Source organism: Pan paniscus, chromosome 9 (genome assembly GCF_029289425.2).
Source record: "Pan paniscus chromosome 9, NHGRI_mPanPan1-v2.0_pri, whole genome shotgun sequence".
Classification (NCBI taxonomy): domain Eukaryota; kingdom Metazoa; phylum Chordata; class Mammalia; order Primates; family Hominidae; genus Pan; species Pan paniscus.
Genome location: NC_073258.2, coordinates 108,334,329 through 108,478,507, shown reverse-complemented (window position 1 = coordinate 108,478,507; position 144,179 = coordinate 108,334,329). Strand labels below are relative to the sequence as shown.

Sequence of the window (144,179 nt, the reverse complement as noted above, 5' to 3'; positions counted from 1 at the left end):
TACTACAGAGGCTCATGAATCCTTATTCATATGAAGTACAACTTAAAGGACTGAAAACATAATATTTACTACTATTTTTCAAATATTTATACAGCATTTAATATAATGTGAATTCATTTAAAACTATGAAACCATTTTGTCAGCATGCATGTTGTCAATAAATTTTTTTTACAAGATTGGGAATTATTTATGTAGTGAAATAAACACTTGATCTGAAATCTGTATTTCAAATGACCATAAATATTACTTTCATCTATAAATGGTAAGATTCCGTTCTGGGTTGATCATTTAACTAGTTGTGTGGCTCATTTATCTTTCCTCATTTGAAAAGTAGAGATAATAATACAAACTATTCTTACGGGAATTTTATGAGTCTCAAGTGCTTTGAAGATGCCACATATTTTGAAAATATTAGATGTCACTGTGATGACAGCTATTTTCATGATCATTTGTATAATGATATGAAGCATAATAAGAGAGTTGAAAAAAATAATCCCAACCTCAGGTTCAGAGAATCAAGTTCGAGTTTTCTTATTTTTAAGTTCATATAAAATTATATTTTGCTATTTCCTGCAATAATAATTTATTTAAGAATAAAAGTAAAATTACTGGGTCAGCATGACTGAATGAGAATATGCAGAAATCTCCACCTTCTGTCCTACCTATATAGAAATGAGAGATAAAATATTAAACAATATATACAATCAAACTAAAAAATAATTGCAAAAAGCCCCCCATAGACACATTTAGAGAGAGAAACTACAGAGATAGCAGGACCTGAAGATACACAGTTCTTGGGAAGCTAGGATTGGAGGCAGAACAAACGTCAGCGCCTTTATGAAATCAAGAATTAAACGTGCTCCAGACTTGATGAGAATGGAAATCAGGTTTTTCAATCTGGAGACAAAGAGCTATTTTCTTTGCTTTCAAATATCAACCATGTCCTGTGTTTAAAAGGCAACTGAGGCTGGTCATGGCGGTTCATGCCTGTAATCCCAGCACTTTGGGAAGCTGAGGCAGGTGGATCACCTGAGGTCGGGAGTTTGAGACCAGCCTGACCAACATGGAGAAACCCCATCTCTACTAAAACTAGAAAATTAGCCAGGCACGGTGTCGCATGCCTGTAATCTCAGCTACTTGGGAGGCTGAGGCAGGGGAATCACTTGAATCTGGGAGGTAGAGGTTGCAGTGAGCCGAGATCACACCATTGCACTCCAGCCTGGGCAACAAGAATGAAACTCCATCTCAAAAAAAAAAAAAAAAAAAAAAAAAAAAAAGGCAACTGAAATAAATCTGAAATAAATTCACCTATCATCGGAAACCTATTACTTTTTTTTTTTCTTTTTTTCGAGATGGAGTCTCACTCTGTTGCCTAGGCTGGAAGGCAGTGATACTATCTCGGCTCACTGCAACCTCCACCTCCCGGGTTCAAGCGATTATCCTGCCTCAACCTCCCAAGTAGCTGAGATTACAGGTGCCTGCCACCATGCCTGGCTTTTTTTTTTTTTTTTTTTTTTTTTAGAAGAAACGTTGGCTGGGCTGGTCTTGAACTCCAGACCTCAAGTGATCTACCCACCTTGGCCTCCCAAAGTGCTGGGATTACAGGCGTGAACCACCATGCCCGGCCAACCTATTACTTGTAATTGCAAAAACCAATTACTTTTAATTGCAAAAACTGCAATTACTTTTGCACCGACCTAATACTTCTGTTCAAGCCTGGTAGCTGAAACAGACATTTCTGCACGAGACTGGAATTTGAGTTTGTATAATATACATGGTTGTAACTGGGCTGCCTGAATAGGTGGGAATCCAAAGGCAAGATTAGTGTATGACTTGGTTTGAGGCCAGATAACTGGTGAGGCAAAATATAGGAGAAACCGTTTACTGAGGATGAACTCAAACCAAAAGAATACAAGGAAGCTCAGTGTCATGAAAAATAGTCAATAGAACCTATAAATAAGAAAATTCACAGCCAAGGAAAGAGGGCTAACAGAATAATCTGAAAGGGGCGTGAAGTTTAAAACTGTCAACCTCCCCAAAAATAAAAAAAAAGGAGGACATGAAGTTTAAAATTGTCAACCCCTCTGCAAAAAAAGCCCCTCCAAAGCAAAGTTATTATCCATAAAACAAGACTAAGTATTTATGAAAGCAGAAGAGGAAGATATGAAAAGAAACTATTGGAAATCTTGAAAATAAAATATAGTTACAAAATTTAAAAATATAATGGGTGGGCTAAATAGTAATTTTAAAAGAGTCAAAGAGAAAACGAATTAGAAGATAGAACAGAAGAAATTTCTCGGGATGTAGAGATAAATAAAGATGTGGAAAATGAAAGAGAATTTGGGAAATATGGACGAGAGATAGAATGAGATACAAAGCCATACAAATAAGTTAAAGTCTTAGAAGTCACTAGCGAGAAAGGACAGATCATCTGCAACAATACATCAATCAGATCAACAGTAGACTTCTCTGCCACACAAATGGAAGCCAGAGAACAATGGAGTCATTGCTTCAAAGTAGCGAGGGGAAATAAGTGTGAATGAAATTTAATAGTCAGAAAAAATATCAGTGAAGAGAGAAGTCTGAAGAAAGCACATATTCAAGTATATGAGGACTAAAAAGGCTTACTACAGACTTTTAATGAAAGAATTATTAAAAGATGAACTTTGGCAAGAACAAAAGTGAACTCAGTAGAAGTAGAATACGAGAATCCTGGGTGTAACAATACTTTCAGAAAATATCTCAATAAATAAGTGTTGATTAAATAATGACAATCTTTCAAAAAACATAGAATACATAGCTTCTATATAGACTCAAAGGAGGGGAAAAAATGGAAAGACAAATCAAACAAACAACAATAACAACAAAACCAACTTTATGAGACCAGACAGCAAAGAAAAGGAAGAACAATCTGGCAAATAGAAAATGCAAAATAAGATGTTAGAAATGTTTCAGAACAATCCAATAAATACTAATAGGTTGAACATACTCATTTGAATATAAACACTAAGATTGAATCTTAAAAATTTACATATGTGTAACTTACAGAGATACTTATGAAAGTAAACTATATAGAAATGTCAAAAATAAAGAGATTTAAAAATTATCGGGTGAACATCAATCAAAAGACAGCTAGTACAACATTATTTTAAAAAGATAATATAGAATACAATGAAAAATATTGAATAACAAGAAAAAATATTCTTAAATCAGAAAAAAGCTCATCAGAAATGTGGAAATATAATAAGAAAGGCTCAAAAATATAAATTAAAATATTCCAAATTACAAGGAAAACATATAAATCCAGTTACTTTGGTAGAGTTTAATACATCTTGCACAGAAATAGCTCAATCAAGCAGATAAAAATTAGTAAAGGTATTGGAGATTTGAGAAATACGAATAGCAAGTTTGCTGTAATGGATATGCACTAAATCTTAGTTTTGATAATCAGAGAATACACATTCTTTTCAAGTACAGAGAAGATTTACATGAATTTATTCCATATTATACCCCAAATACAGTTTCATAAAACTATAAGAATTCATACCATTAGAACACATTCTTGGCAAATGAGTAAATAAAATTAGACCTAAATAATAAAAAAGAACCAAAATATTTATATATTTGAAATAAAACCAAAACAGGCCAAAAATACTCCCTTGTAAATAATTTGTGATTACAAAGGAAGTCCAAATGAAAAAGATATAACATTTAAAGGTGACATACCAAGAGTGCTCATACTGAAACATACTGACAGCAGCTAACTTAGAATGTAGGAAATTTATAACCTCAAGCGCATATACTTGGAAAAGAAAGAGAAAAAGAAAGAAAAAACTCTAGACATTTAAATAAAGAAGCTAGAAACAGGACAAAGAATAAACCCAAAGAAAATAGAAGGAAGTAAACGATAAATGTAAAAAGAGAAATTAATTAAATAGAAAACAAATTAATAAACAGCAAGACTTGGCCGGGTGCAGTGGCTCACGCTTGTAATCCCAGCACTTTGGGAGACCGAGTCTGGTGGGTCACCTGAGGTCAGGAGTTCGAGACCAGCCTGGCCAACATGGTGAAACCTTGTCTCCACTAAAAATACAAAAAATTAGCCGGGCGTTGGGGCAGGTGCCTGTAATCCCAGCTACTTGGGAGGCTGAGGCAGGAGAATCCCTTGAACCCGGGAGATGGAGGTTGCAGTGAGCTGAGATCATGCCACTGCGCTCCAGCCTGGGCAACAGTGCGAGACTCTGTCTCAAAAAACAAACAATAAATAAAATAAAATAAATAAAAATAAAAATAAAAATAAAAATAAACAGGAAGACTCATTTAAGGAAACAAAAAAGAAAGGAAAACGAAATAATATTAGGAACAAAAAGACTTACAAACAATGACACTCCAGTAGCAACAACCACCCCTAGTATCCAGATGGTACTCTCCAAATACCATTTCTCAATGAAAGGAATCAGGGGTCCTTTGCAAAATGGATGATTTCTGGAAGGAGTCATTTCAAAAGGAGGACATAAAAACCATCTTTAAGGTGCCACTGGCCTAAGATGGAACAAATTTGAACAGCAGAAAGAATTGATCAGTGGTTATTGATTGAAACATCAGTAATAAAAATCCTCTAGTTCATAAAGGTATTAAGAAATCCTCATTGGTAACCACTGGAAGTTAATAGGACATCAACTCAATATGAAAATTGATATGCAAAGGGGAAGAATAAAGCATTTATCCTGCCTTCCTATATGAACTATATTTTTGGGATAATCAAATAGATTTGATGAAGGGAAGTGCTGTAGGGAAGAATTTCTGTGAATATATGTAGATATATTACATCTGTAGATAGAATTAATGTCACCTGTTTGCAATTCCCGCTAAATAATAGGTCAAGGCAACAATTATTAAAGGCTTCTAAAACTATCAGAACTTGCTGATCAGTCTTAGCAACACTATAACTTGGAAAACCAGACATTACCTGCCTCACAATCCTCTGTAATAAGAAGTATGCAGCACCAACTATGAAGTATTCTTGCTAAAAAAAAAAAAAAAAAATTGAACCGGAATCTAATCACCAGTTTAGATGAACTTAGGTCTAACGAGCATTTCGTGGAAACTACAGAAGATAGAGGAGCAAGTTAAATAACATCACAGGGAAGCAGTGCCTCCAATTCAGAATGTGGACATCATACAGGATAGAGGCATATTTATCTGACGAAGAAATATCATAAAAAAGAGAGGAAACTGTTAGAAAATAAAGACTTATTAACCAAATATACCACATGGACTTTGGATCCTAATTTGGACAACTGTAAAAAGACATTTTTGAGACAATCAGGGAAATTTTAATATAGATTGGCTACTAAATAGAATTCAGGAATTATTGTTAATTTTGTTAGATATGATAATGGTATCGTGGTTCTGTTAAAAAAAGTTATCAGTTAAAGATGCATATGAAATGATCATTATTTCTGGGATTTCCACAGAAATACTCCAGAAGAAATAATGACAGAAAGAAAGAAAGGAAGATAAAAAGAAAGAGAAAGAAAAAGAAAAGAAAAGTGAGGGGAATAAGAATAAGTGTAAAAATATAGGCAAAATTTTATTAATTGTTGAAACTTAGGGTTCATTATATTATTTATTCTACTTGTGTGTGTTGAAAAGTTTTATTATAAAAAGTTTTAAAATGAGGGAGCATAAAATAGGTAAGAGAAAAATTGAAAGTCTAGAAGAATACAATGAAAAGTGATATTAATAAAATTACAAAAAAATTAAATGGAAATTTTTCTAATAATATAATAAATTGCCGGAATTGACTCAAGAATAAATAGAAAACCTAATAAACAGAACCTATAACCATAAAAAAATCATGAAATTTGTTGTCAAAAATCTCCTCTGACACTCCAAAAAGGTCACCAGGCTCATAGTTTAATGGGCTACTTGTAGCAAACCTTCAAAAGAAAAAGTATAGATAATACAGTTAATCCTTGAAGAACATGAGTTTGAACTCATGTTCACTTGTATGTGAATTTTCTCCCACCTCTGCCACTCCTGAGACAGCAAGACCAGGCTCTCTTCATCCTCCTCCTTCTCAGCCTACTCAATGTGAAGATGAAAAGGAGGAAGACCTTTATGATGACCCACTTCTACTTAATGAATAGTAAATATATTTTCTCTTTCTTATGATTTTTAAATACACTTTCTTTTTCCTAGCTTACTTTATTATAAGAATACAGTATGTAATACATAAAACATACAAAATATGTGTTAATTTGTTTATACAACAGACTGTTTATGTTGTGGGTAAGGCTTCTGATAGTACGGGTAAAGTGTGGGTATGGTAGTTATGGGTAAGGTATAGGTATGGCAGTTATGGGTAAGGCTGTTAGTACTTAAGTTCTGGGGAACTCAGAAGTTATAGGTAATTTTTCAACTGTGCAGGTGCTTGGTGCTCCTCACCCCCTTATTGTTCAAGGGTCAACTGTACCTATTTTACACACACTGTTTCAGAGAAAAAAGAAAGAGGGAAACCTACTTATCAAATTAAAGTAATCTGGATGCTAGATCTAAAAGAATCAATCATAGGAACTTGGATTATGCCCCAAACTCATATCAGCTGTTTTATCTGGGAAGGTGAGAAGGAAGATAGACATGGGAAGGGTGGTTCAATGAGATCTCAGCTTGATTTATAATATTTTAATGCTTTTATTTAAAAAGACATGAAGCAATATGACAAAGACATTAAGAACTGTTAATTTCATGTGATAGAAACACTTGTTATTTTTTACTTTAGTAAATTTTTACATTTTTTCAAAAAAAATCTACAGCAAATCACAGTTTGCTGTTCAACTTCAACAGAAGACAAAACCATCTCTTTAAAGCATATTATTAATATGTGCCAACCTAATGAACACCTGTCAGACTTGCTCAGTGGTAGGAAGCCTAGCATGTACTATTTTTAGATCAAGAAATTCTGAGTAGTTCAAGTTACTACAGCTCTTGTAAACATCTCCATCTTTTCTGAGCATAAACTGATGAAAGATTAGAGCATTTTATTTTGAAAACATTTATTTGCTGTAACTCTTCAGAGTTGAACAGTTATTAATGAACCACTTTATGTTTATGCATATATTTATTTAACACTTTTATGGAGTGCCTACTACATATTGTACACTACATAGCTAGCACTAAGTCTACAGAGGTGAGTGATACAATCCCTATTCATAGGAGAGGAGATGAATAAGAAAGTCATTGCTAACTATATGGTGAAATCAGTAGTGTTTAGGGCTAGGTAGATCTCAGAGGTTCATCCATCCTAGCTTAGAGGATCAGGGGATGTGGCCCTTGAATTAAGTACTATTGTTAATCATCAAATAAGGGTAGGAGCCATTGAGGGAAGAAAGAAAGATGCTCTAATTAAGAGGAAAGCATATACAAACAAGGAGACTCTGGAGTGTCTCAAGTCCAAGATTTGTCAGTGCATGTCTCACGTGCAAACGGAGCAGGTGTGATGGAAGTTGATTTGCTCTGGGAATTTAGGCACCTCCTGAGAGAGAATTCATACTAAGAGAAGAAGGGTGATGCCTATTACTTCTATGTATTCCCTGGCTGAACTTCTGCATGAACTCATGTCTGTGCAGACACTGGAGTGAGAGCAAGATAGTATTCCTTTAGTACTTGTGATGGTGAATTTAATGCGTCAACTTGACTGGGCCAAGAGGTGCCCAGATTAAACATCATTTATGGGTATGCCTGTGAGGGTGTTTCTGGAAGAGATTAGCATTTAGTCAGGGACTAAGAAGACTGCTCTCACCAGTGTGGGTGGGCAGCATCCAATTCATTGAGGACCCAAATAGAACAAAAAGGCAGAGGAAGAGTAAATTCTCTCTTTTCTTGGTCTGGAACCCCCATCTTCTCCTGCCCTTGGACATTGGTGCTCCTGGTTCTTGGGCCTTTGAACTCTGGGACTTACACCCTTGGTTCTCCTGGTTCTCAGACCTTCAGACTCAGACTGAATTATACCACTGGCTTTTCTGGTTCTCCAGCTTGCAGATGACATACTGTGGGTCTTAGGCTCCATAATCATGTGAGCCAATTCCCATAATAAATATCCTCTTAGATGTCTGAATATATCCTACTGGTTCTCTCTCTGGAGAACCCTGACTAATACAGTATTCCTCAACAGGTTGTAACACAGAGAAAGAGACACACTTCTCCACACCTACCCCAATTTTGCTCCAGAAGTAAGTGTACTTTCGTACCTCCAGTGGTTAAAAGCTTTGGGATCAGCATAGATGGCTGCAGAGAAAGGGCTCCTTCCTTGTAGTAGTGGACAATGCCCAAGGCAAGCAGTGGTGGTGCTTGGCAGATGTGATTGTCCATAGAGAAAGTGGCAGGGATGAATGTCTGGTGTATGTGTTTGTTCTCAGCCGGTGTGGTAGGACTAAAGGGTTGACTGTAAATGCCTGATGAATGCTGTCAACATCTAATTAAAAAAGGAATAGAATAGGAGGAAGGGAAGAAAGTGTTTGCTGATTGGATTTTTCTTTTCTTTTCTTTTTCTTTTTTTTTTGGAGATGGAGTTTCACTCTTTTTGCCCAGGCTGGAGTGCAATGGCATGATCTCAGCTCACTGCAACCTTTGCCTCCCAGGTTCAAGTGATTCTCCTGCCTCAGCCTGCCAAGTAGCTGGGATTACAGGTGTCCACCACAACGCCCAGCTAATTTCTTGTATTTTTAGTAGGGACAAGGTTTCACCATGTTGGCCAGGCTGGTCTCGAGCTACTGACGTCAGATGATCCACCTGCCTTGGCCTCCCAAAGTGCTGGGATTACAGGCATGAGCCACCGTGCCCAGCCCTTGACTTTTTTTTTTTTTTTTTTTTTTTTTAAGAGACAGGGTTTTGCTATGTTGCTCAGGCTGGCCTTGAACTCCTGGGCTCAAGAGACCCTCCTGCCTCAGCCTTCGGAATAGCTGAGATTACAGGCACACACCATCGCATCTGACTTGACTGGACTTTTGTTGTACAAGAGGTATACCCCCGTGATGACACAGATATAGTGGTGGCCTGAGGGATGTGTATATTTGGTTTTCTGTTCTACACTGCCAAATGGGGTAAGAACCAGTGAAATGCAAGCTACATACAGTAGCCCTGAACCACTTCTCCAAGATAAACTGCCCAAATTCGGAGAACACTAGCCCCTGGCAACTCCACAGTCTCTCTCACTGTAAAAGTGTAAAAGGTTAGGTTACTCCCCAGCCTGTCGAACATGTGCCTGATTGCCTTCTGAGATAGCACATCCCTAATCCAAAAGAAAACGTAGCCTGGAGCTTGCATCCAGCTAATCTTCTTCCACATTGCTCCAAACAGGGAGTTCAGTTTTCTCATTACTCACACAGAGAGCAGAGATAGATTTTCATGATTCTTCAGGACTCTGTTCTCTCTGCTTTAATAGCCAAAAGCTAAAGCCAAATGAACTTCTTCACAGAGAACAACAAGCAATTTTATCTAATCCTTATTATTCTTGCTGTAACTGCAATTGTGTTATTCTGACTGACAGATTCCCAGAAGAGATTCAGTGAAAATACCCTTGATCAGATTCACAAAGGAACAGCATATTTCAAGTGGGCGTGTCTGGCTAGAATCTCCCCGGACAGTTCAGTAACAGCACATCAACAGACTGCTGAATTCTTATTTCCCCATCCAAAAAATAACAAAGCCGATCTGAAATCTGGAAGTGTTCTGAGGGCAGATGGTATTAGCCCAGTAGTAAACATATTTTTGGCTGCTTCTTTTCTTTTTTCCCCCTGGTAACTATGTTTAATGTGCTGAGAGAAAGCCATTTGTTTACAGAATCTTATTATAGAGCAGAAATATACTTGTTCCAGAGAGGAGGAGTTTAATTGGTTCCAAGTCAAATGATGCTAACAGGTGTCACCTCACCAATCCAGGACTTAAGATGGGTTATTATAAATAGGAGTAACACATATTTTTTTTGGCTCTTTTTCCCACCTGTTATGCAAGACTGCATACCACTATAATGTTCCTCCTGATTATTTCCAGCAACTTCGGGGGTGGCTCACGTGTGCTCATGAACAAGTACTGTCAGCTATCACATACGGTCTGTCATTTTCTTTCTCTTGAGCTCTGGCACTTCTCTGCTGCTGTCTGCTGCTGAGGCCTGCAGAGATTAATATAAACGGCAGGTAAGTAATTATTGGACAGTCTTGCTGCTTCTGCCAGGCTCCGTGACACTTCTATTGAAGGACATTACACCACTGGTTCCATGGATATGCTGAGGTCTGCGACATGACACTTGCAGGGAGAATCTCTCTCTCCCTTTCAGTGCTACATGCTGTTGAGGTTAATTGTTAAAGAGTAAAGAGTTATGGAGTTTTTGCCCATAGCCCTCTCCCCTACCAGGCCAGGCTCTAGGGAAGTAGAATGGGCAGAATGTGAGTGTGAAAGCTATGAGAATGCGCCTCTCAGAACTGACTGCACCATAATGGGGGTGGGACCAGCTGCTGTGCTCTGAAATCACAGTCACGTTTACACGGAGGCCGGCTTCCCACAGGCTGCTCCCAGTAGATGACTGAGCATGAGAGGAACACTAGGGCTGACTTATCCCTGGGAGACACAGGGCACCTGTAACAGGAGATTTTGACTTGAGGTTTCCTGATGGCCCTGTCAGACTTTCCCTAGCATTGCAGTCTAAGATGCTGCCATCCAGTCTTCTTGTCCCCTGGCCCTCTCTCCTCTTGGGGTCAGACCTGGATTGCTATTTGATGACTAGCTCAGTTTCCCCACTTCCTTCTATTTTCTCTCAGAGTCATTCCCCCTAATATGCTTTTCTTTTGCACACTTAGTGTCATCTTGGCATCTGCTTCTCATGGGACTGAACTAACACAGGGAATGTGTGTTCCCTGCTATGGAAGCATTGTCTGTTCTCCCTGTTGCTGACCCTTGTGTATCTTTTTTTTTTTTTTGAGATGGAGTCTTGCTCTGTTGCCCAGGCTGGAGTGCAGTGGCGCCACCTTGGCTCACTGCAACCTCTGCCTCCTGGGTTCAAGCGATTGTCCTGCCTCAGCCTCTCAAGTAGCTGGGACCACAGGTATGCACCACCACACCCGGCTGATTTTTTTTTTTTTTTGTATTTTTAGTAGAGATGGGGTTTCACCATATTGACCAGGCTGGTCTTGAACTGCTGACCTTAGATGATCTGCCTGCCTTGGCCTCCCAAAGTGCCAGGATTACAGGTGTGAGCCACCACACCTGGCCCCATGTGTATCTTCTTGATTCACTTCCCTTCAGAGGAGTTTCTCCTGGGAGGCTTTGAGGTCCATGTATGAGTAGCTTTGATGTTGACCTTGACTTCCCCACTGACTTTTACCATGCTCAGACACACCTGGACGTCAGCAGGGATGTGAAGTGATGGAGGCTCAACCTCCATCACTCAAAATGCATCATTCAAAATGCATCAGTGCTATGCATTTTGGAGCATCTACTCTGCTTCTTCACTGGTTCAGGGCACAGTTAGAGAAACAAAAGAAATACAAGCAATTGTGACTTTGAAGTTTAAATTCAGTTAGTGAGACAAAAATCACAGTTGTTACAAGTGGGTAATGACAGAGGTAATAATCATTTATATTTTCAACAAGGATTTATTGTTCACCTTCCAGGATTCAATGTATAACCAAAAGCTAAATTTTATGGCATTCTGTTTTAGGTGCCGTAGAGTATTGCAGAGGTCTCCGAATGGGGGAAAAGTAGTCTCCTGATGGGGAAAAACAAAGTAGACTTTTACTTTCTCTTGCTTTGTGCCTCATATTTTATTTATTTATTTATCTATTTATTTTTTAGATGGAGTCTTGCTCTATCCCCCCGGCTGGAGTGCAGTGGTACAGTCTTGGTTCACTGCAACCTCCGCCTCCCGGGTTCAAGCAATTCTCGTGCCTCAGCCTCCTGAGTAGCTGTGATCACAGGCACCTGCCGCTATGCCCAGCTAATTTTTGTATTTTAAGTAGAGATGGGGTTTCACCATGTTGGCCAGATTGTTCTCAAACTCTTGATCTCAAGTGATCCACCCGCCTCAGCCTCCCAAAGTGCTGGGATTACCGGTGTGAGCCACTGCACCTGGCCTCATATTTTAAAATGTTTATTAGTGTGCTGTAAAATATGCACAATAAATTAGTATAGTAGCACCTGCATATAATCTATTAAAAATACATACATTTTCTGTCAGTGATCATGGTAAAATTTTTTATCAATAAAGTGCACAGTCAAAAGGAGGTGGAGGCTCCTGGGCTAGAGGATGCTTTCATAGTTGTCCTGAATGCACTATCGTGTAGTGGTTAGAGCTCAGGGCTGGGTCCAAAAGCTTTAAATCTCAGTTCTGTCACTTAGGCACTCTTCGACTTATCAAGGCACAGCCTCTCTGGGTCCGAGTTTTCTCCTCCATGGGATAGGAATGTTGTACCCACCTCACAGGATTGTTGAAGGAATTAAATAAGGTGATTCATGTTTAGTAAGTGCTACTTGACATTGTTGTGGTTATTATTATTATTTTAGCCCTAAGTAGCTTTTTTTCTCTTTTTGAGGCTCAACTCAAGTCTTCTAGCTGATCATTTATGAGTCTGCTTCATCTTCAGTACCACTCTCTATGCTTTGCAGAAGTTGCTCTGCTCTCTTTTCATCTCACCCAGGTACTCCTATCATCTTTCCTGACGTCATTCTGATGCCACCTCTCTCACACTGTCTTGTATTCTAATTTTTTTTGTCCCTTTCTTTTTATTTTATTTTTTTGAGATGGAGTGTTGCTCTGTCACCCAGGCTGGAGTTCAGTGGTGCAATCTCAGCTCACTGAAACCTCTGCCTCCCAGGTTCAAGCAATTCTCCCGCCTCAGCCTCCCCAGTAGCTGGGACTACCGGCACATGCCACCACACCCGGCTAATTTTTGTTTTAGTAAAGATGGGGTTTCATCATGTTGGGCAGGCTGGTCTTGAACTCCTGACCTTAAGTGTTCCACCCGCCTTGGCCTCTCAAAGTGCTGGGATTACAGGCGTGAGACACTGCGGCCAGCTGCCCCTTTTTAAAAAAAAAATTCAAATTTTATTGTAAATTGACAATTGGTGGTTGTAGATATTTATAGGGTACCAAATGTGGAATAATTAAATCAAGCTAATTGACATATCCATTACATCAAATACTTATCATTTTTCATGGTGAGAACAATTGAATTTACTGTTAGCGATTTTGAAATGTACAATACACCGTTATTAACTATATTCACCATCCTGTGGAATAGGCCTAAAATATATTTGTTCTTCCTGAGACCTTGTATCCTTTGACCATCATCTCCCCATTCATCCCATTCCCCAGCCTCTGTAACCACCATTCTACTCTGCTTCTATGAGTTTGATTGTTTCAGATTCCGCATATAAGTAAGAACATGCAGTATTTGTCGTGTCTGGCTTATTTCCCTTAGCATCATGTTCTCCAATATTTTCCTTCTTTTTTAAGGCTGAATAGTATTCCGTTGTGTATATAGATGACATTTTCTTTATCCATTCATCTGTTGATGGACTGCGAATAGTGTCTACTTTTCTTAATCTTCTTCTTTTGGGGGGCAGTAGCCCTACTCTGTGTCATTATTATTTCCTGTGTGACTAGAACAATGCTGTGTATTTAGTAGTGTCCACTTGATACCAGTTGAACAATTGCAGAAGTAATGGCAAAGGTGATGACTTGGCCTTCTGATGTACATCCCCTCGGCTCTGTAGTGGCAGTACCTGGGCAGCATCTGAGAGACACACAGGTGGCAGGAGAGAGACAGAGTCAAGGAGGCCAAGCTTGCTTCAACTCCATGCCCTCCATTCACTGCCTGGGCTCAAGTCAGTCCTTATATTAGTGCATGTTTCACAGGATTTTTACACGAAGTGACACTCAGCCCATTCTCCTTTGGTCATAAATGAAAAGAGAAGCTTTGTACTTGTCCAAGAGAAAGGAGTTCCTCCTTGTCATTTATTTATTTACTTTTAATGATTAGGATTGAAAAAAACCTCAAACAACTAGCATGGTTTAACTTATGACCAGGCAGGCTCTGTGCTTGGCTTTACACACATCGGTGTAGTATCAAATCTTAGTGATGGGAAGGAACAAGTTGATTTTACGTACATTATCAATTGGATCTTGATCACAGATCTTTGAGGGTTATTAGTATTCCCGTATTCCCATATTATAGATGGGGACACTGAGGCCCAGAAAGGATAGATGATCATTTTTTTAATGTTACTCAGTAAGTAGAAAATTTAGAATACGAACACAGGCTTTTGTCACTTCAAGGTCCATTTGCTTTCCACTTTCCCGCAGATGGCTTGGGTTAAAGTGTTTGAATTAGCAGTATTGTGTCGACCTGCCAGTGGCCACTTAAGTTTCTTCATGACTTTTACATGGGCTTTCCCCGTGGCCAGAAGGGCAGGGCTTATTTGATGACTGTGGCAATAGTGACGTGGAGAAAACTTCAAGAAGTAGGGTTTTCATTTCTCTCTGGGCATGCGCTCACTCATGTGTTTGGGAAAGTGAGGGAGAATAGCAGAAAGCTGTTGCTCTCTTTCTCCCCAGCTCCATGACCAGCTGGATGTGAAGATGGCAAAGTGAGAAGGCCACTGAGACGATCATGCTCGATACTGCGATGTGCTGAGAGCTTATCGCCTTCATCAAGGCCTTGGTGACTTCTCCCATCATGTTGCAGACTTGCAGAATTCTAGGACTGACATAGGTCTTCACTTTTCAGTTCTCAGGGTAAAAAGGCGGGTGGACGAGGGGAGTACGTGAAATGAGCTAGTTTAGCAACTGATCAGGCACAAGAGCTCAGCACTGATTCTCAAAGGATGTCATTTTTACACCTGAGAATGTATATGGTGATGGTGGTGGGGAGATACCAATTAGAGATTCAGTGCCAGTGTCAATGTGAATGTTGTTTTCTTAACATTTTTGGCCGTTGGCTAAGTTCTAGATTAGTAGGCAGAGAAATAATTTCAAAGTTTATTTAGAATGTCGTCCTGCCAATGGGCAGAGAAGTACCTTGAAAGAAAGTTGATATGAAATGAATGCTGCTAAGTCATGGCAATTGCTCTCAGGAAGGAAAGTATTAGCAGAGTTAAGTAACGTTAATTGCAAGAGATGAATTTGCTTTGGTACTAAGGTCTGAAATGTTGGAATTCTCAACTTCTTAAATGAGAAACAATAATGTTGATTTTGTAAAATAATGTTGAGTTTATTTTTATTTTATTTTGGCTCCTTGCAGGAAACAAGTTTTTTTTTTTTTTTAGCAAACCTGCAGATCCTGAGGGTTAAACCCTCCTTATGCCTTTGAGTAGTTGTCAGGTGATTTGGAGCGGCTTGCGTGTGTTTCTGGAGAGGGTAAAGCTAAACTAGTGACAACTACATTCCAAGTGTAATCCCAATCTCTTGACATTACAGAAGAAACCACTAATTTTCAGAAGCGTCTGAAGTCTGGGAATTTGTCAATGCACTGGGCACAGTAGTCCTTGGTGCAGCTTAGACATGTTAAATGAGGCAAACCGGACTAACCCATCAATTCGGTCAAATAAGAAGTAGAATTTTTCTTCTAAGTTACTTTGAAATTGACCAATTCAACAAAATGACAGCATTGGAGAGCTCTTTTGGTGATATGTTAACATTTCCCTATTGTATTTAACATTTTAAATATTGTAGAGCTAATTCATAATCTGAGATGTACAAAATAAATGCTTATCCCATAAACCTAATATCAACACATGATATACTACAAATAATTTGATTCCAAATGAATTAAGAAAAAAGGTTTTCAAGTTTCAGATTCTTTTACGAAAAATATCCTGGGAATTTGAGATTGTGCCTATGCAGCCTCAAACAGATGAATAAAAAGTAATGTAGGCCGGGCACCCGGTGGCTCACACCTATAATCCTAGCACTTTGGGAGGCTGAGGCGGTTGGATCACCTGAGGTCAGAAGTTCAAGGCCAGCCTGGCCAACATGGTGAAGCCCCATCTCTACTAAAAATACAAAAATTAGCCAGGCATAGTGGTGCATGCCTGTAATCCCAGCTACCCAGGAGGCTGAGGCAGGAGAACAGCTCGAACCCGGGAGGCGGAGGTTGCAGTGAGCTGAGATCGCGCCACTGCACTCCAGCCTGGGTGACAAGAGCAAAACTCCATCTCAAAAGAAAAAAAAAGTAAAGTAAAGTTTTGTTTTTTTCCCCTTTGGGTGGTGAGATTAAAAGTAATTTAAAAATTTTAAATACTTTAATGTATTTTCACATGTCCTACAATAAATATATAACTTTTTAATTTGACAAAAAATAATTTTGAGTGGTTACAAAAAGGGACAGGTGTGGCTTGGTAACTAGGGAAACATTCCCAGCCTGGGAAACAATCTGGTGAGAGCTTGGAGGCAGAAGACAGAACTCTGATTACATTCAAGGAGTTTGCCAGATGGCAACAGATAACTGCCAATGTTCGGTTGCACTATAATTATTATACACTCTCTGTCACTTCAGCAAGCGCTCTTTTCACAAGACAAGTGGCGACAGAATGTTGTATTAAGATTACCCGTTGCTAAGCTTATGTTAAAATGAGGAAATGAAATGGAAAGTCTTGTTTTGGTAATGTCTCTGGGGTATGAGGAATGGAGGGAAAGGTTTGACTATGAGCATAACTGCATAGAGAATTTTGTTTGTTTATGCCTTTTGGGAATGCATTATTTTAATTGACCCTAATTGGGAATTCAGAGGGGGAGATTTCCTCTATTATCTATAAAGAAAGGATCTGCTGAGCAAACACAATTGCTAGGGTCATGTTTAAAGTACTTAATTGATCTGCTTTCAAGTCTAATTTAACACTTCAGGGGCTCCAAACATGTGATACGTTGGTTACAAACTCATCTTAGTCTAATTTTAGTTAGTGTTCATATTAGAAAGTTATATAATACTTTTCTTTCTTTCAGATATATTCCATAGTTCACATTTTTCACTAATTTTACCCAGTTCTCCTTCCACCCCCAATCTATCCAAATAACTGAGTTGAGCTGTGTGAGTTTACTGCTGTATTAATTTATTGACAGAGATATACAAACCATGACTTCCTCGGCTGTTTCAGATGAAACTGTAGATCCACGTGTAAACTTGCAATGCACAGCTTAGCTGGAAAGTTACGTGGAGCAGGTGACGGAGGGGATAGCTTTCACTGCTTGGACTAAAGTCAGTTTTGAAAGAGCTAAAGATGCCTATTGAATTCTGGAGTGTGTGTGTGTGTGTGTGTATGGGTGTGCATATGTGTGGGTGTAAGGCAGCAAACTCTTCACATTTCAAATAACTAAAGATATGGGTGGTAAAATGAAGTCACATTTTTACACCTCACAGGCTGACTAGGGAGAGCAGTCAAATGCAGCATCGATTGGTTAAAATTAGTCTATCATTCTTGGTTTATGATGTTTTAAAGACATGTTAAAGTTATTCATGAAGATGTAAAAGACACATTTAAAACCCACATCAATTGCACTAAAAGTCAATGGAAACAGAAGGTTTTTAAATCCTGATGGTGGCAAATTGGCAGCCAAAGGAACAAAGTCTTAGTCAACATATTTCCATGTCCCCCTGAACACAAATAGCCTCGAACCTTCGGAGGGTGTTCCTTTGAGATGTTTCATCAGTGACATCACAGTGATTGCCAGCTTCCACGGACTACTTTAGGTGCTGCCCAGAGTCCAGGAGTCCAGACAGCCTGGGAGGGGAGAAGGAGTTGGAGCTCAAGTTGGAGACAGCGAGGAGAAACCTGCCATAGCCAGGGTGTGTCTTTGATCCTCTTCAGGTAACTGCAGGATTTTTATGCTTAGCATACGGTGTGTGTGTGTGTACAAGCTGCAAATGAGAAAGGCAGAGGAATGTTTGCATTTCTTAATGAAATAGGCAATGCCCCTTGGATACAGCATGCCTTAAGATATAAAGTGAGTACTATTGCTTTCTGTTTTCCTTTTTTTTCTCCTAAGGGTATGCATTTTCTCCCTTCCTAGTAAAAAAAAAATTTTTTTTCTTTCTTGTATTATGGAAGATGGTCTTTTTTTTTTTATCTTCTCTAAGTCTCCATTCAAAGAAAGCCAATGTCAAACTTCCTGCACAATTTATTCAGAGCTTTTTGGGTTTTAGTTCATCCATTTGCAATCACTGGATCATATGGCATGACCTTGACTTCAGGGAATGTTTAAAATGAAACCCAAAGTGTCTTTATGGGTTAACAGCAGAAAAATGGAACTTGGCTGATCTGAATTTCTGCCTAACTGGTTCATTCTTCCTAAAGTGTATAAATGTGTGTGAAAGGAATGTTCACACCACACCTTACAGTTAGCATATGTGTTGATTGAATTGAATTCACTAGAAATTCTCACCTTAACTCTTTATGTTTTATTCATCTAAAATCACATAAAACAACAAATATTCAAGGTCACCATTAAAGTGCAAGAAGTAGTAAGAGGTAAATCCCAAGAAAGAAAGAAGTGTGATGGGTAGCCTGCTAATTCAGAGATGACTGAAAAAAAAAAAGTTAAGAGTGCATAAACATACACAGTTTAAACAATAACTGAAAGGCAACACTTCTATAATTATCATCCAGGTCAAGAAACAGATCATTGCCAGCACCCAGAAGCCCGTTCTTGATCAACCCCCATTCTGCCCCAAGATGTTGGGATCCTCTTGTCCCTGTTATTCTTTATAGTTTGACCATCTATGTCTGCATTCCTAAACAATATGATTAACCTCCCTATTTTTGACATCATATAAATGGAGTCATATTCTCTGTTTCTTTTGTAAATTCTTCTTTCACCCAACAATTATATTTGTGAGATCTACCCATTTTCTGTGTAGCTATAGTTCATATATTTTCTTTGCTTTATGAAATTCAAATGTATAACTATACCACAATTTGTCATCCATTCTGCTGTTGATAAACATTTGAGTTGTTTCCAGTTTGGAGTTATTGTGATAATATTGCTGTGAACTCTTTATTTATGTAACCTGGCACGCACGTCCTTGACTGTCTTAAGGTAGAAGTGAAATGCCAGATATTAGAGAATGAACATTTTCAACATTAATTCTAAGAAAGCTAATTTGTTTTCCAAAGTGGTTGAAAATTTATGCTAACTTTGTTTAGCCAGGCCAGTTAATTGCAGTGACAATTCACTTGTGTCATAACTCCTAGGAATTCTAGTAACTAGTTCCAGTCTGCTAATTCTAGCTTTGCCTCTAACTTGTTATCTGTCATTACACAAACATCTTAATCTCCTCTCTCTAAAAGTCAGTTTCTCAGCTGCAATCTTGAGAAAGATAAAAACTGCAGTAACACTTGCCTGAGTTGTTGCGAGGGTAACACAAACAGAGCTGTGGAACAGCTTTCAATAGTATTTTTCTCATTTTCTGAGTATATCCTGTTGGATCACTATCCATGATTCCTGTGACTTAACAGCTTAATTTAATAGGCAGATTTGGTGGGACCGTTGTTTTGCTCTCCTTGAATTGTTTTGATCATTATAAGCCAGGCTTCATATTTTCTGCTTATCTCTGCATTTCTTGAGAACTTACCCAAATAGACGGACATTTGGACTATGGTTTTATTTCATTGATAAGTTTATAAGAAAGAGTCTGTCTTCGTTTCTCATTCCTTTGCCTCCAGGCACCTTGGCAAGACTCATTACTCATTCTCATAAATCCTTTTTCCTTGATCCATTCATTTTATTCTGTTTACTTTCTCCTCCATGCAAATCTTTGTAAAGATTTTCTATTTTTTCCCCTTTTTATTTTCTTGGAGAGACAGGGTCTTGCTGTGTTATCCAGGCTGGTCTTGAACTCCTAGGCTCAAGTGATCCTCCCACTCCAGCCTCCCAAACGGCTGGGATTAGAGGCATGAGCCACCACGCCCAGCCATTTGTAATGGTTTTCATTGGCAATTTACTATTTCCTTCATGCTGAGGTCTAAAAGATGGATAATAATTAAAAGGGAGATGAAACATAAATCTGCCATCATTTGGCTATATATCTACTGGTTGGCACCATCTAATTTGAACTTGTATTTTTTTTTTGAGACAGGGTCTCATTATGTTGCCTAAGCTGGTCTTAAACTCCTAGGCTCAAGGGATCCTCCCACCTCAGCTTCCCAAGTAGCTAGGACTACAGGTACCGACTGCCATGCCTAGCTGAACCTGTATGTTATGCCAATTACACAATATGAAAAATGATTATTCGGGTGGCATTTATGCAATTAACAATTTGGTCCATTGATAATATAATCAATACAGTAATTACAATTAATAATTCAGTCATGCTAGATAGTTTAAAAATGCCACTCAGACCAAAAGCTTGCTAACAACCCTTTCAGCCTCTTGAACTCTCACCTTTAGCAAACACACAAAATACCCTTTCTCCCTAAACTTTCACTCTACAGTAGACTTTGGTCCTAAATGTCTAAAACATAGATATCGAATTATCTAAAATATATAAATCTTTAATTTCATTTAGGCTGCATAAATAATGTGCAATTTACACCATCTCACTGAAGACAATAGTTTGATGACTTCATTGCACATGTTCTCAAAGTATGATTTCCTGCATGGACAATCTGTACATACTATGAAGATACCATCCCTGCTCTTTGAAATGTTTACAATCTAGGCACATCCTGGACCTGACTAAAAATAGCTGGCACAAGCCCTTGTTGAAACCGAAGTACCCATGAAGTTAACACTTGCTCTTTGGGCTGAATGCCTGTTATGCGAGGGGCTTTTGGTTGATCCCAGTAGGCTATGTGCCCAATGCAGGACTTGTCAGAGGCCATGCAGCTGTTGAAAGTACTTTCTGCTTTCCGTAGAGTTAGATGAAGACCTACAGCAGCCTGAGGCCTGAAAGATTGTGGCATCCCACTTATCTATGTAATTCAAAGCAAGAACAATACTAAACCATAAAATTTTTCTGTTTTGGTCCCCCTGCTTATTGATACTCTTAAGAAAAGTATACACATGCATACGCACACACGCAAACACACAAAGTTGGAGAAAGAAAAATGTAATATTTCACATTTTATGAAAAGCACCAATACAATCATCACAGGAAAAAAGTCAGGACAAAAATGGTGGTCTTTATGACATCAGGCAGAGAAATCAGGCTCTCTCTCTGTAATCATTAGGGCTCTTCAGAGAAACATAACTAATAGAATGTGTTGTGTTGAGGGGATTGGTGTCTGTTTTTAAGGAATTGGCTTGTGCAATTGCAGAGACTGGCAAGTCCAAAATCTGCAGGGTGGGCTGGTAGGCTGGAGACTTAGGGAAGTCTCCAGTCCAAAGACTGTCAGGAGGCTACATGTCCCAGATCAAGGTGTTGGCACAGCTGGTTTCTTCTGAGTCTTTTCTTTGGCTTGTAAATGCCCATCTTCTCCTTGTGTTTTCACATGGTCTTCCCCTCTGCATGTGTCTGTGTCCTAATCTCTTCTGATAAAGACACTAGTCATATTGGATTAGGGCCCACCTTAATTACCTCATTTTAACTTATTTACCTCTTAAAAGACTCTATCTCCAAACACAGTCACATTCTGAGATACTGTGGGCTAGGGCTTTGACATGTAGATTTTTGGGGGACACAATTTAGCCCATCACACTCTCCTTTTCCACAACACTTCTGTTTTCTTTGAGGAAAGAATGAGCATTGTTATACAGGAATGCCCATTAATCTCCTTGTGTTTTCTTTGTTATGTTTTATCAGGAGGTGAGGACAAGCCAGAGGTCCTTGGTGTGCCCTCAGAAATCTGCCTGCAGTTCTCACCAAGCCGCTGTGAAAATGGGGATAAACACCCGGGAGCTGTTTCTCAACTTCACTATTGTCTTGATTACGGTTATTCTTATGTGGCTCCTTGTGAGGTCCTATCAGTACTGAGAGGCCATGCCATGGTCCTGGGATTGACTGAGATGCTCCGGAGCTGCCTGCTCTATGCCCTGAGACCCCACTGCTGTCACTGTCACAGGATGCCATTCTCCACCCGAGGGCATCTGTGACCTGCACTCACAATATCTGCTATGCTGTAGTGCTAGGATTGATTATGTGTTCTCTAAAGATGCTGCTCCCAAGGGCTGCCAAGTGTTTGCCAGGGAACGTTAGATTTATTCCCCAACTCTTAACTGAAAATGTGTTAGACAAGCCACAAAGTTAAAATTAAACTGGATTCATGATGATGTAGGATTGTTACAAGCCCTTGATCTGTCTCACCACACATCCCTTCAACCCACACGGTCTGCAACCAAACTCTAATTCAACCTGCCAGAAGGAATGTTAGAGGAAGTCTTTGTCAGCCCTTATAGCTATCATGTGAATAAAGTTAAGTCAACTTCAAAAACAACTTCTAGAACTTATTTTAGCTTCCATGTGTGATAGAGCATTTGACCCTTGGCTGGGATTGGAGTGACAAGTGCTACCGTATTTCTAGCATTTGAGGTAAGCCAAGATGCTCCAACTGCTGAAGATTTGAAACCAAGTCAACACACTGTGTCATATTTCAAGTAATTCCATTGGTTCAGCGCTCCTCAAACTTTTCCCCTAAACTAGTCTGAAGGGCAGAGGGAGAATAAATCCATTCCACTACGGGGTCTGAAGCACAGGCTGAATTGCTGGTTAAAAGTGCAACATTTCTTTGAAGTCTTGTGTTTTATCTTTAGAATCCACAAGAAATGTATTTTCTATCTTATAATATCTTCATGTTTGTTTTCATATAAACATTTAAAATTATTTACACTAAGTAACACAAGAACATGAGTCATGTCCCTAAGAGTAGCATAGTCTATTTTGATTATTGTTATTACACAAATGGAGCTAGTCTTTAATCAACTACAGTTCTAAAAGGAGGAAAATAGAAAATGCAAACTTATATTTTTATAAAAGACATATAAAATAGATGTTTCTTAAACATGTTGCCTGAACACCCCATGTTAGACAGAACAAATTTGCTATTTGTGCTGAGGTAACCACGGAGAAAGGGAATGTTGTTAAACCTCATCTTACATAGCCGCCTTCATGAAGGCATTTCTTGCCAAGAATTTGACCTGTCATTGAGGCATTGCCTACATCACATTATAGTTCTTAACCTTGGCTACATTCAAAGAAAGTCAATTATCCCAGGGGTGATTTTTCAAAATACTGAGGCTGGGTCCTTCTCAGACCAATTAAATAAAAATCCCAGGGGATAGAGCCCAAGTATCTATCTTTTAAAAATATCTTCTAGATGATTACATTGTGTAGCCAGAATTGAGAATCACCCTTGCTTCTCAAAATTTGATGTGATTGTGAATTACTGGGAAGTCTCATTTAAACGCAGATTCCAATTCCATTCTGATTCTGATTCAGTCTGGGGTGGGGCCTGAGAGCCTACATTTTGGACAAGCTCCTAAGTGATGCCAGTGCTGCCCTTCCAGACTGCTACCCTTGGATTAACATATTAGAATCACTTGGGGGGACCTTTAGCAAAACCACGCAAGCTTGAGCCCCATTCCTAGCCATTTCTAATTTATTCGGCCTTGGGTGAACCTGAATGTTATTCTTTTTTTGGAAGAAGTCCAGGTGACACTAATGTGCAGCCAGGATTAAGAATCCTCAAATAGCTAAAGAAAAAATGTTATATTTTGAGAGGTTCCTCTCCAAATTGGGAAATAGCAGCATATAGTCCTCAATGCGTTGTCCCTAACTTCAGTTAGACTACACATATGGATGTGCAACTGCTAATGATTTAGTAGGCAGCATATGTACTCACAGACTTGTGGCTCTAGGGCCCTTAGTAGATGGTTAGCAGTCTTTCCCCTATTTGCAGAAAACCTACTGTTTGTGTATGTGTTTGAGAAAGTGTGTGTGTGTGTGTGTGTGTGTGTGTGTGTGTGTGTGTTGGGGAGAGCCACAACATTCCCTTCAGATGTTGGACCATCTGGCCTTTCACAGAAATCTGAGTGATGGTGCCAACACTGACAACAGGTACCATTTATTGAGTCTACCGTATATGAAGCCCTGTTCTGGGCACTTTCCATAACTCATGCCATTTAGCAGATTTGGGAACTGAGGATCAGAGACTTCACTAAACAGATGTAAGTGGGGAAGCCACAATGAGAAAAGGATCATCTTAACCTCTATGGGGAACTGAGTACAAATCATGCCTTGTTATAGATCTCCAAACCATTGGATTATGCTTTAGGTTTTACCCTCACATTCTTTAGTATTCTAAAATACCAGCCTGTTTCGATCAAGGTAACAATTGCAGTCCTCTATGTCATTTCTTTTTGCCTGTTAATCCTCACTCCTTTCTTTCTCTAACTTCCTGTGACTGAATCTACTGAGAGGGCCCATTTTTAGACCACATTGTGAGCAATCTTTGCAGGTATAGGATATCCATTAACAACTTTAGTGGTGGGGCTAGGAATTATGTAATGTCTTTCACATTCAGGAGTCCTAGTCATTATGGCTAAATCCCAGTCTGACTCATAAGTCTCCTTTATGTACGAACTTCCCTATGACCTCAAGTACCCTGATTCATCACAGAACTCTGCGTCCCTCAATGTTGGCTCCATCCACTGAAATGCTGCCTGATTATCCCAAACAAGATGCTAGTTCTCTAGAACCAGAGCACTGAATCCTAGTTATTAACTGAAGTTCCAGCTCATAGGCTTGATCCTACTCTGGCTTTTTTCTCTTGCGTTCATTCATTCATTCATTCATTCAACAAGTACTTATTATGAAACTAAGTGCTGGGCATTTACTAGACACTGGAGATAAAATGGCGAGAAAGCCAAGCCCCATTCTCATGGAGCATACCATTTAGTGCGGTAGACAGATATGTTAAATGGGTAGTTATAATGGTGTGAAAAGTTCTTTGACAAGATAAGGATAAGGTGCTGTTGAAGGAGATTCCAGGCAGAAGGAATAGCAGGAATGAAAAACCAAAAGCTAGAGAGGATGGCGAATTTAGGTGTAGTTGAAGCACACAGTATCTCTCCAGCCACTGGCAGTAGTCATGCCACATAAGAGCAGATCTCACAATTCTGTCACGTTGCTCTGACTTCCAAGTTGAATCACTTCTGAGATTCTTGCTGGCATGCCTTATGCACTGAGGGGGCCCTTTGCCACCAACAATTGTTTGAGTCATGTCTGTTCTTACATATAACTTAGACACTGGCCTAGGGCCGTCCTATCACTTGTGTCCACAGCAGCCAGACTGGCTCTTCCCATTTACCATCTCACCCCATTGAGCAGTTCTCTGTTGGGTGATGTTCTCCTCTTCTTGCCATAAGTCCTGGGATTCCAAGATTCCAGCATGTATTGGCATTGAGCTGCCCACTTTACCATACCAACCAACCAACCATCTGATTTTTTTTAAAAAGACATCTTTCAGTGCTAACTTAGACTTTCCTTCCAGTCTTCTCTAAACTCACTACTAAGGTGTACATCCTTTGGAACTTCTTGTTTTTATCTAACTATTCTCTTACACTGAAATACACATACTTTTTATTCATTTCTGGCAGTCTCAACACCATATCTGGTCCCCAACTCCTCTTCCTGGGGCTGCCATATAGCTGGCTCCATAAGGCATAAGAAATTATCCAGATAATTCATGTCCCAAGCCGTGGCTCTAAGAAAAGAGACTCAAGATACGCCAACCTGATCAGCATCCATAATCACATTTCCATCTTTGCTTCATGGACCCACATGGGGTGTGCGAAAATGGTCACAAAATGGTAGTGCTTCCATTGTTCTCTAATTTAATTTAGGGCATCTCAAGGGGACAGCCCTTTCTTTACTTTTACTATTCCTTTATCATTTTGCTGTCCCTTTTGTTTCACTGGAACACAGTCTTTCTACCATTCTTGCCTGCCCCACAGGCATTTTGGTGCATAATCAATGCCATTTCTAGATGGCATCCCTGGACCTTTCCTTAGCAGGCTGGGTATGTCTGTTACCACCTTGAAATCTCATTACCCAGAATCCTGTCATGAATGCCTAGAGTACCCCCAGAAAGTAGTTAGTGACAAATTAAACTGGTTCTGTTCCCTTTTCCTCTGAATATGTTATCTATCATTCTTTCAGTAGATCTATTTTATCATTTCCTGTTTTCAGAATGTTTTTTAAAACTTTGGCACAGAAGACCCTTCTTAGCGGATCCAGGTCTACCTGTAGCCTCTCCTCTGTTTACCTGTCCCCCACGCCCTACCTCCACTCTCATTTCCAACCATTTCCTACTATTTGTTGTTTTCAATCATGCTATGCTGTCTTCTACTGTGGGGTCCTTGCATAGCTATTCTCTTTGCCATTAAGTGTTATTACCCCAAAAGTTATCCCCAGATAATTTCCTTCTCTGGGCCTCATGCCTAAACTCTCATAGCATTTATCACATTGTATTGGTTTGTTTGTCTCTCCCATGTGCAATTCTTGTATATGGGGACTGTCTTCAATGTTTAATTTTAGTTTCTAGCTGGTCCGTCATAATCACTAGATAAGTATCTGTTGAACATGTCAGTGACTATTTGGCTAGATGTAAAAACTTTTGGAATAGACATGTACCTATTTCTATGACTAGGTTCATGATCTGTGTTCACCACAGTATAATAAAAAGGAGGCATAAAAAGTTCCAGTTCTGAAAGTTCTATTAGGTTAATGAGAGAACCAAACTTCTTTTTAAACTTTAGGCAGTTGAAACAGTTGTTCCAAAGGCAGTTTGCTTCTTTATGAAAAATTCATGATGCTTGCTTCTTTTGATCTGTCTCTATCGCCACCCTGAACAAGTTGACAATGTTTATGAATTACTCATCAAAGCCCAATGTGTTGAGCATGTTTATGAGTTCATCTACAAACAGGGTGAAACCAGAGAAATTTCCACTTTTCAAACTGTAGAAAGTTAAGGTCAAACTTCATGTACACACACCATATTTAAACAAACTTTACTGCATGCCTCCTATATGTGAGGCACTTTTATGTGTTCTATTTTACTCAATTCCCTTTTATATTGTGAAGTATTTATCTTCATTTGTACCTTAAAAGTGAGAAGCCTGAGGCTCAGAAAGGACAAGTGGCCAAGCTTAAAACACAAAGCTGAGAGGCAAACCCAGTTCTCTCCAATTCTGAGAGCTGGCTCTTCCCAGTCACCACGGTTGCCCTTCTGGGCTCTTCCCAGTCACCACGGTTGCCCTTCTGGGCTCTTCCCAGTCACCACGGTTGCCCTTCTGCATCACTCTAGGGCACAAGCACCTTTCCTTATTCTGGGCTGAAAGAGCCAAAAGATGTGTATGTCAGAAGCCTCCAGGTAAATGCCTCAATCACTGCGGCTCAATCATACATGGTTTGCAACTTACACAATTCTGTGTTTCCCAGGACTTTGAAACAAGCCCTGAAATCACCTCGTCTTTGTCAGTCAACTGAGCAGTAGATAATAGGAGAGGAGAGTATTGATGGTTGATTAGCTGTTTTCAGTGTGTCAGTTTTATACGTGGGGATTAAGTGGAAATGACAGCTCCATCTACAGCATTAGCTGGTTACACACACTTGCAGGAATTTGTCACATGGTAATTTTCATCTCCCACCCATTAGATCATTTTAAAATAAAGCACTGGAAAAAAGCATGGTCTTTGGATTCACAGGCTATATTTTGCTTACTAATACGTGATCCCAGATAAGTTACTGAACTTTTGTGAACCTCAATTTCCCTAGCTATAAAAGTAGAAGATAACAGTAAGTATGAACAACTATTATGTATCAATTAAAAAAATAGAGAATAATACCTTTTTTGCAGGATCACTGTGTTAAGTTAGGTGATATTTTCAAAGTGCTTAGCACAATGCCTGGCATTAGCAAATGCTCAATAAATGGTAGTTAATCTTGTTATAACATAAGCAAAGTACAATATTTGATACATAGCCTCACTTTTAAAAAGAAGTGTTAGATTTTAGTACTTTTTTTTTGTTTGTTTTTTGTTTTGAGACAGAGTCTCACTCTGTCACCCAGGCTAGAGTGCAGTGGCACGATCTCAGCTCACTGCAATTTCTGCCTCCTGTGTTAAAGCGATTCTCCTGCTTCAGCCTCCCGAGTAGCTGGGATTACAGGCAAGCACTGTGACGCTGGCTAATTTTTGTATTTTTAGTAGAGACGGGGTTTCACCATGTTGGCCAGGCTGGTCTAGAACTCCTGACCTCAAGTGATCCTCCTGCTTTGGCCTCCCAAAGTGCTGGGGTTACAGGCGTGAGCCACCGTGCCCAGCCAAAGATTTTAGTACACTTTTAAAGAAAGCATCAAGGATTGGTGGTGGGGTGGTGGTTGCTGCTGCTGCTATTTCAACACTATTTCTTCTAAGAGGGTAATAAAACACTTTGAGAAAGTTGTGGCTTCTTTTTTTCTTTCTTTAGCAGGGGAAAGGGATAGGGATACTGAATTGTAGAATCCCTTTGCTCATGAAGAATACAATGTATTTCTCAAAATGCAAGAACTACTTGAATTACAATACTCAAAATACTTTTTCAATTGCAGATTCCTGCACCAACTCCAGAACTACTGACAGGGAACTTCTGAGAGTGGGATCTGGCTTGCTATGTTTTCAGCCAGCTCCCCAGATGATTGTTATAGTCACTAAAGTTTGAGAATCCCAGATCTACAACATCCTCCCGCACCAGCACCCAAGATTTGCATTTCTGCTCTTTTTTTTTTTTTTCTTTCAGACAGGAGTCTTACTTTGTTCCCCAGGCTGGAGTGCAGTGGTGAGATCACGGCCCATTGCTGCCTTCACCTCCTGGGCCCAGGCGATCTTCCCACCTCAGCCTCCCCAGTAGCTGGGACCACAAACATGCACCACCACACCTGGCTAATTTTTGTATTTTTTTTTTTGTAGGAATGGAGTCTCCCTATGTTTTCCAGGCTGGTCTCAAATTCCTGGGCCCAAGTGATTCTCCCGCTTCAGCCTCCCAAAGTGCTGGGATCATAGGAGCAAGCCATAGCTCCCGGCCCTGCATTTCTACTGTTTTCAAGAACTTGGGCTCTGGTTGGACTGAGAAGTTCACACAATTCCACTTTTCCGGAGAGGTTGCAAAATTCTTACCCCCATCCCTTTGAACTGCAAATGTACATTCTTTATCTTCTCATCTCTCCAGGAAAATTTTCCTTGCACCCTTTACCCCCATTCCTAGTCTGTTCCCACACTGGGTCTTTAATCTCTCCCAAACAAGTTTGCCCTGTTGTACTTGGAGATTCAAACCCTGTCTACGATGCCACTTAATAAAAGTTATTTTTTAAACCTGAAGTTATATAGTGTATTAACTTGTATGCAAGAGTTCTATTTTGACATATTTTCAATGAAGATGTTGGAACTGTCATTCTAATTTTAATGGCTTTACAGATATTAAACATCAATAGGTGTTTCCAAATTATGTCTCCTTTTGGCTTTCACTTTTCCGGGCAGTCAGATTACACCCAAGGATTAAAAATCAGCATAAAACAGTCTTTACTTTAGACCTCAGACTTAAAAAATTCCGAATCTTGTGACTTTCTCTCTGGGAAAGTAAGTAAAAAATGAGTTTTCTCAACAGCAGCAATTCCAGCCAGGGTCTGCATGATAAGATATCTGTCTCGGGGCAGTGTTCACAGGTTCCAGCCAATACTGCCTGATCCAGATCCAACTGTGAGCTGTCTCTCTTCCAACAACATACTCATTTTATATTCCTCTGACACTGCTTCAAAAAGGACATGGAGAAAGAAGTCTATTTTCAACACATGCTGTGTCTACAATGATGACATGCATGGTGATACCCACCACCCACATCACAAACACCCTGCCAAGTCCTAAGCTAATTCGACTTCACAATGGCAAGCTTTTCAGATGCCCAGAGGTTTTATGGTGATTATTTGACGATTCAACACGAAAGCAGCTCCTGTTGTTTGCCACATCCACACTGAGCTTTCCATTCATTCAGAATGACAAGGCATTCATAGCGTCTTGCAATCAATTTTGAGATGTCTCTGTGAGTGAAAGAGCTCCACTGGCAACATTGCAAGGCCCTTTTTGTAAGTCACCATTTCCATCCCCACCCCATCCCGTCAGAATGACTGGGGTCACATTCATATTGCAGACCAGCAGAATCAGTGGGAAGCTGAACTTGGAAGAGATTGGATTTGATCTCATGCATCATACTATCTTGATTTTGGAAATGAGAGACAGTCACATGCAATTTGAGAGACTGCCAACCTGAGACACATTTTGAATTATACCATATGTCACTGACTTTAAGGATGGTTTTAGACCAGTTCATTTTGAATGACACTCGCGGTGGCTCACGCCTGTAATCCCAGTACTTTGGGAGGCCGAGGCTGGCAGATCACGAGGTTAGGAGATTGAGACCATCCTGGCTAACACGGTGAAACCCCGTCTCTACTAAAAATACAAAAAATTAGCCGGGCGTGGTGGCGGGCGCCTGTAGTCCCAGCTACTCGGGAGTCTGAGGCAGGAGAATGGCGTGAACCCGGGAGGCGGAGCTTGCAGTGAGCCGAGATCGCGTCACTGCACTCCAGCCTGGGCAACAGAGCGAGACTCTGTCTCAAAAGAAAAAAAAAAAAAAAATCACAGACCAGGAATGGGGGCTCACGTCTGTAATCCTAGCACTTTGGAAGGTCCAGCTGGGAGGATTGCTTGAGTTCAGGAGTTCAAGACCAGCCTGGGCAACATAGTGTGACCTCATCTCTATTTTTTTTAATTAAAAAAATTTTTAAAAAAGAAAGGGCACATCTCAGACATGTAATACGACTGATGATTAGTCTCTGAGCCATACAGCATCCTGCTCCTGAGAAAGATGTATGTAGTGAAATAAATGTATTTCCCTTGAAGACCTCTGTATGTGGTTTCATCTTGTCTTTTTCATCTTTTCCTGATTTTCAGTGTCATAGATATGTTTATTCTGATGCCACAATGGTTGATGTGAACTTTCAGCTGAGCCTGTATTTAATCTGCAATTAATTCTCTGAAATAAAAGGACATCCTTTTTATCTGCAGTGAAAAGGTAAAGCAAGCCCAATTCTTCAGACCTAGCTGTACAAACCACATGGACACTTATCTGTAGAGATAAGAATGAAGGTAAATCTCTGCTGGTAGAAAATGATGTATTATTACCTGACAGCAGGACATATATTTAGATAAGCATCATTTTTGATTTGCACTTCAAAGCTGGCAAGTGTTCTTTTGAATATTATTTATGATGATTTGAAAAAGACATACCAGAAGAGTTTTTTGTTGTTGTTGTTGTTGTTAATCTGGGTGCCAATCAAAAAAGAACTCAACCAGCCGGGTGCGGTGGCTCACGTGTGTAATCCCAGCACTTTGGGAGGCCGAGGTGGGTGGATCACAAGGTCAGATCGAGACCATCCTGTCCAACATAGTGAAACCCCATCTTTACTGAAATACAAAAAATTAGCTGGGCATGGTGGTGCGCAGCTGTAGTCCCAGGTACTCGGGAGGCTGAAGCTGGGGAATTGCTTGAACCCGCGGGAGGCGGAGGTTGCAGTGAGCTGAGATTGCGCCACTGCACGCCAGCTTGGCGACAGAGCGAGACTCTGTCTCAAACAAAACAAAAACAAAAAACAAAACAAAACAAAACAAAAACTCAGCCTTGAAATATGAGTTGTTCTAAGTTACAATACTATTTAATTGTAAATTATTATAACCCTTCATTATAGTGTCTTATATTTTCTGGGAAGAGACAAACTTATTCAAATTTTGTTTGGCTGGAGTTTCCTTGAAGCTATCAGGGCTCTTTGGCTAAGTGATATTAGATTCTAGCCATGTTTATGAAATCATTCTTTCATCATCAACACCGACCTCTTTCATTAATAAAAACTTCTTGGTCATATTTCATAACTTTTTTTTTTTTAAGAGACAGGGTTTTGCTGTGTTGGCTAGGCTGGATTCAAACTCCTGGGCTTGAGCTGTTCTCCTGCCTCAGCCTCCTGAGTAGCTGGGACTATAGTTACACACCACCACACCTAACTACTTCATAACTTTTAGTTTTTGGGGTTTTTTTTTTTGAGACAGGGTCACTTTGTCACCCAGGCTGGAGTGCAGTGGCATGATCATGGCTCACTGCAACCTTAAACTCCTGGGCTCAAGCGATCCTTCCACCTCAGCCTCCAGAGTAGCTGGGACGACAGGCGTGTGCCACCAGACTCAGCTAATTTTTGTAATTTTTGTAGAGATGGGGTTTCCCCATGTTTCCCAGGCTGATCTTAAATTCCTGAGCTCAAGTGATCTGCCCTCCTCGGCATTCCAAAGTGCTGGGATTACAGGCATGAGCCACTGTGCCCAGCCTAATCTTACTGTTCTATGACTATAAAATACTTGAGGTCAAGATCTCTGTAGCCATATTTGTGTTATTGAGGTTGATGAAGAAATCGAGGGGAAAAGAAGAGAAAGAGTGAGGTCTATCACTGCCTCTTTTAATGTGGTAGAACTTTTTGACTTATGGAAAGCGTGGAGCCTTTTTAAATGAATGCTTCACACTGGACATCACCCAGTGGTACTTAAACTAGACTACATGATGTAGGCACAAGTTTCAATAGAGAGTAGGAGAGATACCTCCACAATATGTGGGCTTAATTTCAAGCACAGGGAGTAATTGTCTCCTACCAGACCTCCAATAAGGTTTCCAGACTGTTCCAGCTAGAGGAGATTTCAAAGATACTAGGTTCAACAGTGAGATTTTATAGAGGTGGGGGACAGGCTTAGAGAAGTTACACAACTACCCATGTTTTGTTCGTGGCAATGCTGGGGTGACAAGCCAGATCCCCTGATGTTTAGACCAGTGTTTTTCCAAGTGGCAACTCTATTAAATTGGATTTCTTTATGGAATCTGTCTGCACAGCTCTCGGGTGGGGGAAAAAAAAGCAAAATATGGTTCCTTTTGTCTGTGGCCCAAAGAGTGTATCCCATTCCACACGTATATAATTGGAAGTGTTTAATTGTGTGGCTACCCATGACCAGGTTTCTCTTTTATAGGCTGGAAAATGTACTGACACTTGTCCTGGCTGGATATCCAGGTATTTTTTACTAAAGATTCAGCTTCTAGTAGTGCAGTTACTTGAAAAAGGGTGGGCTCAGGGGTGCTGGAATCAGAAGCCTTCTGAATCTCTCAGAATCTTTCTAATGTCTGTTTAGTGATAGACACTTTAGCCATCATTAAGGCTGGAAGTGGAAAGGAAATATCAGTAAGGGTTGAAATTTTAGCTGTGGAGAGGAATAAGTGCTTCTATGACCTCTAAGTTTCCCTACAATGTAATATCATTGGATGGTTTCCTTAAGAACTTTATTTACAACTCTCAGATGCTAAAACCAGCTGCTTACAGATATCTTTCCTATCTTTCCCTACTCTCAAGGAACATGATCTAAACATGAGTCATCACAGGCCCCAAGATCTTGGCTAGAAAATCTTCCTAGTGACACAGTATCCTATTCCCTGAGAGTTGCCAAAGGAATTCTTTCCATAGCTTCTTCCTCAGAACAGAGCCAATAGGGCATAGTGGAAAAGGATGGACTTTGGCAACAATTAATTAATCCTGAGCAAGCCACTTATTAGTGTTTGACCTAAGACAAGTAAATTAAACTCCATGAGCCACACTTTTCTCATCTAAATATAGAAATAATGCTACCTATCTCAGAAAGTAATGGAAGAAGTAGAAATGGTGAATATAAAAATACACACAAAGTACAAAACATAGTAGAATCTAGGTAAATGATAACATTTAAACATAATTTTTAGGTTACATTGGGCTAACACTATACCCCAACGTCTGTATAAGATAAGCTTTTGAGAGTTTATTGCCCCCACCAAGTCCTACACACTGACCAGTGCATGTGTGTGTATTGGGAGTAGGGGGTTGGATGAGAGAAGACAAAACAAGACAATGATTCTCATCTTTTAACTAAAATTTTAGTATTCTTTTTCATCTTTCTTTTTCTCATTCATTGCTTTCTCATTTCCTTTTAAAAAATACTTTTAAAACAAAAAATATATATCAATACCTCTTGTTTAAAAATGTGAACAGAAGCATCTTTGTCATTCCTTTTTTTCTGACTGGGAAGAGTCGAAATAGCTGATGCTACAGAGATGAAATGCTAGCAAGTAAACAAGGCTGGCTCTTCCTGTTAGAAGTCAAAATTGTCTTAAGTACTCTTGCATATTAACTTTTACAAATGAAGTTTAGAATCAGTTTTTCAAATTTTGTAAAAAGCCCTTTGGGATTTTGATTTGAATTACATTGAATTTTAAGTTAGTTTCAAGAGAATTATCACCATTAAAAGATCAAATATTTCCAGTAATGAATGTGAAGTATTTTCCTAAATTTTCTAGTCTATTTAAAAAAAAAGTGCTTCAGCAAAATGTTTAGTTTTATTTAAAAGGTCTTTGATATTTCTTATTAAATTTATTCCTATAGATTTTATAGCTTTTTGCTATTATAAATGAAATGTTTTTCTATTAATTGAAAATAATTAAAATATTTTGAAATAACTTAAAAACTAACATTGCTATTAATTTAATAACAATAATATGTTTATAATAATATATTTATTTTATGTCTAGCCACATTTCTAAACTTTTTGTCAGTTCCAGTAGTTTGGCAGTTGTTGCTTTGGAATTTTCAGATGGACAATCACATGTTAGGCAAATACAGTTTCCCCACTAGGTATGATATTTGACATAAGTTTCTGGTGGCTAGTTTTTATCTGGTAAAGAAAGTTTTCCTTCTATTCTGAATTTGTTAATTTAAAAAATTTGGATTTTTTTTTCTTTATCAAACACTTTTCTAGCATCTATTGAGATCCTCATAAAGTTTTATTCTCATTTGACCTGGTAATTAATTAAACTATGGATATTCCTGGGGTATATCCTACTTGATCACAACATATTCTTTCATTATAGTATCAGAGTCAGCTTACTATCTTATTTAGAATGTTTGCATCTGTATTCATAAGTGGAATTGTTTTTTAATTTTCTATTTTTGTGCTGTCCTTGTTCAGTCTAGATTTGGTAATAGGATCATGCATCATGCTGGTCTTATGAATTGGATTGGGTAGATTTCAATTTTTCCTTATAGTTTGTAATATTTATGTAACGTTATGTCATATTTTATGTAATATTGGAATTATCTTTTCTTGAAGATTTGGTAGAACTCATTGGTAAAATTGTCTTGGTGGACTACAGTGATTAGGGATAGATCTTAGATAATTATATGGTTGATAAATTATTTAGATTTTCTACTCATGAATCAATTTGAATAATTTATATTTTCTCTTAAAGTCTTTCATTTCTTCTAGGATTTTAAATATATAGAAAGTGGATAACCCAACCCAACCTTTATTCTGAAAACAGCAAAAAAAAAAAAAAAAGCTGGACAAAATTTTTTTAAAAATCTGCTTGAAGGCCTCAGGAGCTAAGAAGGGAGTAAATAATTACAGAGATAGAAGCACGGAGGAAAAGGAAACACACGAAGTCAACTCAGCATTTGGGACTCTTTTTTCCCCATTAGTCTCTAGATTCTGAAGAAGTGACTGAGAGGGTGAACAGTGGTTTAGATCACCGTTAGGAACTAAGGGAATAAATATTTGAATTCAGAGTCCCCTAAGAAGGGAAATCATGGCAAGCTCCATAGCTTTTGGGACCCTCAAAAGTGTACCCTAAGAAAAAGGGTAAGCCAGAAGTAAACCAACCTTCATTCAATCTTTTACTTATGTTGACAATCTCTCTTTAGACCATTTATATTTAATGTAACTATTAATATGGTTATATTTAGTATTATCATTTTATTATTTTTTTTCTGTTGTTCCTTCTGGGTATTTTTTTTTTCTGTTTCCACTCTCTTGTGTATTCCCTATAAATTTGTCTATTTTTTGGGCTATATATTTTTAAATAATTGCTCTGGGAATTGCAATATGCACTTTTAACAATCTACTTAGAGTTAATATTTTATCACTTTGAGTGAAATGTAAAGTTACATTAAAGTTGTCATATGTTTGTAACTATATAAACTGAACCCCCCCAGAAAACGTAATGCTATAATTTTACTTTCAATAGTCAGACATGTTTTAAGGAACTTAAGAGAAAAATAGTCTATTTATTCAGATATTTACCATTTCTATTGCTTTTTCTTCATTCCAATTATTCCTCTGGTATCTTTTCTCTTCCACCTGAAGAACTTCCTTTATCTTCCCTTTTAGAGTAGGTCTGCTGCCAATAAATTCCCTTAGTTTTCCTTCATCTCAAAACGTCTTTATCTGACCTCATCCTTGAAGAATATTTTCACTAAATATAGAATTGTGGTTGGCCATTATTCTCTCTCAGCACTTTAAAAATGTTCCACCGTCTTCTGACCATCATGGTTTATTTTTATATTTATTTATTTATTTATTTATTTATTTATTTATTTATTTATTTTGAGACAGAGTCTCGCCATCACCCAGGCTGGAGTGCAGTGGCTCGATCTCGGCTCACTGCAGCCTCTGTCTCCTGGGTTCAAGCAATTCTCCTGCCTCAGCCTCCTGAGTAGCTGGGACTACAGGCGCATGCCACCACATCTGGCTAATTTTTGTATTTTTGTAGAGACAGGGTTTTACCATGTTGGCCAGGATGGTCTTGATCTCCTGACCTCGTGATCCGCCTGCCTCGGCCTCCCAAAGTGCTGGGATTACAGGCATGAGCCACCGCGCCCTGCCATCATGGTTTCTTAAAAGAGATCTACAAGCATTCAATTTGTCATGCCGTATATGTGGTGTTTTATTTGTCTCTAGCTGCTTGCAAGCTTTTTCTTTTATTTTTGGGTTTCAGCAGTTTTAAGTCATGATGTGTCTGACTGTGGTTTTCTTTCTTCCTCACCACCCCTGCCCCCCACCCATCTGGCTGTGGTTTTCTTTGAGTTACTCTGTTTGAGGTCCACTGAGCTTTTAAATCTGCAAATCCATGTCCTTCAACAAATTTGGGATATTTTTGGCCATTATTTTTTCAAATTTTTTTCTGCATTAATTTATTTCTCCTCTTCTTCCTGGACCTTAGTGATATGGACTATTAGACCTTTGATGTTGTCCTGCAGTTTCCCAAGACTCAGTTCAGTTTTTAAAAAATGGTTTTTGTCTTCGTTTTTCAGATTTAATGATTTCTACTGATCTGTCTTTAAGTTCCCCCACTCTTTTCTCTGCCATCTCCTTTCTGCTATTGAGCCCTTTAGTGAATATTTTCATTTTATGTTTCAGTTCTAAATTTTACATTTGGTTCTTTTTTACAGCCTCTATTTCTTTGCTGAGAACTCCTTTCTTTATTCATTTCAAGCATATTGCTTTTACTTCATGGAGCATAATTAGAATGGATGCTTTAAAGTTTTTGTCTGATAATTTTAACTTCTGGTCATCTCTGAGCTAACTGTTGATTCTCTTTTCTATTGAGAATTGTTAAGAATGTCCTTATTCTTTATATGTCAAGGAATTTTGAATGGTTTCCTAGACATTTTGAATATTATGTTATGAGACTCTGGGTTCTGTTAAGATCCTCTGGATAATTTGATCTTTAGTTTTAGCAGGTAACCAGTCTTCATAGTTTAAGATTACAAATCCCAATCTACCTTCTCTGTTCTATGGTTCCAAAGTCAGTTTAGTTTTGAAAACCTTTGCAGTGCTATTTTGGTTCACTTTATTTATGTCCCACCCAAAGGCTAGTTTGGCACATGGGCAGTGGTCTACACTATGGTTTGGTTCTCAAAACCTTTGCGGTGCTGCTTCATATCAATTCCACCTACAATTAGCTCAGAAGTGACTTCACACAAAGAGTTAAGGAATCCATTTCCCCAGCTCTCTCTTCTCCATGACTTCCCCAAAACTTTCTAGTTCTCAAGGGCTTCTTTTCATGGTCTTCCGGCTAAAAAGCTGGGGTTTCAGCCTCTCCATGTTGTTGTGTACTTCTCACAATGGGGTCTGCCTCAGGAGCAGAATGCAGAGAGAAAAAAGAAAGAAAACAATTAATAGAGATTCCCCCAACATTCTCCAGATCACAGGGACATCTTTTTCCAGTTCCTCTGGTAATAAAAAAGGATTTTCTCTGAGTTTGAGGTGCTTGCAAGCCCACCACTGCTGCTGCTGTTGCAAAAGTGCAGCTTCATGACTTGCCACAGGGCAGGGCTAGGAGATTACTAAAAGAAAGAAAATGAGGATTCCCTTCACATTCACAATCCTACAGGGCCCCCACACTTTGTCCACTGACTAGATAAAGAGGATTTGTCTTAGTCCTTTTCTGCTTGCCTTTGCTGTGTAGTTCCAGGATTTGGGCTGCCATAGAGTGTAAGTTAGGATATATGGGTGGGAAAAAAACAAAAACAAAAGAAACAAGAAACTCACTGTTGTAATGGCTGTCCTATGAGTTTTGAGAAAGATATAGAGTGGAACAATTTTACTCATTTTAACTAACATCAGAAGTCTCTGACATCCAGCCATGAATCATCTAAATCCCTGAGTCGATAATGGTGATACAAGATTGCTAGTGCCACAGCAGCCTGCCAAAGCAAACGAAAACTCCCTCAGGAGAAAGATAGCATAATCCTAGGCATCAACTTATCTTTACTATTTTTCATAGACAATGTCTGGTACTCAATAAAAAAGAACCAGGCATAGTGCCAGTGTCTATGGAGCGCTGTAATTTAAGTTATTCAGAGCAACTTTCTTTGAACATGTTTTCTTTAAAGTAAAGATAGAAACCTCTTTACAGAAAGGAAAAGTCATCATCCCACTTACATATCCCTTCTCACCACAGTGCACAACAGTGTCTGCTAATATATAAATTAGATGTGTTCTTTTCAGGCAAATATATTATTTTAAGTAATTTGTCACAAGATGAATTGCAATTTTTAAAATCTCTCCTGTTTAAATATTTTCTTTATAGTAACATGATTAAGTCATCATGGCATATGATCTGGCGTTTACTTTGTGAGTTGAGATATATTCGGACGTCGTCAGCTAGAATCTCAAGTGATGGATATGTCCCCCGTATGTAGTTACTTCTTCTCTCTCTTCTCAAAAGGATTCCAAACGTGGCAGGGAACAGAGTCAGATGATCTATTTTTTCATCTATTCCACCATCTCTTTATTTTATTATTACTTTATTTCTTCTGAAGGGTTTATTTGTGACCTAAACAAGAAACAGAATCTAAGCCAAAACATTTTGTTCCTTCAAATAACAAATAACATGCCTGTAATCGCAGTACTTTTGGAGGCCAAGGTGGGAGAATCACTTGAGGCCAGGAGTTTGAAGCCAGCCTGTCACACAGGCTGGAGTGCAGTGGTGCGATCTTGGCTCACTGCAACCTCCGCCTCCCCAGTTCAAGCGATTCTCCTGCTTCAGCCTCTTGAGCAGCTGAGACTACAGGTGAGTGCCACCATGTGCGGCTAATTTTTGTATTTTTTTTTTAGTAGAGACGGGGTTTCACTATATTGGCCAGGCTGGTCTCGAACTCCTGACCTCGCGATCCACCCACCTCGGCCTCCCAAATTGCTGGCATTACAGGTGTAAGCCACCGCGCCTGGCCTCTAAAAATTTTTTTTAAAAATTAACTGGGTGTGTGGTGGCATGCACCTGTAGTATCAGCAACTCAAAAATCTGAGGCAAGAGGATCACCTGAGCCCAGCAGTTCAAAGCTACAGTGAATTATGATTGGGTCACTGCACTCCAGCCTGGGCGACAGCAAGACCCTGAAAAAAGAAAAGAAAAGAAAAAAAGAAAAGAAAGAAAACAAAGACAAGAAAAACCCCATAAATAACATAGGTGGTTTCAGCGATAAAATAAACTGACCCCAGGTGTAGAACTGGGGCAAGGTGTAGTACCCCTCAAGTTGAGAAACCTTTGCCCGGAATGAGCCTTTCTGGAAACTTTCCCGTGGGCTTCCTTAAAAGTTTCACTTTATACCCAACATATACACAGCAGAGGGCGCCCCAGTATAATCCAAGAGTCCCAGGGCCACTGAGCAGCTCTGCGATTATTGGGCCTTTGCTCAATTCTTACACTTCTGGTGATGTTTGCTCAACAAACATCTAATGAGTGTTTATTATGTGCCAGGCACATATTCTCTTTAGGCACTTCAGACACAAAGTTGAATTTGGCTCAGTTCCTGTTCTCAAGAAGCTTATATGCAGTCAGGCAGGGGAGATGAACGTGTGTGTTAACTAAAAATATCAACAGCTAACATTTATTTTCCACTTACTATGTTTCCGGCACCATGCTAAAGGCTGTGCCTCTATAATCTCATCTACTCTCCATAAGAGCTTTCCAAGTTAGTTATTATTATTATGGCTGGCATCACGCTGTGAGAAGTGCTATAATCGAGGAATGAAAGTGTGTGCGAAGGAATAAGACTTCTATCTACAGGAGTTGGAGAAAGCAAGAAGTGGCATTGACTATTTACTCATTTACCTTTTCCTCAACTGTGAGCTGGTTGAGTGCACAGGCTGTTTTGCTCAGTTGTGAGACCTCAGTGCCTTGTCTCAATACATATCTGATGAATGAATGAATGAATGAATGATGTTTCAGCTAGATATTGAATGACAAGTAGATTTTCACAAGATAGGAAAGAGAAAAGGGCCTCCTAGGCAGAGGATGCAGCATAATAAAGTCATTGAGACATTACTGTGAGATACTCAGGGAATACCAAGTAATTTGGGGTAAGAATCAGAGTACAAAGTGGGAAGTGGGAGGAGAAGCTGGAAGGTCGGTTGTTGTCTTATTTAGCTACTGCTGTGTGACAAGTCACCCTAAGTCAAGTGGAGTAAACAATAAGTATGTATTATTGTTTATACAAGCCCTCTGGGGGTTTCTGCCAGACTTGGCTGATTTCATCTGGGCTTGAAATCAGCCCAGATGATTTCAAGAGACCTGGAGGATAGGCTGGGGGCTGGCTTGCCTAGGATGGCCTCACCCACACATGTGGTGATTGGCTGGATGTTGGCTGAGACATGAGTCTCTGATCATTTAGTAGACTAGCGTGGGCTTGCTCACGTGGCAGTGGCAGGGTTCCACAAACGTGAGTGGACGTGGACAAGGCCTTTTTAGACCCAGGTTTGGAATTGGTACTCTGTCATTTCTACCACATTCTATTGACCAAAGAAAGTCACAAGAACAGCCTAAATTCAAAGATTGGGGAAATAGACTCCACCCCTTAATGGGAAGAGCTACAAAGTAAAATTACAAAGGGTGGGGATACAGGGAAGGGTCATGAACTAGAGACATGTTTGCACTCCAGCTATTTCCGTTGAGACTAGATAACAAAGAGTTTTCACCATCTGAATGCCAAGTATGGACTTTATTTTGCAAGAATGGGAAGCTCTCAAAGGCATGACAGAAGTTTAGGTCTTAGAAATATATCTGTGATAGTGTGACATGATACAAAGTTTGAAGGGAGGAGAGATTAAGAGCAAAGTAACGTTGAGGAAGTGAATTCAGCAGTACCAGGTGATGTGGGTTTGAACAAAATCTATGATGTTAGTTTAGTCTATCTAGTCTTCCAAGTTAAATCAAGACCACCTCCTCTATTCTCTGTCCCCACCAATTCATTCTGCATAGAGCTTTAAAAATGTGAGTTTAAATATGTGGGTAAGAAATCAGTCTAGATGACCTCTAAATTTCTTCTGTATGTTAAGTTTCCATCATTCTAAGAAGAGCCTTGTCTATGGTTGTTTCAAATGCCTTAAGGATAAAATACCGTCTAAAGGAGATTTTTTTCTTACATAAAATTTGTGGGGAATCAAGGAGGGTTTTACAGCAAAAGAAAAATGTGATCAGAGCTGCCTATGGGAAGCTAAATTCCACAAATAAGAGTAGAACAGATTAATGGGGGAAAGTTGTAGTGGGAGAACTATTTGGAGTCCATAGACATAGTTCATATACAAATTTATAAGGACGCGGATGAGCCAGCGAGTGGGCAGTTGGGAGTGGGCTGTGGACCCAGGCGGTGGGAGAGGAGGAATGGATCTGCAGGGGGGTTCTATTAAGATTAGAGAGAGGTTGGGCATGGTGGCTCACGCCTGTAATCCCAGCACTTTGGAAGGCTGAGGTGGTTGGATCACCTGAGGTCAGGGGTTCGAGACCAGCCTGGCCAACATGGTGAAACCCTGTCTCTACTAAAAATACAAAAATTAGCTGGACATGGTGGCAGGCATCTGTAATCCTAGCTACTCGGGTGGCTGAGGCAGAAGAGTCTCTTGAACCCAGGGGACGGAGGTTGCAGTGAGCGGAGATCATGCCACTGTACTCCAGCCTGGGTGACAGAGTTGAAACTCTGTCTCTCTGTTTGTTGTTTGTTTAGAAGCATTTTGATGACTAAATAAACATACATTTATTTTTATTTGAGGACTAAATAAACATGCTTTTCTCACATGAATTATAGTGTATTTTTTTCCATATTATTACCTATTATTTATTACTGTCTCTTCTTGGCTATGTGAACCCAGGCAACATCTGTGCCTCAATTTCCTCATCATAAAAAAGGGATAATGGGGTCGGGCACAGTGGCTCACATTTGTAATCCCAGCACTTTGGGAGACCAGGGCGGGAGGATCACTTGAGCTCAGGAATTCGAGACCAGCCTGGGCAACGTGCAGAAACCCTGTCTCTACTAAAAATACAAAAAAATTATCTGGGTGTGCTGGTGCGGGCCTGTAGTCTCAGTTACCAAGGATGCTGAAGAGGGAGAATCACCTGAGCCTGGAACATGGAGGCTGCAGTGAGCCAAGATCGCGCCATTACACTCCAGCCTGTGGGAGAGCGAGACCCTGTCTCAAAGGAGGTGGGGCAGGATAATGGTAGTATTTTTCTCACAGCACTGTTTTGAGGGTTGAGTTAATACATTTAAAGTGCCTTGAATACTGTACGTTGTAGTGTAAGCACGCAATACATTTAGCTTTGAACATTATCATTTTTTATTATTAATATTATAAAAAACATTATTTACCACTATGCTATTGTTTTTACTTTTTTTTTGAAACGGAGTTTCACTCGTTGCCTAGGCTGGAGTGCAGTGGTGCGATTTCGGCTCACTGCAACCTCCGCCTCCCGGGTTCCAATGATTCTTCTGCCTCAGCCTCCTGAATAGCTGGAATTACAGGCTTGCGCCACCACGCCCAGCTAATTTTTTGTATTTTTAGTAGAGATGGGGTTTCACCATGTTGGCCAGGCTGGTCTTGAACTTCTGACCTCAAGTGATCCACCAGCCTCGGCCTCCCAAAGTGCTGGGATTACAGGTGTGAGCCACTGTGCCCGGCACGAGCATCTCTTTATATAAAATCTTTTTTCCTCTATCTCAGATTACATCCCAGGGACTGAATCCCACAAGGTGAATTACATGGTTAAAAATCACACTCTTTTGGGCTCCATGGCCTTGTGATTTGACTTTTAAGTCTCTGCATTACTCTGTGTGGTTGGAATCAGGGAGATTCAGGCCTAGCTCCAGGCAAAGCAGAGGTGAAGGTGAATGTTACCTAGGTTCCTCCATCCTCCCCTTTCTATGCTGTTTTCATACCTTCCTCTTCATTCATTCCTCAATTATTCCACAGAGAACTTGCTGTGTAGCAGGTGCTGTGCTGCGCAGTGCTTGAGCAAAGAAAGCCCAGTCCCTGACTTGAAGGAGCTTCAAGTCCAGAGGGATGATTACAATTTGGCAATGCTGTTTTGGTGGGAGAGGACTTGAGCTGAGCTGAGGGAGCAGCAGAGAGCTCCCCCAACTAAAATTCTAAAACTTAGGGGTTCAAGTCTTTCTGGGGGAGATAAAACTTGAGATGAGTCAGGCAGTAGAAGATAGCAAGATACCGACATGAATTTGACTCTGCCATTGTTATTTAGTAAATATGGGGCCTAAGGCAGGTTTTAAACTTCTCTGGGCCTCAGTTTCCTTATACATAAAATGGGGATGAAATTGTTGTGAAAAACAGAGAGAGTTGTTTGTAAAGTTCTTCGTATGCAATAGCTAATAATGATGCAGCACTTTCCAGGTGCCAAGTATTATACTCATTCAATATATTATTGAATTTTGCAGGCAGTTACTCTCAGGCGATATAACTCATTGAGTCCTCATAACAACCCTACGATGTGGATGCTTCTATTATCCTCATTTTATAAATGAAGAAACTGAAGCCAAATGTATTGTGTTAGTCTGTTCTCACACTGCTATAAAGAGCTACCTGAGACTGGGTAATTTATAAAGAGAAGAGGTTTAATCTACTCACGGGCTGTACAGGAGGCATGGCTGGGGAAGCTTCAGAGAACTTACAATCATGGCAAAGGGCAAAGGGGAAGCAAACACCTTCTTCACATGGCAGAGCAGGAGGAGAGAGCGAAGGCAGAAGTGCTACACGCTTTTAAAGAACCAGATCTCGTGAGAACTCACTCACCATCACAAGAACAGCAAGGGGGAAATTCACTCCTATGATCCAACCACCTCCCACCAGGCCCCTCCTTCAACAATGATCATAATTCAACAAGAGATTTGGGTGGGGACACAGAACCAAAACAACTAACTTGTTACATCGATCATAAGTGGATAAACTGGGACTTTAACCCGTGCTTTTAACTGCTACACTATAGAATCGCCATAAAACGTCCCCCCAAATTGTGATTTATTTTTTTTAAGAGTATATTTTTAATTTTTATTTTTGTTAAAAATTTCAACTTTTAGATACAGGAGGTACATGTGCAGATTTGTTACATGGGAATATCGCATGATGCTAGGGGCTGAAGTATGGATCCCGTCACCCTAGTAGTGAGCATAGTACCCAATAGGTAGTTTTTAAAACCTGCTCCCTTCCCTTTACCTGCTAGTACTCCACAGTGTCTATTGTCCCCATATTTATATCCATGTGTGCTGCTCCCACTTATAAGTGAGAATATGTGGTATTTGGTTTTCTGTTCCTGCATTAGTTTGCTTAGGATTATGGCTTTCAGCTCCCTCCATGTTGCTGCAAAGGACACAATTTCATTCATTTTTTTTTTTTTTTTGAGATGGAGTCTCGCTCTGTCACCCAGGCTGGAGTGCAGTGGCGCGATCTTGGCTCACTGAAAACTCCGCCTCCCGGGTTCAAGCAATTCTCCTGCCTCAGCCTCCTGAGTAGCTGGCATTACAGGCACTTGCCACCACAGCCAGCTAATTTTTGTATTTTTAGTAGAGATGGGGTTTCACCATGTTGGCCAGGCTGGTCTTGAACTCCTGACCTCGTGATCCATCTGCCTTGGCCTCGCAAAGTACTGGGATTACAGGCATGAGCCACCGTGCCCAGCCTTATTCTTTTTTATGGCTATGTGTATTCTGTGGTGTATGTGTACCACATCTCTCTATCCAGTCGCCCATTGATGAGCACCTGAGTTGATCCCATGTCTTTGCCATTGTGAATCATTATTAAAAGAGGAAGAGCACACAATGCAGAGGAATCGGCATGTTAAGGTCTGGGACATAAGAGACAGTATAACACTGTGACTTAGGCACATGACTGGTTCTGGTGAAATATCATTGAATCAGGCAGGATTTTTAACTACTAGCAATAGAAATGAATTCAAAATAGCGTAAGCTAAAGGGAATTTGTTGGTAACATCCAGGGGCCCACACAATAGACATGAGCCTGAAGGACCAGGCTTCAGAAACATGTAGAATCCATGTAAATCTCAACAGGCATTGTGGGGAAAAAATCATCTGGTGAGCAACACCTAGAAAGAATGACATCCAATCCTAGCCCCAGTTGGCTCACATTCCAAGTCCTGATAGGAAATGTCCTACTGGCCAACCTTAGTATTGTGTGCTAAGACCAGAGGAAGGAGGATCCTAACTCTTCATCTTCTAGTGTGAGAAATGTTTTTCAAGAATTATCCTCTCTCCGTGACTACATAGAGGAGGATAATTATTCCCCTGCCAGCAAATTGAGATGCTAATAGAATGGGGATGGATGTTGAAAGCTCTGTAACGACCTAGACCACTGTATGTATTGAGAGTAATGACAGTTAATGTTGAAGTACCATTCCCTAAGCCATCAAACAGGTATTTATTTGAACTCTGAGACTTTGTGTTCCAAGGAGAGAGACAGAGATGTTTGATCATTTTTCACACTGTCAAAAAAAAAAGCAGACATAGGCCTCATTACTCTTGGGAGATTTGAAAGGTTTCTGGAAAAAGATAATAGCTGAAAGATTATTCTTTTTCATCATACATTCAAAGTCTAATGTGGATAGCTCCCTCATCCTTGGCTTTGAAATGACAGTTTACCAGCTTTTTCTCTCTTCTCACAGCTCCTTGATGAAGAGCTGATTCTTGCACCAAAATTAAGGTAGATGACATATCCCCCAAATTACATTTTCTGTTTTATGGCTGACTTCTTCTTTCATACAGAGAGTTGGAGAATTTCAGAAGTGGAGAAACATTAGAGATTACCTAATGTCTTCATTTTCTCGATGAGGAAACTAAGATCCAAAGACATTCTGTGGCCAGCCCAAAGTCAAGCAGAAATGAAACTCATATCTGATCTCAACTCTGTTTTTTCCATCCTAGCACATAGCCAATGAAATAATTTTTTCTCAGATTTTTTTTAAGAGTTTACAACACAATTCAGATACTTCAGAAAACTGAACTTCCAAATTTCTAGGGAATATATTCTCCTCATTCCATAGGAAAATGTGAGTCAGTTTCTCTCTGAAGGAGAGAAAAACTGAAGGTTTTCCTGTACCCCAGTGCTGTTCCCCTTCTCCAGTTTCTGTGGCACTCGGCCCCTGTATCTTGCCAGTGTGCATTCGACCATAGCACAAGGATTGTTATACTCTGCTCATTTCATGAATATTGTCTGGTGTCCTTGGCTCCTTTATCTTTGCCTAGATACACTGTACCACCTAACAGTATTTCAATCAATGTATGAATGACAACTTGTAGGTTGATTAGTTTGTCAATCGTCTTTGTTTTGCAGCTTACTTCTGCTTTCAGCACTTCTTGATCCTGCTCTCCATGGCCGCGGGCTTCCTGCCTGTCCACTCTAGCAACCTGCTTAGGCTACAGCCATGTGTCATTCCCATTCCGGCTATCTTCCCAACCATCAGAGTTAGCTCATTATTAGTCTCTTAGGCTTAGTTGCTTTGTTAACTTTGATGATCATATTATTAGGTATACATGGAGAGTGTCTGTTTCAGATACTTATTGCTGCATTATCAATCACCACAAAACGTAGTGACTTAAAACCACAGGCTTTTATTGTTTCTCATGAGTCTACAGCTGATTGGCCCTTCTGATCTGGGTTGAGCATGGCTAATCTTGGCTGGGCTTGCTCATGCAACTGTAGTTAGCTGGCAGATCAGCTGGAGACTTGTTGGTCTAGGATAACTTTGCCAAAGACAGCTTGACTTGCCTCCACGTGGTCTTTGGTTCTCCAGCAAGCTAGCCCAAGCTTGTTCCCATGGTGGTGAACATGCTCAAATAGAGGAACAGGAAACTCAAAGGTTCTTTTTCTTTTTTTTTTCTTTTTTTTTTTTTTTTTAAGACGGAATCTCACTCTGTCACCCAGGCTGGAGTGCAGTGGTGCAATCTCGACTCACTGCAACCTCCGCCTCCCAGGTTCAAGTGATTCTCCTGCCTCAGCCTCCTGAGTATCTGGGACTACTGGCACATGCCACCACGCCCAACTAATTTTTGTATTTTTAGTAGAGACAGGGTTTCACCATATTGGGTGGGATGGTCTCAATCTCTTGACCTTGTGATCTGCTTGCCTTGGCCTCCCAAAGCAAAAGGTTCTTTTTCTAGCCTCTGCCTGAGTCAAGTTTGATACTGTCTATTGGTGAAAAGCAAGGTACAAGTCCACAGTCAGTGGAGAGAGTGGAGAAATCAGATTCAGGGAGGTGTGAACCTTGAGGCTTCTAGTGCAATCAATCTAGCACAACATCCATATTAAAACAATTTAAAAACTATCCAAGGCCGGGCACAATGGCTCATACCTGTAATCCCAGCACTTTGCGAGGCCAAGGCGAGTGGATCACCTGAGGTCAAGAGTTCGAGAGCAGCCTGACCAACATGGTGAAACCCTGTCTCTACTAAAAACAAAAATTAGCCGGGCATGGTGGCAGGTGCCTATAGTTCCAGCTACTCAGGAGGCCAAGACAGGAGAATTGCTTGAACCCTGGAGGCAGAGGTTGCAGTGAGCCGGTATCGTGCCACTGCACTCCAGCCTGGGTGACGGATTGAGACTCTGCCTCAAAAAACAAACAAACAAAAAAACCAACTATCCAAGCTGGTTGGTTGTCATATATATGCATATACATAAGAATGCATTTGTAGATAAATAGATGATAGATAGATAAAGAATGTCTATGTGTGTGCAATTTTAATCCAAAATAAAAATAATAACCAATGGAGTAGTAATCAATGGAGTAGACATTAGTTGTTTTTGGTCGCCCTTCTCCAGTGTCCATTTGTCCCACTTCTTCCAAAAGTACCTGATTTATTTAGAGGTGAATGACTCCTCCTCTTCTCTTCATGTCTGTAGTTTTGGTGGAGTGGCACATGACTACATTTAGTCAAAGCACCTAGCAACTGTCATTGTTCAAGGGATGAGTGCATGTCTCAGGTTAGGCTACTAAGAGACTCAATTCCAGGTCTTTATTTAAAATAGGCTGCCCTACCAAACTTCTTGCCAGGACCTGAACCTAAAAGTAAATAACATGGGAGCAGCTTCAGTCGTTTTGCCACTGTGGAGCCAAGAGATGGAGACAAACTCAATTTTGGTGACATTTTTTGAGCTGCTAGATTCATCTATGTCTGAAGCCAGATGCATGATTCATTTATTGATATTTATTGATGGTAATCAGTAAATCTTTTTATTTTATTTAAATGTTAAAAGATTAGTACATATAAAGTACTTAGATCCATTTCTAGCAATAATAAGCACTCAATATGTGCTATTACTTGTTTATAGCAATTTGAGTTGGGTTTTCTGTTATTTGCAATCAAAGGAAGTCTAACTTAGGCAACCAATGAGAGAACAAGATATTAAAAAGAGTCCATTTATAATAGTAACGGGGAAATTACAAACCCGCCCCCCCAACCAAATCCATAGGCATTAACCTAGCAAGAAATGAGACCTATATGAAGAAAGTGACAAAGCTTTATTGAGAGACCAGAAGAAGAGCTGAATATTTGAAAAGAAACAAGAACCTAGATGGGAAGATTCCATATTTTAAATGGATCAAATATGCATAAGAAAATCTACAAATTTGTCTACTGATTGGTTCCTTTTTCTCCATGTCCCACACCCTGATACACCTACCCCAACTCTTTCAAATGCACACTCTTCTTTCTCCTGTAATTGTGTACTCCTGATTTAACCTTCCCAGTATTCTCCGAATCTGTTTCTTCATCTATATACTCACCTCTACAATTCCAGTTTGGGCCCCTATAATGTGTCACCTGGACTGCACTACCAATTTCCCAACAATCTTGCTGTTTCTTTTTCTTTTTGATGCTTTAAATTCAGCCTCAAGTTCCAGCTTTTTTTTTTTTTTTTTTGAGACAGAGTCTTGCTCTGTTGCTCAGGTTGGAGTGTGGTGATACAATCAGTAGCTCACTGTAGCTTCAAACTCCTGGGCTCAAGCAATCCTTATGCCTCAGCCTCCCTAGTAGCTAGGTCTACAGGTGTGTACCACCATGCCTGGCTGATTTTTTTTTTTTTTTTTTTTTTGTAGAGACAGGGTCTTGCTTTGTTGCCGAGGCTGGCCTTGAACTCCTGAACTCAAGGGATCCTCCTGTCTTGGCCTCCCAAAGTGTTCAGATTACAGGCATAAGCCACCATGCCTAGCCAAGTTCCAGCTCTTTAACTAAGCCATCATCCAAGATCTAGTTGCCATGATATATGATAATGATTTGCGATCCTAATGTCTGAAAATGGAGTCACTCACGTCAAGTGACATTGAGCCCATGGTGAAGTTGTTTACATCTCAAAGTGATAAACATATGTGTAATGGACTGAGGTAGTAAGACAATACCTGCTGTGGCCTAGAACCACTGAGACATGAAACGAACCAATAAAAAGTAAATTCAGAAAGGTGGCTGAGATACTGAGAATGGACACACCTCTGGAGGACCATAAATGCAGCAAGAACCTGACCTTGGACAGGACACCTTTTGACCCTCTGACCACCTTTTGAGGCCTCCTCCCAACTTGGTGTTTGCCCCCTCCCCATCCACTCCCAAGGCTCTGCCTAAGAGAAGCAGTGACTTCATTGCTGATTGAAGTCAAGGACTTTGGACCTACTTAGCCATGTGTTGGTTTCCCAACCCATCGCTGTGGTTTGTTACCTCCAGTTACTGCTTCTATGGATGTTATACAGGATATTATTGCTTCATTAATCGTATGTGACTCTCTTGTAACAAACTGCGAATTTGAGCACATTTAATTGGTTGAGTCATTGTGAAAGTCAGAGTTAGCACACCTATACTGCACAAACCTAAGTAACACAACACCATTTTTATCCCATGCTCCCTGCTCTCTGACAACACTGAATTGCTTGTAATGTTCTGTGCTCTTTCTCACCTTAGTGCCTTTATTCATGTTGACCCCATGCGTGGCTTCTCCCATAATACCTAGGACTTGGTACCAACCATTGCCCTCAGCTCACTCCAGCATAATTAACTGTTTATTTGTCTGTCTCCCAACTCTTGGACCTGCAGGCGAGGAGTAGGTCTTATTTATTTTGTATCCAGGTACCTAGCAGAATGCCTGGCATGTAATAGGCCCTTGAGGAAGATTTGCCAAAGCCTGGAAAAGAGAATGCAGGGTTCCCTGACCCTCTGATTGTGCCAGAACAGGAAAAATGAACATTTCTTTGAGGGATATTCCTCCCATGTAACAGGACCATAAGCAAGTCAGCCCCAGGGTGCGTGAAGCTGATGAGCGGGAGAAAATAAAGACACAATATTCAGGGTTGAGCAGTGAGATGGAAAATGAATACGGTCACTTGTGCTAAAACTATCATTCCTTGCAGCAGCGATAATAGCAAGACATAAATATTCATGATGTCATTATTTAGAGAGTTATGAAGTGTCGGCAGAGGATGTACTGTCTGGAATTTTTGCTTCAGTGCCTAAATTTATTACTGGTAAAATTAAGCAAAACAAAACAAAACAAAACATAAATAAAACGCAGTGGTCTCTGACAGCCAGCGAGACGATGACCAACTCTCAAGGTCATGGCTAAGCAAAAGGAGGGCCCTGGTCAGCGCCAGCCCAGGGGGCTCCTCTCTGACAAGGCTTTTGTCTGGAATATTGCTAGGGTTGGCTATCATTGCTAATGGCAACCTGGCCTGAATACTTAAGAGGGTCTCCTCTTCCTTACCAAATGCATAAATTCACTCTCCTGAGGCTGTTCTTTCTTTCTCATAAGGTTATTTGTGTTATTTAAATAAAAACATTTATTATTTTCTCCAGATTACAGATAGCATATATACTCATGAAAGAAAATGTGCTTAACAGAAATAGTATGTATAAAATAAAAATAACTTCTAATCCTACCACCCAAAGATAACCATTTTGGTATATTTTCTTTCAGTTCCATTTCTAACATAATTTAAGTGCTGAACTGGTGGGATATAGCATATGTTGTGTAATAAAGAACTGAGCTGAGCCAGAAAAGCTGGGTTTGCAGCACGTCTGTGCTAGTTTCTTAAAGCTGGGAAGCTGTAAGCATGGTACTCAGTTTTCTTATTTGTAAAGTATGGATAAAGACAATATACCACAGAATTAGTTTGAGAGTTAAAAGAGAAAATGGGCCGGGCTCAGTGGCTCACACCTATAATCCCTTTGGGAGGCCAAGGCGGGTGGATCACCTGAGGTCAGGAGTTCGAGACCAGCCTGGCCAACACAGTGAAACCCCGTCTCTACTAAAAATTCAAAAATCAGCCGGATGTGGTGGCACATGCCTATAATCCCAGCTACTCAGGAGACTGAGGCAGGAGAATGGCCTGAACCCGGGAGGTGGAGGTTGCAGTGACCGAGATCACACCACTGCACTCCAGCCTGGGCAACAGAGTGAGACTCTGTCTCAAAAAAAAAAAAAAGAGAAAATGAATTTGTCCTAATATAATAGGACCATAAGCAAGTCTGCCCCACGGTGTGTGAAGCTGATGAGTGAGAGAAAACAAAGCCAGAATACACTTGACTCAATGAATAGCATGCACTAGGTGGTCAGTCATTGGTAGCTATCGCTATTATTATTATTATTATTATTTTTGAGACAGAGTCTCGCTCTGTCGCCCAGGCTGGAGTGCAGTGGTGGGATCTCGGCTCACTGCAAGCTCCGCCTCCCGGGTTCACGCCATTCTCCTGCCTCAGCCTCCCGAGTAGCTGGGACTACAGGCGCCCGTCACTAGACCTGGCTAATTTTTTGTATTTTTTTAGCAGAGACGGGGTTTCACCATGTTAGCCAGGATGGTCTCAATCTCCTGACCTTGTGATCCGCCCACCTCGGCTTCCCAAAGTGCTGGGATTACAGACGTGAGCCACCGTGCCCAGCCACTATTATTATTATTAATAACTTAAGTCACCTAGTCTCAGAAATCATCCTATCCTCCTCCCTACACCTCACCCCTACATCTAGCCAGTTACCAAATCCTGCTGATTTTACTTATTTTGTGCTACGCAAATATCTCTGAGGGAATGGGATACTCAAATATATCCCCTCAGTCTCTGCTTTCGTTCAGGTCCTCGGAATTTCTTCCCTGGGCAACCACAGTTCTATTTGTTTCTTTTTCTGCTGCCTTCCAACCATTCTTCAAGAGGCAGGCAGACAGAATTTCTTAGATGCAAATGTGACCACATCAAGCCTCTGCGATAGTCACAGGGCTGCCTCATATACGTGTGTATATATATGCATATTTGCGTGAATATATATGTGTGTGCGTGCGTGTGTGTGTATGCATGTGTGTGTGTTTGGGAATTCTGAAGCTGAAGGAAGGAGTTTTGTGCTTTGGCCCCAGGAGAGGGATGGAGCGTGTGGAATTGTGTCTAAAATCCCATCTGGGCTTGGGTTCCCCCTAATGGAGGAGTTTGTGCGAGCCTGAAGACACTGTTTTTTAGGTATTTTTGGTGAGGCTATTGCTGCAGGGACCTAGGGACCAGGGGGACTCTGAATGATTTGTCGTAACATCTGCATGACCCACAGCTGCAGTGTCAGCTGCTGCAGCAGCAAAGAAGCCAGGAGGGTTGAGCTGCAGAAGGCAGCAACCTGCTCAGGGCTCTGGCATAGCACCAAAGCCAAGGCCAACACACTCTCTCTCAATCGTTTGTGGAAGAGCACATCTGGATGTGTGGGTATTCCTAAATCCTCCTCCAGGAAAGATTTCGAAGAAAGGATCTGTGTTCCTGAATACAAGCAGACCTGTTATACCACACCCTTCATGACCTGGCTTCTGCCTTTGTCTCTGGCTCCTGCCTCATTTCTCGTTAGGTACCAACAACATCCGTGCTCCAGCCATTCTGTGCTAACATTGTTCTCTGGATGTGTCATGTATATGTCCATGTGTTTGCACCTGGTCTGTTAGTTAACATTAGGTCAGGCTGTAAATAACAGAGATTTAAATAAAAGCTAGCAGCTTAAACAAGATGGCTTATTTCACTTTCACATTCAAGTCTAGAGGAGGACAGACCAAAGCTGGTAGATCTGCTGAGGTTCTCAGGGATCTAGGCTATGTCCAACTCACCACTCTGACATCCCTAGGATGTGGCTCTTGTATTTATGGTCCAAGAAGGCAAATGTCACGTCCAGTTTATAGCAGCAAGAAGAACCTAGAAACAAAGGAGCAGAGAGTAAGTTCCACATATCTTAAAAAAAAAAATTTTTTTTTTGAGACAGGGTCTCACTCTGTTGCCCAGGCTGGAGTGCAGTGGCATGATCTTGGCTCACTGAAGACCTCCACTTCCTGGCTCAAGTGATCCTTTGGCAGCCTCCCGAGTAGCTGGGACCACAGGTGCGTAACACCATGCCCAGCTAATTTTTGTATTTTTTTTTCTTTTGTAGAAATGGGGTTTCGCCATGTTGCCCAGGCTGGTCTCGAACTCTTGAGCTCAAAGCGATCCATCTCCCTTGGCATCCCAAAGTGCTAGGATTACAGGCATGAGCCACCGTGCCTGGCCTCAGTTCCACAAATCTTTAATGGAATAATCTTAGAAGCTTCCAACAATGCTCCCACCTACATGCTATTAATCAGAATTAGTCAAATACCTAGCTGGAAGTAAAGTCAGGAAATGTAAGTCTTTGTTCTGGGGAACGATGTGCTCCAGTTTAAAATTGAGATTTTCTGTTACTATGAGAGGAAGTTCCATCAGATATTGGAGAACAACTGGCAGCCCCTGCTTACCTGGAGATTCCTACTCTTCTTTAAAGACTTGGGTTAAGCAACTGTCTTCCTCGGGAGATCTTTAACCCTTACCCTCAGCCAAGATTGGTGCTCTCAGAGCTCTCTGAGATCAATCATAACCCTTGTTCCATCATGATGTATTTGCTTAGATATTTACTCACTTCCAAGACTGATAACAATTTAAGGGCAGCTATAGTGTGCCTGGCACACTGTCTGCCTCATAGCAGATTAATAAATAATTTTCTGAATGAACTGTTATTATCCAGACAAGAAACTGAAGAGCAGAGAGATTCAATGATTTTTTAAAATACCTACGCACCCACAGAAATACATCCAAGTGATTTTTGACAAAGGTGTAAAAACAATTCAACAGAGGAAGGATAGCCTTTCCAACAAATGTTGCAGGAGCAATTAAATATCTATAGGCTAAAAAAATGAACCTCAATCTAAACCTTCTACTTTATATACAGTTAACTCAAGATGGATCAGAGACTTAAATGTAAAATATGAAACTCAAAAACCTTTAGGAAAAAAATCATAGAAAATCTACAGGGCCTAGGACTGAGCAATGAGTTCTTGGACTTGACACCAAAAGTGTCACGATCCACAAGAGGAAAATTGATAAATTGGGCCTCATCAAAATTAAAATCTTTGTTTTGTGAAAGACTCTATTAAGGGGATAAAAAGACAAACTAAAGACTGGTAAAAAATATTTGCAAGCCACATACCTGACAAAAGACTAGTATCCCATACGTATAAAGAACTCTTAAAACTAAACAAATGATTCAACCAGAATATGGGCAAAAGATATGAACAGACATTTCGCTGCAGAGGTTATAAAATAGCAAAAAAAAAAAAAAAAAAAACATGAGAAGATGTACAACATTTTAGTTATTAGGGAAATACCAAATGTAAACCACAGTGAGATATCACCATATACCTATGTGAAAGGAAAATATCTTGGGGCCCCCAAATCACTAAGCTAAAGGGAAAATTCAAGCTGGCAACTGCTTAGGGTAAACCTGCTAAACAAACTGTGGTATGCTCACTCCATGGAATACTACTCAGCAATAAAAAGGAGTGAATTATTGATGCACACAAAAACTTGGATGGATCTCAAGAGAATTATGCTGAGTGAAAAAGCCAATCCAAAAAAAGGTTATCAACTGTATGATTCTATTTATAACATTCTTGAAATGATCAAATGATAGAGATGAAGAACAGATTAGTGGTTGCCAGGGCTTATGGGGGGTTGAGGGAGGGAGGTGGCATATTTATGGTGATGGAACTGTTCCAGATATTGATTGTGGTGATGATTTCATGAATCTACCAACACGATAAAGTTGCATGGAAACACACACAGGTAAAACTGATGAAATCTGAGTAAGTGGGTAAATTGTATCAATGGCAATTTCCTGGCTATAATTTTGTATCACAGTTATGCAAGTTGTTACCGCTGGGGGAAACTGAGTGAAGGGTAGATGGAATCTCTTCATATTATTTCTTACAACCTCATGTTGTAAAGAAATACAATGATGTTGAGAAGTTTAATAAAAGATGCTTTTGAAAGCTGGAAAAAAGTTCTCCAAATAAATGTACTTAAAAGTTATTAATTATAAAAACAAGTAAACCCATAGCTAGTTAATGGTATTTTAGATAGATCCTGTTTAGGTGATCCATGTGTCCTTATGTGAAATAGCAATAATTTTTAATAAGAGAACTTCTCAGATTTGTATAGCATGTTCATCCATGTTAATTCATTTCTTTTTTTTTTTTTTTTTTTTTGAGACGTAGTCTCGCTCTGTCGCCAGGCTGGAGTGCAGTGGCGCAATCTCAGCTTACTGCAACCTCCGCCTCCCGGGTTTAAGTGATTCTCCTGCCCCAGCCTCCTTAGCAGCTGGGACTAAAGGCGCCTGCCACCACGCCCAGCTAATTTTTGTATTTTTGGTAGAGACTGGGTTTCACCACGTTGGCCAGGATGGTCTCGATCTCTTGACCTCGTGATCTGCCCGCCTCAGCCTCCCAAGGTGCTGGGATTACAGGCATGAGCCGCCGCACCTGGCCTTCATTTCTTATTTAAATAGGGTCAGGAATATAAGTCAGGAATATAAGTTTAAGCAAGGAAAAGACCTGAAGCCAGGAAATTAGCTATGTGGCTTATGGTAAGAATGCACATAACCCCCAAACCTACATTTTCATAGAAACATGTTAATAACTTTCTTGTAATTGGCTAGTATTTTTAATTAATTTAAATTCCTCATCTTTATTCTAGATTATTCAAAAAGATTCAGATGGGTGAGATTCTTTGGTTTATTTAAGAATGGATTCTACCTTGCTCTGCAAACGTTTTGGTATTCTCTTAAAATAGGGTTAGAAGAGTTGGGCAGCAGAATTGTACTATTTTGATTGTATTGGTGTCTTCAAGCCCCTGGGTTCATTCTAGGAAACACAAAGCTCAGACTTCAAATAACTTCTAGAAAGAGTTGGTGCTGTGGACTCAGTTGTGCCCACACCGCCTCCCCCGGACCGTTTTATATGTTGAAGCTCTAACCTTCCATGTGACTGTATTTGGAGATGGGCATTTGAGGTAATTAAGGTTAAATGAGATCATAAGGGTAGAGCTCTAATCTAATAAAACTGGTGGCCTTATAAGAAGAGTCAAAGAGGCCAGGTGTGGTAGCTCATGCCTATAATCCCAACACTTTGGGAGGCTAAGGCGAGGGGATCGCTTGAGACAAGGAGTTCAAGACTGGCCTGGGCAACATAGTGAGACCTTACCTGTAAAAAAGAAAAGAAAAAAGAAAGTTAGCGAGGTGTGGTGGTGGATGCCTGTGGTCCCAGCTGCTCAGGAGGCTGAGGTAGGAAGATTGCTTGAACCCAGGAATTCGAGGCTGCAGTGAGCCCTGATGGCATGACTATACTCCAGCCTGGGTGACAAAGTGAGACCTTGTCTCAAAAAACAAAAACAAAAAGAGAAGTGAAAGATTCTCAGCCAGGTACGGTGGCTCATGCCTGTAATCCCAGCACTTTGGGAGGCCGAGGCAGGTGGATCACCTGACGTCAGGAGTTTGAGACCAGACTGACCAACATGATGAAACCCCACCTCTACTAAAAATACAAAATTAGCCAGCGTGGTGGTGCATACCTGTAATCCCAGCTACTCAGGAGGCTGAGGCAGGAGAATCGCTTGAACCCGGGAGGCGGAGTTTGCAGTGAGCCGAGATTACACCATTGTACCCTAGCCTGGCAACAAGAACAAAACTCTGTCTTAAAAAAAGATTCTCTCTCACCCTTTCTCTTTGCACATGCACAGGGGAAAGGCCATGGGGCACACAGTGAGAAGGGGGCCATCTGCAGGCCAGGAAGAAGGCCCTCACCAGAACCCGACCATGCTGGCACACTGACCTGGGACTTGCGGCCTCCAGAACTGTGAGACTGTTTAAGCCACTGAGTCTATGGAATTCTGTTACGGCAGTCAGAACGGACAAATACCATCACCAAGCTGCAACCAGGTGGTTCTGGTTAGTGAGGGAACAACGAACAAGCTAACAAGTGAAGACTCTACTCATTTGTTTTCTCCAGCATCTAGGAGATTGGCCATCCTGACAGACACTTTGAAAGAAGGACCCTCTGAGAAAGGTCATCCATGGGAGTCTACATGGGGGCAGGACCAGTTTTGGCTACTGTAGGAAGCGTCCCATGCATCATGGGGTGTGGGTAGGCCACCCTCTGAGGCCCATGTCCAGGATGAGGCCCTCCTCTTCTCCATGCCAGCTCCTGTTTGCACCTCTGGGCGATGACAACAGAACACGAAGTCCTTTGTTAGAGGTGGGAGCAGGGTCAAGTTATAGTGACTGCGTAAATTGAGGGAAAACAAAGGGAATGTTTGATTGATTTCTAAACCATCAACAACTGAGACTAAATCTTGTCAGGTTTCAGTGAAGAACCAGATCAATAATCCCTAGAGAAGTGCTTCTCAGCTGAATGTGCACACATATCACCTGGGGGAGTGTTAAAATGAAGATTATCATTCAGTAGGTCTGGGGAGGGGGCTGAGATGATTCATTTCTAACAGTGCCCATTGTGGTGGTCCAAAGACTGGGCTTTGAGAAGCCAGGCACTAGATTTAGACTGTGAGGTCCCTGAGACCAAGGGCACACTTTCTTGTCTCCCATTTGGTCCCCAGACTTGGCCCGATGGCTGGGACTAAAATAAGTTTTCAATAAATATTTGCTGAATTGAATTAGTGGGGAACACTGGCTCCAAGGACAAATTTTGTAGCTGAATTCTTTGTTAGAGGAAGCTCATAGCCAAAAACCAGAGGGATGAAAATTGAACCATGATTAAACCTGTGTTTAACTAGTTTAACTTTGGAGTTTCCCAAACACTTATAGCTAATAATTATTAGCTTATTTGAATTTTACTCTTACAGTAATCCTCTGAAGAGGAGCTGTCATTATTATTTTTATGTTACAGATGGTAAAAGCAAAGTCAGAAGGATGAAATCGTTGACCTAAAGAAGGTAGCAGCATGTGCACTGGAACACGGGTCTTTGGATTGCAAGTTTTTCCTGCTGTGCTCTGCAAAAAGAGTAAAAACATCACGCAAAGTGGATGATATAACCCTTAGTACCATATAGCTTGAGGCTGTTGATGTCCCTATTCCTCTATAATTGCTATACACTTGGTACAGAGAGCTAATATGTCAAAAATGTAAGTATATGGGCGTAATATGAGGAGATTTCTCAAAAAAAAAATTAATGAGCTCTCTCTGGGCTGGCTCTGTTTTGACAAACCAGCTGCAACTGAAAGCTCCTCTCTCTTCCAGCAAAGAGGTTGCATCCCAGCTTAGCTTCTCTTAAAACCAGAGATTTCCTCCCCCAGGGCAACATCCCACAGACCTTAGGGCCTCCAGGTGCAGGGAGCTGGTGCTCCCACTCAGCTCCCAAACCGCTGGCAGCCAAGCCAGACTGCCTGGCTGCAATGTGGTCTGATCAGATCTTCACCCCTTGGCCAAGGTTGCTTTCAGGCTTTCCCTAAAAGAAAGAACAACAGGGGGCAGGACTCTCTCCAGCTGAACTCAGACCTACACCACCAGGCCCTGGTGTGCCTTGTGAGCATGGGAAGTACTTGAACCTTCTTCTGTTGCTGACCCTTGCTTTAGAAATTTTCCTAGTAAAGCTGATTCCAAAACTTATGCCTTGTGATGCTGTGGAAATCCTCCGAGCCTTTGTAGGGTAGGTGCAATCAATCACAAAGGGACCATTTAACTTGAATGACAGAGGGGGTTTACCTGTGGTTTTTCAAGATTAATCTCAGCTTTCTCTTCTCTTTGCCACTCTTTTCTAGTGGCCATAAACTCTTTTTTTTTTTTTTTTTGAGACGGAGTTTTGCTCTTGTTGCCTAGGCTGGAGTACAGAGGCACAATCTCAGCTCACTGCAACATCTGCCTCCTGGTTTCAAGCGATTCTCCTGCCTCAGCCTCCCGAGTAGCTGGTACTACAGGTGCCCGCCACCATGCCTGGCTAATTTTTGTATTTTTAGTAGAGACGGGTTTTTACCATGTTGGCAAGGATGGTCTCGAACTCCTGACCTCATGATCCATCCGCCTCGGCCTCCCAAAGTATTGGGATTACAGGCATGAGTCACCATGCCCGGCCCATAAACTCTTCTTCTATGGTCTTTCCCAAAGCATCGTACAGTGCTATGATGTAAAAAAAAAAAAAAAGTAGTCAAGAGTTTGATCTTTGTAACCGTGTCCTGACCCTGTCCTAACGATCTCTGTGGGGTTTCCATGAAGCATCCCAGTGATGTTAGCGGACAACATAATTCCTGTTAGTGTCTATGAGTGGCAGCATTCTGAAGGCTATGTCAGGTCAATGAGACACAAGAACCTCGGCTGCGAAAGGAATGTTTTATTTATGAAGCACGCACATGCCCAAAGCCCTGCGTGTTTCTCCTTCCACAGAGATAAATGCTGTGTAGCTTCCAGCCTGAGCTTGCCATTGCACAAGTCCTGCAAACCCACCTTGCTGAGGTTTCCCCTGCAAGGGAGCAGGAAGGAGGTTTGCAGCCTTCCTCTCCTGGGAGAGACAGGGATCAGGAGAAAGAGCTTACGGTCCTAGAATTGTTCTTTGAGTATCAAGGGGAAAAAAATCTGACCAAAACTGTGGGCGGTCCTAAGGCACAGTATGGCAGCATTTGAATTCACCCTACAGACATCTGAGAGAGAAGTATTTATGAACACTTCTGTTATCACTTGGGGGTGGAGTGTGTGTGCGCATTTGTGTGTGTTTATAATTCACCAGTCCCCTGGGATAGTAGAGGATTCCAGTTAGGTAGACAGCAGCATAATGATTGAATGTCTGGGGTTAAGGCCTTGGGTTCAAGTCTAGCTATGCCATTTATTAGGCTGGTGCAAAAGCAGCTGCAGTTTTTGCCATTACTTTCAATGGCGAAACCGCAATTACCTGTGCACCAACCTAATACTTCTCTCTCTTGAGACCTTTGGCAATGTATTAAATTATCTAAGCCTGTTTGTCTAGAAAAACAAGTGTGCAGGCAAACAAAAACCCATCTGATCCTGTGTGTTGTTAAGGAAATGAAATAATGCAAGGTAAGGACTAGCACCGTCCTGGCACATGGCATAAAAACCTGCTAAATGTGAGCTCTTGAAATGGAATTTGTACCAGAATCTCTTTCATCTTCTAGGACTTGATGTTATACTTGGTTCTGCTTTTCTGTCATTTTTTCTCTAGATTAGAGCAGCTACCATTGTTGAGCTCCCTGAAGAGTTAGAGGCATTGCTTTAATAGAGTCTGTGTCAGAAGGCTCAGTGGCTATGGGTCTAGCTGACATTTTCCTTTTTCTCTGCCCCCTTCCTCTTCTCTCCATCATCTGCCATCTCCTATCCTCATATTCCACCAACTCTGGTCCCCTCCTCACTCCCCTTCAATTTGGATCTGGCACCATATGTTTACGGATCAAGATAATTTGTTGCCATGGAGTTTGATTGCCAGGTTTTATTTCCCCATTGCCAACTTAGGCCCCATCTGTGCAGCTGAATTTCTCAGCTCAAACCAAGCCCATGCTTGTGATGGGTCTCTAAGATTTTGGGTAGTATCCTGGATATCAAAATGTCTATATCTCTATGATGTACTTCTCTTGCCAGAGGCTTGAAAGTAAAGAAATTGGGCTATATTTGCCTAATTAAGTTGTGGGTGGACAATCCTTATGTCTGTCTCTTGGTCTCTCTTGGCCACCTAACATCTCAGTTTTCTTAAACTGTCCCAGTTTACTCTGTTGTTCTAAAGAAACCATTAACAACATCCCCTTTCTCTCTCAACAGTGTTCTGTTTTGGAAGATATATTGTAAGGTCACCCTGTCTTTTGGGATTGGCATATATTTAAGCCTCTTTTCAAATATGGAAAAGATGGTGGGTTACCAGGCAAAACTTTTTCAGCACAGTACAATAACAAGAACCGTGAGAAGGAAGGTCAGAGTCAAGTTTCAGAAACAGTGCTTCAAAAGGTTTTCTTTCTGTAGTGCAAACAGGAATGTGTTTTTATCATAGCAAGTAGTGCTTTGGAAGACTTGGAAGAGGCTTGCCGCACAATTGACATTTTATGTGGTCAACCCTTATTCAATGGAAAAGTATAAGCTAAAAATATTCAAGGGAAACACACACACACACACACACACACACACACACACACACACACACTCCACATGTTGTTGATGCTTTTGAAACCTCTCCTCTTCTTTTTCTCACCTCACTTTGTGTGACTGGGTGGAATGCATCTTCCACAAAGTGGTGTGAATGAGAAATCTAATAATACTCAGAGCTCAAAGGAGCTGTCACAGCTTGTTCATCCTAAGATTGTGCAGCCATGTTCAAATACAATAGAAAGAAAGCATCCTAGGAGCTGAGAGGGGAAACTCTTAGCTTTGTTGGCGTCAACTATCTCTATCTGAACAGAAGAGACGCAAGCTGGTGTAAGTGCCACATGCTGTCAAGCCGTGACAGTGACACGGGACCACAATGGATAAAAAGAGACAATGAGCACATGTGGCTGGCAAAGGCTGGACTGCATGTGGAATAATGCCTTCATCTACAGCAGCTGCAGCTACGGTGGAAATTCAGGGCTCCTCAGGCAGGCCTGAGGAACTAGGTTGACAAGTTCTCCCTTACTTGAGAGAGGAATATACATTCTTGTCATTACTCATGGTATCCACCATGTGCTAATCAACTCTTTCCCTTCCGCATTCTAAGAAGGGACACAGGACCATAAGAAAGGCAATGCAAAATGCTGCCACCTGGTACATGGCTGAAAGGGAAAGGATAATACAAACCCAGAAGGGAGAGAAAGGCCAAGAAAACAATGGGTAGTTAATGTTTCTGCTTTATCTAGCAACAGCCAAGCCAGGTTTCCTAGGAAGTTGTGAACCTGCTGACTCTGAATGATGGTGTGATTTATAGTCAGCTCCAGGTTGTCTGTCTTTGACATTCCATTCACTCACATATTTGCATATTCAGAAGCTGTACGAGCACAAAAATATTAATATGAAATCCAATATACATTACAGTAGAATGACATGTAATTTATTCATATAACTGACAATTAGGCAGTACTCAAAATTCATTTAAATAAGCAAGTGGTTACACAAACATCTAATAATACTAAAATTGATAGTCAGAAGGTATAAAATACCATGGGTATGAAATGCCATGGTAAATACTATTCAACAGACTACAATCATAATTCCAAACTAAATTACGGTTTTTAAAATGATTTTTAGCAGTTCTGGAACAATTTGACTTTTCTCTTTCTAAGCAACTTACTTCTTCCACTGATACAAGACAAGGTCGTTATTTTCAAGAAATATCGCAGAGTGACTTAGCTTAGGTTGCTCTCTTGAAACACATTTTCTTGCAAATTGTTTTTTAATATTGCCCCTTGACATAGAAACAAACTAGTCAGCACTTAGTTCCCCAAGCAAATATGCTTGGATCAGAACAGTGCCAGGGTGTAACCCAGTTCCGCAAGAGGCAGGCAGTGAAAAACCTTTTGCAGCTTTTGAAATATGCTTATTTCTTTTCTGAGGCTTCAAGCATCATACACTTAGGCATCCAAGCCAATGAAGTTATGGGAATAAAATAGTTTGTTATACAGATGACTATGACACAATTGCAACTGGGGTGAGGGGAAGTTACAATATAATTCTGCAGTACTTCAAACAAAAACAGCTCCTACCTAAAGTTACTTCTTGTAAGCCTCATGAAGCATAGCTATGTTTGCAGGAACAGTTTGGCTTATCATGTGTCTGTCTGTACTATTTTATTTATTTATTTATTTATTTATTTATTTATTTATTTATTTTTGAGATGGAGTCTTGCTCTGTCGCCAGGCTGGAGTGCAGTGGTATGATCTCGGCTCACTGTAACCTCCACCTCCCGGGTTCAAGCGATTCTCCTGCCTCAGCCTCCCGAGTAGCTGGGATTACAGGCACCCACCACCACGCCCAGCTAATTTTTGTTATTTTTAGTAGAGACGGGGTTTCACCATGTTGGCCAGGATGGTCTCGATCTCTTGACCTCGTGATCCGCCCGCCTCAGCTCCCCAAAGTGCTGGGATTACAGGTGTGAGCCACTGCGCCCGGCCCTGTTTTGTATTATTTTAAAGTCTTATACTTTATCAGAATGAGGTCCAAGCATGAACCTGGCTTGAAAAGCTAGCAGCAGTAGTCATGAAACATTTCAATAAATTAAAAGGCTTTCACAGAATGAGATTCAGCTAAACCTCTTACATACAAAATACAGCTAGAGAAATACAATTCTTTAATGCTGAATTATGAGGGAGAGGAAAAAAAGTCTAAAAAAATAGAAAACTCTCTCCATACCTGGATATCAAGGCAAGATGTAACACTGCATAATGCCACAATATGAGCAGTCACTGGATGACAGATACTCCAGAAACAGTGGTCTCTGGGGATCTCGGAATTATGACCAAGAGATGAAAACACTGTACCAAAAGGCATGCATACAATCACTGTGTGCATTCAATGCGTGAGCTGCGACCTAAGCAGAGATCTAACAAGACAATGAGGCAGTGTTCCAGGGTATCCATTAAAACCAGCGTGGGCAACTACATGTTGATTAAACCTTCCGAGGCAGCAAAATGTGGGCACAAAGCCATGTCTGGGTTCTGCAGCTGTTTGATGATCCTCTTGCGGAATTTCTCCCTCACACGATTAAATTCCATTATGTCCATGGGGTCCTCTTCGATCCAAAACTTATGAAATTCATGCATCAAATAGCCTGTTGGAGACAATACAATGATAAGAATGCAGGAGAAAAAAAATCCTTAATCACATTCAAAATCATTCTGAATGCTGAGGAAGATGCTGAACCAAGCCACAGCAACCGTGGAGCTCAAAGAAGACGTCAAAATCTAGAAAATACCACTGTTTAAGATTATTCTTTAAAATCAGTGCAGTTGAAGCCTACCAATCTGCAAGCTTTTTGCAATTGGCCCTGGAATCATTCTCACTCTTCCCAAGCAGGAAGACAAATCAGTTCTGCCATCTCTTGAGTATGAATCGCATCGGGAACATTTTCTGAAAGGCTGACAGTGACTACTTCATCCTTCTCCTCCTAATTAAATTAATGTAACGGTCCAACTTTTCAAAATCACCCCACTCGGACTTTATTCTCTTGATATTTGATATAACTAAAGTTTTAAATTACCCCGACAAATCAAACAAATGCATTCTGACACTCTATTATGAGACAATAAAAATTGTAAATCAACCCTGAACAACACAGACTGGTCGTTAAACCACATGAAATTGTTAATAAGACTTCCTTGCTCTGAAGCAATAATTTCATATTCAAATCCTTTGGTGTCTCAAAAATGCTATCCACGAGTGATCTGGATTGAAACAATTTGGGGAATAAATGTTAAGTATTTGATATAAGAACCTATTCATTGTGCTTTGTTCCCCATTATGCCCCCTCCCACTACCACATTTGTTTAATTATTTTTATCTACCACATTTAGTATTGAAATATGCATAGTGTTTTTTTTTTTCAATACTAGATACTTGTAGGTAGTAAACTACTACAAGCTCAGGTGTCTCTATGTGTTAGAAAGAAAAGTACTTAAGGAAGTAATCCTAGTTTTAAAAAAAGAAAAACAGCCAGGCATGGTGGCACATGCCTGTAGTCCCAGTTGTTTGGGAGGCTGAGGTGGATCACCTGAGCTCAGGAGGTCGAGGCTGCAGTGAGCTGTGATTGCGCCACTGCACTCCAGCCTCGGTGACAGAGTGATACCTGTCTCAAAAGGAGAAAAAGAAGACAAAAGAAAAACAAAGATTATGCAAAATTTTCTTTGTCTTAACGTTAGAAGGAGGTAGAAAATAGAAGACAGGATTGTGGAGCCAGAAACCTGGTTTGAATCCTTGCTTTTCCACCTGCATGCGTAAATGAAAATGGGGAAGTGGAGGATGAGAAGAGAATTTGGAATAAACACACTTAATTCTAATAGTACAAAAAAATCAATACTTTTTGTTTTTCTGGTAACTAGCTATGTATGGAAAAATGCTCAACATAATTTCATGCATTTTTAAAAATCTTTACTCATATTTTATTTTAATACAAAATTAGGAGTGACCTTCACTGCCCCCAACACACATGGCCAGCTGCTGGTCCACTTCCACAGACCCTTCCCTCTGGTTACTTGTCTCATTACGTTGTTAAGCATGCTTATATTTGTTTAAGTATGTGGTCTCTCTGTAAATATAGGAGAAGGAGGGTTGGGTTGACTCTTTCATTTCTTTTTTTTTTTTTAAGTTTATTAATTTTTTAGAGGAAAGATCTTGCAATGTTGCTCAGGCTGTCCTTGAACTCCTGGCCTCATGTGATCCTGCTGCCTCAGCCACCCAAATAGCTGGGACTACAGGCACATGCCACTGTGCCTGGCTTATGCCATTTCTTTTAGGACTAGCCTGCCTTTGGGCCCTTCACACACTAGAATTGACTGTTTTTAACATTTCTGATGAGGGTACACACCAACCATCACCCTACTGGCCTTGAGGTTACACAAGCCAGGGCCCCACTATCACTGTCATGGGAACCTGAACACATCAGAAAAGGCCCAAATCGGAAGTATCAGTCACCCCAGAAGCCATCTCCTCTGTCTCTCTTCATCTGATGCTTGGATTCCCGGAGGCAGCATTTAGGCTTGAACTTCTCTGGTGACAACACTGACTGTTTGTTCCTTGGATGAAGAACCTGATTCTTAAAAGCTTGTTTCTTGCCAGGCACTGTGGCTCACACCTGTAATCTCAACACTTTAGAAAGCCAAGGCAGGAGGATCACTTGAGGCCAGGGGTTTGAGGCCAGGCTGGGCAACACAGGAAGACCCCGTTTCTACAAAAAAAAATTTTTTTTTGAGACAGGGTCTCGCTCTGTTGTCCAGGCTGCAGCACAGTGGCGAATCTCAGCTCACTGCAGCCTCCACCTCCCAGGTTCAAGCAATTCTCCCAGGTTCAAGCAATTCGAGCGTGTGCCACCATGCCTGGCTCATTTTTGTATTTTTGGTAGAGATGGGGTTTCACCATGTTGGCCAAGTTGGTCTTGAACTCCTAACCCCAAGTGATCCACCTGCCTCGGCCACCCAAAGTGCTGGGATTACAGGTGTGAGCCACCACGCCTGGCTTACAAAAATTTTTTTTTTTTTTGAGACAGAGTTTCGCTCTTGTTGCCCAGGCTGGAGTGCAATGGCACGATCTTGGCTCACCACAACCTCTGCCTCCCGGGTTCAAGCGATTCTCCTGCCTCAGCCTCCTGAGTAGCTGGGATTACAGGCATGCGCCACCACGCCTGGTTGATTTTGTATTTTTAGTAGAGACAGGGTTTCTCCATGTTGGTCAGGCTGGTCTCGAACTCCCAACCTCAAGTGATCCGCCCGCCTCGGCCTCCCAAAATGCTGGGATTACAGGCGTGAGCCACCGTGCCTGGCCACAAAAAACTTTTTAGAATAAGCTAGCTATGGTGGCTTGCACCTGTAGTCCCAGCTACTTGGGAGGCTGAGGCAGGAGGATCACTTGAGCCCAGGAGTTTGAGGCTGCAGTGAGCTAGGATGGTGCCACCGCACTCCAGCCTGAGCAAGAGAGAGACTCTGTCTCTAAAAAACAAACAAACAAATAAAGGTTCTTCCTCATTCTGGGCCTAAATCTGTTGCCCTGTATTTCACAGAACAACTTCAATCCTTCCCCAACTCAAGTGTTTGAAGTGTGCTTTATGCCCCGAGCTTTTCTCTTTCACTGCTTCTCCTCATCATTTCTCATATGCCATGATTTGGAGCCTGTTTGTCATTTGGTTGTCATACTAGCTATGTATGGAAAAATGTGCACATCAACAGAAACTTGTTTCCTCTGATCTCAGTATCTTATTCAGCCAACCAAAAGAATTCAATCACCTGTCCATTTCAGTGACTGGGCAGACTTCTAAAATATTCCAAGAATGATCTGGGGTACTTGTTAAAAATGCAGATCCTCCCAGATTTAACCAGACTTGCAATTCAATAAGATGAAACTTGTGTCACTAAAGTTGAGAACTTTGGTCAAGAAGATTCTCTTTTTAAAAAGAAAGTTTCCTTGGCTTCCTTCTAAATATAATTTTTATGGTTCTAAAATAAATCTATGATAATTTATAAATCCTTCTTTCCTTACTATATAAAATACATACATAAATTTTCCTGACTGGTCTCTGAGCTCAAATAAACACAGCTATTTTGTACATAGAGTCAGGTTTCCAATACTATGAATTAAAATAATCGATAATGTATCTCATTAGTATTTCATGAGTGACAGCATCTTTTCTTCTGTTGACAATGATAAACAGGCAATATGAAAAATCATCTTTTAATGAAGAATTCATTTTTCTGCAATATACAAAAATGTTCACCTTTCTACAATGTGCAGGAATATTGGCAACTCACTCTAAAGGTGATGTAGTGTGGCACAGTTACAGAAGAATGTGGATTCATTTGGTTTCCCCATTTTCCTACCTTACACACAATTATAGAAAAACATCTTGAAAGGTTTAAAGGGCTTGGGTAAGGGTAGAGGAGGGGCTGGCTCATAATCTGACACCATGCTCAGGATTCTTCCTCCGAAGATTGAAGACTGATTCCCTGGGACTCTCTTTCTCTATCCCATCAGGAAAATAATTAAAGACTGTGTAACATGATCTTAATCAAAATGCAGAAATGGTGGTCTGGCTTCCAAGGTGCATATTATAATCATAAAACTCCACTCACTTATATAAATTACAGTGTTCAAAAATTCATTTGGTCTGATCTGTCAGTTAACTCATCTGCCGATGAACAAATATGAAACAGACACAGTACTAGGTATTGCAGATGAAGAAAAAGGCAGACTTCCTGTGCTCCCTAATGCTGGGTCTATTGGAGAGAGGCAAACAGGAGTATAATTGCAGCTGATGATTTGTTCGCTATGGAAGCTAACAAAGTGGCATGGAAAGGAGAGGGAGAAAACAGAGGCCAGGCTATTTTCCACCATCTCATTGCATTCTTATAACAGCTTTGTGGAGTAGGTAACACAGATATTACATCTCCATCTTTCAGATGCAGATATTGGGCTTAGATGAGTTCCTTGAATGGTCTACAATAACAGGTACAGCTGGAAGCTGGAAACGAGGGCCTGAAACCAGCTGACTTTTCACCACGGCAATAGGCTGCCTTTTCCAGTACATTCTGTTCCTCTGGTTCTTATTCCTACGGAATAGTTCCTTCTTTTGGAGGTCAAAGAAAAAAATAGTTTGCTTTTCCCCTTCTGGCCTTTGTACTTTCCCTTCTGCTCATTACACCTAACCTCACTCCATTTCAGTGGGGCTGTGTGTTCAGTGGAGCTTTAGACTGAATGCAATTTTTGTAACATAGTACCTTGGCAGCTCAGTGTTCACCAAATGTACTGTAACGTCAGAAGGATGGAGCTATTATATTCTTCTATTCTTCTACCTAGATGGAATACTTGTTTTGAATACTAATTTGGCTCTCTGACTCCAGCCTGCAGCATATTTGTTGCTGCTTGAATGTCTTGGTTTTGCTTCACTGCATTCGGTTAGTAGAGAGCAGAGACATATGCAAGGACACAGGTAATTGCAAGAATATTACAGAGGAGACATGCAGAACTGATCATGTCTGATTGAGGAACAATGAATCTAGGGCACAGTTTGTTTCCCTTAGAGAGGCCTGAGCCCCTCTGCCTACATACACCACAATCCATAGGGGGATTGCTGCTGCTTCCAAAACCTGATGAGGGCCTTCGGAAATATGTAATCCTATTGCATACTTGCTCATCTGGGCTAGGATTCTCTTGGAAGCGTATCAATCCAGGCCAAGACTAATACTTTTTTTCTTTTGTAGAGATGGGGTTTCACCATGTTACCCAGGTTGGTCTCAAACTTCTGGGCTCAAGTAATGGTCCTGCCTCAGCCTCCCAAAGTGCTGGGATTACAGGTGTGAGCCACCGTGCCTGGCCTAAGGATAAAATTTCCCACAGAAACTAGACTCTCCTTTCTCCTGTAAAAAACATCAGCCAGTATTTTAGCCAGCCAGCCATCCATCCATCCATCCATCCGTCCATCCATCCATCCATCCACCCACCCACCCAACCCCCGTCTAGTTACTGAGCACCTTTACCCTGTACCAGGCTTTGTGTTGAGGATACAGCAGTGAAACCTGCCCTTAAATGCCAATTCTTTACGATTCTAACTTTGACTCTTTCCTGGGAGTGCTCCCCCACTGTGTGGCTCTGATATTCTCCCAGGTGCTGATGAACCACAAATCTGTAGATTGACCCTTTCTAATCCTTCAGCACTCCAGAGCCCTACATTATGAGAATGCCCACTCTGCAGCTCCATATGGATTTCCCAAGAACAGCTCACCCTCAGTATGCCTAAAACTAAACTCACTCTACCTTCCCTCAAAACTACTTCCCTGATTTCCCTAATGAGCATGGTAAATACAGAACAGGGCAAGTATAAGGGGCCAGGGAAACACGGCAAGAGGCATTCTTTATCTGGATGTTGATGCTGTTTGACGTGGCTTGCAGAGCTCTTCAGGACTGCCCTCCAACCTGCTCTTAGGCTTCCAGTGCCATCTCTAGTCACCACCCGGCAAACCCTATGCTCTATTTCTTAAATCCACATACTCTTTTGCTTTATGGCCTTCACCGGACCACTCAGCCACCATTGCCTTATTTCCTGCCACTCATCCTTTTGGTCTCTTCAAAAGTGGCATTTGCTTTGGAGAAACTTCCCTGACTTCCAGGCTGAATGAGCTAAGGCAGCCACAGACTTTTTCAATATTTATTTATTTATGAGATGCAGTCTCACTCTGTCGCCCAGGCTGGAGTGCAGTGGCACAATCTCAGCTCACTACAACCTCCACCTCCTGGTTTCAAGAGATTCTCGTGCCTCAGCCTCCCGAGTAGCTGGGCTTACAGGCGTGAGCCATCACACCTGGCTAATTTTTGTATTTTTCATAAAGACAGGGTTTCACCCTTTTGTTCAGGCTGGTCTTGAACTCCTGACCTCAAGTGATCTGCCCTTCTTGGCCTCCCAAAGTGCTGGGATTACAGGTGTGAGCCACTGTGCCGGCAACTTTTCCAGTTTTTAGAAGCAGTACCTTTACTTCCTCAATTACTAAATTTTCCCACTACATTTTATTTTTTTAAAGACTTTTTTGTTTCCCTTAAGATAATGCTGGACCCACTACATTTTAAGTATTTGTTTAAATGCCTGTCTTCCTCAGCATAGAACCTAATCTATAGTAAAATCTCAATCATATTTGTTGGAGATGCTCAGAATTTTTATAGGAGTGAATATAATCATCCAATTATCAAAGCAGGAGCTGTGATAATGTATGTAAGGGACTTACATTTTCCATTAACAAGTTGTAAAGTATATGTGTTTATAATTTACTTTTCATTTTTATCTAAGTTATACATGCACATTGTTCAGAATCAAATAGTTTAATAAGTCTTGTTACAAAAACGAAAAACCAAAAAAAACCCCCAAAACAAAAAAAAGCAGTCTCCTGCCCTAATTTCTGCTTTCCTAAAGCAACATTTCAATTCTTTTAGCTGATTATTTTGGTTATTGATCTTCATAGCTCTAATCAACATGCTTTCCATTACTTGATTAAAAATTTTTTTTCTTTATAGGAGATAAAGATTTAGCTCCCACTCACTCACCCCAGCCACATAGTCACTTATTTTCTCATCCTTTTCTTTACTTTGTATTAATAACTGCCTTCTTTTGTTTATTTGCCTGGCTTCCCTCTTAATTTAAGCCTAAACTATCTTCTGTATATGCCAATGTCTTCTCAATGTGTTCAAACATGGTAATATTCTGTCAATTTCATGTTCTTCAAAGAGTCTCTCCCACGGCCTTCTGACCTTCTAGAATCTAAATTTATTATTTGCAGCCAATTGCACAGATATTTTGGGCTTTCCCTTCACTGTTCTCCTGGGATAGATTTCCTGTTTTCTAGACCCCATTTATTCCTTTAGGATTACTCTCTTATTTTGTGGAAATAAGCTTCCTGATAAAGGTACAGAGAAGTAAAATGTTTACGACCTTGCATTAAGAAACTGTCTTTATTCTATTCCCATACTTGATTGGTAAGGTAGTAAGTTATACTGGGTGTAAAATTCTAAACTGGTAATCATATTCTCTTAGTTTTAAAAGATATTCTCTTAACTTTGATTGACTGATTGATTGAGATGGGGTCTTGCTCTGTCACCCAGGCTGGAGTGCAGTGGCACAATCATAGCTCATAGCAGCCTTGGCCTCCTTGGGCTCAAGCGATCTTCTCACCTCAGCCTCTTGAGTGGCTGGGACTACAGCTGGCTAATGTTTTATTTTTTGAAGAGTCAGGGTCTCGCTATGTTGCCTGGGCTGGTCTCAAACTCCTGGGCTCAAGTAATCTTCCCGCCTCAGCCTCCCAAACTGCTGGGATTACAGGTGTGATGTGCAGTGCCCAGTCTCTCTTAACTTTTGAAGCCAATATTCTATTTTTTAGAATACAATGTTGCTGTTGAGAAGTCCAATGTCATCTTGATTCCCAATTCATTGTGACAGCTTTGGAAGTTTTCGGGGTCATCTCTTTCCAGTATCATTAAATTTCACAATGATTAGAACCTTGGTGTGGGTATACATTAATCTATTATGTAGGTGCTTATTACTTTGGGTATGAAAACTCATACTTCAGTTCTGAAAATTTTTCTTAATTTATTTCTTTGATTCCCCTTCCTTAGTTTTCACCACTATTTTTCTGGCACTTCTTTTATTCAAATATAAGACTTCACAGAGTGATCCGTTAATTTGACAACCTTTTTTATTTTCTATTTTTCATCTATGCCTTTTTGTTCTACTTTCTAGGAGAGTTTCAACTTAATCTTCTAATCCTTCTTGGAGATTTCATTTCTGCTAAAACATAGATCTGAGAATTAACTCAGGCTATCTTCGGAACCTGCACTCTTAAGTGCTATGCCATGAGGATCAGAGGGAGAGAAACACTCATGATGTCTTTGAGTCAGACCAGAAGGGGATACACTGAAGATTATGCAAGAGCAGGAAAGAGAAGAATTTACCATGCCTGAAAATATAAGTGTAGATTTTTGAATGAGAAAACAAAAAAATCAGAACCAAAAGAGGAAGTTCAAAGGCTCCAAAGCAGCCAAATCACAAAGATCTCTCAGCTTTGATCCTTGTCTGGAGTGTTCTACAGAAATCTCTGTCTCTTTCTCTCTCTCTCTATATATATATTATATATATATAAATATATAATATATATTTTTATATATAATATATATTATATTTTTATATATAATATATATTTTTATATATAATATACAATATATATTATATATTTTTAAATATATATTATATTATAATATACATATATAATATATATAATATAATATATATAATATATATTATAATATATATAAATATATATTATAATATATATAATATATATTATATTATATATTATATATATAATATACATATATATAATTTTTTTTGAGATGGAGTCTCACTCTGTTGTCCAGGCTGGAGTGCAGTGGCATGATCTCGGCTCACTGCAACCTCCATCTCCTGGGTTCAAGTAATTATCCTGCCTCAGCCTCCCAAGTAGCTGGGATTACAGGTGCGCATCACCATGCCTGGCTAATTTTTGTATTTTTAGTACAGATGGGGTTTCACCATGCTGGCCAAGCTGGTCTTGAACTCCTGAGCTCAGGCAATCCACTCGCCTTGGCCTCCCAAAGTGCTGGGATTACAGGGGTGAGCCACCGTGCCCAGCGTAGAAACCTATATTGATAATTATACAACAGGATACTTACAGAATGTTTGCTGAAAGTGAGACAATGTTGGAGCTTCTGGGGCGATATTGTAGAAATGGGTTTTTAGAGCTCCGCTGACCAGTAGATTATATGCCAGGTCAGTTATATTGATGCCCACAATTGCAAATGAGTACCTATAAAGTATAAACCACAAAACCAACTGTGTGTCACATAGAAGAAATAAGCATTTCCCATTAGCATGCTAAAAGACACTCCTACCAGTGCCACGACAGTGTACAAATGCCATGGTAATGTCAGGAAGTCACTTTATGGTCTAAAAGAGGAAGAACCCTCAGTTCTGGGAATTGCCCACCCCTTTCTTAGAAAACTCATGAATATTCTACCCCTTGTTCAGCAAATAATCAAGAAATAACCATAAAAATAGCCAACCAGCAGCCCTTGGGGCTGCTCTACCCACGGAGTAGCCATTCTTTTGTTTTATTCTTTTGCTTTCTTAGTAAACGTGCTTTCACTTTACAAAAAAAAAAAAAAAAAAGGCATTTCAATAATAGGTAATCTGATATTTAACTTACTATTAAATTATCAGAGTGGCAGGTCACCCTTCCGTCCCCACCCTATCAAAACCTTGACTTTTGTAATTTAGCAGAAAATTTCAGTAATGTGTATCATGAGAATTGGTAGTTCATATACTTTGATCTTTCTATTTCCAAATATATGACAGAAAAAAATCTGAAGTGGACAAAGCTTTATAGATATAATTCATTATAGCATTTTTAATAATGGCAATGACATGGAAACTATTCAAATATCCTAAAGAAGACAGACAGCAAAATAAATTATGGTAATCTCATATAATATACTACACCTGATTAAAACTATCTTCTTAAAGACGATTTCAGCAGGATATAAAACATTATGGATAGAGCAAGCCATTTTATTATATACACAGAGATGTGCAAGGAAAAAAACTAAAATAAGATGCCACAAAATATTAACATGAGCATGCTAGAGTAATAAGATTGGGTGATTTTTTGTTTACTTTTCTATAATAAATTGTAATTACTTTTATGATGAGAAAAATGTAAATAAGGATCTTAACACAGTGTATATTTTCTAGTTCCTTATTTACATGTTTACCAAAAATTAACGGAACCTGAGTTCTTAAATCCTCTCTGCTAATATAAATCCAGCACAGAAAAAAATTCTCTATTCAGAAATATTTTTGGACAATATGGGGCATTATAAAAAAACTAAAATAAATTTTTATCAAATAGCCCAATATTTGGTAAAATCCTTAAAAGAAAACTACCAAACACAATTCTTTTTTTTTTTTTTTTTTTTTGAGACGGAGTCTCGCTCTGTCGCCCAGGCTGGAGTGCGGTGGCGCCATCTCCGCTCACTGCAAGCTCCGCCTTCCAGGTTCACACCATTCTCCTGCCTCAGCCTCCCGAGTAGCTGGGACTACAGGTGCCCGCCAACACGCCCGGCTAATTTTTTGTATTTTTAGTAGAGACGGGGTTTCACCATGTTAGCCAGGATGGTCTCGATCTCCTGACCTCATGATCCGCCCGCCTCGGCCTCCCAAAGTGCTGGGATTACAGGCGTGAGCCACCGCGCCCGGCCCCAAACACAATTCTAAGTGATTTCTGAAAATCATTTCCTTATAATTACAACTTTCTACCTTGTCAGTTGTTCATAGGCAAAGTAATATCATATAACCATACAGATAAATCCACAAACATATAAAAGGGTACTTTAAACATTTTAACCAGATTGTATATTTCTATTAGGACAAGTAGAGTTTCACCCTTGTCTTTAATGATACTCTAGTTCTAGTTCTGGTTCTGTTTCAGATGGACCATCTTTCCATGTGAGATCCCATACTCACCCAATTGCCTTATCCATCCTTTTCTTCTCCCATTCTGCTTTGCTGAATTTGCTGAATGGATGAATGAATAAGTAAGTAAGTCAGATTTAACCTCTAATTGGTACTTGTTCTCTTTTAATGCTTATGTTAAAACTGTTAACTATATGCAGAGATGTCTGTAGCTCAATTATCCAACAAATGTTAAGCCACAGTACAATTTATATGGAGGTCAGAAATGGAATTATTTAAGGCCATGCTATTTACCTCCTATCCACTTTAGTATAGCCATGGGAGACAGCCCTAAAGGCCAAACATTAAGCTATTCTTTTGCACTATCATTAATGATCAAACCCCTCCTTCCTGAAACATTTAGTGAGGTAACTAGATGTCGCCTCACTCTCTCCTGATTCCCTACTGCATTTTGTTTGGTTTTACCTAGTGGTGTTTATCCTATTCACCATACTATAATAATATAATAAATAATATTATTATATTATTTGTGATGCCTGGTACATTGTAGATGCCAAATAAATGTTCATCGATAAGTAAATGATTGAGTTAGTAAAAGAAAGAAAAGAAGAAAGGAAGGAGGGAGGGAAGTAAGGAAGGTAAGGAAAGGAGGAGAGGGAGGAGAGGCGGGGAGGGGGGGAAGCAAGGAAGGAAGAAAAAAAGGAAGCTAGGGAGGAAGAGAGGAAGGGAGGGAGGGAGGGAGCATTTACAGGTTTTAAAAACTCTGTCCCAATAAGTGCTATGGTATTTCTTCGGGCTAAGCTAAGTCAGTAAGCCACAGCAGCTCCATTTTCATCTTTGTTTTGTAATTTCAGCTTCTGAATAAGACTGTTTGAAAAAAGATTTCTATCATAGAAGCATTCTGAAAATGCTTTCTCTCTCTCTCTCTCTCTCTTTCTTGGCCTCGCTCTGTCATCCAGGCTGGAGTGTGGTGGTGCAATCTCAGCTCACTGTGCCCTACATTCTATTACTCTGTGTGCATCTGCCCCACTCCCATTCCCCGCCATACAGCCAATAGAAGGAGGCAGGACTCATGTTCCATTCTTCCCTGTGACTGATGTAACCTTTATTCAGTATTTTACACTAAGGTCATATGGCCTTTTCTTATACTTCCAATGCAGATAGAGATGTAATTTAACAAATAAGGAGGCACCGTTCATTTATAAAGCTTTGCTGAAGAGAAAATGGGCACTTATAAATTCTTATATATAAAATTTGTATAAATTGTATAAACTGTAGTTTGCATTTGAACTCAATACAATGTAAAAACTAGTTATTATGAATATTTAATTTCTCTCTATCTAACTAGAAGAAAGGAGAGTTCTCCAGAACACACAGCAAAGATTTTATTACAAGACATGCATATAATACACACAACACACAACCACAAAAACATTACATAGAATTGATATTTAACAATGTGTACTTTCTATTCTATAAATGGCTATAATTCAAAATAACTGTTTTTAATTCATATCAAAATGTGCCACCTATTTTTAAAGTGTAACTTCTGGCTAACAAACCAAACAGCTGAAGAGGAATCAGGAGATCAGGAGATTTTTTTACCTTAAAGATTCATATCCAAACTAAAATAAGGTATGTGTGCAATTTAAGAAATTTTATATATAAGAATTTATAAGCACCTATTTTCTCTTCAGCATAGCTTTATAAATACACAGTGTCTCCATATTTATTAAATAATTTCTCTATCTGCATTGGAAATATAAGAAAAGGCCAAATGATCTCTACTTATTTGGTACTTATAGGATATCCTGGCCCAAACAGATGGCATTCCCCTTGTCGGGAGAAAACAAACACACACACAAACTAATAGTCAAAATTTTCTTCTTTAACTTGAATCCACTTTTATCCCTCAAGTTACTTTAATACTCAACCAATGGATGTTTACAAGAGCAGTAATGTGTCATGCTTGCTGAAGGATAGACAGGAAAGAGCTTTCCTTAGTACACACTGACTTTTCTCTCTTGAACACCTGAAATATTCAGGGCTTGACAGAACCTACGTTGATATCATAATCAATCCATATATACTTTTATCAGACTTCAGTGAAGGACAGTAGCATTTTGAAACATTCTGTTCTGTATCCAATGACATTTACCATCAGTTTGAAGTAATTAATACATGAACTTTATTGATTCAATTTTATTGTAGTTTGAGGGATAAAGCGTGGTAATTTTATATACATGACTACACATATATGCATGCACACACAAATGCTAGTCTCTTTTTTAAGTAAGAGTAGTCACCCCAAACCTCAAATACTTTCTCTTGGATGGCTGACACAGGAGATACAACTATAAAGCTTTTCTTTAAGAATGACTCATAGACAAAGTCAGTCCCCCTCCAATGGTTAATCAGAAATATTGCGAGCTTATTGTCACTTTCCAAGGACTGCGGGGGACTCGTGTCTTCTGACTGATGTTCCTCCAGGATATGCCACCTGAGAGCATGGACTGACTCCCCAGCCAATTTTAACTAGAGGGAGTTTAGAGTCTCTACATTACAGAAATATGCAATTCAGAAGATGTAGTTAAAAAATTAATATCGCTTGATTTTAACCATATAACAAGAAAGAGCTAAATGACTGTAGTGTTTTTCTTAAAGGAATGAATTTTTAATCATATAAAATATTACAAATGTAAATTTGGGAAGTGTAATATGACTTAATGAATCTTAGCCAAATGAAGCTAGAATGAGTAAAATAGTAAGGTGGAGGGGGGAAAAAAGCCCAACTCAACCTATCCCTGAATCTTGAGATGGTTTTGATAAAATTTTGGATTTACTTAGCAAACATGAATACTAACAACTAACCTACCATCATGCGAGGAGAAAAAAAGTAATATAAAACTATGATTGCAAAATAATGGAACTCCTTTTAAGAAGAGTGACTAACACACACACACAAAACTATCATTTATAACAATCAAATTAGATATATTAATAGAAGAGCAAGTTGTTCTGTGCAACAGAATTCCCAAATAAAATGCCCCTCTCTGGGGTAAATGGAGTCAGAACAGGTGTGGTGAGGTGTTCAGCCTTTAGGTGAGTGTTCAAAATGTTTCTCCAACCAGGTTCCGTCATGGCTATAGAAAGACTGTTTGACATTTTCCAAGTGGTCAATCTCATCTGGTTTTCAGTTTGTTAAAACATAGCCCAGCTATAATTAACTATATTAGATTAAAGGTTTGAAAATGTTGGCTTTTTGAAACAAATAAATTCAGAGTTCCTTAAAAAAATTCTTACCCATACTTATTCTAAGACAAAATAAAAGCAATAAAACACAAAAACAAAGAAAAAATACCTTATTTCTTCTTTAGTGATATCCCTTCATGTAATCAAAGAAAAAAATTAGAAAAGTAAATGAAAATGCAAACAATTTAGAATCCAGAATTTTACAAGAAAGAAAGAAAAAAAAAGCCTTAGTAATTCCAGATGTTCTCACTTGGTCCCTGACTTCTTAACTTCCATTCTTCCTTCTGTTCCCCCATCATCTTTCTTGTCTCTGGACTCTTTCCCCCAGACCCTGCCCTTCTTCCATGCCCACCTCCTCAGTCTTCCTGGACACTAGTGACTCTATCAGTCCCTTTAAATACATATCTCACCTGAACGGTGCCACTTTACATCCTAAATCTTGGAATGAGTACCTGAAGTTTTAACCCTCCAATTCAGCATTTATTACAAGGGCTTGTTTGAAAAAGCTTTGAGCCTCACTCTCCTGAGAATCTCATCAACAGATACATGCAGGAGATGAAGTTCATTTGATCTAACCCATAAAACCTAATTCATCTTTTACTTTCAACAATTACCTGCATTTCGGATGAAGAGAGTCAGACAGGACCTGCTGAGCTGCTGTGGCATCCCTTTCCGCGAAATACCTGCAGCGGGAGGGAAAGAAAACCGTAACTCTATACTTGCTTACTCGCTGAATATATTCATTTTAATCCAATTCGAGGTCATTTTGAATTCAGAGATGTATACTGGCATAAGGTTATCATTTGTTTCAGCTCCTCCAGGGAACAAACAGCTTTTCACAACAGAATTTTCCAAATGTAATGACATGGTAGGGTAGCTGTGAAACCCACATAGATTTAGGAATGTATCCAGTAGATTTTGAAAATTTAATTAAGAGCTTTGCCATTACCCAGAGAACCAAGGATTTTATTATGAAGAGGGGTTATAGAAGAGGAGGTCGAATAGTTCGGTGTTTGGAGGCCTTCAGAAGGCAGAAGCCTCGGTGAGGGACATGATGAAAGAAAGAAAAGACTGGAGGAGATGAGACAGGATATGTTTCAAATATTCATTGGGAATTTGAATTCTGGATGAATGGAAAATATCTTACTGAGCATAGATATGTTAAAAACAATAACATTTTATTCTAAGGGGAAAAAGTAGTTAAGTTTCCTAATAAACACAAAAAGTTGCACACCCTCAAACATGATTCATTAAAAAGTACTTCATAGAGACAATGATAAAACAATAGCATATATTATTTAATGTGATGTGTGTATATTTCACGCATCAATCCAAAGGGTAAAAGAAGTTCTTGAATTTCCTCTCAGGAAATTTCAAACCCAAGTCAGCAATTGCAATGCACATATTCACAGTTGTTAATGAGACTGAGTTTCTTTTCATACTTTTGTCAGTTATCTGCGTTTCCTCTTTTATGTCTCGTCTGTTGATATTTTTTAGCTCAGTGCGTCTAAAAATGTCCTCAGATAAAAAAGACAAATAACCTTATAGAGAATAATATACTGAACATAGATCCTTTATCACTTATGTGTCAGTCTTATCTCATTTTACTTTCTTTATGGGGCTTATCTTACTGAAGTTTTCAATTTTAATGTGTGAAATTTATTGATTCTTCTTTTCCAGTTGATGCTGTTTTTGCTCGTGTCTTTAAGCGATCTCTCCTTACTCAGATATCTTGATTTTCTTCTAAACGTAGGAAAGACTTGTTTTGGACTTTCAACTTGTGAACTGAGGTGAGGTAGTGATTTAATTTATTTTTCTCAATGGAAGGCCAATTGTCCCAGTTATTTGAAAGCTCAGACTTTATCCACTTATCTGTGACATTGTCTTTCTCATTAATATTTACTTTCCATTCATTAATATTACATTAAAACGTTTCATAAAAGAATGGGTGATTATTAAACTTCTTAAATTTAAAATAAAGGGAAAGACCTAGGGGAAAAATGGGATGCCACCAAAATGACTGAGTAAGGCTTAATTAACTTCTTTTAAAAATAATATCACTGCCCTAATAGGGTAGTGTCAAAGGACACAAGAACCAACTTGAAAGGACCCTTTGACTCAAAAAATAATGACTACACATGACTGAATTAAAGCATGAAAAAAATAACAAGTACAATTAGCTGAGTTACAATAAACATATAAAAACACAGGAGTTAACAAATGGTGTTTTAAAAATAGAGCAAAAAAAAAAAAAAAAAAAAAAATTGATCACTAACAAGGGATCCAGGCTACTAACTCCTGACTCTGAGAATTGGCAAGCAAATACAAAAATTGAATATCTGTCCTGCCTATATTTCAGAGAAACCAAATAACTGTACTCTACAAGGAAACAAAGTCTTTAGAAATTCCAGCCAACAATTATAGGAAAAATAACAGAAATAGAAAAGCACTCTTTATACAATTAATTAATTGGTTCAGTAAAGATCATAGAAGGAAGAAAGGCTGATGGTGGACTTTACACTGGAGGCATCAGGCTGGGATCCCTCTGATTCGTTGCAGCACAGGGCTGAGAGTGGAGGGACACTGAAGGCCTCCCGCTGTGATGTCAACCTGAATCTCTTCAGGCCTCTCTGCATACCTCCAATTTTCAGGAAATACAGGGGACGGATACAAGTGCAAACAGACAAATCCAGACCATGGGACATATTACAGGACAACTGTTCTGAAATCTTGAAGGTAATGACATGGAGGAGGGGGCAAAAGGAAGGGACAGAGCAAGAGACACTGATCTAATTTAAGAAGACCAAAGGGCATAGTAACTAAGTGCAATGTGTAGATCTTACATGGAAGTGCACTAGGACAAACCAGCCGCAAAAAGTATTTTAGAGAGAACTGGGAAATTTGAATATGGACTGGATAAAGATGACACCAAGGAATCATTGTTAATTGTGTTTGCTGTGATAATGGCATTGTGGTGAATGTGAAGTAATATTTATATTTTTTTAGAACTACATATTAAAATATGAAGGGTGAAATGATGGTGTAGAATTTTTCATTAACACTCTTCTGCCAAAAAAATAATGTTGTGAATATTTCAAAACCTCAACAATTACTGAATCTGGATGATCAATACAAGGGTGTTCTTTACAATCTTCTCTGTTTTTACATATGTGTGAAAATTTTCAATAATAAAACAATTTTTTAAATATATTTGAGATTTGCTTTAAAAATCCCTGAAGTTTGCTGAAATACAAGGAAGGTAGCAGACACTTTTAACATTTTATGAACCTGACCTCTCAGGGGACTTGAATGTTTTCTTTGAGTCTTATGGGAAGTACCTTTTGAAGCTAATTACTCAACTTTTGCCATTTCAGTATGAGGAGACCAAAACATCACTCGAACACTCAGCTGTCCTTCATTTTACTTACTGCAAATTGTACAGTCCCAGAAGTCCCATTCCTCGAAAGTCTGTTTTAGGATCATCACCTTGGAAACCAATTTCACACCACTGCTTAGAAATCCGAGATTCCAGTGGAGTATTGGGCTTCAAGAATTTCCATAACTGTAGGAAAAAAAAAAGGATTACTCTGTTGATACACCCTTTCCTATTGGTTCAGATTTTGTAAACTACATTATTAGGAGGAGCTTTGCAAAGCTGAATGTATGCATATACATTACAATTAAAGATGTGATCATCTATGACAATGAAAGAGAAAAAAAAAAAGATGTGATCATCTTTCAATTATTTATGACAGCATTTCTCAAAGTATGAACTGAAGCCTCCCAGGAGGTTCCCAGGACCTTTCCAGAAGGTCTGAGAGATAAAAACAAAACCAAAAAACAACCATTTTATAATAAAAGAAGAGGTTATTTGCCTTTTCGCTCTCATTGTCTCATGAGTACACAGCTGAATTTTCCAAAGGATGCATAATGTGTTGTGATATCTTTGCTCTGAAGGCAATGGATTGAGTACTTATATATTTTAATGTTTAAAGTCTATTTTAATTTTGAATAGGAAATTAGTAGGTAGGTAGATAGATAGATAGATAGATAGATAGATAGATAGATAGATAGATAGATAGATAGATTAGATAGATAATCTCCCACAAAAAAGCTCTTTGGTATGCTCAAAAATATTTAAGAGTATAAAGAAAAGAGAGAAGAGGAAAAATTTCAAGACCACCTATTATTCAGATTCTGGGAAAATGCTTTAATGTTATATCAAAACTTTTAGCAGCATTATTAACCAAAAAAAAAAAAAAAAAAAAGTGAACTGACATGAGTTTCTTTTTGCTTTTTTTTGGAGACGGACTCTTACTCTGTTGCCCAGGCTGGAGTGCTGTGGCCTGATTTCGGCTCACTGCAACCTCCACCTCCTGGGTTCAAGTGATTCTCCTGCCTCCGTCTCTGGAGTAGCTGGGATTACAGGCATGCACCACCACACCTGGCTGATTTTTGTATTTTTAGTAGAGGCGGGGTTTTACCACATCGGCCAGGCTTGTCTCAAACTCCTGACCTCCAGTGATCTGCCTGCCTCGGCCTCCCAAAGTGCTGGGATTACAGGTGTGAGCCACCATGCCCGGCCAAGTTTCATTTTTTAGGTCTCACCTATAACAGGAGTGAGAGTAAACATTATCATGTAGCTGGAGGAAGGAATATCAGTAATGTTCATGAATAAACCTCAAAATGTATTATTATCTTTAAGAGTTACCAAAAGTAATGTCAATTAAAATCAATTTTATTAATACATTACTGCACAATTGTAAATTTTAAGCATTATACTCTTTACTGCTTAATAAGCTGGTTCTATTTTTTAAAGTTTTCTGTAGAAAGATTCAGCACATATCATTACTTGAGAGAGACGCTGAGACCCATCATTGTATAAATATGTAATGCTCAGACTCTTAGTTTTTTCTAATAGAGATGGGCATGTAAACAAGTTTACTATTTAGACTTATATCTTCATTACCGACAGGGTATAAACACAAATGTAAAATTTCCTTACTACTATTTCAGAAATAATTCAATTTCTAAATTGCTTATTCTACATTACAAAGCTTAAATGAAACAGTAATACACAAAATACCTTGCTAAATCAAATTGTCACATACCTGACACAGTGTAAAACATAATATTCAATGACAGAAAATACTAATAAAAGCTGTTATTCATTTTACTAATGTTATTTTATACATTAAGCTAATACTACTTACTATTCACATTATACAATATTTTATGTTAGTGCCACAACAGGTAAATTTGATTTGTCTAAAGGGCGAGAGAAAAAGGGTAAAAAGATAGGAGGTAGATCTCTCATGCTTGAAAGCAAAATATCAAGCATGAATATACAAAATCTCTTTTTAAAGAATTCATATAAGAATGTGCCAGTGCCCTGCATTCATCAAAACACAAACTGGCCGGGCGCGGTGGCTCATGCCTGTAATCCCAGCACTTTGGGAAGCCAGGAAAGGTGGGTAACTTCAGGTCAGGAGTTCGAGACCAGCCTGGCCAAGATAGTGAAACCCCATCCCTACTAAACATACAAAAAATTAGCCGAGCGTGGTGGCCCGCGCCTATAATCCCAGCTACTTGGGAGGCTGAGGCAGGAGAATTGCTTGAACCCAGGAGGCGGAGCTTGCAGTGAGTCGAGATAGCACTACTGCACTCCTGCCTGGGCACAAGAGCAAAACTCCGTCTAAAAAAAACAAAAAACAAAAACCAGAAACTGAGAACATCAGAAAAGACTAAATGAGACCAGGTGATCGTCATTGGGGAAAAGTTTATTTTAAAAAATCCTTTAGAGGGCCGGGCACGGTGGCTCACGCCTGTGATCCTAGCACTTTGGGAGGTAGAGGCGGGTGGATCACGAGGTCAGGAGATCGAGACCATCCTGGTTAACGCGGTGAAACTCCGTCTCTACAAATAATACAAAAAAAAAAAAAAAAAAATTAGCCAGGCATGGTGGCGGGCGCCTGTAGTCCCAGCTATTCGGGAGGCTGAAGCAGGAGAATGGCTTGAACCCAGAGGCGGAGCTTGCAGTGAGCCGAGATCGCGCCACTGCACTCCAGCCCGGGCGACAGAGTGAGAGTCTAGCAAAAACAAAAACAAAAACAAAAAAAAACCCCTTTAGGAGCTGATTTGGTGACTGACACAATGAAGGGAAAAAAGGGAAAAAAAATGTAAAGTTCGTCACATTCATTTGAATAATGTGAAGTCATCTCAGGGCCCTGCACAACTAAAAAATATATTGTTTTGGCTGGGTGCGGTGGCTCACGCCTGTAATCCCAGCACTTTGGGAGGCCAGGCGGGCGGATCACGAGGTCAGGAGATCGAGACCATCCTGGCTAACACGGTGAAACCCCGTCTCTACTAAAAATACAAAAAATTAGCCGGGCGTGGTGGCAGGCGCCTGTAGTCCCAGCTACTCGGGAGGCTGAGGCAGGAGAATGGCGTGAACCCGGGAGGCGGAGCCTCCAGTGAGCCGAGATCGTGCCACTGCAGTCCAGCCTGGGCTACAGAGCGAGACTCTGTCTCAAAAAAAAAGAAAAAAAAGTATATATATATATATCTTGTTTCATCGAGTGAGTGCAGCAAGATGGCAAAAGCAGGCGCTTCATTTCCGTAGGTGGGTGACAAACCTTACTCATTGGGTGAATGCTTATAGCGTGGGATGCTTATTAAACGCTTAGTAAAACATTTGAATAATAAAATGTTTTTTTTTTTTCTTTGGAGACAGGGTCTCACTCTGCCGCCCAGGCTGGAGTGTAGTGGCATGATCTCAGCTCACTGCAACCTCTGCTTCCTGGGTACAAGGGATTCTTGTGCCTCAGCCTCCCAAGTAGCTGGGACTACAGGTGTGCACCACCATGCCCAGCTCATTTTCGTATTTTTTATTTTATTTTTTAGTAGAGACAGGGTTTCGCCATGTTGGCCAGGCTGGTGTCAAACTCCTGACCTCAAGTGATCCACCTGCCTCGGCCTCCCAAAGTTCTAGGATTACAGATATGACCCACCGTGCCTGGCCTGAATAATAAAATGCTTTAAAAAGAAATTTCATTTTAATAATTTTATGGATCATGAAAGGCTAGACAAATGGCTAAAAAGTGTTCTTAATTAAGTTGTTAATCTTCAGATGATGGCACTGTGGTGATGGCAGAGGGCATGGCAATGCTGAGGTGGACCAGGCTGGGCACCTGGCCTGACGATTCTTTTGATGAAATGGACAGTACGCTAGCTGTTCAGCAGTATACGCAACAGAACATAAGAGTCAAGATTGCTCCAATACTGACAAAAATCTTGAGCCACCTGAAGGCCAAGATGCAGGTATATGGAAGTATGAACATTTAAGGCAATTCTGCCTTGAGCTAAATGGACTTGCTGTCAAACTTCAGACTGAATGCCATCCAGATACTTGTACTCAAATGACAGCAACTGAACAATGGATTTTTCTTTGTGCGGCTCATAAAACTCCAAGAGTGTTCTACTACAGACTATACTAGACACAGACTTGATGGTGCTGTGTCTTCTGAAAAGCAGTAACTATTTCCCCAGCAGGGTTAGTATAAAGGAATCATCTATAGCAAAACTTGGACCAGCATACTTTAAGATTTCCAGAATATTTTCACATGCTTTTTTTTTTTTTTTCCTAGATGGAGTCTCATTCTGTCACCCAGGCTGGAGTGCACTGGTGTGATCTCAGCTCACTGCAACTTCTGCTTCCCGGGTTAAAGCGATTCTCCTTCCTTAGCCTCCTGAGTAGCTGGGATTACAGGTGCCAGCCACAATGCCCAGCTAATTTTTGTGTTTTTAGTAGAGATGAGGTTTCACCATGTTGGTCAGGATGGGGTTTCACCATGTTGGCCAGGCTGGTCTCGAACTCCTGACCTCAAGTGATCTGCTGGTCTTGGCCTCCCAAATTGCTGGGATTACAGGCATGAACCACTGTGCCTGGCCACATGCTTCTTTTTATTACTCCAGATATTGGATGAATATGAAAACGAAACATTTTTGTGTCATTTTGTATCACTAAGTTTGTGATAAAAGAAAATTTGATGTCCAAGGATAACCTGATTGTACCAACTTTAGAAGAGGAAGTTCAGAATTCAGTTTCTGGAGAAAGTAGCATGAAGGGGAATCACAAAGAAAAATATACCGATCACATGATTAACATTAATTATGTGTGGTATGTATCATTTTAGACCCATCAATCATGTATCCGTATTCTAGCTTCTTCGTTTAGTATAGTTGTCTGCTGTGTTTGCCTTTTATAATGGGAAAAATTTTTAAAGTTATTCATAAGCTGTATATTCACCAGTGTGGCACTCATTATTTTTAAATAAGATTAGTATTGCCGGGCGCGGTGGCTCACACCTGTAATCCCAGCACTTTGGGAGGCTGAGGTGGATCACGAGGTCGGGAGTTGAAGACCAGCCTGGCCAAGATGATGAAACCCCGTCTGTACTAAAAATACAAAAAAAATTAGCTGGGTGTGGTGGCGGGTGCCTGTAATCCCAGCTACTCGGGAGGCTGAGGCAGAGAATTGATTGAACCTGGGAGGTGGAGGTTGCAGTGAGCCGAGATCGTGCCACTGCACTCCAGCCTGGGCGACAGAGTGAGACTCCATCTCAAAAATAAATAAATAAATAAATAAGATTAGTATTATCTGTTTATAATGTCTGTTAATAAAAGAACTTAGAGTTTGGTAAAATTGCTGCTAACCAAATATTGGATTACAATCCTCATCAGACAAACCCATCTATTAAAAAATGAGTGAGGGGCCACGTGCGGTGGCTCAGGCCTGTAATCCCAGCACTTTGGAAGGCCAAGGCAGGTGGATCATGAGGTCAGGAGTTCAAGATCAGCCTGGCTAAAATGGTGAAACCCTGTCTCTACTCAAAATGCAAAAATTAGCTGGGCGTGGTGGCAGGTGCCTGTAATCCCAGCTACTTGGGAGGCTGAGGCAGAGAATTGCTTGAACCCGGGAGGCAGAGGTTGCAGTGAGCTGAGATGGCACCACTGCACTCCAGCCTGGGTGACAGAGTGAGACTCCGTCTAAAAAAAAAAAAAAAAAAAAGAGTAAGCTCATACAATCCATTTACTAAAAAGGTAGTAATATTTTCCTTTGATTTTACCTCTGAGTTTAGATATTGTAAATTCTGTAGTACATAGTTCCATCTTACCTGAAATATTTTTATCTCATTTTGGGAAATGAGTTTTTAATATGCATATAGGATTATGTATAATCTAAATATAAGTGCAAATGAAGCATTAGTAATACTTAAATAATCTTACTATGCTACATAAAGTATATTCTAGGCTAGCATACTTGGACAGGATTTACCTTCCTGCACCAGTGGACTGTTACATATAAGAGGATGATGATAAGGCATGTAAATGATGTTCCCACTGGAAGCCTGCCCTGTCTGCCTTTTCTCATTTCCCTTAACTCTCTTCTCCAACTAGTTTAGCTGAAAAGCTTTCACCAGACTGTGATTTCATGGTGGCTTATGCCTGTTTATATTTGTATCAATTGCTTACAGATTATACCTCATATTAGCAATTACATTACACTATAGGAAAAATGTATTGGCATAGGTTCTGGCATATCTTGGTTTTACTAAATTGTGGTAACTACTTAGAAAACAAATTATTAAACTAGTTTGATTCTTCCTGTTAGAGAGAGATATATATATATACTTATTTTTTTTCTTTTTTGAGACAGAGTCTTTCTCTGTCACCCAGGTAGGAGTGCGGTGGCATGATCTCGGTTCACTGCAACTTCTGCCTCCCAGGCTCAAGCGATTCTAGTGCCTCAGCCTCCTGAGTAGCTGGGACTACAGGTGTGCGCCACCACGCCTGGCTAATTTTCGTATTTTTAGTAGAGACGGTGTTTCACCGTGTTGGCCAGGCTGGTCTCGAATGCCTGGCCTCAGGTGATCCACATTCCTCGGCTTCCCAAAGTGCCTGTTAGAAATATTAACCTTTTCATCTAACCATCTAGGCAGCATTAAATAGGACTGAAGAAATATTGTAGTATTTATGTTATATCCCCTCTCCACAAAGTTTATGTTTGAATTATATGCACACATGAGATTAATTGCTATAATTCACAGGTTTTAAGGGTGTTGATGAATGGTCATACATTTGCTGGACTTTGTTATAATTCAGTGTCCTAATAATGATTCAAATGCAGATTGAATAATTTTATAATCTATTGAATGCTGTTTTTGATAAAGCACAGAAGGTTTTATTGCTAAACTGATTTTAATGGGGCGCTCAGGGTCAAAAAATTGTACATGTTGTGACCAAAGTATTTAAATCCTTCTTTTGAACAGATTTAACATGAGGAACTTCTTTTTCATTAAAAAGGTTATTTTGAAATTAAGGCAAAAATGTATTCATCTTAATTTTTTTTTCAGACTTAGGGAATAATTTATACTGTATTATGAGACAAGAATGTACAGCAAAAATGTGGGACTCGTAGTATACCGAGGGTATGTATAAATAGTTTATGCCTTTCCAAGCCTGCCAGTCATTTTGGCTTTGAACAGTGCCCAGCAGCCACAGTCATTATTGTACCCCTTAAGAATTCTTATGTCCACAGTGAAACGAATGTTGACTTCGAAATTATGCATTTATATTAATGGTATTGTAAACCAATGGGAATAGTAATTTTTAAAACAAACTTGCTAAATATTGAAAGGCTAAACCAGTAGGTTAATAACTATATGTAGCAAATAAAATTGTCAAACTTATTTTGGAAGATGAAAGCCCATTATGCTAAAATACTTATATGTAGTACAATTATCTGTATATTTCCTATTTAAAAAAAACCTTGAGCCAGGCGCTGTGGCTCATGCCTGTAATCCCAGCTACTCAGGAGGCTGAGGCTGGAGAATTGCTTGAACCTGGGAGGTGGAGGTTGTGTTGAGCCAAGATTGCACCACTGCACTCCAGCCTGCGTGACAGAGTGAGACCCTGTCTCAAAATAAATATGCATAAAATAAAATAACCTTGAGCTATTTTGATTCTCTTCCAAGAGGTAAGCTCTTCCCTGAAAAAATAAGAGTAGGGAATGGGGTGCTCCTGAAGGATGAGGTCATGCACTAGGAAGCCAACTTCAGATCTGAGAAACGGTGGTGGGCTTATGGTGGGGACTCTAAGGAATCCACTCATCTAAGACTGTGCTACTGGGAGTAGTTATTACAAAGCCACCTGCGAAGTGGAGGAGACCAGGGGCTAGGAAAAGTGATTAGCAGAAGACAAGAAACAGATGTGGAGACTGCACTCTGAGTCAGACTGTTATCCATCACAGCCTGCTCTCTCTGCTGAACTCTCTTCACTGTGAACTGAAGCTTTACACAAGTTTATTTGAACACTTCTGCCTGGTCTCGAACCCTCTGCAGGACAGAAAGGGAAGGCGATTCATCTGCCCTTGAGCCAGAGCATTCAAGGAGAAGCAGCTTCTCACCAAGGTCACCATGGGATTGTCTCTTTCCATCAGGAAAGGGTCTTTATTCTGGACTTTGTTTTTCATTAAGTGCATGAATCCACCTAGAATTTTGTCTTCATTATTAATTTGGTTGGAACACTTTTAATAGAAATGTCTATATAAGTGATTCATATGGACAGTGATATTATTCAATTTCATCCCAGGCTATGTTCAAATGATCACAAAATCTAGATTTTTAAAATACTTTAGAACTCTAGTAACACTGATAATGCTCTCCTATGCTTAAAAAGACAAGCACTTAAACATGTGGCGATACTATATATGACCTGTGCTTAGAAACTAGGGGTCAGCAAACACGCTTTTACATTTAACTTAATTTAATTATTATTATTATTATTATTTTTTAGAAAGGTCACACTCTATTGCCCAGGCTAAGTACAGTGGTACAACCATAGCTCACTGTAGCCTTGACTTCCTGGGCACAAGTGATCCTCCTGCCTCAGCCTCCCAAGTAACTGGTACTACAGGTGCACATCACCATGCCCAGCTATTTATTAAAAAATTTTTTGTGGAGATGGGGTCTTGCTATGTTGCTCAGGCTGGTCTTGAACTCCTGGGCTCAAGTGATCCTCCTGCCTCAGCTTCCCAGAGTGCTGGGATTACAGGTGTGAGCCACTGTGCCTGGGCACAAACTTTGTAAAAACCAGTTGACAAATATTTTAGGCTTTATGAGCTGTATGGTCTCTCTTCTAAGTACTTAACTTTGCCTTTAAACTAGGATAGCAGCCATAGCAGCCGTAAACGCCATACATAAATGCATGTGGCTGTACTGCAAATATTACTTGTAAAATGGGTGGTATGCCAAATTTGGTTTGCAGGCCTTGGTTTGCTGACTTTTGCTCTAAACAGTTCTGTGAAGTAGGTAACAAGGGTATTATTACCCATTTTAAAGATGAAGAAGCTTAAGCTCAGGCAGTGAAACACAAACCATGGGTCAGCCCTGGAAAGACAAATGCGAACAAGATGTGGTTTGTTTCTCAAGACCTAGTGCAGTGTGGTAGCTCAGAGCCCTTAGCTACCACCCTATGTGAGCTCACATAGCCACTTCACTGCTCAGCTTCAGTCTCCTCATCTGAAAAATGAAGACAACAGCAGTGTATCACCACAAGGCTACTGTGATAATGAAATGAAATAATGCCAGAAAACACTGACTGTAACAATTGGCACATACTAAACACTCCATTAATGTTTTATTATTTCTGATTTTATCATCGTACTTGAAACTTGAACAAACTGAAGAAGAGAACAAAGATTCCCACTCCTAAGTTTGCTTGGGGAGCTAGTGAAGATTTCAAAATTCAGTGAGTAAGGATTTAAAAAACGAGCCGGCTTCTGCAGTGAGAATAATGGGTAACAGAGGGAACAGCATGAACAAATTCCTGGGCATATGGTATAGCACGACTTATTCTGGGTCACGGTGAATGGCAGAGCATGGCAGAAATGTACTATATGTGATGAGGATACAGGAGCTGTAGCTTCATGAAATACACTGGAAAGCCTCCAAAATGCCATGCTAAGATGCGTGGGCTTTCTACTATAGGACATAGCCTGAAGTTTCTAGTCTAGGGAATGACAATGAATATATCTGTGTTTTGAGGGGAAAAAAAAATCCCTCCAACAGTATTTTAGATGATGCGAGAGAAGAATCTAATGGTTACTGGCATAATTAAAAGGCTGGCACAGCCCAAGTTGGAGATGATGGCTAGAATAAGGCATTGGGCATGGAAAACATTTCAAAGATACCTTAGGGTGCTGTATGGATAAGATTTAGTGATTTTTTTTTTTTTTGGTTTGTTTGTTTTGAGATGGAGTCTTGCTTTGTCACCCAGGCTGGAGTGCAGTGGTGCGATCTAGGCTCATTGCAACCTCCGCCTCCTGGGTTCAAGCAATTCTCCTGCCTCAGCCTCCTGAGTACCTGGGATTACAGGCATCTGCTACTACGCCTGGCTAATTTTTGTATTTTTAGTAGAGACAGGGTTTCACCATGTTGGCCAGGCTGGTCTTGAACTCCTGACCTCAAGTGATCCACCCGCCTCAGCCTCCCAAAGTGCTGGGATTACAGGCATGAGCCACCACACCTGGCAAGATTTAGTGATTTTTGAAGATGAAGAATATGCCCCAATTGGATTGTAAGCTGCTTGAGGGCAGAAATGATGCCTTTCCCCAAAGTACCTAATGCAGTAATGAACAGCCCTGACTTTATAATTTACTAGATGTGTGAATCAGAACCTGAGCTAAAATGCTTATAGTTTTCTCATCTGTAAAATAAAGATAGCCATCATTTCCTTGTCTATCTCATATAGCTGACAGTTTAAATGATAACACATAATCTAATCATAACCACAGATAAAAGTCATATACAAGTTCTCGAGATGTAGCTAATGAACTATAATAATTCGTGCATTCACTCATATTTGTTGAAAACCCATTATGTGCCAGCACATATACAATGGATCAGCTAAAGATGGTGCCTAGCAGGCACCTGGATGTCACTCATTCTGAGGGAACCTCAGCTATTCTAATAAATTGTTCAGGCTCTTGTGACTATCTGTTAATTACAACACCTCTTTTCTCTGTCACCTCTTATGTCCTATGTTTGGGTAATTTTGTTGAACTACCTCCATCAGAAAATGGTCAGAAAAGAAAAGGCAATATAAAAGAGATAAAATTCAGCAGGTTAGCTAAACTTCAGCAGGGAGAAAAGGAAGAAAAACTACTGCCAAGAATGAGGCATCTTTAATTTTTAATGATTCACATCAGATCCAGCACTAATTAACAGAGACAAATGAGTCATCTGCTTAAGTACTTACATACACAAAAACATACACTCCTTCACACAAAAACATACACTCCTTCACACAAAAACACAACAGGATACATTTTTGAAATTACGTCTTCTGTTGACATTTTTCAATAAAATAAAGGCAGCTAAACAAATGTTTTCTTACAATTTTGTTACTGCCTTTTTGAATTCTAGGAAAAGGCAGGGAGATACCCTAAAGCACTCTAATTCTAAAGAAGCATCTATTTTCAGAAATGAATTTATAAAACATTTCAGGTAAGTATGTAGTTCTAAAGGGTAGTCTTAATTATTGTGGGGTCTTAATTTCTTTAGCCCCAAACTCAAGTGTTTTGAGGGAAAGTTTTACTGATGTTTCTTAATATACCATCAGATCCTGTAAGATTTTTAAGGTTTTGCTTTGACAGCCAGGGGTATTCATAACTCCACATTATTTCTCCAGAAGTTCTAGTGTGCCAAATATAAACCTTTACCTCTTCTAATACTAAGTTACATGCATAAATAATCAGCATTAAGATCTTGGGTAATTTCCCAAGAGGGCCATTGCTGAAGCAGAAACCAACTTTATCTTCTCTGATGTGTATTAAAAGTCGTAAATGGGAATCCCAAGTCACTCTTTGACAAATGCTATTTCTCCTGTTGGCTTTCAACACTTGTTAAACAATCTAAACTTAAGCCAAATGTGAGAGCCCACAGAAATCACCTCTGACGTTTTCTCAGATTACAAAAGAAAATTGGCTTTGAACTTAACTTCTCACAGGAATTTTCTGATGAAAAATTTACTTCCAACACCTGAACCAGCAAGAAAACTTGACCTTACCAACCAGTTAGGTGCCCGTGTCTGATCCATCTTTGTACCCCTGATGTCCAGAGCAGCGCCTAGCACATAGCAGGTGCCTGGCAAATGTCAGCTGACTTAGAGGAAGAACCGAAATGTGTTCAAGCACTAACCTTCAAAAGCATTTCTTCATGTTGGGGATTATCAGAATCATAGGCCTCTCTACGCAGTTTTTCCACATCTGCAATAAGGTTCCTGTACCCAACGATTTGCAGAAGGCAAGCCTGAAGAGAGATTCCCAGCCTAGGGTGTTCAAAAACAGAAGAGACACACAAGGAAGAACAGGGCATTCACTTTGGCATTTGTTCACTCGATGTATGCATGATAGAACTTTTCATATTAATGTAATATTCAGGAAATTGCTCAAAGATGATCTATTTAATAGAAGCACAATTCTTATTAAATCTCCACATGGACAACTGTAGAATCTGGCTAAAATTTGCCTCGAAGTCTGACTTTTTCTAAAGCTAAATTGCAATGGTATGACTTAAAAATAAGGGATTTCTGAGGCCAAGATGGGAGGATTGCTTGAAGCCAGGAGTTCAAAACCAGCCTGGGCAACAAAGCAAGATCCTATCTCTACCAAAACAAAACAAAACAAAACCAAAACCCACAAGGGATTTCTTTAAGCAGGTTACTTGAAATTATAGGTAATACTGGGCTCTTAGGGATTATATAGCACCCCCCTAGGTGGTCATATCAGAATTACCTTAGAAAGATGTATGGAAGAGAATGAGGATGAGGACAACAGAAAAAGCCCTTAAGGGCTTCAAGGAAAAAAAATCAAAACAAAATGAAGTGAAACAAAATAACAATAACAACACCACCTCCACTTAGGAGTGTCCTCCTCAGGGGAGACAGTGCTAAGAGGGTAGTTACAACTTTGCAAGATGTTCTATTACATTCTGACCGCTGTAGTTGTCTGAACACCTTTTCTTATGCTGAAACAAAATCTGCTTTGCTTATTACAAAGTGGTTCAAATTCTGTTCTCTGAGCAAATTTATTTCCACCTTTCCAGTGCCATGACTATTTAAGATAGTGAGTCTTCTAATCTCTAGGGAAAAGAGAATTCTTATTTCTTCATTTCCCTCTCATGGGACATCTTATTTCAGATGTTTTATTTTATTTTTATGTTTTATGTTTTGAGACAGAGTCTTGCTCTGTTACCCAGGCTGGAGTGCAGTGGTACAATCTTGGCTCACTGCAACCTCCGCCTCCTGAGTTCTAGTGATTCTCCTGCCCTAGCCTCCCGAGTAGCTGAGATTACAGGCGCCCAGCACTACATCTAGTTAATTTTTATATTTTTTAATAGAGACGGAGTTTTGCCATGTGTGGCCAGGCTGGTCTCAAACTCCTGACCTCAGGTGATCTGCCTCCCTCTGCCTCCCAAAGTGCTGGGATTACAGGCATGAGCCACTGCGCCCAGCCGGTTTTCAGATGTTTTATGATCGTTCTCAGTCCTCTCTGAATGTACACTATTTGAATAACAGTACTCTTAAAGCATATCACTAGAACAGAAAACAATCTGGCAACTGTAACACACAGAGGATCATTACTTTCTGTGATCGGAATGCTGTTTTCCCTTTCTACAGCCTCTAAAGTAATGTAGAATCTAAAGGTCTAAAAGTAGTACTTCACGTTTATTTTTTCCTCCTAAATTCTTTAGAGTCATGTATTTTCTGTGGCTCAAAAATGGCTGAACATTGGCAATTGCATATGATACTCTCCAATCTAGTCTTCTGTCTTGTTCACTCATGGACTTTGAGCATGTTTGAGGTGGTGTGGTGGTGGTCATTATAATCACTGTACATCATCATATTTTTTTTAGGGGTAAATGACATGCACAGATGTTAAATCTCAAGTTGAGGGCAACAGAACTTAGAACTGTGTACCTGCTCCAAACGTACAGGACAGTCAGACAGCCTAGGAATACTGAACTTTAATAAAGTCGTATTCAGTGAATTACTTTCATCATTACTTGTTACCATGGCACCAAACAACTAGGCCAGATATTAAAATTTAGGAAAGGGCACCATAGCACTAGCCACCTAGAAAGTCAATGTAGTATGGAGAATAGTGTTAGTTTTGAGGGAAAGAGGAGAATGGATGGAATATAAGAGGCAGGAATAAGGAAAGTCAATTAAATTTTCTCTGGCCAGGTGCGGTGTCTTACGCCTGTAATCTCAGCACTTTGGGAGGCAGAGGCGGGCAGATCACGAGGTCAGGGGTTTGAGACCAGCCTGGCCAACACCGTAAAACCCCATCTTTACTAAAAATACAAAAATTAGCCAGATGTGGTGGCACGTGCCTGTAGTCCCAGCTACTTGGGAGGCTGAGGCAGGAGAATCGCTTGAACCCAGGAGGCGGAGGTTGCAGTGAGCCTAGACTGCGCCATTGCACTCCAGCCTGGGTGACAGAGCAAGACACTTGTCTCAAAAAAAAGATTAAAATAAATAAATAAATTTTCTCTGTCATAATTTTTAGTGCCACCATAAGCAGCACTTAAAAAATGTAATTAAAACAAGTGAGGTTAATAGTAGTAACAGTTTGGTAAGTTATAAAGTGTTTCCCCCATCTCTAAGCTATTTCTTTGTTTTCTCAGAAAAGTACTTAATTTTTTTATATCAGAGCTTATCAATGTCACTCCGTAAAAAAGGCACTAGAATCCACATGGAGATTTAAAAAAAATACTACAGGTTGAGTAACCCTTATCTGACATGCTTGGGACCAGAAGTGTTTCAGATTTTGGAATAGTTGCATATACATAATGAGATACCTTGGGGATGGGACACAAGTCTAAACATGAAATTCATTTGTGTTTCATATACACCTTATACACATAGCCTGAAGGTAATTTTATACAACATTTTTAATAATAGATGCAATCTGTCACATGAAGTCAGCTATGGAATCTTCCATTTGTGGCATGATGTCAATGCCCAAAAGTTTCAGATTTTGGATTTTCAGATTAGGGATCCTCAACCTGAACCTAAAAGGGTCTTTTAAAAAAATGAGAACAAGAGAATGGATGGCAAAGAAATGCTCTTGAATGCACCTTATATAACTTTCATAGAAAAGATTTGCTATTAAATCTAATCCAGTCTCTAAACATGAGTACAGGACTCATATATCCCTCTTGCCAGTTGTAGTCTTAAATTTTTCGTTCAATCTTATTTATAATGAATTGCCTTCTTATCACCTTCCCAGAGGAATAAAATATATGTTAGAAGGTTTCAAAAAGACCTTTACTATATAAGTAAATCAACCTTTGGTAGCTGAATAGGCAAAAGGCAGCTAATGAACTGAAGTGGCTGCCAAAGAATGCTATGGAGACCAGGCGAAAATGGAGTTTTTGTGATGAGCCCCTTGATAGCTAGTATCCAAAATCCTTCCAAGAGATAGACCTACGCAAGTGTGCTCTGAAATTCCCTTCAGCTACAGTTCCTGTAATTATTAATAAAAGCCTTTCTCAAAGGTAACATCTAAAGTTCTCAGACACGAACATCTAAAAGACAGTTTGATTGTTACCAACCTAAAACCTTCTCTAAATATATCTTCATTTGGAATTTATTCTACCCAGTGTCCTCAGTGCAAAATTTTACTGAAAAATTGCTGTACCCAGTGGAAAATATAAAGCTAATTTTAAATGTCACGAACATTGCCAAATGCATTTTAATACTTCCAAGATGAGAGGAATAAATTATGAAGTTCTAAAGTCTTCATAAAAAAACCATTTCTCGTTCCCACGCATGCCTGTCTTCTTGACAAGCAGGTAGAAACAGTCTCCAAGATTCTCAGCCTGTCATAAAGTAATATTCATGAAGGAAGTGAAGGACTATTCTAGATGGAACAGAATCAGCTTAAGCACATTTACAATTTGAACATTTACTGTTAGCGTAAAACATAGGCATCAGATAGAGTGATTGCTGATGAATGGGTTCATCTTTCTCTATCGGGGCACTCAACACATTTCTTACATTCTTTGCATCTGAGAAGCATAAGCCACAAAGGAAGTACAAAGTTGCTGCCATTTACAAACATGAAAAAGGTACTTTTTTTCTTTATTCCTCATCTGAAAGTCAAAACATGGCAGATGATTATTTTAGGGAGAGAGGGAGAAAAAAAAGAGAGGAGACAGAGAAACACTAAATCTGTGGCCATGTGATTTGTGTTCTGTATTTTTGACATAAGAAACATATTCTTACTGTGGATTTACGTCAGGATTAATTTTTTTCAGTTCCATGATATCTTCTATAGTTTTTTCAATAGCATCAGGGTGAACACTCACAGAAGTCTGCAACAGCTGGAAAACATGTTTTAATCACTTTCCTTTTCATTAACACCAGAGGCTTAATCAGTATCTACTGGGATAGAGGCTTCAAACATTTGCTTAAGCTTCTATATGAAGACTTAAGTTAAAAGCAACAGTTGATTTAGCGTACTTGAATTCTAATAAATTTGACATTTTCACGATGGGGGTGGGGGGTAGTGCAATTTTCCTGATTACTTTAATCAGGAAAACACATACAATTTTTTTGGTTTTGTTCTTACCATTTTCCTGTTTCAAGCTACCTATATTGAAATGTAATATTTTCATTTCCTCACCCAACATAGTTTCTGTTGTTAAGGGGTATTATGTTTATGACTAAAGAGTGAGGCACATGAGGGAGATAGTCTTCAGGATGTCAAAATTAATAAGATAAAATTATCAAGAATCTTGAAAAAGAAAATAGGTTTTCTTTCTTATGTGGATGCTCCACTATGCTACAAAAGCTAGCATAGTGGCTTCTTTGATGTTATTGAAAAATCTTAAGTATAATGTTAAATGATTTGGATATTGAGGAAATAGTAGGGAGTTAATACTGTTACTATGTTCAAGGAATATTTATTTTATGATTTGGGAAGAGGTATAAGAAAGGGTTCATTTGACAATGAAGTAATAAGTACTTCACAAACCTGCCTAGAAATTCACATACAGTGGCTGTTCTCATGTAAATAGTACAGTGGTTTGTAATGGGCAAATGATTATTTCTTCTCAGTTGGCAGTAGTTTTCCTAGCCAGTGGTATATTTTGGTTTCTTAGAATTTTTACTTCTTATGATAGAGGTAAGCTTCCAAGTGAAAAAAAAGCTGCTGAAAAATAATTTTACTTACCTTACTTTTAGAATCCCTCAGTGATGTTTCTGTGAAAGCAGCAACAAAAACAGTCATTCAAAGATTATACTTTACACATGGTTTAGAATTACTACACTGAAAGATAACATCGTATCTTCCATCATACCAACTCTACCTTTTGCTTACTTCTTTGTCTCAGGCTTACCGATTTTCATGGTTCTAGAAGCTCCCGGCTTGGTATTGTAACAGATCCGTTGTAGTTCACATCTTCCAGTTAGCTTCCTCATTACAAATTTCAGGCAGCGCCACAGAAATTTACAGTAAAAATACAGGCATACCTGGATCAACATTCTGTGAAAAACAAAAGACAGCACCCTTCCAATAGAACTCTGGAAGAGAAGAGAAAGCAGCCACCACCAGCAAGAAAAGAAGCCCAGGAGAAAATCAGGGGTTAGAAAAATCACCTTATACTTAACATATGTTTCTAGTCCCATGCTACTTTATTTGCAGTAGCTACACTTACTATGACTGTAAGAAACTCCAGAATTTTCTATGCTAGTAAATCTGATATTCCAACAAACTGAGGATGAAGCATTAGAATCTTTTCTTTTCCCTCCTTTGCCTAAAAACATCTTGGAAATAAATGAGTACCTTGAAAACAGAATCCTTTAATACTGCTTGTGTTTTAGGAGTCACCCCTCCCTTTGACGTGGGGGAAGAACATGCTCTCCTCTTTTGCCTCCATGAACAGCCTCTCAGCTTGCCCTTGTCCATTTTCAGCCCCTCCCTAGTGTCCTCCTCACCCTCCACCAATCCCACTGCTTGATTCCTTCCCTTGCTCCCATTCTTTCCTCTTTCCCTCTGCTTTCCCTGAGGCATTGCAGACCTCCTTGAGGACTTGGTTGTGGCCACCTGCCTTTTCTGCTGACCTATCCTAACATTCCCTGGCCTTGTCAGAAGCCCTTCTCATCAGTTCACTGAACAAGCACCCTTGACCTTTGATTTTCCTAGAGGTGACGACCTTCCGTGATTTAAATGTTTCAAAAACTCCTCTTGAGAAGTTTGTTCTTGGCTCTTGCTAAAGAAAGTTTTCTTTACTGTACACCCTACCTCACTCCAGCAATACCGCAACAAATGATGAACTATATTGTCACCAGTCATGTGCTTATTCACACATCTGTGGCCCATGTAAGTCCATCTTTTATGAAGACTTTTAATTTTAAAAATGTGAGTGCCTACTATTTCATGGTACGGTTCAGAATTTCAAATGACTTAAGCTTTAGTGGTAAAGAGGACTTATCCGGGAACTTATATAGTCAACCTATTTTCTCTTTATACTGTACATTCCCAGGAGGCAGAATTATTTATATTACTTCCTTTTGTTGTCATCTGGAAAAGATTTTTCTTTATTCTCAAAAGTTCACTAATTCCTTCCAGTTCTAAAATAAGGTGATGCATGGTCACTCAGATATACTGGAGTAGTTAACTAGTAGCCTCTACAATGTGATCCATCCCTGAAAAAGAATCAAAACCTTGGCCGTGTTCCTTTCCTTAAATTGCTCTGGTTCCAATAGCTTCAACAGCCTTGTGTTAAAAATAAAAACTCAAACAGTCTGATTTGCACAAAGGCATGGAGTTTATATCTTATAAATGCAAAGGAAATGGAAAGAAACCGTACAAAACAACCAAGCTGCTGCACTGAGATAACATAATGGAATACTTTGCAGGCAACAAGATTATGTCCTAGAATATCTAATAACATGAAAATATCCATGATATGTTTATCAAGTAGTAAAAAGTTAAAAAGAAATATGTATGGGATAATCCACTTTTCATTTAAAAAATAAAACAAAAATTTTAATAGTAATGTATAAAGCAGGATACACAACAAAAATGGTAACAGTGATATTGATTGGTAGTAAAATAATCAGTAATTTTAATTTTCTTTTTTGATTAAGTACATTTTTATAATAAATATGTATTATTTTATTTAAAAAATGAAAATTATAACTAAAATTATGATGTATAAAATGATCACCAAAAGCCATTACAAAAGTGCATATAAAATTTCCATGTATAGTCAGTACAAAGTCAACCAGATTCTGCGGAAAGACAAAAATGGATTTACTGTTCATTCAACTGTTCTAGTCAAATATATCCTAAGATCTGTTAGGATTTAGTTTAACAGCTTCCAAAAAAAAAACACCCCAAAAAACAACAACAACAAAACCCAGTAGCCCTAAAAATAAATTTAGTGGGATATTTTAATTAGACAAGTGAGAAGATTTATAAAACCTCAGGGCTGGACGCAGTGGCTCACGCCTGTAATACCAGCACTTTGGGAGGCTGAGGCGGGTGGATCAAGAGGTCAAGAGATCGAGGCCATCCCAGCCAATATGGTGAAACCCCGTCTCTACTAAAAATACAAAAATTAGCTGGGCATGGTGGCACATGCCTGTAATCCCAGCTACTTGGGAGGCTGAGGCAGGAGAATTGCTTGAACCCAGGAGGCGGAGGTTGCAGTGAGCCGAGATCATACCACTGCACTCCAGCCTGGCGACAGAGCAAGACTCTGTCTCAAACAAAACAAAACAAAACAAAACAAAACCCTCAGCTTGCTCTCTTGGAAAATGTTTTTCATTTTCTAACTACTGGATAGCTATGCCAAAAAAAAAAAAAAAAAAAAAAAAAAGATTGAGCAATATCTTGTTAACTGGTCCCCAGCCAAATGGTAATGATATTAATTACTGGGATATATATGTATATACATTAACATATTAATATATACTATTAATTACTAAGTCAAAGATAAAAGCTTTCCCTAATATCTGTTCCATGTGCAATTTTCAGGGAAGTCCACCCCATCTGCGGGCTTGCACCTCAAAGGAAGCTACCTTTCAAGTCTGTGTGGCAGAACTCTAGCAAAAGTAGAACTATGTGATAATCCAGTTCTGTTTGTACTAAATCTTCCTAGAGAAGAGGACGACCCTTATGATCATTCATGGAGTGTCTCTGTATTCTTCCTATTTAGGTTCCAAGGCATCAAACAGAGCTTAAATTAAGCTACAAAAAGTCTTCCCTGTGACCTCTGTATCAGGTCTACACAAAGAGGAGGCTTGAGACCTAAGAAGTGTCATCTTAAGTGGCAGGAAGTGTCCATATGTAGAGTTACCTACAGCCCAACTCTAATTTCTCCCACTGGCATCCTTGTATATGAGAAAAATGACTGTGTTACTGTTTTGCATCAAGACAGTCTTACATCAAAAGGAAGAAAAGATATCTCATTCTGTTTGCTTTTATCTTTTAAAAAAAACTTCCTTGATGATGCTCATACTGTCAAAGACATGAAAGCCAGGAGAAATCCACAGGAGGTGTTAGGGATGAAGCATCATTTCTTAGGGTTCACCACTCTGTGAAGTAAATCACATCTCTCTCACATAATCATAAACAATTTCAATTGTGCACATTTGAATTATGAAATGGTATCTATACGCTGCTTGTTCTTTCATAATTCCTAGGCCAACAGGACCTGATAATGCTACTTATTATCCAAGATATATTCTATTTTCTCCCCTTATTTTTCTAATGGGCCAACATGCCCACAAATATTTAATTAAAACCTCAGCTTGCTATGCTAGGTACCATACTTTCCTGCTATGCTAGTTACTGTATTTTTTTAATCCAGATCATCAGATCAAATTATGTTTTGACAGGTGTAATTTATTTTGTGTTTAGGTTATAAACCTGGTCCAGGCAGGTCATGGTCAGAGATGGAAACATCAGGGTGATCCCTCACTTTGGAAACAATATACAACTTGCTTCCTTATAAAAGGACCAACTCCTCAAAACCTCCATGTGAGCAACTCAGGCTGGCTGTTCACCATCAAATACTGCCAGGAGCTCACTTCTTAAATAATTTGGACCTATTTAAGTCCCTAAATCACAGAGTTTATGGAAAAAACTGCTGAGGATCAAAAGCAGAACAATAAAAATGATTAACTATTTTGAGAGAATGTTATATTGGTTTGACATGTTTACCCTTTAAAGGAAGCAATAAAGAAATAGATCTGTAAATGCTCTTGAGCTAATCAGTGGTTGTTTAGGAAAGAAAGAAAGAAAGAAAAAGAAAGAAAGAAAGAGAGAGAGAAAGAAAAGAAGGAAAGAAAGAAAGAAGGAAAGAAGATAAGAAGGAAAGAAGGAAGGAAGGAAGGGAAGGGGAAGCGGGGGACAGGAGGGAAGGGAGGGACAGGAGGGAGGAACAGAGGGAGAGAGGAAGGAAGAGAATAAGGAAGGGAGAAAGAAAAGGTGTATCTGTTTCTTATTTGAGTTTAAGGATTTTGGGATTCATTGTACCCTTTCCTCCTTTTAATTTCATTTGTTTTATGTCCTTTTTTTTTTTTTTTTTCATGACTGCATGCTTTGGGAGGAGGCATTTCAAATGTACCTGTGAGACAGAACCCACTTACTGTCTCTTGTACCAGCACTAATCTCAACCTCCTGTTTCACACCCTCCTCACCTTCTGAACCCTCTGCTCAGGGGGTTTATGGCTCTGCTCCTTTCCCTGCTAGGCTGAATCAGGAAACCAATAAGCTTAGTTTTAATTGGGCAATATTCGCTTTTCTTCTTCATAACACTAGACTTAGTTTTCTTCATTTTGATGGAAGATTCTTGACTCACTACTAAAAAAAATCTGTTAGATTTTGTAGGAACAACAATTAAATCCTCAAGGCTAGATGAAGAAAATACTGATCACCACCTCCTCTTTCTAGTAACTACATGCATAGGCAGCAGTTTTTTCGTTTATTTCTGTTTTTTAATCACAGCTTTTTGATAGTGTTCCAGAAAGAGTTACTGTAGCTTCCTAAGATGAATGCCTTGCTTAAACACTGGGAGAATCTGATTCAATAATAAGAGCTACTACACATGCTCCATTTCCAATCTTTTCTGTTACTGCCTTTTATTAATATGCTGCAGAGTGATGTTTATGGCTGAGTTCACAGCAGTGTTCTTCCATAAAGCAATTATGATCACGTTTATTATTTAACATTCATTCTCTAGTTTGAACCAGAATAGCCACCCAATGTAAATTATTCGAAATGGATCATATCTCTGCTACCAAACAAAAGCAACCTCCGGTCTTGTGGCGCTTTGTTAGAGGAATCCATTCAGGAGGGATGGGGCTTTCAAAACAGGAAATGCGCCTAAAACCATGTAGCCCCTTGCCTGTGGGGTGAGGGGGTGTGGGTACCTGTAACGCAACACTACGCCATCATCCTAAATTTGTGACTCTGACGTCTTCTTTTGGAACAATAAGAGAAAAGTGGCTTATTTTGAACAGTTTCAATGAATGTGCTAATGAAAGTTAACTCTTGCTTGAAGAAATCCTGTAATAAATAAAAAGTACACTATTGTTGATGAAAGATATGTACAAAAATAATCACAGTTCTTGGTTCAAACCACAGTTTCCCAAATGAAATACTTTTCATCTAAATGTCATAAAGAATAGCAAGCGGCTCAATGTCCCTGACAGTTCATTTAGTTGCTCCACTGAAGTTCCTAAGTAGGGGCACTGACAATCGGTTGGGAATTAACTTATCAATAGGTACTTTGCCTAGTAAATGGGACCATCCCTATAAGAGCTCTCTACTAGGAAGAGAGGCTGCAGAGGACTTGGTACATGAACTGGAAATGTGAAATCACACAAAGAAACCATCCGTGGGTCTCTCGGAAAACAAGAGTATTTCCTTCCTGTAGAGCAGGGGAGAGGTTCCAAGATCCCATGCCCAGATAGTGTGGGGCCCTGTGGTTTTTTCACATTATTCTTTTTCTGAAGAGATCACACTAACTTCTGAAAAAGTAAAAATTAAGGGGATTGGTGGTTATATATCTATCATGGATCAATGTTATTCAAAAATATAGTGTTGTAGCAAAGGGCACTCTGTTTATAATATATTCCAGGGAAATTGTATCTGAGGGCTTAGAGAGCACTAGTTGATTGTGTAATAATTAAAATAAATAAATTAATAGTGTAACCCTTTCCTTTCAAAGAAAAGGAGGTACAGGTTTCTCTTAATTTATTAACAATATCATTATTCAACCAAAATTTTGATGCTTAAATACACTTTATAAGATTTATTTCTATTTATTTATTTGTCAAGACACGGTCTTACTCTGTTGCCTAGGCTGAAGCAGCCTCAACCTCTCTGGGCTCAGGTGGTCCTCCTACCTCAGCCTCCCCAGTAGCTGGGACTACAGGTACGCGCCACCATGCTCAGCTAATTTTTGAATTTTCTATAAAGATGGGGTCTTGCTGTGTTGCCCAAGCTGGTCTTGAACTCATGGGCTTGAGCAATCTGCCCGCCTCAGCCTCCCAAAGTGCTGGGATTACAGGCATGAGCCACCGTGCCTGGCTACAAGATTTATTTTTTAAAATCAGGTTATGTTTTACTCTTTGGATAATACTTTTATTGACTTATTTATAAGGAGAAACAATGAACACATTATAACACATTATACTTTGACATTTTAAAAGTATTTAAATGCAACCTCAAATATAAACTTTTATTGGTAAATAAAAATATTTTTAAGGCAACCCAAATTAAGTAAATATATAAATAAAGTCATCAAAGGTATTATTCATGCTCCATCATCCATTATAGGGTTCAAAATATTCTATAGGGGATAAGAAATAGGCCTGTTATTATTATAAATTTGCTACATAATATAATTCAAAAAAAATTTAAACAACCTAGTTAGAGGACATGCTCAGTATTGTGAACAAATTCATTTTTGTTAAAGACCTAGAGCAGCTGAAAGAAAGAGATTTGAAATAAGTTGGGGGGAAATGAAAAATGACAATTGAAAGGTATTTCAATTTATTTTATTTATTCCTTCATAGAGCCAAATACAAAATAAGACTGACCGTGCAGTACAGAAGAAATGAGAGTGGGAGATATGGCAGTGGAAAAAGTGAACATGAGTCAAGAACTTATTTTCACAGCAAGCCATATGACCTCCCTGTCCACAAGGAGCTTATAGTCGAGCAAGGAAAAGGGCAGTAAAAACAGAAAGTTGAAAAACAGTGTGACAATTCTATAAAAGAAAAACACCCAGGGTGTTGGAGAGGCAGAGGAGAGAGAGACAGTATGTTCCTCTCAGGTTGGACAGGAAAGCCAACTCCACCATCCCACAGGGACAGACAGAACAGCCTGGAAAATCAGCGTGCTTTCCTCACTTCAGTACAAAAGTGAAAATTCCAATGAGTAAATGAATGAAATTCAAACTAACATTTATAGAGTGCCCATGGCTTTCGGGTATATTGCTCATGCTCTGCGGGAAGAGCTTAACGAACAGTGAAGTGGCCAAAGAGTTGGCCCTGAAAAGCTGAGGGAAAGCCAAGGGGCGGGAGAGCTGGGATGTACATGATCCAGCTCCCAGAGGATCTCGGACAACAGCTTGAGGGCAATGGGCAGGCTCTGGGAAGGTCACCTACAGGAGATTGCCTAGAAAAAGATGCAGATTAACATATTTCAATGAGAGTGTGGACACAGCTTTTGTTTGTTTTAATGCAGGGAGCAAAATAATTTAAAATATATGTGTGTATGGACACAGGAAGGGGAACATCACACACCGGGGCCTGTTGTGGGGTGGGGGAATCAGGGAGGGATAGCATTAGGAGACATACCTAATGTTAAATGATGAGTTAATGGGTACAGCACACCAACATGGCACATGTATACATATGTAACAAACCTGCACGTTGTGCACATGTACCCTAAAACTTAAAGTATAATAAAAATATATATGTGTATATATATATGTGCATATTTGTGTGTGTTTATATATGTATGTGTCATATATATGCACACATACATGTAAAAATATACCTCATACATGTATGCACCATAGAAAAGAGAACACTACAGCTAAAAGTACCAGTCTACAGTGAGAGAGGTATTTGGATGCACAGGCCATAAACTTTCCCTTTTTCAGGACTTAGCTTCTATATCTCACAAGCTCAGTCAATGCTTCAAGCAATGCTAATCAAATTCTGGAACAACTACACGTTCCTGCACCTTCTGCTCTTCAAAAGCAATGGAAAGTGGGTCATGCTGAATAAAAAGTTTGACTAACTTGTCTGAAAGTCAGACTTGGAGTCTAGCCCAAATTTGCCTCTATGAACTATGTGACTTTGGAGAGGTTACTTTGCTTCTCTGGGTTTCTTCTTTCTCACACATAAGGTGAAGGGATTGGACTAGATTTCTGGCTCTAAGTGAAGGCCAGACATGTTAGAAGGGGAAAAGATATTTTTATCCGATTCTCCTTCCTCTTTGAGGTGCTCTTCAAGTTGGGGTGAAAATGTTGCCATGCTCTGGGCTGCTTCATGCTGTGCTTGCAAAGGTGACCAAGAACTGCTCCTAACTTGATTTTTGCAACTTGTCTTCTACTCACCCCAAACAGGGTCTACATCTAACAAACTTGGACCACTAGTGCTTATGGCACCAGTCATGCCTTCTTGGCCTTGTTTACAGCATCCCACATCTTCTATCCTTATTTTAAAATATTAAAATCCTAGTCCTTCCTTTCTCTCAACATTGTCTCAATGAAGCGTTTCCTGAATATTCCTTCACAAAATGTTTATAACCTGTCACTGATCTCATTCCTTTATATATCTTAGTTTCGTATGCATACAACTCGTCTCTTACCAGGTGGTGTGTTACTTTGGAACAGAGACGTCTCACATTCATTTATTTTTGAGATGGAGTTTTGCTCTTGTCACCTAGGCTAGAGTGCAGTGGCATGATCTCGGCTCACTGCAACCTCTGCCTCCTGGGTTCAAGCGATTCTCCTGCCTCAGCGTCCCTAGTAGCTAGGATTACAGGCACCCACCGCCATGACCAACCATTTTTTGTATTATGGGGTTTCACCTTGTTGGCCAGGCTGGTCTTGAACTCCTGACCTCAGGTGATCCACCTGCCTTGGCCTCCCAAAGTGCTGGGATTACAGGTGTGAGCCACCATGCCTGGCCCTCACATTCATTTTTGAATCACCTACAATACCTCACAGTGGGCTCACAGTAATGGGGTAATGCGATACAAACATGAGAAACAGCTTGGAAGTCAAAGAGGCCTGCATTCAAACATCTATGTGCCTTTGTTGAAGTCACTTAACTTTACTAAGCCTCCTTGTCCTCCTTTGTAAAATGGGATGTTATGTCTTACTTAATTACATTTGCTATGAAGAGAGAATGAAAGTGGAATAAATACTTGCATTATTAGCAATGAATGCACACTAAATGAATTAGTGGACCAAGATATTAATCAAGTATGAATGACTTAAAAATCCAATTTGTAGTTATTTTTGCTAATTGTAAGCCCTTATTTACCTAATCATACTAGAAAAATAGTTTTTTCCCTTGATTGCCTCAAAGTTGGGACATGGGATAAGTCTGCTGTATTGCTCAGTTCCTCCCACAGAGGTTTGAGCTTGGCAGATATTTTCCTTTCCTCTTTTCTGCTGGAGGAAGGAAAATAACAAGGTGAGATGCAGGGCCAAGAAACTGAGATTCTGAGACTGGAACAGTTGGAAGCAATGATTTACATGGGTGACTTTAAAATTTTCCTTTATTAATTTCCAAAATTAATCATGTTCTGATAACTTTAAAAAATATAACCTCAATAACTAAATCCCAACGAGGGAAATGATCTTCAGCACAAGTCTTCAGACTTCTCTGTTATACACATCAACTGAATTAAAGTTAGTAAAATATATTACAAAAATGAAACCCTAAGCTTTTGTTCTAGCTGGGACTTAAAAAATATTCCTTCTTTTTCTGATCACATGTAGATATGTTTTGTTATCCATGTTATCCCATGTTTTCTTTTTCTTTTCTTTTCTTTTTTTTGTTTTTGAGACGGAGTCTCGCTCTTTTGCCAGGCTGGAATGCAGTGGCATGATCTCGGCTCACTTTAACTTCTGACTCCCTGGTTCAAGCAATTCTCCTGCCTCAGCTTCCTAAGTAACTGGGACTACAGGCATGTGCCACCACACCCAGTTAATTTCTGTATTTTTAGTAGAGATGGTTTCACCATGTTGGCCAGGATGGTCTCGATCTCTTGACCTCGTGATCTGCCTGCCTAGGCCTCCCAAAGTGCTGGGATTACGGGCGTGAGCCACCACGCCCAGCCTCATGTTTTCTTTTCATGCACATCATGGCTAAAGTCAGACTGGATGGTCTGGGGATACATACCCAATATCCCATTTCTATCCTCAATTTAAAATACACATTTTAGCCAGGTGTACTAATCGAATAGCATTTATTCCTTATATTTCATGTAATTTTTGACATACATTGAATATTTTCTCTATTCCTTTTTGCTCTGAATATTTATACCATTAATATATCTGATGGTAGCAATTGGGTATCATGTATCCTAAATGTAGATCAAAATCCATTTTTTCCCACAACCTGGTTTCTCTAAGGTTAACCTAATTTCTTCTGGGACTGTGCATGGAGCATTTCATTCTGGAGCATCTCAGAAGTTGACAGATTAATCACTGCGTGGGCTTTTAAATAATGCTGAATTCTTCCCAGTGAAAAGTCAGCTCCTCATTCTCCATAATACATTTGCTGAGCTCAGGAATTAACACCTGATTCATTCAGGCTTTGCTTACATAACCTTCTCTTTGGTTCAGATGAAAAGATTGCCAAAATCGTCCAACATCTGTGGAAATGGACTACAGAAAATAAATCAACTAAAGAAGGGAAATGATCAAGTTTCCTTTTATTATTTCAAAACCAATGGTCAATGAAAATCCTCAAGTTTCTGTTTTAATGTACAATCTGTTATCCTAGCTTTAGTTTCACATAAATAATCAATGCCATATAATATTTATAAAATATACACTCCAAGTTACATGAAAAAAATGTTTATCAGAACACATAACTAATAGGGATGTGTTGGTTCTGTAACCCTTGGTGCTAGTCTATGCAAAATTACAATGGTAGATTTTCACTGTACCAGTTCTAAATCATCATATACAAATTAATTTAAAAATGTACTCTTTGTGCGCCTATTCAGTTTAACAATAAAACTAACAGAACCAAAGGCTACTATTTTTCCTAAAATGACTGGTTTTGAGGCTGCTCGAGTTTTTCTAAAACAAATAAGACATTGAGGAAGAAATTGAGTAGTACAGGACTTGGCAACCTTACCACCATCATCACCACTTTTACAAAGGGAGCTCCTAAATTCTAAGCTTCATCTCACACTAAAGCTTTCTGTTAACATGATTCTGCAGATGAAAGACACCATGTTTACATTCAGGAGGTGTGCACAAATGCCAAATTTTCATGAATGTATAGATAGATCAGTTAATTACCATGACAACCAAGAACATATTAGGTCAAATACTTGGCTGGCAAATGTCCTCGTGATTTTTCAAATACTATATTTTTACACAGCTAAGATAAACAGTATTCTGTACAATAAAACAAATGCTGATGCCTATAAATTGTTTCACAGTAACTTCCTGAGAGGTTTTCACAATTCGAAGATCCAGTATACTACCAGTAGCTGCATCAAAACCCAGTGAATCTCACACAAACTGATCTGGGTGCTCCAGAAACAACAATGGAACCAAAACCACTGGGGTGGGGGGCAGTGGATCTTAAATTATGGCCATTGTAGGAATCAAATCATTTCTTAAAAGATGCAAGCCTATTAATTTGCTTAGAGAAAACAGGCCCGAGCGAAAGACAAGAACGTGTAACAGAAGCAGGTCACCATCTTGAGGAAAAGAAGCCCGATCTTCTGGAAAGTATGTTGTATTTTCTCACATTCAGGACCTGACTAACTTTATTTTGCCGTATTTTAATATTATGCAAAATTTATCTGGGAATTCCATTAATAGACAACTGAATGACAGTCAATACTCTTGAAAATAATTATAACTTTAGGTCAGTCAAATGCTTTTCAAAACTAAAAAAGATCACCCCAAACATACCAATTTATGGCATACTCTGTCCAGCACAATCTTCAGGGAACCAACAATTGATACAAATTTCAGAGACATCACTGAGGTAAGAAGAGCAGAAGCTTAGAACATATAGTTTGACCGCCCACAAAAATTTAAAATGCCCATATGGATTGGCCAGCCAACCAAAATCTAAATTAAAGGATATTTAAAAGGATACTTATTTCCAGAAAATGATTTTACACAAATTGTATTAAGTGATTCATTGACAGCTATTTCCTTAAACCTTTCAGGCCAGCGGTGTACCACTGTGCAGAGACACATGGCACCAGGGCTGTCTAAAGTGCCATGCTTTTGTGCCCACACTCTCTCGCCATCTACAAGTGCTCTGTCTTATCATCAGCACGCATATAGAGTTAGCAGAGGAATCTCATGGCCAAGTTATTCTTAGCAAAAATGCAGTGCTATTTCACAGAATCTTAGAAGACCTGGTCACAGGATCACAAACAATGACTGGTAATATTACCCTAACCAGTGAGGAGGTTTCTCCACTGCAGAGGGCTCAGCCAGGGAACCGTAAACACATACCTCAGGAAGTGCTTCATGGTGCCCGTGTTGACTGTCCAGATGCTATATGAACTGTCCTCAAGTAATTGCTTCCAAATTTGCCTTTGTCAAAGTAAGTGTCAACTGTGGGAAGAAATTAGATATTAGGTATATTTACTAATAAGGCTGGAAGCTGCAAACCAAAAATTTCTGCTTACTGAGGCAAGCAGTTAACATGCCAGCCACCCAGAACATTATCAACAGAACTGCCCACAGAGCAATGCAATTCAATGGATAGAGGTTACAGGTATAGACTTTATAATTATATTAATACAATTAGCCTTTCATTTTAAGTCACTTGCTGGAGAAATTATGAATTTCATGAGCAATCTCTTCAATATCAATCTTTTCCTTTATTTTGGGTATTGTTCCTATCTTTAGGAATAGTGTTCATAAGAAAAATAAAAATGAAGAACAATAAAATTAACCAACTGGATTTCCAGATATCCAATAGTCTAGTATCTGGCGGCCCCAACTTTGTAGAAGTACAACTCAAAAATAACTGGAACCAACTAACTTCAAGATAAAAGACAACTGTTAAAGAGCTCAAGCTCAAGAATCACTTAAAGCGCAAGATACTACGAAGAAATGAATGATGCCCCAGGCCCCATTGTCTTTTGGCACTGTGAACAGAGCAGTGAGATTTGATATTTGCATGGCACTTTTTGGTTTATGATTTGCTTTCACAAAGTGTACATCAGGTTATCAGCCTTCTTCCTTTTGATAAGGAAGACACTAGGAGCAGCCTGCAAAGCAGCAAGTTAGGATGAGAGGGGATAAAACAGACTATAGAAGAGAGAGTGTCTGCAAGTGGAGAGAAGTTATCTCATGAGAAAAGAGAGAAATGGAACATCCACTGCAGCAGAAATGCAAGGAAACGAATATACATTCGAAAAAGAGCTGCGGGCAGAGACACATTGCCAACTAGAACAGCCCAGAGTGTGGGAACCCATACTCAGCTCGAATAAAAGCCAGTCTCTTATTTAACACGTTTATTTCTGTAAATATTCCATACATGCTTGAAAAAACTGTCTATACACCAATTTAAGACTGTGGTTGCTTTTGGGAAGAGAGGTGGGGTTTAGGATTGGAAGGAGAAAAATGATCTTCTCAACTTTGTGTGTTTTATTTCTTAAAATATATCTGAGGCAAAATAAAAGGAAAAATAACGTTTATTCATTTTGAGTGGTGGGAACATATATTATCCTTTGTACTTTTGTGTTTTTTCTAAATGAATCCAAATTTTAATTTAATTTGGTTAGTTCCCACCCAACACTCAGATCATAATTTCTAATACATTCAACAATAAAAGCATCTAGGGGACCCTGGGAAATGGTTGATTCTAAAGCTGGGTCAGGGCAAGGTGAACCTGAAGCATATTGCAGCACAAGAAAGTCAAGAAGTGCTCAAGGTAAACAAAATAGGCGTGTGTCAAATAAACACAACAATCAACTGAAAGAACTCCCAATGGTCAAATAATTGACGTAGCCACTCTGCCCTCAAGTAGGTGAAGCAGGCCAGGCACCCTGGCTCACGCCTGTAATCCCAGCACTTTGGGAAACCGAGGCAGGCAGATCACTTGAGGTCAGGCGTTCAAGACCAGCATGGCCAACGTGAAAAAACCTCATCTCTACTAAAAATACAGAAATTGGCTGGGTGTGGTAGTGCGTGCCTATAGTCCCAGTTACTCAGGAGGCTGAGGCAGGAGAGTCACTTGAACCGGGAGGTGGAGGTTACAGTGACCCGAGAATGCGCCACTGCACTCCAGCCTGGGTGAAGGAGTGAGACTCTGTCTCAAAAACAAACCAAAAAACCTCCCTATCCCTTAAATATAAACTGGACATATGACTTTCTGAGTACAGTGTGGAAAGGGGAAAAAAGAATAACTACAGTAGGGCCGGGCACAGTGGCTCACACCTGTAATCTCAGCACTTTGGAAGGTGGCAGGCAAATCACTTGAGGCCAGCAGTTTGAGACCAGCCTGGCCAACATGGCAAAACCCCATCTCTACTAAAAATACAAAAATTAGCCAGGTGTGGTGGTGGGCACCTGTAATCCCAGCTACTTGGGAGGCTGAGGCAGGAGAATTGCTTGAACCTGGGAGGCAGAGGTTGCAGTGAGGCAAGATGGCACCACTGCACTCCAGCCTGGGCAACAAAGTGAAACTCTGTCTCAAAAAAAAAAAAAAAAAAAGGAAAAACCTGACAAACACTGCCTCAGCCAGGTGATCAAGGCTAAGATCACCAGTGATAAGTCATGTTGATAGCATGTAACCTTGACCTGATATGATGAAAATGGCACTTTACCCCCCCAAACATATAACCCCAGTCTAATCATGAGAACATTCGACAAACCCCAATTCAAGTGCATGCCACAAAATATCTAGTCAGTACCCCTCAAAACTCTGAAAAGCTTAAAAAACAAGGAAAGTCTAAGAAACTATCACAGCCAAGAGGTACAAGCCAAAGGAGCTATGACTATTACACGTAATGTGTTATCCTAATTGGATCCTGGAATAGAAAAAAGGACATTAGGTAAAAACTAAGAAAAACTGAATGAAGCAAGGACTTTAGTTAATAATAAGGTATCAGTATTGGTCCATTAGTTGTGACAAATGTATAATATTAACGTAAGATGCTGACAACAGGCTGGGTGTGGTGGCTCACGCCTGTAATCCCAGCACTTTGGGAGGCCGAGGTGGGTGGATCATGAGGTGAGAAGATCGAGACCATCCTGGCCAACATGGTGAAACCCCATCTCTACTAAAAATACAAAATTAGCTGGGTGTGGCAGCGCGTGCCTGTAATCCCAGCTACTCGGGAGGCTGAGGCAGGAGAATCACTTGAACCTGGGAGGCAGAGGTTGCAGTGAGCCGAGATCACGCCACTGCACTCCAGCCTGGCGACAGAGTGAGACTACGTCTCAAAAAAAAAAAAAAAGATGCTGACAACAGGGGAAAGTATAAGGGAACCCTCTGTACTATCTTTGTAGCTTTTCTGTAAATCTAAAACTGTTTTCAAAATAGTTTATAAAATATGTTAATGCCTGCTACGCTCTAGACATAGTGAGGCACTAGGGATACTATAGGGTAAACAAAAGGGGCATAGCTCTACCCTGTAGATGCAACAGTCTTTGGGGAGGAGAGGAGAGAAGATGATACAGAGAAACAAACAGGGACTTAAATACAGTATTACAAGTGGAAATAGGTGCTGTGGCAGTGAGTAGGAGAGATGCTTAGCCTAGATGTAGGGGTTGGGGGTTCTCCAGATAGCACATGCAAAGCCCTACAGGCAAAAGAATGCAGAATATGTATAAGAGATAAAGTTCCAATATGACTTAGTGTGGTGCTCAGTGAGAGGGATGGGAAAAATAGTGATGGCAAGATAAGGAAAAGCAAGTAAGGGTCAGATCAAGCAGGCTTAGTAAGTAATGTTGAAGTTTGAACCTCATCTGAAGAGCAATAAGGAGCTATTGAAAGCTTTCAAGCTGAGATGTGACATGATCAGATCTCTAGTTTAAAAAATATACTCTGGGCCGGGCATGGTGGCTCATGCCTGTAATCCCAGCACTTTGGGAGGCCGAGGTGGGTGGATCACGAGGTCAGGAGATTGAGACCATCCTGGCCAACATGGTGAAACCCTGTCTGTACTAAAAATACAAAAATTAGCCGGGTGTGGTGGTGTGTGCCTGTAGCCCCAGCTACTCAGGAGGCTGAGGCGGGAGAATTGCTTGAACCTGGGAGGTGGAAGTTGCAGTGAGCCGAGATTGCAGCATTGCACTCCAGCCTGGGCAACAGAGACTCCGTCTCAAAACAAAACAAAACAAAATACTCTGATTGTAATATGAAGAATAAATTGTAATATGAGGAATAAATCCTATACCTAAAATTATAGGTATAGGATACCATCTACAGACTTGTTGCAATAACCCAGGCAAAGATATTAATGGCAGGATAAGGCAATGGACAGACAGAGGTGTGAAAGATATGAGAGATAGTTAGAAGGTAGATTCAATAGGACCTTTGTTAATTGATTGACTGCGGCAGTGGTTGGCAAAGGAAAAGGGGGAGTTGAACATTATGTCCATGTTTGTGGCCAGCAACTGGATAGACAGAGGAATTATTCATTAAGATATGATATTTTGGAGAAGGATATTTGGGGATCTGGGTATAAAAAGGTCTTTGGAACATTTTTAGTTTTCAGGACCAAGTGGTAAAGATTCATGGATCTGAAGGTCAGGAAGACAACACAGGTTGGAAACAAAGATTTGGGCTTCCTCAGCATGTAGATGGTAATTAAAACCATAGTTCAGAAGGAATTACTAAATAAGTAGCATATATGACACTTGTTCATAACAAAAGCTCTTTGTCATTAGGATACGATTGAAAAAGAACTCTCATGCAACTAAGGTAGTAAAGAATGGATTGCATTTTAGAAACAGTTTATCTAAATTTTTAAGAATTCTGTACTGTTAAGTGGTTTGATTTCAGTTAAATATAAAATTGGCTTACCTAAAAAAAAATTTATTTCATAATGATGTGAGATAAGTGAAATAATACTTTAACTCCCCGTTCTTTACATAATAGTTCTTGAATTTATCCCTTGTAAAAACTTCTTGAATGTTTATGTGTCCAATATTGTGCTGAGTAACGCAGCATAGTTTAATACAGTAAAAGAGCCTTCCTATTAAGAGAAAATTTGGCAGATATGGCAGGGAGTGTGCATGGTGGTTGAGAGCACAAGTTTTGGAGACAAAGTTCTTGTCTAGGATCTACCACTAGCCAAGTGGCAGCTTTAGACAAGTTGCTTGCCCTCTCTAGGATTAAATGGGGTAAGTAATTAAATTAGCTTGTAGGATTGTTCTAAGGATTAAAAGAACCAAAGCATGTAAAGCACTCAGCATAGTTACAGGTATTTAATATACATTCAGTGAGTAGTATTTATTATTAATATTATTATTTTGTCATTCTTATTATGTTCTCCTCTAAAGTAAAAGATCATTTTGTCAAGTGAAGAATCACTTAGGAGACTGTTAAAATAAATTCTCGCAAGTTGGTGTGACCTGAACTGGGATGATGACTGTGGGGAGGGAGAGAATTGAACAGAAGTAAAAAATATTTAGAAGGTAGAATCAACTGGACTTGCTGATTGAATGGGAAAAGTGAAGGGAAGGAAAATAACTATTAGTTCTAATTGTCTGTCCCCCAAACAGGAAACAAAGATAACAATTAGATCTCATTATCTGTCCCCCAAACAGGAAACACCAAAAATGGCTTTGGGTGGCAGAAGAAGCCTGTGCAAATGCTATTTAACTCATTATTCACAGAATATTCATTAAATAACTATGCTAAATGCTTTATATAGAAAACGAAAAATTACTGTTTATTTTTAAAGTCAAGTAGCTTTGTTTTAAAGGAGACCCACTTGTTAATGTTCTATTTGCTGTTAATTAGACAATCTGTGTTTAGCAAATCATAGCTGTGTGTGTGATGTTCTGAGCCACTATTGATAAGAAATGCCCTTTGAATTATTTTTCCATGAGTGGTACTGAGCTCATCTATTTCATTCTACTAAGCCTCCGCTATAGCCAAACCAGCATTTCCCAAGTGGTTCAGCAGGACCTAAGCATGGGGAGAATTTTTTCAAGATAATTTCAACTTTTATTTTAAATTCAGGGAGTATATTTGCAGGTTTGTTATATGCGTATGTTGCGTGATGCTGAGGTTTAGGTACAATCGATCCTGTCACCCAGGTAGTGAGCATAGTATCCAATAGTTAGTTTTTCAACCTTTGCTCCACTCCTCCCTCCCAACTCTAGTAGTCACCAGTGTCTATTGTTGCCATCTTTATGTCCATAAGTACCCAATGTTTAGCTCCCACCTATAAGTGAGAACATCTGGTATTTTGTTTTCCGTGTTAATTTTCTTAGGATAATGGCATCCAGCTGTATCCACGTTGCTTCAAAGGACATGATTTTATTCCATTTTATGGCTATGTAGTATTCTATGGTATATACATAACACATATTCTTTATCCAGTTCACTGTTAATGGGCACCTTGGTTGATCCCATGTCTTGTTATTGTGAACATATGCTGTGATGAACATATGCATTTGTCTTTTTGTCGAATGATTTATTTTCTTTTGGATATATATCCAACAATGGGATTGCTGGGTCAAATGGTGGATCGTCTTAACGTCTTTGAGATATTGCCAAACTGCTTTCCATAGTGGCTGAACTAATTTACATTCCCACCAGCAGTGTATAACATTCCCTTTTCTCCCAGCCTTGCCAGCATCTGCTGTTTTTGGACTTCTTAATAATGGCCATTCTTGCTAATGTGAGATGGTATCTCACTGTGGTTTTGATTTGCATTTTCTTCATGTTTGTTGGCTGCTTGTATGTCTTCTATTGAGAAGTGTCTGTTCGTGTCTTTTGCCCACTTTTTTTTTTTTTTTTTTTGAGATGGAGTCTCGCTCTGTTGCCCAAGATGGAGTGCAGTGGCTTGATCTAGGCTCACTGCAAGCTCCACCTCCCAGGTTCACGCCATTCTCCTGCTTCAGCCTCCAGAGTAGCTGGGACTACAGGCACCTGCCACCACGACCGGCTAATTTTTTTTTAATATTTTTAGTAGAGATGAGGTTTCACCGTGTTAGCCGGGATGGTCTCGATCTCCTGAGTTTGTGATCCGCCCACCTCGGCCTCCCAAAGTGCTGGGAATACAGACATGAGCCACCACACCCAGCCTTGGCCACTTTTTAATGAGGTGATTTGTTTTATGATGTTGAATTGTTCAAGTTCCTTATAGATTCTGGTTTTAGATCCTTGCAAATGCATAGTTTGTGACTATTTTCTCCCATTCTGTCTGTTGTCTGTTTACTTTGTCAATAATTTCTTTTGCCATGCAGAAGTTCTTTAGTTTAATTAAGCCTGGTTTTAGACCCTTGTCAGATGCATAGTTTGTGAATATTTTCTCCCATTCTGTCAGTTGTCTGTTTACTCTGTTGATAGTTTCTTTTGCTGTGTAGAAGCTCTTTAATTAAGTCCCACATATCAATTTTTTGTTTTTTGTTGCAATTGCTTTTGAAGACTTAGTCATAAATTCTTTCCCAAGGCTGATATCCAGAATGGTGTTCCCTAGGTTTTCTTTTTTTGGTTTTTTTTTTTTTTTTTTTTGGATTCTTATAGTTTGAGGTTTTACATTTAAATCTTTAATCCATCTTGAGTTAATTTTTGTAGATAGTGATAGGTTGGGTTCCAATTCCATTCTTCTGCATATGGCTAGCATGCTATCCCAGCATCATTTATGGAATACGGAGCCCTTTCAGGATAGGAAGAATTTAAGTTCACTCTTCTTCTGCATAGCATTCTAACAATGAGGCAGCCATGATACACTTCTCCTGTATTTTTACACATCAGCCTATTGACTTCAATATGGTTACATGTAAGCCTGGTTTATACCTGTTTCATTAATTGAAAAATACAGATATTTACTTTTTTTTTTTTTTTTTTTTTAGATAGGATCTCACCCTGTCACCCAGGCTGGAGTGCAGTGGCACAATCTTGGCTCACTGCAACCTCCGCCTCCCGGTTTCAAGCAATTCTGTGTCTCAGCCTCCCGAGTAGCTCAGATTACAGGCATACACCACCACACACAGCTAATTTTTGTATTTTTAGTACAGACGGGGTTTTGACATGTTGGCCAGGCTGGTCTCGAACTCCCGGCCTCAAGTGATCTGCCCACCTTGGCCTCCCAAAGTACTGTGATCACTTTACCACCAGGCCTGGCCCAGATATTGACGTTTTATTTGTTTAATTCAGCTTTACTCAGTTATTAGTTACATATAGAAAAATTCACCCTTTTTGTTCATACATAAACTTTAATGCCACCTGCTTCACAAAAATCAAGATGAACATAAAAATCATTCTCTGTGCTGAACCTTCCCAAAGACTTCCTCTCTAGAGGTGTTTTTCAAGGGGGACATTAGAATTACCTGCTCTGTGTTACTAATAAATCGCTAATATTGTTCCAAAATTATCTGTTTCATGTCTCCTTCTGCTCTGGACTGTATGCTTTTCTAGGACACCCATGGACGGGTACAATGCCTGACACACTGCTTGCTTAATATATACTTGTCAAAATGAACTTTGTACTTTTTTAGAAAAGTACTTTTTTACCAGCATTACTCAATCACAGTACTAATAAAACAAACTGCAAATCTCCCAATTGGAAGAAAACAAATCTGTAGATTTTTAACTAAAATAAAGAATATGATTATAATCCTGGGTGTACTAACCTGTTCCCCTGATTTGTAGTAATTTTTCTCAATGTATACAGGGACATTGGCCTGAACTCATCCAAAGGGAAGGATCAAATGATTGTGCTTGTCATATCAAACGCCCCTAGAGATCAGTTGATACTTCAGTGCTAAGCTATGAGGTTATCTGCCTCTTGTCTTTTTTTTCTTTTCCAGCTGAGAGAAAAGGGGCAGTAATGAGTGTGGTCTGCTACTTCTGAAAACTCATCCTCTCGCCTGGCATCAAGAAACCAGCCTTGCTTCCTTTGAGCAAGAAGCCCCCTGAGGCTCTTTGTAAAGTGCTACGGGGTAACCCTAACTCTTAGAAGTCGATCTCTCTATTAAGCACCCCAGGGAATGAATTAGAGACTCAACTAGAAGGGACGGAACTCCTTTCTTTAAAATCTTGAAATCCCTAGATGAGACAAAGAAAGCTACTTTCTGTGTAGCTCTTCACATTCCAAGTTTATCCCCTGTAACAACCAAAAGGCTAGTGGACTCATACTGTTTATACATAAATAAAAGGTAATCTACAAAGTAAATACTATTTTTATAATCTTCCTAATTTGAGATTACCCCAGTTTAATAAAAAGTTGTAGAGAGCACATTTATAAACAAAATTTTATTTTAAAAGTTAACTCTTAGCTTAAAGTTTTATAAAATTAATGATAATAGCAAATATTCACAAAGTACTTATTATGTGCCAGGCAATATGCTATAAGCTTTACTTGTATTAACTCACTTAATCTTAACTGTCATCTTATGAAGTGAACAATAACAATTATCTCCATTTTGCAGCTGAGGAAATTGAAACACAGAGAGGGTAAGGAACCTTCCAAGGTCACACAGCTAGGATGTGGCGGAGATTCAAACCCTTTCAGCTTGGCTACCGAGGTAGTGCTATTAATCACTTTCCTGTGCTCCCTCTGGAAATCAAAGGTAAACTTCTGGATTGACATGAGAATAAAGAGAATACACAGTATATTCATTTCAAACTAAACTGCAAAGCTAGGGATAATCAAAGCCAGGATGTACATACACATCTGAGTAACAGTGTTCCTCTGGGAGCTACCTGGAGGACTCCCATATAAAAACAGTTACCCTGCCACTGAAAAATAACCTCTCTCCTTTCCTGAAGCAAATATATTACAGATCTAGAAGTTTCTAAATCAGAAAATTTTATGGGAAGAAATTATACAATGGAGCGAAAATACATGAGTTTTATATTATTCTTTACTGAGGCTTCATTTCCAAGGCAATAAAAACTGTTGGCAGTATAATTCTGAAATAACTAAAAGTAAAAATATCCCCCACCCAAAATGTAAATCAAGGCTTTCTAAACCTTGGGCTTAGAAAATCCAGTGAAATTCAAGCTTCCGGTCCACACTGTAATTTATGTGGTGATTTCAGTCTCCAGTCTTCAGCTTTTTTCTTCATTTCAGTCTATCTCTGCATGCTTAAGTCTTCGTAATACATCACACCTTTCCCTTTACAGGTGAAAATTTTTTTTTTAACGATACATAAAATATATCTAGTGGCTGGTAAAATATTTCAAATCACCTAGGAGATATATACTAACTTGAGTGAGTTCTTGAATTTACTGGAAAGCAGAAGAAGTTCCATGGTCCTTTAGGTTTCCCTAATTGCTTCTTCTTGTTTTCTTTTCATGCCATAACACCAGTAGGAGAAAAAAATCAATCACAAGGGTCACCCTCAAAACACAATTACCGTAATTAGTAATAACTAGAATATGAAAACATGTTCCATGTTCCACTCTCCTAGATTTAGATAAAAAACAGAAAGTTTAGGCAAAGTTTTTTTTTCTTTGTTTTTGTTTTTGTTTTTTTTTTAGCACTAATGAAAAACAAAACAAAACAAACAAAAAAATTCCATTTAACGATAAGGTTGTGGGGGAGCCGGGAGTTCACACACAATTTGACTTTGCCAATGATACATTCAAGATCAGTAATATCTAAATTATTTGCCACTGATTAATTTCCTCAGCTTGGGCTATTCTCATTTCAGGTGAAAGAAGAAAGAAAACAATGACATGTAGAATCACAGCCTCATAAATAATAATGTTTGTAGTTTTCTCTCCTAAAAATAAGATTGATCCAAAGCTGATCTGGGTATCAGAAGGAAGCCTGTAGCGAGTTTGGTTCAATACCATTTGTCCTATATCTTTTTTGTTTGTTTGTTTGTTTTAGACAGGGTCTCACTCTGGCGCCCAGGCTGGAGTGCAGTGGTGCAATCACGGCTCACTGTGGCCTGGACCCCCAGGCTCAAGCGATCCTCCCACTTCAGGTTCCCAAGTAGCTGGGACTACAAGTGCATGCCACCATGCCTGGCTATTTTTTGTATTTTTTTGTAGAAACAGGGGTCTCACAATGTTGCCCAGGCTGGTCTTGAACTCCTGAGCTAAAGTGATCCGCCTGCCTCAGCCTCCCAAAGTGCTGGAATTACAGGCATGAGCCACTGCACCTGGCCTGCCCTATTTCTTTATTATATTGTGTCACTTTAAAGCTTTTCTAAAAGTAATTGAGAAAGTTTCAATGACAATTAAAAACTACTAGTAAATTCTCTTTAATCTATGTGAAAAATTTTAGTTTCTCTCTTGAATGGTCTGACAGTATGTACATGTGGCCCTTCTAGAGTCTGATGAAATCAAAATAGTGACATCCCTCAATCAGCCCATCAAGTGGAGATTTTGGAATCAAACAGAAACAGATACAGGCTTCTCTTTTTCCACCCCTTCTTCAGTGATGGCTATTGTCTGGGTGAGGTAAAATGGAGGAGAAAGGACGCTATTCTGTATTTATATGATTTTTAATTGACAAATCATAATTGTATCACACTATGATTAGTATGTATGTATATGGAAAGTGGAGAGATTAAATCAAGCTAATTAACATATCTATCATCTCATTACATTTTTTGTGGTGAGACACTTGAAATTTACTCTCTTTGTTAAAAAGGCAACTGAAAAAGTGGAAAAAGGCCAAAACTAACAGGTAACTGAAACCGATGTAGGGTTTTTTTTTTGAGACAGAGTCTTGCTTTATCACCCAGGCTGGAGTGCAGCAGTGCAATCTCCGCCTCCTGGGTTCAAGCAATTTTCCTGCCTCAGCCTCCCGAGTAGCTGGGATTACAGGCGCATGCCACCACACCCGGCTAATTTTTGTATTTTTAGTAGAGATGTGGTTTCACCATGTTGGCCAGGCTGGTCTTGAACTCCTGACCTCAAGCGATCCACCCGCTTTGGCCTCCCAAAATGCTGGGATTACAGGCATGAGCCACCACGCTCTGCCGCCAATGTAGTTTTAAGATGTAATTAATTCCTGTCACAGCTCCCATTAATTCTTTATTATGTTCTGCACATATGCATGTCTGTGGATGGTTTTCAAGAAATCAGAAAAAGTTCTCCAAAATAAGCCTGCCCTCCTAGCAGAAGCACGTCTCTGAGGGAACATCAGGCAAGAGCACAGATGGTTTGTAGATGAGTAGATGGTAAGCCACCTGCCATGTGAGGAGCTGGGTTCCCGCTGAGCCAACCCACAAACACAAGGGGTCAGTCTTCTGAAATCAGATGGGCCAAGTATCAGATTCACTTAGGTTTGAATTAGCAAATTGAGATAATGGCTAAGTTTGCATCCTGCTTCATATGTCGTTAGAGCCTAAGAAGCACTATGCCTATGCAAGGAAGACCTAGGCAGGTGAGGGGCTCATGGATTTCAAAGGATATAATTCAGTAAGACTCTACTACATGAAACAAAATGAGAGAGGAGAGAAGGAATGGGCAAGGAAAGGAAGAGAAGGAAAGAAAAGAAAAATAAAATTTTCTAAGGTTATTTTTGAGCATTTGAAGCATGAATAAAATGCAATTTTTGACTTTATACAGCTATGCACATGAGGAGAGAAAGAAGCGACATGAAAAATTACCATCACATACAAATGAAAAATCTTTCAAATTATCCATTTACATTTCACACAGGCTATGCTGCATCTCATATTAGAGGTACAATGCTTGTGCATAAAGATCTCCCTGAGGCCACATTCCAGAATTTTCCTTTCCTCTCCCAGTGACTAGCCTGAAAAACACTGCTGACACTCATTAAAATGACAACAAAGAAGGTTTTTTCCCCTCATGAATAAAACACTCATCCAGAGTTAATTTTTATGATTTATAGCAAGGGAGGTCCATCCCAGCCACAGAATTCAGGGCTGCCTGCAAATGTATTTATGATCTGTTTCAAAGTCAGTGTCTTTCTGAATTTCACTGCGGTTGCCTACATCTTACGCACTGTTTTCATGGAGGCAGCAAAATGGGAGGATGCAGGATTGATGAAATTCATCTCTCAAGGCAGGGCGCCCTGGCTTATGCCCATAATCCCAGCACTTTTGAAGGCTGAGGTGGGTGGATCACTTGAGGTCAGGAGTTCAAGACCAGCCTGGGCAACATGGTGAAAACCCATCTCTACTAAAAGTACAAAAACTTAGCCAGGCATGGTGGCATGCGCCTGTAGTCCCAGCTACTAGGGAGGCTGAGTTGGGAGAATCACCTGAGCCCAGTATGTCAAGGCTGCAGCGGGTCAAGATCGCACCACTGCACTCCAGCCTGGGACACTGGAGGGAGCTCCTGTCTCAAAAAGAAAAAAAAAAAAAGAAAGAAAATTCATCTCTCAGCTACAAAAGAATAAGGAGATTTTAAAATACATATATTTATCTGTTTTGCCCCAAAAATCGTCTGAATTTTGTAAATTCTCAATGTTATATTTTAATTTAAATTTCACAATAAAACCATGATAAAATAATAAACTTATGTTTGCATAAAAATTAAATGGACATAATTTTGCCAATATAATCTGATGCTTTTGGCAAAATGTTTGCTTTTATACAATCAGAACATAGTGAAAACATTTATCTAGAAACATCTGACAGGAAAGTTCAGGCAAATTGGGGCATTTCCAGCAGCTTGGAGGCAAGCAGGGTACTCTGCTCTTAAGGCAATGCTAACCCTGACTGTGCAGAAGAGGTAATAGCATTCATTTAAAGGAATTCGACCATTTAGACTGGGCGTCTGCAACAATTCATAAGGTAAAGCAAAAGAGTAGTTTTTAACACACTTTAGAGCTATAATTATGCATGGCTTGACAGATGTTTGCTGAGTGAATATTATTTTATTCTTTTCAATGGTATTTCATCAGTGCCATCAATGGTAGAATTCACCATTATTTTATGTGCCCTTAAGGAAAAACAAAATGCTGCCAATTAAACTACAATGCATCTAATTTTAGTGATGTGGGGGAAAAAAGTATCTTAGAATCAATGAAACATAGTAAGACTGAAGCCTACTTACTTCCAAATTCCGGGCTGTGATGCTTCTGCATAAGAATTTATCGGTTGGTGACAATGAGTACTAATGACCTGCAGCAAATCACACTATAGGACTCTCATTTCCTCACTCTGACATTTTTATTCAAGTTAAGCCAGGTTAAGTAATTCCAGAATATGTTATATGTTGTTGATAGAGCAACTCATATCCTTCTTAGCCTCACTGAAGAGCCTCCCAACGCTCTTACTCCACAGTCTCTGAGCCCTGGTTCCCTTGCCCTATCACAGTCCCTCCAGTGTATGTATCCATACATACACTGTAAGATAACTTTCTTTTAACACAAAGAAAACACGAAGACAGCTCAGATCATAAACATGTCTGGAGTGATTAGCACTTCTTACCTCGACACAAAGGGTGGGTGAGTAAGTACATGCTTGGTTGAAGGCAGCGTATGCTCTACTCCAAGCTCCATTTTCCTGTCCTGTCTCATTCAGCTTCTAATACATGCAAAGCTGCTTCTTAAAAGGCCCTTTTTGTGGCTTCTGTGATCTCATGTTCTCCTGGTTTTCCAGCTATCTCACAATCATCACTGCTGATGTATTTAACACTGTTTTGTTTTTTTTAATCTTTAATTCCTTTTTTTTTTTTTTAGACAAGGTCTAGCTTTGTCACCCAGGCTGGAGTGCAGTGGTGCAATCTTGGTTCACTGCAACCTCTGCCTCCCAGGTTCAAGCAATTCTCCTGCCTCAGCCTCCCCAGTAGCTGGGATCACGAGGCATGTGCCACCATGCTCAGCTAATTTTTGTATTTTTAGTAGAGATGGGTTTTCGCCATGTTGGCCAGGCTGGTCTCGAACTCCTGAGTGAGAATCTCAGCCATGTTCAGGAGTTAGAGGTGCCCAGTTCCTCTAAAAGTGGGAGTGTAAGAAGAAGCCCAAAATAGAGGCTTGGTTGAAAGGTTTTTTTGTTGTTGTTGTTGGTTTTGTTTTTTAAATACAGGGTCTCCCTCTATCGCCCAGGCTGGAGTGCAGTGGCATGATCTTGGCTCACTGCAACCTCCACCGCCTGGGTTTAAGCGATCCTCCCACCTCAGCCTCCCTAGTAGCTGGGACTGCAAGTATGCACCACCACGCCCAGCTATTTTTTGTATTTTTAGTAGAGATGTGGTTTTGCCATGTTGGCCAGGCTAGTCTCGAACTCCTGAGCCCAAGCGATGTGCCCACCTTGGCCTCCCAAAGTGTTGGGACCACAGGCGTGAGCCACTGTGCCCAGCCTGGTTGAAAGTTTTCATAGGAGTAGTTAGGACCTATGTCTCCTTCTCCATCTTTTGAAATTAGGCATAACCCCTCTCCATTCTATCAGCAGAGATGAAATTTACTTGTAAAGAGGTTGAGCTAGAGAGGCTCTGAACTTGGTGATGGAGGAAAATGAGATTGAGTTGATATTTTAAATACAAGGAGGTTGCATGAAAATCTACTTGGTAAATGTGAGATCCCTGCCATCCTTCTTCTCCCACTAAACTCCCAGAACAGAGGCAGCCAGGATAATACTCCTCAGGTAGGATATTAGAGGAGTTATCTCTCAGGAAACTAACCAGAGACACATATAGCTCTCCCCCAAAGAAGCATTAGCCCCCAACTGGACTACTCTGAAACAGATGGTCAACAAGCCCCACCTGTGCACAGAGAACATTTTAGTGCCTCAATCTTAAATATGAGCAGATAGCCAAGGGTTATCAGACAACTAAGGGACGTCTCTGACATGAATTACAGAGACCCAAAGCAAAGAAGGAGGAAAAAAAAAAAAAAAAGGGAATCTGAAAGAACAAGAAACAATGCAAAGACAAGAAAACTATTAAAACATCATAATTTTCATAGATAAAAGAAAAATATTATACTCATTAAATAGGAACAGGAATCAATAAAAGGGAACTTTAAGAGAATTAGAAAATGTTCTTGGAAATTTTATAAAAGTGTCTGAAATGAAAGACAAAGTTGAAAATATCTATCAAATTTGAGGGAATCTGCCAGAAGAATTTAACAAAAAGATGAAAAATGGTGAGAAAAAGGTTCAACATCCAAGTAACAGATATTCTAGAGAGAAAGAAAAGCGAGAATGTTGGTGAAGAAATTATCAAAGAAATAATACAGGAAACTCTCCAAGAGCTGAAGAACATGAGTCTCCGGATCAAAAAGACCCGCAGGGTACCCAGCTCCTTGAATAACAAAAGATCCTCACCAAAGCACATTATGATGAAATTTCACAAGAAAGTTTCCAGAGGGGGAACAAAAACAAAACAGTTCACATAGAAAGCAACAAGTCTTCAGGAGCATTCATTTTGTCAACAGGAACACAGAAGCAAAAAGAAAAATTCCAAGAAAAAATTATTTCTAATCTAGATTTCTACACTTAGCCAAAATACTCAGCATGAGGAGAAAATGAAGACAATTTCAGACATACAAGACCTTCCATGTATCTTTCAAGTATGCCTTTTCTGGAAGCTTCCAAAGAAAGCATTCCACCAAAATGAAGATGGAGAGTGAGAAAGACATTGGACCCAGGAATCAGAAAATCCCATACTGGAGAAAGGTGAAAGGATTTCTTAGAATGATGGCGAATGTAAGGCCTTTAACAACAATCTAACCAGTTCAGAGTGCATTAGGGCTTAAGGAAAGATGTCTTCAAAAAAAAACTGGAACTGACAGATTATTTGACATGTATGAATGTATACAGAAAAAATTCACAACTCTGTTGGTTTGGGGATAAATTTGGGATATTCATTAATAGATAATAAAAAAATTAATAGAAAATAAGATTAATAGGCTGGGCTTGATGGCTCACACCTGTAATCCCAGCAGTTTGGGAGGCCGAGGCAGGTGGATCGCTTGAGCCCAGAAGTTCAAGACTAGATTGGGCAACGTGGCAAAACCCCATCTATACTAAAAATACAAAAATTAGCCAGGCATGGTGGCACGCGCCTGTAATCCCAGCTACTCGGGAGGCTGAGGCAGGAGAATTGCTTGAACTTAGGAGACAGAGGTTGCAGTAAGCCAAGATTATGCCACTGCACTCCAGCCTGGGCAACAGAGTGAGACTCTGTCTCAAAAAAAAAAAAAAAAAGAAAAAAATTAATAGACTTTAATAGAAAATAAGAAAAAATTAGAAGTACTAATTCTTGAGAAAACAAAAAGTTGTGCAAAAAAAAACAAGCTATAAATAAAATTTACACTGTCAAAATAAATGTTGAATATTTAATCAAAAATAGTGATATTGGGAGAATTGAGAAAGGAGAAACGTGTATAAGAGAGAGGGATTAGATATGAAAGTTAAATTTTCACTTCTGTAGTGGAAAATCAATAAATCTGATACTTTTAATATACTAAGAAACAGCAGTATAAACAGTTAAAAGAATTAAAATGGTATTCCTGAGAAAGACAAATCTGGAGTAAAGACGGATTAGGGAATGAGTTTTTCCATTATAAGTCTTGTAGCAATACAATGTTTTAAATGATGTGTAAGTGTTCCTTTGACATACACAAAAACTTACATTTTAAGAAGATTCCATGGGGCTGTGATTTTAGCCCACATGGAGGCACCAGTCACGTCTTGAGATCCAGTGCCTTTAAACCTTGACTTAAACCACATTTAAAAAAAAAAAAAGAAGAAGAAGAAGAAGAAGAAACTAAGGCTTGAGGAACCAGAGCATTGCTTCCAACAAGTAGAGGAATTTCCAAAACCTAAGCCATTCTAGGACAGTATCCATCAGGCCACACATTACAGATGTGTGTGTTGGCTTTGACATTAGATGAAGATGAGTGGGAAATATTTAATAGGAATGTGGAAGAGCTTGAGTAAACAAATGTTGACATGGTTCAACGTGATGTATGCTCATTAGCTAACAGAACGTCCAAATCATTTGATACGGTATTATGAATCCTTCGTTTAGGACCAAAAATAATTAAGGGTCAGATATGGCTTTTCTGAACACCGCATTTCAGAATGCGGAAATGGCAAGAATATTTTTTACATAAATCCTCAGCTAGAGCATATATTCAAAAGAAAGCTGCAGGATGAAAAATCAGAAGAGATATTGTTGCAGAACTGTGATATGACGTGTTAGCATCATACACATTTCATAAAAAAGACATCAGTGGACATTGAAGTGGACCTAATTTGTTGTTGTTACTGTTTTTTAAAAAACTTTCAAAGACTAAAGTAGCTTAAAACTTAAATTAAATTTAAAAAATTTATTTACTAAAAAAAAGATGCCACAAATTATAAATTTTTTTCCAGGGGTATATTTTTGTAAAGTCATTTTCTTTTAGAGCTACATACTGAAGTATTTATAAATGAAATCATATGGTATCTGGGATTTGCTTCAAAATAATATGGATGGATAGAGGGTAGGGTTAGAGATCAAACAGCATTGGTCATGATTTGATGATTTTTAATTACTGGGATTCACACTATCCTATGTACTTCTGGATGTATATGAAATTAAAAAAAAAAAAGGTGCCATCCACATAATTGAGAATCATCACAGGTATGCTAGGTATTTTTTTTTACAGCCAAGCAAGGCTATAATAATTAGCACCTGAATTGGTTTATAACAGAAGTTAGAGGTAAATCTATTGCTCTTTAATAGCTTTGGGAGACTATGAAACAACAATGAAAAGGAATTTGGTATCTAACCCATATCATTTCTATAACTGACTTAGTTCTCTTAGGGTCTCTTTGAATCCTCTAGTCTGGAGAGTCCCCAGTATGCTGTTAGGATATAGTTTTTTTTTTTTTCTTTTCTTTTCTTTTCTTTTTTTTTTTTGACAGGTCTCGCTCTGTCGCCCTGGCTGGAGTGCAGTGCCACAATCTTGGCTCATTGCAACCTCTGCCTCCTGGGTTCAAGTGATTCTCTCACCTCAGCCTCCCAAGTAGCTGGGATTACAGGCACATGCCACCATACCAGGCTAATTTTTGTATTTTTAGTAGAGATCAGGTTTCACCATGTTGGCCAGGCAGGTCTTGAACTCCTGGCCTCAAGTGATCCACCCGCCTCAGCCTCCCAAAATGCAGGGATTACAGGTGTGAGCCACCGCACCTGGCAGAAGCATCTTTAAAATAATTATTTATTGAGCTTTTTCTTTAGAGGTATAAAATATAATAGTATATGTCAATGACATCTTAGATTCAGTAAAATATGGTAGACGAGTTGAGCAGAAAAAAGTAACAATTAAAACATGGCACACTCTAACAATGCTTCCTAATTTCATAAATGTTAAAATGAAGGAAAAAATTTTCTCTTGGAATGGATGAAATGCAGTATTTATTTTCCTGAAAAGTATCCTTTCTTATCCCAACACTTCATCTCTGTACTAAATCAATTTTTAAAATTAGCATAGCCATGGAATTACATCTACCCTCCCTTTAAGTTTGCCAGTAGTATCCCCACCTCCTCCTACTTGTCCTCATAGCACTAGTTCGAAAATACCAGCTTTGTATGTCTTTCCTTCTGGCCAATGCCAAGCAAGATGCCTTATTCCATAAATACTCAGAGAATGAAAAAGCATTTCCTTTTGTGCCTTTCTCAGTGTTGTGTGCTCAATAGGTCCCACGTAAAAATGGACTCGCACCCTGTTTATCACTGCAAGAAACAGAATCTAGCCCTGCCAACTTAAGCAGAAATGGAATTTGTTCTGAAGGCAACTCACAAAATCTCCAGGTGGGCTAGAGAACTGGGCATGGAGGCTATGTAGCCAAAAATAACACTTGAAATGCTGACACAGAACTGGCCCAGTAAAGACACCTCTACTGCCACCACCAGGCACAGACTGGAGTGGCCCCACTGACGCTCCAGCACTGGTCAAGGAGCGCTGCCAACTGGAAAATCTGCCACTGGGGCAGAGTTTGGATCATGGGCCCAGGCCCAGGTGCAAGGAGGTTTGGGGAAAGGAAGCATCTGGCACTTTCATCTCCTAGAGTGGGGAGTGGGCTCTGCCTCATCATGTAAGAGAGCCCCTGTGATGGTGAATTCTCTGTGTCTACTTGACTGGTCAAAGAGTGCCCAGATTAAACATTATTTCTGGGTGCACCTATGAGGGTGTTTCTGAATGAGACAAGCATTTGAATTGGTGGCCTCAGTAAGTCATTTCCCCTTCCCAGTGTGGGTGGGCATTGTCAAGCCATCGAGGGCCTGAATAGAACAAAAAGGCAGAAGAAAGAAGAATTCACCCGCTTTTGCCTCCTGCTTGCTTGCTAAGCTGGGCCATTAGTCTTTTCTTGCCCTTGGACTGGAATTACACCACCAGATTTCCTGGGTCTCTAGTTTGCAGACAGCAGATTGTAGGACTTCTCAGCCTCCATAGTCAAGTAAGCCAATTCCTCATAATACGTCTCTTAATATAAATATATCTCCTTTTTTCTGGAGAACCTTCACTAATACAACCCTCAACATGGAAAAGAGATTCAGATGGCATTGTTGAAAAAGAATGACAGTTGTCCACTGTATGCTATAAACAAATACTTTGAAAAGTCAAAACACAATGCAGAGTAATGACAGAGTACACGTAGAGTACACTCAGAACAAACACATGTTCATCTTCCATCGTTGTCTAATTTGATTAGGTGTGCTGTGCAATTTTATTTTTAGGACTTGGACACAAGCCTATTTTATGGCTACTCAAAATACATATCATCATTTTGAACTAGAATTTCAAATATGATCTTAGATTATTAAAGAATACCTGGAAACAGGCTCTTTAATTTAACCTAGTGCTAGTTACAGAGCAGATGCACCTATTTTTAGTTAGATTGATTAATTACCTAGGGAATAACTAACACATGGAAAAGAATAAGATCATACATTCATTATAAGTCAAAGAAATGATGTACAATAGTTATCTATCACATACATGCTACTAAGCTGAATTAGACATTGGCAGATTCGTGGATAAGTGCCTGGGAGCTCAATTTAAACTGCAGGATAAGATTTAGGAGGTGTTTTTAAGGTCATCAGAATCAACGTCCTACCCAATAAAAGCATTCTCTCTCTCTGATAGGTGGCCCAAAATGCATCACTTTCAGTACAGTATGTTATATTTTTTGTTTCTGACCTTCTTAGATCTGGGCTCTATTTATCTGTGAATCCAACCAAAGTATAGCATTAATTTCTTCTGTACTGCTTGCTAATGCTCAAGTGAACTAAAACTATTTTTTGAAAACCAAACTATTGGTAAAGTAGGACTTCTACACTATGTCCTTAGCAAGTGATTTTAGAACCTAAATGAACTTCACATCCATCCTTTTAAAATATAATCTTAGTTCCAGTGCTTGTTCTGGGCTAAGAGATTTCAAATTTAATCCTGATTGTCATCCAAATTCTCTATTGCTTTGAGCTTTGCATTATGATCTATGTACATCTGAGTCCTTGATAAAATTGTAGAAATGTCATGGTCAAATAAAGAGCTGTAAGGTAGACCAACAGAAACCAGCTTCTATGTTGGCTTCCATACCTATGAACATTCTTTGGATGTAGCTGATCAACCCAGCTATGACACTACATTCCAGATCTCATTTCTGCCTCTCACACATAAAGATTACTCAATATTCTAGCTGATAAATATGTGCCAGAGGGATTGTGTATATATAAAAATTTGATAATTCTGCCTCTATTTTAAATACTCCAGGTTATCTACAGTTTAAAGGAATAGTAGAGGAAATTTTTGGTACAGCATAAAACTCTTTAGTGAAGCAAAAACTATAACTCAACCCATCTGTTTCATAAGTCTTGATTTTAATATATTGGATTCACATATTGGGCTACATATACATTATCCACGAGACAGAATATGAAATTCAAAATTCTATGTAAAGTATTTTAATAAACGCTTTTAAAATTATGACTAATGATGTACATAATAGGCATTTTAATTTAAATAGCTTTGATAAATGTTTTTCATTTTAAGAGAATGTACAATTGAGCTTCTCAACTAAAAGCAATTATTTAAGTTTTTCCTCATTTCAGTGGATTATAAAGCAAAGGAAATCTGAAATTAACATGTCAGTGTTTATGGAATATGGAATCTTCAGGAAATCTGGCTTCCAAATTCTGAAGAGCGGAATATTCCTATTCTTTTAAAGGAAAAAGTAAGAAAGGTACAGTAAATTCATTCCAAAGATTGATTCATTCACATTTTAAATATTGATAATGCCAACTGGTAAAGTAAAAAAGATTTAGGGAACAGAGTTTCTGATGTCACTGATGATATCTGTTAAGCCAAAAAACAGCTGTGAGATAAATAAATTATTAGTTTCATTATGAATGAAAACTTCAAAACATATGGTAGCCTTTCACCAACTACCTGTACACAAAAAAAATAAAAAATAGAAAGAAGAGTTATAACAGCTGAAATGAGCTCTTAAAACCAGCATTCTAATTACCCAAGTCCTAATCCCAATAATTAAAATGGAAACATTTAAAAGTTATGTAAAGACTTTTGAATCTACAGTTATTGGCTTGCATGAGACTGATTTTTTAAAGAGGCTTAACAAGCTCTCCTTAGGCATTTGCCACAATTATTTTGCCTTGCACCAAAAAAGCAAAAAAAATCAAATTGTGAATTATTTTGATGGCATCTTAAATATCATATAGAGTACCCAGACATTGTACAAATCATCTACTTTCATTGAGAATAAAGTTATTCATCCCTTGGAACCATAGCAACACTTAAGAGTTTATTTTATAGATACTAAGATTAGGGCTGGCACAATATTATTTTTTTAATTTGCATATCTTCCATTTTACAGCATAGAAACTGATATAAATTATGACTTGCTCATGGTCAGCATAAGTGAGTTGGAAGGTTAAAAGCTCCCAGGATGAAAGAACATACTGTCTTCAGAATCTTTAAATTCAGAGTATCCACTGAGGACTTAGAATATAAAATGTAAATTGGGCACACAATTTCAGTTAAGGTTCTCTCTGGGTGATATTCCACATAAACTGTCATTGAGGATTACTGCAGTAAGCCTTTCTTTAATAAGCCGTGTTCATGTGAAGCGTTGCTGAAAACAAAACCTATGGCCTAATTGCCTTGAAATTTTAGCAACATCAATACATTCTTGATCATATTTTTTTTCTCATATACTATCAGAATTATAAGGCAGAATGTGTTTGGCAAACATTGCAAACAGGAACAGTAGAAAAACCTGAAGTAGAACTGTTTTCTGCTCTGTTGAAAGGATAATCATTTGAGAAGAAAGACCCTAATGAGCTACTTAGTTATAAGTTTTAGTATAGGGTAATTTTTATAATTTTAAGACCTTATTATAAAATTGAAGTGGAAATTTAACCACACATATGGACACTCAAACACATGAGGCTCTTCTGAAGGATGGTTCCAAAAAAAAAAAACAAATTTGTTGACAGAAGGGCAATCTAGAATGACATTGTATTATCAGTTTCTGGAGTCTGCAAATTGGAATCTTCAAGAAATGAGTAACTGTTCTCTACATGGACTGCAGTGGTTTGATCATCAACTTCCCTGGAAATTTACCATGTTATTTAATAACGAAAGTAGCTTCTGGGTCTTCAAAGACACACATGTATGTGGTGTGCCAGTTTTTTGGAATTAACTGCATTTGGAACATTCTGACTAGGTCCTCTGTGGTACTACAAGCATACAGTCATTTTCACATAGTGCTATTTCTGTAAAATGTATACTCTTTCCATCATCAGAATCTAGTTTTTTAAAGATAGCTGGATCAAATCAGAAATGATCTCAATTTAATTTCTTTTCCTACTTGAAGCAACAGATTTGCTAAAACCAAGACATCTGCTTATCTTATTTCAGAAATTTGTGCCAAGAAGAAACTGACTATTGATCGGCATCTCAAATATTATATTTAATTATCTACTTTTATATAAATGTAATAAAACCTTTAAATGATATATTCCAGTATTGTGTGATGACAACTTTTTACCTGAGGAGACCAAGATGGTAACAGAATAGTAAACTAGCACTTAGGGTATGAGTCAAGAGCAGATCAATTGCTATTTTAAATGCATTGAGGTCCATTCACCGAAGTACCATTTGCCAATTCCTGCACTTGTCCCTTTTCAGCTCTCTCTTCCATTCCCATTGGCAACTATTTAAAATCTTTCTTTCAGAATCCTCCTCCCTTCCCTCATTCTCAGCAGGCCACTCTGTCCTCTCACTGAGGCTATCAGATCAAATCCTTCAACTTCCAGCACCACTCTACTAACTATTAACACAGACTTTTTTTTTTTTCTCATTTTCGCCCAGGATAAGATCTCGCTCTCTTATTCAAGGCCAGCCCTGTCAAAACTGCTAGGCGTCTCACTCCCTGACTACAGCTGCCAAGCATAATTCAGTGCCTCTTCTAGGCTCCTACAGTAGACACGCCCCTCCACCACCACCATAAACACACACTACTGGCACAGCAACTCCCAGAACTTATGATGCAGATCCCTCCCCCTGCCCCATTTCCCCATGTCATCTTTGCATCCTTGGCACCTTCCACTAAGCATAGCAAGCAGAGATACCCAACCAATATGTGTTGAAGTGAAACTGTTCACTTTTAAGCATGAGTTATTTTCAAAAGCTTGAACCAGAACTGAGCTTGTCCCAGATTGTCTGCAGAACAGCATATGATTTCTGCTCCACTTTATTTTTTCAACCCATAAATGACCCAAAAAGGAGGAATGAAACATTTCCAGTAACTAGGGTTGCCAGAAAAATACAGGCTGCCCAGTCGAAACTGAATTTAGGATAAACAACTAATAATATTTTGTAGTATAAGTTCGTACCAAATATTACATGGGACATAGGTAAAAACAATAATTCACTGTTTATCCGAAATTCAAATTTAACTGGGCAGCCCACATTTTTATTTGCTAAATCTGGAAACCCTAACAGTGCTTTGTTAAAAATTCTCAGAGGACTCAGAGAACGCTTCCTTTAATGCACCTGGGGATTTGTATGCAAGCTCCGCAAACTTCTCAATCATCCAGATTTCATGTCTGTTAATGCAACTGGGTTTCTTTCTGAACATCTCAGTAACGTGCTTTAAGAAATGCTGCTTAATTTATTATATGACATTTTCACTTATTTTGTCAATTTCATAGAATTTTTCTTATAATACAATTTATCGAAGATTTTACAAAGAATACTGTAATTTTGCTTAAGATCTCTTGGAAAGCTAACATTTATAGAGTTATTATCATGCCTCAGTTAAGTCCTGGCTGCAAGTATTAATTTTTGAAATTTTCATATTTTCAATTAAATCAGCAGAATGCAAAAAGAGAAATAAACAAATCTTTGATTTGGAGATTTCTTTTCTTCATTAATCAAGCACAGCAATACATAGTATCCTTACTAACAGGCTTGCAGAAGCAGCCTGGCAGGCGGAGGTGGAGCCTGTGATGTAACTGCGGTAGGTCTTTGTTGGAAAAGCCTTCCCTAAATGTAAAACATCTGTAAATTGAAGCACTTCAGCTTCACTGTGCATGGGCTGGCAAGATTAAAGAGTTGCTTCTTTCAGCATCCTGTACTGGAGGCTTAAAATTTTGTTCCACAGAGGAATTCCTTATAGGTCTTTACAAAGATTACGTATCTATCTCACCAAAGCTGGGAGAAAAGCAGGCTTTTTCTGCAAAAGAGAACCATTTCGAGTACTGATTGCTGTGTGTGCTGGTTTACTGGTAAATGGTGGTGATGCAATGGAAGTTATAACCCAAAGTGTAGGAAGACGCCCTACCGCCTGTTCCAGTCCTCAACGTTCCCTACGTTAATGGGTTCTTCTTTCAGTGTTCTTGACAGTGATGTCTTACAGAGAAGACATTTATTTCTTCTTCCTATGAAAAAGATTAAGATGAGAGAAATACCTCCCAATGTAGATACAAGAGTGTGCCTTTGGCAAAATACCAACTAAAGTGACCCCCGAGAAAACTTCTGGGGGAGGGAATGACTAAGTCTGCTGTAACTACGTGTTGTCATAATAGGTTAATGAATTAAGACATTTATCCCAATACAAGCATACTACCTGCTTTCCACCATATTGGCAGCACCAGTTAAGGACGGTTGTCAAGCCACCGGCACAAAACGTATACATTGCAGAGATGCAGAACAATGCCTGGATGCCTGCCCAAAATTGGTCTCTCCAAATGACAGACTCAATTGATAGTACCAATCTACGGCCCACTGGGGGTTAGCAGCGTATTTTCCTAGGTGGTGGGGGAAAGGGATGAAATGTGGAAAGCTCAGGGCACTGTGCAGAGCAGAAAGGCTGACAAACATATTCATTAAACTTGATCTGAAGCAAGTGAGCCCGTGAGGTCGTTCCTGAAATATTCATAAGATGTGTTACCGAACTCGCCGCTTAGAGGTTGAGCAGAAACACTGAGTCAGAACAGCCCGTACCCACACTTGGAAAACAAAAAAAAGCACCCACAACAGCTCACCCCACCACCACACTCCACTGCTCTGCTTTTAACAGCCCCGTCAGCTGTCAGCTGTCACTCCCCACTCGGCTGTCCAATTCTACCTGCCCAGGAAAAGAGATGCTCCAATATTGAAGTGCGGAGTTTCCCAGCAGTTGGAGGAGGCGCAGCTCAACAGCCCAGCCGACCGCTCCTCCCAGCTCGCTGCGCGGCGGACCCCACAGTCCGGCGACCCCGCAGCCCGGCTGCCTAGCTCCTCCCTGGAGACCGAAGCCCACAAGGCAAGGGGTTCCCAGCGACCCAGACCAGCCCCTCGCCCCAGCCAGGCCGCCCTTGTCCCGCCTTCCATTTTGGCTCTGTCTGGGATCCCTTCCCCGAGCCCTCGGCGTTAGGTCGCTAGGCGACCTACGCCCGGGCCGAGATGCAAACAGCCTCTCGCGCCGACCTGCAGCCTCTCGGGTGTTAATTGGGAGGACAGGATAGAAGGGGAAATCACTGTCCTGGGTGACCCCGGAGCCCCTGCACCAAGGCAGAGTGCACTTTCATTCCCGTTCCCTCTCTGCCCCCAATGCTTAGCATTTCTGCTGCCTCCCAGGCACAGCGCAGCTTGCGTGATGCCTCGCGTCCTCGCCGCACGTCTCTCCTCCCCAAGGGCATTCGCCCCTAGTCCCTAGGCTCCTCTGGGGTCGCCAATCACCTGGACTCTGGCGGCGGTAAGCTCAGCAGCTCCCGGCGCGCGGCGGCGTGGTCTTCATCTCCGCCTTCCCCAGGCGCTCCGGCTACGCGCTCCGCGGCGGCGAGCGACGCGCTCGGTCCCGGGCGCCGAGGCTGGACAGGGGCGGCCGCGGCTGCCGCACTGGGCTGCGGGCGCGGAAGGGGCGGGGGCGGGGCAGGAATCTGGGTCGCGTGGAGCGGAGCAAGCCGGGATGCACCCGGGGCGGCTGGCGGCGAGGAGGCGACCGAGAGCAGCGGGGGAGGGCGTGCAGAGGCTTCCCTGGGAGCACGAAGCGGGCGGCTACTGAGCATGCCCAGTCCGGGAGCCGGGGGCGCGGGCGCGGTGCTGGGGGAGAGAGCGCGGCACCCAGTGCCGGAACTGGGGGGAAAGGGTTAAATCTGCGGACCCCGCTGCTGTGGGAGGTGGCTGGTGTGGCCCAGTTTAATTGCTCCCGGGTGGACTCCCTGGAGGAGCCCACGACAGGAAGATGGTGAACCTGAGATGACCTGTCAATGGGATTCCCAGACAGTCCCGGGCAAGGTGTGTTCCCCGCCCTCTCCCTGGATAATTGTCCAGAAGTCAAACTTTGTTTTAGTTCAGCTCCAACCTCCCCCGTCTCACCGAGCACCCAGTGACTCTTCCAATCCTGATCCCCACCCTTCACCTGCCTTCCCGGGCCTGCAGAACCCTATCCCTCACCCCCACCGGCAGCCCCCGCCTTTCCCACTCCTGGCCCAGTCGGGTCAGATTCTCAAAGAGCCAGCTCTTTAATTAGGTGTAATTGAGAGATCGTGTCAATCCTGCCAGGTCCATATCTGCATTTCAACAAGGGCTTTAGAAACAATACCGTAACCCCGGGGTTAATTATAACAGGATGAATTATAGACACCCTGGTCTGGGGCTGTTTGGGGGAACATTGCTTCGTGGGGCCCCAGAAGCCACTTCACACACACACACACACACACACACACACACAGAGAGAGAGAGAGAGAGAGAGAGAGAGAGAGAAACCTGTGCCTTCAGGATTGCATTTCATGTTTGATGAAGAACGTTTTCTCCATAGCTAATCAAAAAAGTCTCTTTAATGAGGCCGCATGGGGTTGGGGAAAGACCAAATGAGCTTCGAGGTCGGCGCTTATTTTAGTTTCATTCATCACTCCAAGCCGGTTACCTGACCGTCTTGTGCCTCTGTTTCCTCACCTGTAAAACAAAGGGTGGTTAATACCTACCTCTGCGGGCTGTTGTGAGGATTACTTGGGCAGCTGGCGGCGCGGAGCAGCCTGGATACCAAAGCATCTGCCTGTCCCGCAGTGGATGTTCCCTGAATAAAAGTCTCTGCAGGTTCCACCTCCACTATTCTGTGTTTATGAAAAGTTGGGTTAGTGATAATCCTTAAATGCTGAACATTTATCTTATTTCCTCTTCACATTAAATGACCTTAAAGCCTTGACCTTTCTGATTTTTTTAATCATTGTTAAAAGCATTAGCCACTATTTACTTTTCTTTCTTTTCAGGGAGATATGAAGGATACCTCCCTGAATAAACGTCTTGGAAAAAGATAGACCTTTGGAGGGAAAAGCTTCTCGGAAGAGATTCATTAGGGATAGATTAATCCACCTGACAAAAGAATTTTACTCCATAGTCTTTTAAACGTAATTTGCTTGCATCTCCCTGTGGTCCTTGTTTCACAACTATTGCATGAAGTAATGTATGCCTGTATGGAAGGAAATTTACTTCCCATGCATACTGTTGACTATTTAAGTATCAGAATTCAAAAGATAAACTTTTTATTATCCCCCAAACATACTATTTTTTTAATAACACATTGCTTTATTCATGGTGTTCCACCCTTTCTGAAATACCATTCTCAAAAAAAAAAAAAAAAAAGAAATACCATTCTCTCTCATTCTATTTCATGAAGTGCTACTCACTCTTCAAGCTCAAATGTCACCTTCTCTCTGAAGCCTACCCTGAACCTCAAGACAGAGTGAATGCTGTGCTCTCATAGCACCAGTGCATACTGCTATCACAGCACTCATCACAGCCTATCACTGTGGTTCAAGCAATGTAAAACTACTTACTGAGCAACTGTTATTTGCAGGCGCCATTCTACATGTTAGGAAAATAAGAACAAACAAGACAAAGTTCCTGCCCTCATGGAACTTACAGTCTAGTCGAAAAAGACAGAAAATAAACACCTAAACTGTAAATAATCACTAAGGACAGAAGTCTAGTAATTCTGTTAATTTTTGTCTTTGTGTTATCCATCAAATTACGCTATAGAGTCTTGACTCATCCTTCCAAAAAACATCAATAAAAATATTAATATTGGCTCTAGGCCAAACAAATGACATGGACATGGATCTCTGCCAGTTTGTTGCTGAACCAGTGACTTTTACTCCTTTCAGTTGATTCCCTCAGCTAAAACTTTCCTAAACTCAAACCACTCAAGGTAGGTAGCTGCAATCCCATGTGATGAATGGAAAATGGTGGGGGAGGGCTAGAGAGTTTAATCTCCACAACAAATTATATCCTTTATCTAACCTTTAGGAATGGCATTTCTAAAATGTCCAGAATCAACCTGGATCCCCAGATCTCCTGCATCCCAAAAGTCTCTTCCAGGGTCTTGCACACCACTCCCACCCTCTCACCTTTTCACCATCTTTGGCCTCTATTTATGTCAATAGTTATTCTCTGTCATACATCTTCTGTTTGAATCTACCTACTGTCTGAATGACAAGCTTTTCTCTCTGATTCTCTTATTGTCTAAGTGTGAGGCAGCCTTGGTATCACTTAGAACTGACTTCTTCAAAGCATATTTGTACACATGTATGCCATAGCAATTAGAGACAATCTCGCCACTGTTTAATGTGAGTAATTCAAGGGGAGGGTCTCATTCATCTTTGTATTACAGAACTTAGCAGATGACCAATATGTAATAGATACTCAAGGAAAAGTGTGAAAGGAATGAATGAATGTAAGCAGGTTCTCAACTCTATGTGGCTCCTTAGACTATAGTTCTTTTCTAATTGGTTTTCTTGCTAACCCTAGAATTGCTTCACCAGGATCTGGCTCAGTTTTTCTTTTCATAATTTCTCTTCCACCACAAATCCACAGATTTCTCCACCTCTGGGTCCTGCATTATTTTGGGATAAAAATACCTATTGAACAGATTAAATGCAGTCAACAGAGAGGGTATTTGAAGAAACTGAGATCATGCGATGTAGCATTTACAGGTAATGAGTGAAGAATCCAGAGAGGAGAATGTTGTGCCTCTACAGCCTCCCCAGAGTTACAGCCGGAGAGCTGAAGAGGAAGGGGAAGAGCTAGGAGATGCTTTGTCATCAGCTTAGACTCCACACTGGCCCATTACAAGTGACACAGAATTTGAGTCTTTTCCAGACAGGTGGATATATTTCCTTGCTCAGAAGATCTGTTACTGAACATTATCATTTAGAATTTATTTGACTATAAATGTCCTCACCTAGAAATGTCTTCCTTTAGCAAAGGGTAGATTGAGCAATGGACAAGCAAGTTGGAATTTCCTGCCTGGATCATTTTGTGGGTGGGGTGGAAGTCATGGCCCATTTATGTATTTGTAATCTAGCACTGGTCTTAAGCACTGTGGGAGGAAAGTATTCTTCGATGTATTGGCTTCATAATAAAACTAGAAAGGGAATCTTTGGACTTAAAAAGCATGAAGTCTTGTCTAATTTTGCCTAATTGTTGTGTAAAGCTTAGAAATTACTGTAAGGCCACTCTGCTTTCCAATGGAATGGATTTTATAGGCTTATGGTATTCTGGACGTAAAACCAAAGCAGCAGCTGGACTCAACATGCTCATTAATATCTATAGTGATAAAATTGTGACTGAGATTACATGAGGGTTAATCATCATGTTAGAGAATGCGTTAAACTAAACAAACTAAGACTCTCAGACATGCTGCTGTGGCAGTCCTCTAAATGTGATCTCGAGAGGGTTTCCAGTGGCACAAGGACTCATCCAAACTGTAATTCATGTAATAACCATGTATTAAGCACTTAGTATATATAAGGCACTATACTAGATACTGGGGATACAAAGCTGGATAAGACACTATGATTTTCAGGAACTCAGATCTGGACAGAAGCATACACACCGCTCCCCGCCCCAACACACACACACAATGTGGGCTTTTTCTCAAGGTTGGTTTCCAATGTAGAATTAAATCTGTATGAAGTACCCTTCTCGCTGGGCATGGTGGCTGTTTCCTATAGTCCCAGTTACTTGGGAGGCTGAGGTGGGAGGATCATTTGAGCCCAGGAATTTGAGACCAGCTTGGGCAACATAATGAGACCCATCTCAATAAAATGAAGAAAAAAGGTCCCTTCTTCTCTCATCTCAGTTACCTAGTCAGACTCCTCTGTGCCTGGTTTTTGTTTAAGGTGTCATTCTCCTATGACAATGCAGGTCAAAAAATTTTGTGAATGCTGGTGCTCAGGCCCCACTCCTTTCAGAGAAGTCCAAGGGAGTTGAATTAACATCTAAAAGATGGCTGCTCCTGCAGGTACCTAAGAGCAAGAAACTGATGTCAGAAAACAGGGTAAAAGTTAGAATATTTCGTAACTGGCACTGGGTGTGATGTTCCCACAATAAAGTTTTAATGGGCTAATCCTGCAATGGCCTTTACTGATGGCAGCCTCCAGGAGAGGCGTTATAAGTGGCAGCTTCTTACCGGAATTTATTTTTAAGGAGGAAATTTACATTTTGAGGGCATAGAGAACAGTCAAGTTTAGTAAAGGGGAAAAATGTAGGCTTCTACAGGTCTACAAAAATCAGGCTTAACCAGCTGTTTTACTGCTTCCTGAAAATATATGCTACTTAGCTTGAAGTGAAACCTTTGGTGAAACTCTGGAATGATAGGTTGTCTATTTTGATGTCATGATAAACCTTGAGGATAATGCAGAATGTCCACAAAAAACATATTTGGCATGGCCAACAAATTAAAGATGTGTCTATTGAAAATGAAGCAACCAGATATGATCTAAAATTAAAACTAGATGGGAATCCTTACTAAGTGATGCTGGGCTATACATGGCTCTCTGAGACATTATTACCCTTAATGATCAAAGCCCAGCCAACTTCTTAGATATTAGCAGTAGAGTAGAGGAAGCTCAGGTGTACTAAACATTTAAATTGCTCATTGCTGATCCTAAGTTTGAAATCACCATCAACATTGTTTTAGGTGTGATAGTGAATTTTGCTGTCATTGCCAATGGCATCATCAAACACTGCTGAGAACTAGAACTCATGGCCCCTCTGGTGGTCAAGTTTGAAGGATTCAATGTCCAGGGGCCTTAAAATATGCTTAATAGCATCTAACTAACTCCCCATTACTTATGGCATTGACTTGGAGGATACAGCTAAGAAGGCTGTGGCCAGCATGGCAAAGAAATAGCCATGCTTCTTCTTTCTAATCCACCGGGAGGAGAAATCTCCATCCTAAAAAAAGGGGTGAATATCATCACTGAGAAAAAAATATCTATCCACTTGGGGAAAAAGGGGAGGGTGTAGAAGAGGGTCAGTAATCAGTAATA

The 144,179-nt window shown here is 39.7% G+C and overlaps 3 protein-coding genes and 1 pseudogene across 6 annotated transcripts; 2 read left to right on the top strand and 2 right to left on the bottom strand.

Annotated features, from left to right (window-relative positions):
* The first annotated feature begins 17,603 nt into the window (after nt 1-17,603).
* Nucleotides 17,604-22,422, top strand: SLN (sarcolipin). Its single transcript, XM_008953741.6, has 2 exons — nt 17,604-17,859; nt 21,792-22,422. The coding sequence occupies exon 2, from the start codon at nt 21,867-21,869 to the stop codon at nt 21,960-21,962; it is 96 nt and encodes a 31-aa protein (XP_008951989.1). The 5' UTR covers nt 17,604-17,859; nt 21,792-21,866; the 3' UTR covers nt 21,963-22,422.
* Nucleotides 22,423-63,045: 40,623 nt separating this feature from the next.
* ELMOD1 (ELMO domain containing 1) lies at nt 63,046-138,887 on the bottom strand. Of its 4 annotated transcripts, XM_034933623.3 has the most exons (13): nt 138,586-138,885; nt 137,207-137,303; nt 111,791-111,892; nt 99,431-99,576; nt 99,265-99,293; nt 98,316-98,413; nt 94,223-94,352; nt 82,388-82,521; nt 79,574-79,642; nt 79,069-79,092; nt 75,759-75,809; nt 73,910-74,043; nt 63,046-64,787 (listed from the first exon to the last, which is right to left on the bottom strand). In XM_034933623.3, exons 3-13 carry the CDS (start codon nt 111,805-111,807, stop codon nt 64,615-64,617), a joined length of 1,005 nt encoding a protein of 334 aa, XP_034789514.1. In that variant the 5' UTR covers nt 111,808-111,892; nt 137,207-137,303; nt 138,586-138,885; the 3' UTR covers nt 63,046-64,614. The 4 variants fall into 4 exon arrangements, with proteins under 4 accessions (XP_034789514.1, XP_034789513.1, XP_054950768.1 ...); XM_034933622.3 differs by lacking the exon at nt 137,207-137,303 and having other exon boundaries at nt 138,586-138,887; XM_055094793.2 differs by lacking the exon at nt 79,069-79,092.
* On the top strand, nt 82,541-94,213 carry LOC103783301 (MOB-like protein phocein; annotated as a pseudogene).
* Nucleotides 137,479-138,572, bottom strand: LOC112441202 (uncharacterized). Its single transcript, XM_024930965.4, has 2 exons — nt 137,997-138,572; nt 137,479-137,672 (listed from the first exon to the last, which is right to left on the bottom strand). The coding sequence occupies exons 1-2, from the start codon at nt 138,235-138,237 to the stop codon at nt 137,533-137,535; spliced, it is 381 nt and encodes a 126-aa protein (XP_024786733.4). The 5' UTR covers nt 138,238-138,572; the 3' UTR covers nt 137,479-137,532.
* Nucleotides 138,888-144,179: the final 5,292 nt, after the last annotated feature.

What these genes read in the sequence shown, in the direction of transcription:
- ELMOD1 (XM_034933622.3), bottom strand. An exon ending in CTGGGACTGTACAATTTGCA is followed by an intron (nt 79,643 to 82,387) that starts GTAAGTAAAATG and finishes CTCCCGCTGCAG; the next exon opens with GTATTTCGCGGAAAGGGATG. An exon ending in TCTCTTCATCCGAAATGCAG is followed by an intron (nt 79,093 to 79,573) that starts GTAATTGTTGAA and finishes GATTACATGAAG; the next exon opens with GGATATCACTAAAGAAGAAA.
- SLN (XM_008953741.6), top strand. Translation starts at nt 21,867, where the DNA reads ATGGGGATAAACACCCGGGAGCTGTTTCTCAACTTCACTATTGTCTTG.
- LOC112441202 (XM_024930965.4), bottom strand. Translation starts at nt 138,237, where the DNA reads ATGGAAGGCGGGACAAGGGCGGCCTGGCTGGGGCGAGGGGCTGGTCTG. An exon ending in TGGAGCATCTCTTTTCCTGG is followed by an intron (nt 137,673 to 137,996) that starts GCAGGTAGAATT and finishes CCCACCACCTAG; the next exon opens with GAAAATACGCTGCTAACCCC.